Genomic DNA, 144,179 nt, shown 5'->3' with positions numbered 1-144,179 from the left:
ATTAGACTAATCTTTTGCACATATTTATGTCGCAAAGGCAAATCAGTAATTAGTGTCAAATTATCTAAATGTATTAAAAAACAAAGATTTGATATGCTTTCCAAATTTTCCTGGATATGATATTGGTACCTATATTTAATTAATTTAATTTATCTATCTAATCCGATTCTCCGACCAGTGGTCCGTGGACCAAAAGTAGTTCGTAGAAGCCAAAATATAACCAAATTATTTTAAATTTAGAATTAAAATGCCTTACGTTATTTTTTGGTTTTCTCAACAACTTATTTATGTGAAACAAGGATTTTCTGCTTTGATGATCATTACAAACTATACAAGTGATGACTTGCATACTAGGATAGTCGAACTCGTGAAGAATATGGTAGCTCATAAATTAATTTTAAATAACAGAAGTTTATCTTAGTAAATTATAATTTATTTTATCTAATTTACTATTGTTTTTTTTTAAATTAAAGTTTCATTTTGATTATTATAATTTATGAACAGTGGTAGATCCCGCAACAACAATATTTGTTGGGTGTACGAATTAGCCGGGTCGACCGGTGCAATACCAAGACCACACAGAAGACAGACGTGAAGTGGAAGCGATTCCGCGTTTCGTCTGATGAGTGTGGTGCCGAAGGCCTTATTTTAGTCCTCTTTCCCTTCCCACACTTTTCTTATTAGGATAGGATGGGAAGAGGTAGTGTATTTGGCGGAAGAGGGGACGAGTAGGAATTAGAAATATCCTCTTTCTGTGCGTCCTCTTCTCCGTTGATTAATGGTAGGCAACGCATCTGCATTTGCGGATGTCTATGGGCAACGGTCGCCTCGCTATTTCGGCGTAGGTATCCAGGTGGTCGTTTGCTCGTTTGCCACCTTGATGTATAAAAAAAAATAAGTAGCATATTTTCATCAAACCTATGTAGTAGTAGTAGTGTCCCTGCTAAAAAAAAAAACTTGAGAGGTGTCAAGGGACACCCGGATGGAACGAAGTTCCTTTCAATTAATTAGTGAAGGAACCAATGTTTATTCTATGCATAAAAAACTTAAGTCTTCACAAGAAGTACATTTTATTTCTATGAATTTTCGTTATATATTGTCACGTCGTTGCCATGGTGATATAGCAAAAAGTGTCGTGACAACTTTTCGTAAGATTTTTTTCCGTCTAGCCCCCTTTCACAACGCGCGATAAGGAACTTCGTTCCAATTACATTAAAGTGATCCCTGACTATGAAAAGGTTGGGAACCCTTGATCTAATCGCTAATCCATGATATTTTGTAAAAGTACTTTAGAAATATGTAAACAATTTTGTTGGAAAACAGATTTAGAAAAACTTTAATTTGTTTTGGAATTTGACAAGTTGGCGCCAGATCGTCTGAGAGTGCGTGGACGACTGAGAAAGTTCTAACGAAAAAATCTCTATAATAATATGATAGTTAAGGTAGTCTTGTCTGCTGGTCAAATAACGACTTTTCGAGGTCAGTCCATTGATAGTTATTATTATTATTGTTACTATCTACATGTGCTGTGATCTATTCTTATGGATGGGGTTTAAAGGGAAAGTTTTCCTTTAAATTTACAAAAACATGTCGTACAAGTTTGTACCGTTGTGATTTTGTTTAATAAAAAGATAAAAAGTTGGAAAAAGACTTAGAATTAGTGACTGAAGCCTAAAAAAATAACTATGCATTCAGCAATATTGAGATACATCTTTTAATTTAATAACCTAAGTTGTAATCACGAAAGCTAAGAAAAAAAATCTAATACATTTTATTTGACGGTGAACACTTGTATGGCAGACCACAAAGATACATATATCAAAATGGTTAGATCAACGATTTTAAAGAGGCTTAGATACATCTCTTTCCCGTTATATCACATTTAGTAAAGCTTTCGAGGTATTGTTTCGATAATTTCCATTGCATTTACTATCTTGATAATACGACTGCCTGTCTAGTAAAATTTATTTACAGTTCAAAATTTCTATGTTATCCGATTTATATTTATTAAAGGAGTCAAAATAGCCAAAAGGATAACTTTGTTAGCTAAACAAATTGTCAGCTATAATTCCTAGCTTTTTCCTACGAAGTCTCGGCACTAAATACTCCTTCATACTATCTATACTTCAGCCATCATCTGAATTCACTATTTGATAAATGCCAGCCAAAAATATAATACTGAATTGTAAATAAGTATTATAGAATATGACTAGTATGCTGATAATAGTAGATCACATACCTATCATACAAATTCCTCCATTTTATTTCGGTAGACAAATATTATTCAAACATTGTCACAGATTAAAATATCTGCGTAATAAAATTAATGTAATTAGGCAGTTCATGCCATGTTATGTATTATTTCTAACTATACTGTGGATGGCAAGATCGGCTGGCGGCAATGTGGCGCCCTTCGTTTATATCTATTTACTTACACCAGAATTATTTTATTGGACATCACCGTAAATTTTATTTACTACTTATATATTTTGAAAAAGTTTTTATTGGACATAGAGTAGGGTAGTATTTTACGCGGCTTTGTAGTGTAAACATTTCCTAGATCTGAATGGAGGTAAAGTGTGACACAGCTCTCATCCCTGTGTAATCTATAATTGGCAAAAAGGATTACAGTCGGGCATAAGATCGATTAAGAATATAAGCTAACAATTTTGAAACCTCATTTGTATTAATTAGTGACACATAGACAATGACGCAAATATTATACGACAAATATATATAGAGGCTTTGACAAATTTTGTATATTTTAAAATGCCTGCCTACTCTCTGAGATGCCGGCGTGTTTATTTATTCCACGTGGGTGCTGACTTGATCCAGCCATTTATTCTACCTCTATCTGTATTGCAAAAGCTCTCCGATTTGTTATTCCAACTTTCTTACTATTATTTTAATTTAAAAACTCAAATATTTTACACAGATTATTTAGAAAGTAGCAGTTGTTCCCAAACAACTAGAATACAGTTATTTCACATAACAGTTTTGATAGAGTTATACATAATCAGGTTAAATCATGTTCGTGAAATTCATGAATCATTCGTTCTTGCCAGACCCCAGATGACAAAACAAGTAGGACTACGCAATCGTTCTACTATTCGCATGACAACATCAAATAATTATGTTTAAACATAACTAGATGTATTAAGTTAAAAATGTTAGACGCCCAAATACAATTGTAAACACAATACGTATCAGTGTGTAAAGATAATTTTCATTAAATCTTCTTTAAATGATCTTTTGAAGGGAAAGAAAGAGTTATGTTCACAATTGAATCCTAATTGTATTTTTACTAAATGTCCATGCAACTATCGTTAACATTTTATATTGAAATGACGTCGTGTAAGGGGATGTTGTGTTTAATGAAGACGGAATACATGTTAATAAAAAAAAAATAGGTAATTTAAATAATAATAATATTAAGTTATTTTAAACATATATTAAGTATATTAAAGGTGATAAATACAAATGTAACAGATCATTTTTTCGCTTTGCGAAGCCGTAGGCGTCATTTACCTATGATTTATAATCTCTAACGCACACTTCAAATCTCTAAGTTAGTCTGTTACTTATATTGTTTGACTTGGTTTGGAGATTATAGTTTAGAGGTACCACTACTACTACTAAAAAATGTATGTCATAAAATCCATAATATAGTTATGAGTACAACCGCTTATATTTTTTAGTTGTATTGCATTATTTTTGCCTTTTTACCGTTATCTGTAAAGTTTTGTTTATAACAATACAAGGTCAAAAATATACAAGATATTTCCTCAAATATTACTACACCAGTTAGAAAATGCAATTTATTAGAATCACTAAGCGCTTCAGTGCTAAAATCTTGCCGCGCTTTTTTGCGTCAGTCAGGTTTCGCGCCATAAGTGAGGCTTTGATTGTGGTTTGTGGTGTGGCAGTGTGCTGAGAGTATTTGGATATTGCGACGCCAAATTTCGGTCTCTATTGAAATTGAGCGACGACACGCGTGTGTGCAAGCGGGAAGGGAAAACGCCCGCCGACGCCGATGAAACATATTCGCGAGACGGTAATATTTCAGAAGCGAACGTGTCCGCCCCTCCACCGCATGACAGTGACCCAAATGGAGCGCCGGCGCAGTCAGTTCCGCGAGCGCGCGACACCGCGACCGACGCTCGTGCTGACCGCATCGTATGCGTCGCGGACTCCCGTCGCTGGCGTTTGTGTGTTCACTATTGGATATTGCCGTGTCAATGCAGTGTGTGAGCACCGGCGCCGCGCCGGATATGTGCCGCGATCACTAGGACCGCGATCCCGCCAAGGTAAGAGGCTGAAACAAATAGTGTATTCTATTTTTCGAGTGAAAGCAAAAAGTCATTTATCGCATTAGAGTGCCGGTGCGCGCGTTGCTAAGTGAACTGCGGCGGCCGTGGACGGGGTGATGAGTCAGCCGCATCTCGAATTTTCCTTTTGTGCATATAGTGGCACCGGCGCCAGCGGACACGGTGTGGGCTCGAAGCTGGGTGCAGCAGCCTCCAGCCGCCACGCGCTCGCCTCTCGGCCGCACGAGCTAACGGCATCGGATTCCTCGCGGCCGAAATTCCGACGCGGACGTTCACGTTGCGACTGACTGAAATAAATCGCTCGTTTAACACAAATAGCTCGGCATTGTCGCCACATCGACGGCCGGCGAGCGCTTCCGCTCCTCTCTTCGTCTATCTCCCTCACAGCCGGTGTTAGTGAAGAAGGTCGCTTCCTCTGACGTAATTCTGCCTTTCCGTCATACACGATTTCGCCGACAGGTCCAACCCGAATGCTCGACGAGACTGATTAGCCGGTCGCCACTCGCTGCTGTGACTGCAGGAAATTCCAAAGAAATTTGACTTTGATGACCCTCAACTTCACGCCAACAATAAATAATCAAATGCTCAAAGTCGCCTCGCACCCGTGGCGACCTTGTTTAATGAATAATTACTTGCGACCGGCGGTGATAATGCGAACACAACGAGCACAAACAACCGCGTGCTCGGCGGCCTTTTGATGATTACCTTCGCTCGAATAAAGGTCGGTTCGGGTCATGCACTGTCGGGTCGCGCGGATATCTTAGTTATTACTGTTTAGCGAATGCTCGAGGCTTCCTCGGAAACAAGACTCGTTAAATGTGGCATCGTTTCCGATAACGCGGCTATCGCGCGCGTGACGTCAAGCCGCCGCCTGCTGCTTGCCGTCGGCGCGAGAGTGCGAGCGCTGAACTTTGCGGCAATGTCACTGATAACGATACTTACTAATTCCAAGTAAAGCAAATCTCACCGTTTGGCTTGCAATTAACTTTTTCCTTTGTTAAGCTAAATGCACAACAAGGAAAATGCTGACCATAGTGATTCATGTCTCCACATCGCATATCTCCACTTGATATGAGGCATTTGTAACAGAATTACCACATCCTACCATTTCAATGATTCTGGATGACGAATCGCAGGAACAATATTCATTTTAATTTTCAAAGCTGAGTTGAAGGGCAGACACACAAGTGCAAAGTATCAAACTTAGTCAAGCCTAAGTACAATCAGACAGCTTTGTGGTAAGCTAAAAGGAATGATTTAGAAACAAAATCGTACAACCACTAAGAACTTACCAATAACACTTTGTTAGCGTACACCATTTCCTTTGTAAGGAAATTTAAAATTAGAATGCGATCGAGGCAAGACTTTTGGGTGCTGCAATTCTGAATGGTAATTTTAGGCAACAACCTTTCTTGATGAACAGTTCAATTCGAGTCCTTTGCCTGCTGTGGTCTCTTGAGGATCTTGTTAAAATTCGACAGACGCAAACACTCGACCACACCCTTTTCACAGATAATATGGACAGTCTATTTATATTATTAACTTCTTGGAACCTACTGAGACTAAAGTACCAATATTTTTATTTTATTTACCTATCCCTAATGTTACATCTCTAATTAACTCGTATAAAAGATACGAAACGTATCGTTTCGTATCTTCGTTCGTGTTCGTGTCTTCGTTCTTTTCTGTGACCTAAAGCCAAAAAGATATTACCAATTATTAAAAGTTATTGCCACGTATTACCCGGAATGTATAGATCGCATTTGATACACTAACTATTACACTTGTCTATGCTGCTTTATCTCCTAGTAAATTGAAGAAAATATTGAATCACAGCCCAACTGTCTGATTTACAGTCAAAGTTGACCCGTGCAGGAACAAACTTGTTTAGACATGTATCGTCCTGTAACGTATGCGTCATATACTGGGGCCACTCCTATCGTTTTTTTTTAAATAGAAACTGATCCTTATGGAACCATAAACCCAAAACAAAGAAACAGTTTTATGCATAGACCCGAATGACTAATGAACTTTGAAAAATTTTGAAGTTTTATAAACAAAAACTAAGATAACTTACTGCTACATTCAGATTGCTTAATTGATCACTGATGAAGACCCTTAGTGTAGCTATATATACATATTATTTACGAAAAATCCTCAATAACGCTGTAAATCTTTAAGTTGAATTAAGAAGGCCTTTTCTAAAGCTACCAACATTTTGGCTACTTCTGACAGATCGAAGAGGAGATTTCCGTAACCTTCTGCAGATTGGAGGGAAAATAGAAGTTAAACGTTTTATAATTGTGGCGAGAGGTTATCTCGCGGGACCCGTCGGAGGGCGATCGCCTCCGTGCCGCTGGCTTCATGTTGCAACTTGTCGCGATTGCTTTGTGTCAAGGAAAGTTATACCTTATTGTATTAGTTTAGAATATAATATTGAATAATGTTTACTTTTTATGATAATTACCTGACAAATGCTGGTATTGGCGACAAAGTTTGCAAAACAATATGAAGTAATCAATACTAAAATTATAAATTGAAATGGATTGTGCAATTCAAATGGATGGATGAATGTTATTGTTTTTTTGTATTTCCAGAACTGTCATAAGGATCTGGCTGAAATTTGGCAAAGGTGTACCTTCAAAGTTTGGTAGAACACATAAGCTACTAACTAAACTTTCTTTTTAATTCTGCTTGAACGGAGTCATGGACAAAAACTATAATATTATTTATTAATATTACTATAATGTAAGAATAATAATATTTTGACTTAAATATTGATTTAAATAATGTAACTGTCTGACGGTGGTTAAGAAGTAAAAGTGGAACCTTTGAATATATAGTTATAAAGGTGGATAAAAATTAAGGTGATTATAAATCAATGAAAATAAACATAAAAATAAATAATCTTACCATTGATGAGATTCATCAAGCGTCATGAAATTTAAAAATAAACCATAATGTCAATACAAGGTAGAGAGGGATAGTTGAGGTCGGGGTAGGCACCGCACCGGTCAGTCGCAGGCTCGCAGGTCCGATGAATGAGTCACGGCCCGGTTTGCGGCACAGTCCGACTGTTACCGAGTACCTAGTACCGACCGACCCTCTCCATTCCATTTTACATCCAAATAAATCTTTTCAATTCGAAATTATGCCTTATTTTGAATGATTGATAAATTATTCTTTCAGTTAGTCTTCAGATTTCTTTAACTTCAATTATTTTGTGTTAGTATAGATAATAATTAAAAATACTTAGAGATCATGCTTACAAAGTTAATTTACAAGAAATTGAATTGAATTGTCAGTCAAGAATTGAATACGTAGCCCAAGACAGAGTCTAAAATTGTTTCAAATTATTTGAATCCATAAATGAATATATAAAGCTAAATTACTGCATTTAATTTGGTTAAAACTTCAATCGTATCATCGTGCCAATACTCTACTATGTAAATCTGAAGCTAATTTAGAGTAGAATCGATAGGTATTAGGTCCTTACATATGAAATTGGCGTTTTGTATGGGGGGAACAAAAAGTCGAATATTTTTTAATCTAATATATTTAATTAATCAAAGTATGAACCATTATTTTCTATGCACTTTTGCCATCTCATAGGTAGTTCATTGATCCTTTTACTAAAAAAAACCAGTCGGACGGGAATCAATAAAATCTTTGAAGGCGATTTGGACTGCCCCATCGGAGTTGATTTTTTTCCCTTGCAAGAAGTTATCCAAATTTCGAAAAAAATGGTATTGTTGGAGCAAGGTTCGGGGAGTACGGAGGATGTCTTAGACTTTCCAATTGAAGCTCTTCTAATTTAGTAGCCGTCTGTTGCGCAGTGTGTGGTCTAGCGTTGTCGTGAAGCAGCAGTGGCGTGGAGCGATTGACCAGCCTAGGTTGTTTAGCCGCTAGCTTTTCCATCATGGTTTGCAATTGCTGACAATAGACATCAGCCGTAATAGTCTGGCCAGATTTGAGAAAACTGTAATGAACAATACCGGCACTAGTCCACCAAACGCTTACAAGTAACTTTTTTGGGGTTAATTTTCGCTTGGGGCAGGATTTGGCTGGCTGGTCAGGATCCAACCATTGCGCTGAGCGCTTCCGATTATCGTAAAGAACCCATTTTTCATCACAGGTAATGATTCGGTTTAAAATACCTTCATTATTGTGCCGGTTTAGTAATGTAACGCAACAGTCGACGCGCGTTTGCCGGTTTGCTTCAGTCAATTCGTGAGGTACCCACCTTTCAAGCTTTTTAATCTTCCCAATTTGCTTCAAGTGAATTAAAACAGTTTTATCACTAACATCGCAGCCTGCAGCTAACTCGGACGTGGTTTGCGATGGATCCGCTTCCACAATAGCCTTCAACTCTTCATTATCAACTTGAATCTCAGGCCGTCCACGGGGCTTGTTCTGCAGATCGAAATTTCCAGAACGAAAACGTTGGAACCAAAAACGAACTGTGTTTTCTTTTGCAACACGACCGCCATACACATCATTCACCCTTCGAGTCGTTTCCGCAGCACTAGTGCCACGGCGGAACTCGTACTCGTAAAATATGCGATATTTTAAGTTTTCCATTTTGTAAAATGAGTGACGCAAACAGAAAAAAACAGAAGAAAAAAAACAAATGAATGACGGTCATCGAACCACAAATACATGAGTCTATAGCTGTACAAATTTGAATTTGGAATTCCTTACCAAAGAGGAGAAATTCGTGATTAAAGTGGCCAGTACGAAAAACGCCAATTTCATATGTAAGGACCTAATATATGTCATTAAAATAACACACTTGCGCCGTAACTACCATGTATGATACAAAGTTGATGATAATGGTTGTTACATCTCAAAATGACGTTTCTATAATCATTTAATAAAGCTGTAAATTAATCAGTTTATTAAGTGTTACAAATATTATGGTAGGAAACCGTTGTAAAGTAAACTTATAGAAGTTAACCGTAAATATCTTACCTTGATATCTCATACTAGCTGTCGCCCGCGACTTTTCCAATCTATGATCTACATCTATGCCAAATTTTATACAGATTCGTTGAGCCGTTCTGGAGAAACCTTCAAACAAACATCCATCCATCCAAACATTCGCTTTTATAATATTAGTAAGATATGCTTATTGAGTTAATAGTATTTAAGACTGTACAATACATTAATGTAGATATAATAATAATTTTATTTATGATAGAAGTAAATGAAGGCGGAAAATTGACTTTTTTTCAACCACAAGATTCGAAAGTACTGAACGTGTAGTTATATTTCTTTAATCCTCAAAAATAAATACTTTGTGCATTTTTACATGGTGCAATAATTTAATTAATAAAGAACTGAACACCGAAGTAATCAATAAAAAAACTTCGGAAGTAAACCTAAATATAGAATTCGGAGCTCAAAAAGGCCTAAAGATAAAGTGGGCCTATCAATGAGAGGCGGTCGCGGCTCGCGGTAGGCAGGCGTTCCGCGTGATTCAGTGGGCAGGCTGGCTGCTAGCTGCCAGTGATATAGCTGACGTCAGTCGGCTGACAGGAGCGTACGTCACGTCAGCCTCGTCACTCGTATATTTAGAACGGAATGTGGAAAAGTATACATATAAACTTCAACACCTACACTTTTTCCGGAAAAATATTGGCTCAAATCCAGAGCCGTCAGGTGAACTAGGTTCAAAGAAATCTACGTTAATAAATTAGACATCGAAACGCATTCGTGTTTAGCAAAAGGAAATGGTGCGGATATAATCAAATGATCGCTTCAACGAATAATTTTATAAGAAAATTAATCCTGGCCTTATCCCACTCACACAAGGTTTTAAACCCAAAAGTTTTGGCTTAATTTTTTACGACCGGCCACCTGCCTGTCGCCAACGCTACTTATTCTCTGTTTGTAATATCATATAACGTGAACATCATGTATTTGCGTTGCTAATAACGAAAAAGCAATTTTTAAAATCTTGTGTGTCAGTCCGCAAATCCGCCTTTGTTTCCCAGTCGCAGGCGAGAGCTAGTGTTCATATAAATGGGTATAAATGAAGTGTTTGCTGCGTACGGAGGAGGTTAAAACTTGACAATCGCGATAGAACAACAAAGTTACATTTATAAAATTTTAACAATATAGAGAGTCTCTACAATAGTGTAAATGGATAACCTCGATTCGACCTAAATTAGAATAAAATTTAACAAAATAAATTCAAATATTAAGTGAAATCTTTTCAGTCAGATATAACCTTGATGATAAAAGATAACATCATATGGATTATCTGAAGCCGATTCTTAAATAAATATATCAAATTAATACAATTATATCGCACTTATCTTTGCACGAACAACTTATAATCTATAGCTGATACATACTTAGGTGTACTTAAAGGTATACGTATGATAAGGAGAAGTGTGCGGGAGAGAGGGGCGTCGGCTTGCTTCTATGAACAATCTAATCAGTTAACGAACCTTGACGGACGGACGCCGGGAATTCTTTAATTAGGACTTTAAAGTGTGCGCTTTCTACAGTGATGTGAACTTCTCTACTTTAAAGTATTCCATTTGGGCTGCCATGACGACACTTGGTGTAATTATATGTACTTATTAAATTCATATAATTAAACCTGAGCACTTTTTCGCTTTTTCAACTGATGAAATGATGTATTATTTACTGTGGGTTTCTGAGACCAAAATATCTGTATGAAACATATCGTCATAACTGTCATTATCTTTAACAAAACACGGATAACAATATGTTTTAAACGTAGATTTTCGTCTCAGAAATCCACGGTTAGTTTATCTAATTTTTTTTTTAGATGTCTAACGATTACTTAACATGGAATGACTTTAAATATGTTGTTCACGAACGTTGGACGAATTGCATGATAAACATTTTAAGCGTTGTTTAGCGTAATATTTTGGACGAGCGAGGACGCTCTCCTATCTAATTATACTTGCACATTGCGTAGTCTTCCGAGCATACATTGTACGACTGTGCCAAATGACTCATTCATATTTTGCAAGTGACAAAAATTTGGCAAATTTTCTGTTTTATTTCCGTAAAATTTTCATATCATTGAAGTTTTTGAAGGTTCTCCTTAAAATAAATAAAACATAATCTAACTTAATATATCAAATGCATTTTTAACATCGATACGATTATATTTTTGCATGCTCTATTTTACAAAAAAAATGATAATTTTTAAATATACACCTTTGCCACCAACATGCTGTTACCGCATTCGTAACTTGATTACCATATTGATGAGCACCGGTGGTTACTTAACGATGTGACTCACTTGTTTGTTTGCCGCTTTCAAAGAAATGTTTATTTCATGCCTAGAATTATTAAACACAAAGTTAAGGCAAATATGAAAAAAAACGCATTTGCTTTATGTATGTAGTCAGGTTTTAATATTGACCATTTCAACCAGTTTCAAAACGGCCAACCAGAACAAGGATATAGTCAACGTTTGGACGACGGGCGATATATTAATCGAGATCCTGTTATGCATATATCGTGGATGGCATCACTCGAACCTTCACCATTACAAAAACCAAGTGTTCGTTTATAAGCGCTATTTTTTACTTAAATAAATTGCAACACCTTTTATCCTTACAGTGACAATATTCAACAATTTTTTTTCGCAACGTCGCGACAAATAAGTCTAACCTTTACCGTCTAATATCTTTATTATTTTGACACTTATGTGAATTGAGTTGCACAGGTGAAAACGCGGGAACTCATTATAATAGTTGACATTTGGAACGTGTACGCGGCGAGAACATTGCTAAGGCATGCGACTATATTTTTTTGTGAATTAGCTGACCGATCGGATGTCGGCGCACGGCCACTGGCGTCCCTCAGGAATCCGGTACAAACCAGTTTCACAGCTGGGCGCTGTCACGATAACGATTTGACATAACAGAACAAAATACAATTATAGCAGTCACATATTTGTCATATGATTAACATTCGAAAACAAAATTAGTCATATCTTATGAGCACATATAAGTGCTTTGGAAACTTTGTTTTCATATATTCGTACCGTTAAGTAGTCCATAGTCTTGTTTTATACTTATGACAGATCGTTCGGATAAAAGCAATAGAAACGATAAGACAGAACGCATCTGTAACTTCTTCGTTGTAGGTTACATTGTATGTAACGATACAAATGCCAAGTGGTCATCCACTTATTCGCTGCCAATTGATATAAATGTAACTATGAGTCGGTCGGTAACATTGATTAATATGAACACTAAAATTATCTCATCTAAACCGATTATGAGAGCATCGTAATAATTTCCTGTTTGAAATCATCTGTTTTCATCACAGACTAAAAATATCTCGAACGCATTCGGCGCGCTTTTCGGCCGACTCAGCTGATGTGACGTCACCCACGACATGGCCGCGTTGACACGACATAGATAATACACGAATACACTCTCACAAGCGTATTGTGCCTACGGTCATGCTACGGCCAGTCCTTCTATGCTCAACGAAAAAGTAATGCATTTTTACTTATATTAGGCCCAAAATTTAGGGCGTTTATTCATATTATATGCAGGTATTTGTATCATAAAATTTCTAAAGTGTGATTACAAAATTGGTTGAATGGAGAGAATAACAAAACAAATAAAATTTTTGCGTAGAAAAGTGATAAACAAATTCTAAGTAACTTAGTAAGTAATAAGTTACTGTAAGAAAGAAAAATTGTTTAAAAAAATGTTTTGTTTAAAATTCCGAAAGTATATAGAATAATGCAAATTAATGTAAGCACTTGCATGACAGCAACCAGTTGCCAGTTTGGAGATTTCCCAACTGGTTATTTCGAAATTTAAAAATTAGAACTCTAATTATTAAAAAATAAGCCACTTTAATCTCTGGACCGAAAGTTTTTTTTAATTAATCATCATTAACTTTTCCTCAGTTAATTAAATTAAGATAATTTGGATAAAAACGATATCTTGTAGTTACACTCATGTATTTACTAATTTTTTTAAACCGGGGGCTGTGGTCTTATTTCCTGTCACGTCTGAGAAATAATTATTTCGCCGAAGTTCGAAACATTGATTATTATCTCTACTTATCTCTGTGGCATAAAAAGACATATTAAGATCAAGTCTTTAATCAACTTTATTAATGATAGCATATTTAAACGAATTAGTGTTTTTTCTTTAAGTCATAATTATAATTTTAAAATGTTGAAATTTACACTTTATTTACACATTTTTAACTTTTATAAGTGAGTGAGTGAGCACGAACATATTGAGAGCAAGATTTATTTTTATAAAAGGATAATTGGAAATGGCGCGCTTCAATACCAAACTCAAGTGACAGACTCTATAAGAAAGGGAAGGGGACATGAACGTCCATTTTCGAGTAGGTTCAATGCTCCGTCGCTACACCGATACGGTATCGGTTCTTCTATCCTTACCTAATTTTTTGTTTCTTTTTCGTTGCAGATAATCGTCACAATGTGTAACTTAAGGAAAAGTTAAAAACTACTATGAGAAGATTAAGGTAATTCAATACAATTAAATTCTTTAACTTTCGTGGCTACAAAGGTAGAGACTAAAGAAAGTATGGATGGATTGTGTGAAAGAATATGCGTAAGAAGGGTGTGAATTCAGATATGACGGCTGATAGAGATGTATGGAGGAGTAGTACATACTGTGCCGACCCTCCATAAGGATGAGGGCAGGTTGATGATGATGGAACTTTCGTGAGACATTAATAAATTAATTAAGAACTTCGAAATCGAAAAATTTTGAGATCTTCGCAACATGACCGCGAAGATCTCTAAATTAACACTCGCTCTGAAGATGGACTCCCGACGAGTCCGAAACTAGTCGGTGTCGTCACCGGAAGATCATACGTGAGTTAAGCCGTACTTAATTAATTTATTGTAATTCAATACATATAGTTTTTGTATTCTACTGATATAAAACGAGTTTACGAAAGCTATCTGAATATCTGTACTCCGCCCTGTAAGGCATGAGTACGAGAAATGAGAGTAAATGAGAGTATGAGAAATCTAAAGGTCTCGCTTAGTGACCACTTAATCATCTTATTAAACATGATATAATTTAATGCACATGTTTTCTTCATTGAGACATGATATGAGGATACCGAATGCCTAAATTTAATCACATGTCACGTGGCAACGTGTTCCGAATAACAATGGCGGTGGCCGGAAGGACGTGGTCGCCATGCGGTCAATGTTTCCCAATGCGATATAGGAAGTTTGATTCTAAGAAATGTCTGTATTGTGCATTATTATCAAGCACTTATTATTTAAATAGTATATTTTTAATTCAAGTTCTAATATAAGTAAATACATGAGAAGTTCTATCTAAGTTTTTAGTTTTAATTTTATATTTTTTAAGGTTTTTAGCTTCTAGCGTAATTTCAACATATTCAATATAAACATATTAATATCACTTCTTATTTACGTATGGCATATTGTGTCATCTCTTTTATGTAATTAAATAGTAAATAATCTAAGTTTTCAGAAATATATTTTTATTAATTTTTAAAGTATCTTTGGACCACCTGACCTATTCTTATACAATTAACCTTCTTGCATCCAAGTTCAATTGTTTTTTAAATATACAGTGAAAGGCACTTAATCTAGGAATGTAGATATTTTAATGATTATCATACGACAAAAAATAACAAAATAACCTACTTTTGAAATGGAAATGTTTTTGTTAAATATTACTTAATCAGTTGTTATTCTAAAACCCGTCTTTTATGCCTCATCAAGTAAACTTGTTTTCGTTCAGCCTAATCGTTACAGCAGTTTAAAGTTTCTATATATTAGAATTCCCTTGTCAGCTAATTCACAAACAAGCGACTATTCCGGTCGGCCAGCGGCTGACTCAGCGGACGTACACTTAATAAATATTCATAAATAATTAAATCAAACTAAGTATTGACGTTCATCTCCAAATAAAAATAATATCTTCAAACTAATATATACATGTCCACATCCATTCATAAGTAAACATATAATTTTAGAAAAAGAATTTCTTTTAACACATTTATGCCAGACAGGTTTATCAATGACGATTCTGTTTTAAAATTATTGAATAACTTGCTGCCTATTATTGTAAATTATGAAAAGTTCGTAATTTTTTTTTATTTTATGTATGTAGTACATCAAATTTAATTACAATACAATAATATCACCAAACTGCAGCAGCTGTTTACTGGAGAAAAACTGCACCATAAATCCTTACAATAAACTAATACTTATTTTGATTTTACATAAAACGACACTTTGTCAAAAATACACTTTTTCTGGGTTCCAATCACACCACATGGCAATTGTGTTTTTCAATTTACATATGTACATTTATCCAACATTCCGACATTGAAGGAAAACATCGTGATGCAACTTGAACATTTCTGTGAAGAAATTGAAAGATATGTGTGAATTCAACCGACTTGCACTGGGCCATCGTTGTTAATTATTGCCTAATCACCCCTGACTTATGGTAGTTTGCGAGTCTCCTCAATGGAGACTTATAGTGAGCTGACAACTTACTTACACGAAAAAGATAATTTAACATAATGCTAAAAAAGTTAAAATTACAACTAGGTTTCATTATAAAATATGGTGACAGTTCGCGAGACAGTACAAGATAACTGGTTATACACACATCTCTATATCCGATAAAAAGCATATGTGGTTGTGATAAGGCGAAGTGTGACGTCACAATTCAGTTCGATAACGAAGATTACCCCACGCCCGATCTATATTCCCGACATCTTTTCGTATTACAAACATATTTATCATTCTTCATTTCAATGGCGACTTCTTGTTCATGTTACTCTTCGCGCAATTCATCCATCTCGTTTTCGGCTTACCCCTACTGACCTAACTCTCCACGTTCATATCTGCTTACCTTATAAAGGAAAAGATAGTTTGTGTATAATGTTATTTTTAGATAGTTTCCTCGTGAATAAATTCTTAGAAATCATTTTAGATTTTAATAAGCAAACATCTTTGAAATCAAACATCAAAAAAAGCAACATTGGTCGTTTTTGATCGGCTACAGAGAGATCAAATCGTGGTTTGAAAAAAATATCTAGAATCTAGAATAGATAGAAAAAAATAAAAAAAACAAGGCGTCAAATATAATATGTACAATAAGATTCAAACTTTATTGCGGCTCGTGGCTAGCTGCGAACATATATGATTACCATTTGAGGAAAGCGAGTAGTAGTGTGCCCCACCCGATATTTATACCCTGACAATAGTTACCTTTTTGTGATAATAGTTTTATATAGTTGAAATAGTTTTCTTCTTGTTGTGCAGCGTCTCGTATAAAATGTCGAGCGGCCATAAAGTTTGTATGTCATTGTAGTGATGACGCGTCAGCCGGGTGAACGACATCTGAGTCACGGCACGTCCTCAGCCGCGCTCAACTTACACGGACAACTGCAAGTGTTACTTACTCATTACACTTCTTATTTATTCACAGGTATTGATAAATAAATTATAACTCACCATCACAATCAATTAATATTTTTTACAATTTCTCAAGGAAAAATACAGTCTCTCTTTTACCAAAATCATTTCAATTTAGTTAATATGAAAAATGCTAGTTTCGATATCCATGTTTATTTAATGTTAAACACTTGCTATTTGTATCTCGTAGACTTCATTCAAATTTTTTCTGTTTTTAATGAACCCCCTGAAGTTGTTCCCGCCAGCAAAACTCCCGCCGGGTCTTTCGCGAATGCTAGAGAGTCCACCTGGATTCGTTGTTCTAAACCAGTGATTGTCAAACTTATTTATTTCACCGCCCCCTTTGAAAATCAATTATATTTCAGAGCCCCCTAATTTTTATTCAGCCCTAAAACTTAAAAACCACAATTTCATTACTTTAATTAATTTAAATGCCTCTCATTTTTTGGGCCTCTTATCGCCCCCTCCTAGGTTTCAAACGCCCCCAAGGAGGCGTTATCGCCCACTTTGGGAAACAATGTTCTAAACCTATGTAATTCGTCATTTCTATGTTTACATATTAGTCCTCACTTAAAATTACACATAGATAAATTAAATATTTCTTCTAGCTGTAATGTAACGTTTCATAATAATCACGGCATTTTTATTTTGTTATTAAATAACATAAAAAAGCAATAGAAATATCATTAATCATTCTGTTTTTATATTATTCTACACGTTGATCACGATTTTTGATTATATTTATTTAATTATCATCTATTTGGTTATTGTAATAATACAATGTAAGAACGTGTTATGGTATACTTTTTCGTTAAGAAATATTGGTCATTTAACGTACGATATGATTAATGTAGTTAAACAAAAACATTAAAATAAATGAAAATAATGAGGTGGTCGGGAAGATTTGCGGTTTAATATGGCATCACGGTAAATGCCCCTGGTCTTAGAATACAACCTCTTTGGTAATATAAGTCCGTCAACCAGCCTTAATATGCTCGTTATTTGTTTTGCTTCACAGTTTTTTTTATGTTCGCATTAAAATGTTCTATAAGTTCTTTGTCTTTGATTATGTTCTTTTTAATTTTAATAAAAAGTATATTTTAATATTATATTTAGGTAGGAAAAAGCTCGCAAATCTCACTACTTCAAAATTTATAACTTATTTTGTAAAAAAATCAATTAATTTTCAGTTTTAATAAAATCAATGAAATGTATTAAGTAATTGAGAAAAAATAACAAGATTTTAATATATATGGTATTATGAGCAAAACCGACTAGAAGGCGATAATTTATATTGTGTTCAGTAAACAAATAAAAAATGATGTATCCTAACTTTTGATTGTAGCTTTGAAAAATATATAAATTAAATTTTCGCGCCATATTGAATTTTCACGATGCAATAGGTAATGTAGCAGCGGCGCGCAGTTGCTAGCGACGTTGACGTCAAAGTTTAAGTTGCATCCGCCCGCGCCATTTTTGTAATAAATGTTTTTGACGTTTTATGAACTAGAAAACGTCATAAGTTGCTATTTTAACTATTCAAATATCCTTCCTATAGAGTCACGATCTTTTAAATTACAATTAGCTCTACATTGTTTTTCGCACACAAAGTAAATATTTTATTAAACCGCATTTGTAGTCTTTATAGGCTAACAAATTGTCTAAAGTAACTAGTAAAAAAAAAATCAAATGTCAATAACATAAAGCAAAATAAAACGTCAACGATCCTGAGTTAATGTAAACTAATGCACATTTCAGGTCGCGTGCGATGTTCCTTTGAAAAAGAGCGCTGAAACGTGTCGGTGGCGCCGCCAGCGCGCCAAGCGGACAGTGTGGGACCGAATGGTTCCCGCCGAAACAGGCGCGGTTATGGCGCGAAGGCTCGCGATTGGTCGGCCGCGCGGCAGTGGCGGCGCGCAAGGCCGCCGGTTTTCCCGCGAACAATGCCAAATGGTGCATTTGTCAAGGTGAGTTCGTTCACCGGCGTCGCGGGCGCCGCTCGCTCGCTTGCTCGCGCCGGCCGAAGGTCGTCGGAAGGCAGCGCGCGTTTGGTGTGCTCGCCTCGCCCGCGCCATCGAGACACCTTATTCGCTAATACACTTCTACATTACAGGTGAAATAATTTCTGTTTTTATACTCCTTGTAATTTATATAAATAATTAAATGTAAATAGATAATCTGGTGTTATGTGAAACTTTGCTTTCTGCGATATTAATATTTTAAAAAGTTTTCGTAGTGTTGAATATGGTGAGTAAAATGTTTTAACACATGTTTTGACACAAATTTACTATTTATTGTATGTAACATTATAATTTTGTTAACTTTAACTGAAACTATAAAACACACATGGTTGAAGAATCAAGAATAAATTGGAGAACAGGAACAAAGAAGAAAGAAAAAGTATCAAGTGCTACGCCCGGACGAACTTCCCAGTTCGGCCGACATTCACGGGTCGGTGGGATCTTCGTCCGTTTGTATCGCTTATACGTTTTATCAACAACATGTCAAGACATGAACGCGACGGCCGAGGAATCAAGAAATACTGAAATCCCCGAGAAGACAATTTTGCTGCGAGTACCGCGAAAGTATCAATAAATTGGCAGGACACTTCAAATACCTTTGCCCGCTAACGGGTAGAGAAGTGTTGCGAATTTGTTGAGCGCGGGAAAATGTGGCGCGACGGAGGCGGAGGCGGGACGCCTGCAAACATTAGCATAGACAACGTTGCACATCACGTTTTCCTTTAACTTTTTTGTTTGTGTTGTAAAAAATACAACCTGACAATAACTTTCGACTTTAACAGTGAATAATATAATTAAAAATACTAATCTATATTTTTAAAGATATGCTTATTTAACTTTAAGCTTGTAATTTATTTACTTTTATTTCTTATGGCTAACGTGTATTTTTGACATTACCAATCTTAAAATAAACCATTGTTTTTATTTGGATTTGTAAAATCAAGTTTGTGATGGTCATGTTAAAGTCGGATTGGTTTTGGGTAATATGAAGTTATTTATTTTACTTGAATTACATTTAATTTAATACACACATTTTCTTTTACCTACATTATCTTTTAGAAAGAACTTCAATTTTTTTTTACATTAGATTCACGTCTATATTAGACGTGAATCTAATAGGTGAGTGTTATAACAAGCTTAAATTGTATTAAATTGAAAATTTTGGCCATCAATACGTTATTATGAGTGATGTTTCTATGAATTCTGTATTTTACACAATATCTAAGCAATAGATAAAATTGATAGTCGCGTGATATAGGTGAAACACTTAAAACTGATTTTATATCAGGCCTAAAACCTGTATCGAATAGCTTAATGGTAATTTTATAGTACGATATATCACACCCTTGACTTTATAGCCTAATGAAGTGAAAATATCATATTTTTAATTAGGTCCCTATAATTCTAAGGGTGTTATATGTTGTCGTCAGCCTATATATGTTCCCACCGAGGAGCTCGGGGCCTGCCAACCAAACTGGCCCAGTGCGGGTTGACTTCACACATATTTTTCTTTGAATTTCTTCGCTGATATATCCTGTTTGCATCACGAGTTTTTCCTACACCGTAGAAACGTACAAAGGACATTTAAAAAAGTGCGCGGTATGAATCATATTATTTACGCTATCGCTTGTTTCATAATGCTAAGAATCGCAAATGCATCATCGACTTACATTAACCTTACTAATATTATAAATGCGAAAGTTTAGATGGATGGATGTTTGTTAGGAGGTATCTCCGGAGCGGCTTAACGGATCTTGATGACGTTTGGCACAGATGTAGAACATTGTCTGGAAGAAAGATAGACTACTTACTGTTTTTTTTTTAAATTACGCGCGTGCAGTATGTTAACAAGTTTGATTAAAATTTCAATAAGTTTAATACATAACGGGTCGATTTATATAATATAATAGAACAAAATATTGGGAGAATAACAAGAGTAGGTACATTGTTATTTTTTCGAGACTGTTGGGACTGGTTTTTGAAAAGATTTGAGTAGACTCGTAATAAAAAATAAAAAAAAATTAACTCAACATTCTTAACGGAATGAAATTGTATTTCTCATAGTTTGTTACAGCGTACGTAATAAGGCAGGCGAAAATTTCGGTAATTTCGAAAGTCGCATTCCATTCATCATCATTTACACATGATCGCATTCAGATGATTCATCGTGCATCGTCAAAACTTGCGAAAGTTCCAGAGCGCTCGCGTCATATTATTTTGATATTTTACTGGAATAAAAAAGCCTCATTTTGACAGCCATCAACCTACATTAAAGGGCTCGGTAAAGTTTTTGTGAAATTTTGCGTACCTATTTGTCAAATTATTCGATTATATATTTTTGCTTGACGCTTTCTTTTGTCTACGTTTTGTTCGACATCTTGATAAAACAAATATGACAAAAAAATTATCTTTTACCGGGCGTTGTAATTCGGAAAAATAACAACCTATATACATATTTGTAGAGTAATAAATTATATTTGTTAGATTTAATAATCACGAAGAATTGACTGATTTATTAATTGCTTTTCTAACTCCAATTAAGGATATTTATTTTTATTTTCTGGCAAACTTTTTATATCTTAGGAAAGATTGATTTCATTTAAGTATTATCTACATTTTATCGAACTTCTTAATCTAGTAAATCTCTTCATAAGTTAATTTTTATTTTTTCTAATAAATTGTAATAATCCTATCCTATTTAGGTTAGACAGTGAAAAAATTCTCGTATTCTAAGCAATGCCAAGTTTTGGGGTGGAACCAATTGAAAAAAGCTTTTTCGTGCGTAATCAAATGGGTTATATTTTAATACTAGTTAATTTACTTTTAGAACCTGTTTCACGATGTCCAAGTGCTGGATTACTAACAAATAAATTAACTGACATATACTACTTCCTGCCAAAATAGTTTGTTCATGACTTGTACATTTTGAAATAGAACCTTGATGTTTTATTTCCTATAAAGATGTTTGTGTTTACAGATAACTCGTTAATAAATATATCTTCTCCTTTTTATATAGAAATGTCTATATTTTTGTATTGTAAACATGGTACAAAATAAAAAAAAATGTTTTTCAAATGTGTTTTATTATTTAATTCCTAGGAACTATTCAAGTCTAGTGTGGGCATTAACCTCTTACGTATTCAGGCTGTCAACAAGTTAAGCTGTATTTAATAACATCAGGCGAGCCGTTTTTCAATACGTAATACTTTGAAAATTACAGTAATTTAAGATGTAGTGAAAATAGGTCTTAAAGCGTCGTATTCGTAAATCTTTCCGACGTCAACCGGTTTTCCACGCAGAGGCGACTAATGGCACTTAAACTTGTCTAATCCCTTGGACGTGTATTGATCTTACTTTTTATAGCATTAAGGATAAGCAGTTTAGCTCGTACTTAGCCCATGCAAGAAACTAAGGACTTTAGTATTAGAATGGATAATCATTTTAAATAAATGAAGAAAATAATAATATTATCAAGTCACTGACTAAGCTGTGCGATGCGAAAAAAAGCGCATCATGAGTTAACTTGTGACCGGTCAACAAAGTGTTAAGTACTTCAAAGTGGAGAGAACATAAGTACTATTGTCAATAATAGTTGATTTGAGTGAAATGCCACAACACCTTTCCTTCTCCGTTTTTACACAAAAAATATATTGCAGTTTATATTTTTTTTTTGTATGTAATTAATAGATAACCAATCTATAAAGGGTTATTTCCACATCAATAAGACTTTGAGTCCTTTATGAGAATGTTTGAAGCCAACAGTTGTAATTCTTGAAATTGTTGACCAGCAGAAATCAGATGACCAGTTTCCTAAATCACTTCAAATAAATGAAAAAAAAAATGGCTCTTGGACGGTAATAACATGAAAGCTTCATGTATTTCTTGGTAATAAGGATAAAGCAGGATAGTTTAAATCAGGGATACCCAAAGTGGTCGATATCAAACTTAAAGCGTTGCTAATTCTCACTCTGTCTTCTATTGACCAAAGTCAGAATGAAAAATAATAATAATTGATTTTTAAAAGTAGGTAATTTGGCGATAAGTGTCTGTGTTAACAGTTCATTTTGGAAAAGGGATAACTTGTTCAAAATAATTTGTGGATCCCAGGATTAAAGGATTCGGAGGTTAAATTTGAGACAAAATACCAATGTTTAAACAAATCAATATTATTTCCAATAAATTTATCATTACATCCACATAGAATGCATTATATTTATTACAATCTAAGAATAAAACATAAAAAGTCTTCGACAGCGTGAAACTAAACGTTACGATTATAAGTTAAAAAAAATATATTTACAATAAGATAGTATAAACACAAAACAGAACATAACAAAATAAAATTGATGCAACAATAAAATAATAAATATTTCTTTCAATGACAGTGGTTCAACATGGTAAAGTTACAGTTAACTCTAAAAGATAATAATTAATATGTTAGTTATACAAGTTTTATTACAAAATTATCTATAGGACTTCGCATCACAGAGCAAAGCGATCTCTGAGTCTACCTTCCGACCAACAAGTCCAAGCACAAGTTCACACGCACGCCGCTTTACATAACCAAAGGCAGGGGGCTAAAAATATACCGCAAATATATAAAAAAAAAACCAAACAACGTATATCCATAAATATTAATTAAGGGCCAGAACAAACTTCAATGTTCATATCAGCGTCAATACAATTTTAACCTCTTTACTCAACCATCATAGTGGAGCTATCATTTTTTATTTTGGGCCCTAAATTGCCGTTTTAATAAAAAGAAAATAATTTATTCAATAAATCATTGTAAAATTTAGAATGAGATTTTAAATGAAAGACGCAAAAATAAATTACAACAAAACCTACTTTAGCTGATAAAGTCCTCTAAATTAATTTCAAATATCATAATTTGTAAGACATTTTAGGCCAATTATATCATGAGACACCTTTAATCCACGAGAAAGTACATAAAGGAGATTGTATTTGCCGAAGATCAGCACATAACCCCACTAATAATGTTAAATTCGTTCACATAGTCAACTTCATACAAAATAAAAAAAGAGCAATAAATTCCATATTCTTATGCTCAATTAAGATCTTTAATCATGTAAAATCTCATACTAAAGTAAACAAGAAATAGTGTTAGAATATGTCAAACAACGAACGAATCTTGTCGCATCCAACGGCTTAAAGCCGAAGCTCTGATAAATTGCAAGATGTAAAACGTCATGCAACCAAATCTAAACCGATACAAAAGACTAGAAAATGCAAAAAAAAAATCAAAATGTACATCGACGGCGATATCTATGGACAGAGGCCCCAAATCTGGCCCCGGCCCCGGCCTCAGCCCCGGCCCCCGCCTCAGCCTCAGCCCCGGCCCCCGCCTCGCCCTGACAACGTGATATGTGCGGCGACGACGACGACCGACACAATACAATCATGAACACACTATAAAGTATCTTATAGTTTATAATCAACAAGAGACATATTGCTAGATTCATTCCGCCTCCAATATATCGCTCCACAGAGAATTTGCTTAAAGATATATAGAGACCTCGTAGAACAATAATTTATTACAACTTAAGACAGTCGTTAGGCCTTAACATTAACAATATACAGTTATTATGGCAGATATCAACAACGAATTTAATATTTTCTCTCTTTTTTACTCAATACGATACCGACGTTTTTACAGAACAAAAAAAAACTAAACAATATACATGCAACAATAGAATGCACCGCGACGTCGCGTCCTCACCTCACAGCAAATGGCACTCTACGGTAAGCTCGGGTCCGCGCGCCGCCCGCACCCGCACTCGCACAACAATTATTATTCTAAATTATCCTAAACCCAAAAATATCCAACCACTTTTTCACCGGCGACGCGTATGGCGGGGGTCGGTACGAGCACCGCGTTATAAATAAAAAAGTGAGCAATAATTTGAACTGTATACTGTGAGGAAGGCGCGCGCGGGGGGGTGCGGGGCGGCGCTAAGCGTACCCGGGCGGGTCCCAGGAGGCCGTCAATCAGGAGATGTAGGGCAGCAGGAGGTAGTAGAGGCAGGCGAGCGCGACGGGCAGCAGCAGCGCGAGGCCGTGCGAGACGTCGAGGTGCAGCGGCTTGTTCTGTAGCGTGGCGAGCTGGGCGGCGAGGCGGGCGCGCTCCGCGCACACCTCCGCCCACTTCTCCTTGGTGCGCACCAGCTCCTCCTCGAGCGCGTGCAGCGTGCCGTTCTGCAGCGTCACCTGCAGCCGCTCCTCGTCGCCCAGCCGCACGTACTCGCCGAGGCTCGTGTCGGCCTGAGGCGGCTCGCTGGCGCCGCGGTTGATCTCGGTGGCGGCGGAGTCCGTCTCCTCGTCGTCGTCGTAATCCAGCTGGAACATCTCGTCGATCTCCGCCGAGATCTTGGTGGGGTCGATGGGTGCGTCCATGGCGGGGTCGGGGCGGGCGATGCGGTCGAGGCGCTCGAGCGAGCGCGAGGTGTCGACCGCCTTGTCGAGAGTGACGACGTCCCTGTGCAGCGCGGCCTGCAGCGCGTCCACCTGGCTCTGCTTGTCGAGCAGCTCGGCGCGCAGAGCGGCCACCACTGAGGTGAGGTCGTCGATGTCGGCGCGGGTCGGCCGGAACGCGAGCTCGGCCTGCAGCTCCGCCGCGCTGCTCGACAGCCGCTGGATCTCCGCGAGGTTCGCCTCCTCCGCCACCGTCGATCGAGACAGCTGGGCCTGCGATGACAATTTTAATGCAACGTAATTATATTCCAAAATTCACTTATTACAAAAATTTTGGGACTAAAATGGCTGTCAAATCTAAAATATTAAAAATGAATACATATTTAAAATTATTAACGCCGGCTTATATTTTAATAAAACTAGAAGTAAAGTGATTTGTTATTGATACACAATATGATGATATAGTGTACCTGCAGGTCAGTTATCTTAGCGCGGTATGCAGCGGCGTCCTCTGCGGGTGTGGCGGGTGCGGCGGGCTCCAGCTCGGTGTCCGGCTGCGCGGCGAGCAGCTCGTCGCGCACGGCCCGCAGCTGCTCCACCTCCGCGCCCGCAGCTGACACGCGCTCGCGCAACACTCGGATCTCCTCGTTAAGGCCCGCCATCACGCGCAAGATGTTCGCGTACTCCACACCAGCTTTACTCTAATATGAATTATTGTAATAAAACAGTAACAAATAAAAAAAAAAACACTTTATCATTGAAGATTACATCAGTTTGAAAAATTTCCAATACCCTGTCTGCTAAAGTAAAAGTTGTCTTCAGAGTAATCAGAAAAATTATGGACGCTTTCTGGTAAGATAGGAAAATAGAAAAAAGAAAGGAAACAAGGATAGTTATCTGAACTTATATCTGAAGATCTATTCCTGTCACGTCCCCTATATCAAAATAAACTTAGAAATACATCTAGTTTACAATTAAGTGGTATATGACTTACAGGAGATTCTTCTCTGTTGCTGGACTCGCTGAATGTAGAGTTGGCATTATTGTCTGAGTGCAGCTCGCCGTCCACTGGACTCGATGATTCCACTTCATGCTCTTGATCTGGAAATTTGATTCAAAATTGACGTACATATAAAAAAGAATAGAAGAAATTATTATTTATAATTATTATAATCTCAGTTTCTTAAGCAATATTAGAGGTAATTTTGTATGAAAGTTTAGACAATGAGAGAGTTATCAATTGCGTATTCATTCTACGCAGATAAAGGGAATAATCTAGTGCTATCACATACTGAGTGTTTGTGTTCCGATTTATAATATTACTAGCTGTCGCCCGCGACTTCATCAGCGCAGAAAGTAGCCTATAATAAGCCCGCATGCATCAGCTACTCTCCGGTCAAAGTCCCGTCAAAATCGATCCAGTCTTTCCTGAGATTACCTGGTCAAACATGGCCTTGTGGACAGAGACAGAAAAAAAATGGATTCACTTTATAATTAAAGCAAATACAATACAGTGTATGAGAAATATGATTTTTTCTCAATATTACAAACACTGCAATTTTATTTATAAGTATAACTAGCTGACGCTCGCGACTCCGTCCGCGCGCAATTAAAAGATAATTAGTATCCAATGTGTTCTTCCAGACTATGTCAAATTTCATCAAGATCCATGCAGCCGTTCTAAAGATACCTTCAAACAAACATCCATCCGTCCATACATCCATCTAAACATTCACATTTATAATGTTACTATGATTTCAGAAGTTATTACTGACCGTGGTTAAGTCGCGACTGTTTTTCGTCGTCAGTGCAAGTATCTGGCTCTTCTGTCTTCTCTTCAGCGCTGCCGCTGACACCGTCCTCCGTTTCCTCTTTTTCTATTACATACAAAAAAATACGTAATAAATATTTTTTTTATAAAAACATGTCTATAAATTGTTATTAATAGTAATTTAGACATGCTTACCTTTATTATCTGAGTTGTAAATATTATTCTTCTTTAAAATTAATTCGAACTCTTTCGCTGATTTACCTTCCGCGGATATTGCTTTTATGCCCACCTGAAAACATATGATTCATTTATGATAGTACATAATGACTAAAGGAAAGTAAATTAACCGCAAATAAAGTTATATTAGTATAAGTCTAAATATCTTGGCAGTCCAAATTAAGAGCCGCCAAGATATCTGACAACTACTGTACCTGAGATAGCGAAGTAATGTTTTCTGAATTTTTACGTTATAACTGTTTGTTTTGGCAACACCATCCATTTGGAAAACTGGTCATAGTAACTTACACATATAATTCAACTAAATTATAGCTCTTACAATGACAGTTTCCTATTACATATTAGATCTTAAGTGGGAAGTGAATTTAATTCTTTGACTGTTTTTGCGGTTTGTTTAAGAAATGGGAGGTGTAGGGGGGGGGGTGTACCTTGTTGAGCAGTGGTTGTGGCAGCAGCAGCTTGATGTAGTCAGGCAGCGCTCTCACAGCATCCTCCAGCGAGCCGGAGCGCCTCGCCTCTGACACCTTGTTGCTGTCCGTGCTCACCACCAACATCTTTGCCTCACCATTCTGCACCGAACACTGTAACATACACATTGCATTACAAATATATTCTCACTACTCATACCCTGTCAAGTCACTACTATTAAAAAAAATATTAATTATTTATTAATTTAACAGGATATGCCGTAAGTAGGGGATAAATTCAGATATGACGGCTGATAGAGATGTATGGAGGAATACCGACTGTGCCGACCTTCTATAGGGATAAGGGCAGGTTGATGATGATTTAACCCAACCGATTTATGAATATATCATGCTTTTTTTTTAACATTTTCACCGTTTAAATGTAGTTAGCACTTAAAATGCGCGTTAACCCTGGAATTGCTTATCTAAGTTCCTACAACTATTCTAAAATAACTTAGAGGATTCCTGTTTGTTGTTGTAGCTAGTTGGAATAACAAATGGTATATGGTTATGTGATGTAAATGGGAGACTGACTGTAAGTGGGAGATGTTTGCGCACAGCTTGCTCGCGCTCCTCAGCGGCGGCGATGGCGAGGCGCGCCGCACACATCTTGCGCTCGCAACGCGCCGCCAACTTCTGCAATCACAACATATTTATATTAATACACAATCACATCAATACAAAAATTAGAATTTTAAAGAGAACTTTAGGGGAAGAGAAAAAAAAGAAAAGAATTTCGTGATCCTAAATTTATTACTAGCAGTTACCCGCGACTTCGTCCTCGTGGTAAAATCTAATAATAAATATGCTTATTTATTTACCTAGTTTTTTCACTAAAGAATTTTTCAAATCAGTTGAAACTGATTTGAAAAATTCAGTTTCGGAGTTTATTCAATGCAAACAAACAATCAATCAAATCAGATCTCAATAAGTAAGATCTTTTTTATGTCATGTTGAGCGCATGTCTCACAGTTGTATGTGTATATATGTGGGAGGAGAAGAGGGAGGGGGGGGCGTACCTGGAGCTCAGCGAGTGCGTTGTTGGCGGTGAGCCTGAGCGCGTAGTTGTGATGATGAAGCGCGGCGGCCTCGCGACTGCGCCGCTCCAGCGTCTCCTCCAGCGCCAGTCGCTGCTCGTGTGCGCTGCGCAGACTCTCCTGCGCCACCTCCTGCAACAACACACACGTATTACAAACTGTACTCATGTAAAAGTACTAAAAATTGCATGTACTATTACTACACGAAAACACTGATTCCTACTGAAGATGAATGAAAGATAGTTTTTCATATATTAAAAGCATGCATGTCTTTTACCGTCGAACTAGAAATAGGATTATTTTATTCTCGGGAATGTATAAGTATTTAATATATCCGTATCGTTGTGACTTTGAGTGAAAACCAGAGGTGTCAAACTCAATTTTGCAGAGGGCCATATATTAAATTTCGAATTCGTAGGTAACCATATGAAACTAAAAAAAATAACTGAATTATTATAACATTTTATTTATTAAATTAGAATCGAAAGTAGTATAAAAGCTCTAAAAACATGATTCTTCTTTCTTTGTCTCGTTGCGATCGCGGGCTGTATCTTTAACATGACTGGTCAAACTATTGTATCGATTTTGAAAAGTGAGATATTCATTAGTTATTTTAGGTACTATTGCCGGTAGTATTGACGTCACCTGATAGTTCCTCTTATCAGTGAGCAGCTGCACGACGTGGTGCTGCTCGGGCTGCTTGCCGGCGGCCAGCATAGCCTCCAGCGTGTGCACGCGCGTCAGCAGCCGCTGCTCGCCCACGAACAGCTCCCAGGAGGCCTGCGCGTCCGCACGCGTGCGCTCCACGCACTCGCGCAGTGTGCGCAGCCGCCCCTCCAGTGACGCCTCGCGCTGGATTGCTTCCTACATAGAAAACAACATCGCCTTTCAAAACATCTTCTGTGCAGAATAAACCTTTGTTTAAATTGAAAATAAGTGCCTATTTATCCTAAATGAAAAGATGGTTGATATTGTAATGCTTCTGTTTAACTTTATATACTAAATTAACTAAAAATCCATGTTAAATATCTCATTAGGCCTTTAATTTCCTAACAACACAGTTATCATAATTAGGTACTATTTTACAACTGAATATATTTTTACCTGAACAAAATTATTAAGCTCGTACAGCTCTTTGAGATGTAATGGCGTCGTCATGGTGGGGTTGAAGGAGAGCTTGGCCTCCTTGCCGTCTGGGTGGTATAACTTGAGCAGCGCCACCACCGGTGGAAACGTGTTCTAAAATATTTAATACAAAATTTAAGGAAAAAGAAAATTTTAATTGGTATAAGTCATTTGAAAATGAAATGTACAACATTTTTTATAAAGCTCTTTACTTGTAGACATTTACTCGGGAAACCATCATCTTAGTTTTGGCTTGGGTTAGTTCAGATAATCCTAAGTGTCTAGTTAGGGTACCTTTTCCGAATTGGCAGCATTCTCGACGACCGGAATGCCGAACTGGACCACGTCACCGGAGAACACCTCCTGCGGCTCGAGCTCCGAGATCGAGCAACGCTTGTTATTGATGAAGGTACCGTTGCTGCTCTGGTTATCCTGAAACACGCACGCCATCTACTCAAGCCGGGAATCGACTGGAACGCAAGAATCATGCTACACAGATTGTTTATAAATTACAATGTTTGTGTTTATCAACAACAAATTCCTATGAATACAAACAATCTTCAAATACTTTCAATACGTTTGATGCTCCAATTACTTTTTTTAAATAAATTAGAAGTTTCAATCATCAAGATGACTCTTATATACGCAAATATAAAGCAAGTATTTGTTTTAGTTCTTGAACAACGTTCGGATCTAGATAATATTTATAAAACGACGATGAGTCAAGACGTACATTTATTGCGTTTCTAATTTTTTCAAGCACCATACAAAGGGAATATATCAAAACTAGTTTTGACGACTCACATAATTTAAGTAGGTTGAACAATTCTTTAAACCACAAAAATGATAACAGGATTAAGGATTTTAGTTCTATGGGATTTTTAACGTCAGTACATATCTTATCATTGCCAATAACAAGCAAGGTGTAATTAAGGGTAGTGACTCTTCGCCATACATTACGCTAATTGTCGTATGAGAGATTAAATTGTTAATAGTTTCGTAACAATCACCATATTCATCGTTTCATTTATATGTGTCATTATGTCACAATGACCATAGTAGGCGACTTGACCATCTCCAAATGTAGAGACGCTGAGAGTTTATAAAGGACAGAAACATTGACATTTTACAAAGGTTATGCTAGTTTCACACGAGAGCAAAACAATAAGATAAGACGGTACAAATTAATTGTAGTAAGGCTATTGTTTGAATCGGTTTATTTTCATAAGTGTCTCATTTCTAATAATGTTATACTAAATATTATGTAGAATGTAACTACAAACCTAGTTGTTATCAAGCTTTTAGAATAAAACGAAGTTGTTTGTTGAAACATGGGACCAAGACATATGGAATACTGCTCGCATCTCTGGGCTGGAGCTCCTAAATACCAGCTTCTTCCTTTTGACCGCGTGCAACGACGTGCCACTCCAATAGCCAATGATCGGGGTCTTACCGATCGGCTTGACTCCGTCCGTTGCTCGTTTGCACCTTTCTCTTATAAAAAAAAGACAAAATGTTCCAAAAACGGTCAAACATTATGTGTCCACCCACATAATTAAAATGTTACATATTATTGCTCAATATTGATATTCGGGCCAATGACACCCACAATATATAAGTTTGTACAAAGATCAACAGACAAAGAACCGATAAAATCGGACGCATAACATTTGAATTGCAAGCGTGATACATAGAAAACCATTATAGGAATGTTGTTACAGATTTTTCTAAGTAACCGTATCTACTATCTTTGTTATTTTCAAAGACATTGAGAGAGATGGCGATATTTTCATAATACAGGTGTAACGACAATGGGTATCGTAAGTAATATTAATACATTCCGTAGGCACAGACAGCACGACGTCTCTAGAGCAATACTAATGTCCTCAAACGACTGCTAAAAATATACTAAAAATAAATCGATACCAAAAAAAATTCTCCTTTCTATCCTTCAGGTATGTAGTCATACAAATATAGCAAATAATAAGTGATAAAAAACAAATTGAGAAATACCTCCTTTTTGGATGGAAGTCGGTTAAAAGGAGATATCTATACTGGAATAATTAGTAAAAGAGGTCAGTTTTGAAAGTGTTAAAAGAGTTATTCAACAGAAAATGACGCTAGAGCAAAGACAGTCTTGAGATCTCAGCAAATGTATTATCACCAGTTCCTCTTATAACAAGTCATCTCTGGCAGAATTTAAATTTATTACAAAAGTTTATGAAAACGATCGATTTGAAGACACAAATGTAAACAAAGTAAGAAGAAATGTATCTTAGCTCTTAGCTAGGATATTATAAAAGCAAATAACGTACGGAAATATGTAGTTAAAACAAAGAATAAAAATAAAACTCATTGTACGCTAGAAGACCGTCAGCAAATCATTACAATGCTACTCTGATAACGACCAATCAATGTCAGCACACAACATAGACGCATTAGCTTGTGTGTGTGTCTGTTTGTATCTTTGTTTGCTAATTAGGTACATATTTAAATGTTTATAGAATATCCTGTACATAAAAGAGTGATTTTTAATATGTCATAGACCATTGGTTTCTGACCCCAAATTCTCTTTATATAAAAATATCGTCGTCCCTGTCATTATCTTTGATAAAACAGAGTTAGCAATATATTTTGACTGATGAAACTGTTAATTATTTGTTAATGTTAATTTTTTTTAAACTATTAATGTATTCGAAGACAATAAGAATATATCCAATCCAATGATAGAGCTAATTTGAGAACAAAATACGCGTAATTAGTGACGCAAAAATATATTAATCTTTGGTATTCATGTTGAGAAAAAACGCATAACTACTGAATAAGGCTTTCCATGACTACCACTTGTTATATGGAGATATAATTAAAACAGATTTTATGATGATGGAATGATAGATTCTAATGCCTATTTCTAGACACATGACATATTGTACATAATAAGTGATCAAAAGCGAATATTTTTCTCAATGTGGTATGACATAGAGGTATATTAAATCAACTAAAGCACGCACCACAAGATAACAGTAAATACAAGTATCCGTTGAGAATAAAAATATTATGTTAATACTGTATTATATTAAAAACGTTCAAAAGATCAAACAGTTTTATACATGTTTACTTCATTAATCAAGCGAATGTTGCAAAAATCATAGTTGCTAATAATATCACGCGCATATTTTCCTCGGCTGCAGGCAAATCACGTATCGCAGATCATCTGAATAATTAAGTACGGATGACACCGTCACATTTGTACATCTCGCGACAATGAAAACAGATCTTATGTTTTAATTTAGTTTTAATTGTTATCTTATATCTCGGGACACAATGGAAACTTCGACGATTCAATGTTATGGGCTACTATCAACAATTAGACATTTAAAAACTTAGCAGAAGACATCGAAAGATTGGGATGAACTCAAGATTAGAACCATAACATACGACCTTCGTTAACTATGAATAAATATGAAACAAAAATCTACGTAACTTTGCCCACTTAATACTTGTCACACGCGTCGTTATAACAAAACAGTACAAAAAAACCATTATCTGCTATAATAATAAAAAAACCACGACAAACTTGGGTTAGCTTTCCTACTATAGTAACAGAATTTGTATAAAACTTGGGCGGTAGAGGAAGATAATAAAGTAAACCTCAAGATGTCCTAATTTAAATTAAAATAGGACCGGTTTTAAAGTTAAGGCCTTCATATTTCTTTGATATTAAAACGCAAGATTATGCCAATACAATAAGCTCTATAATATTACCATTATAAGGTATGTCCACACACATATTAGTCGTTACAACCTAACCAACGGCTGAATGTAGCTTCCAAGCAACAAACAATGCTTCATTGTATACTGACTTACGAAAATATCATTGGCAAGCAGTATACAAATTAACACCCACGTTTTCTGCACAAGTATCTACATTATAGTATTAATATGTTTTTGTCTACAATTATCACACAGGAGTACAATCTCACTAATATAAAAAATTTGAATGTTTGGATTTATGCATAGATGGATGAATGTTTCTTAGAAGGTAGGTACAGAACTGCAGCATGGATCTCGATGAAATTTGGCACAGATATAGAATACTACCTGTCGCGCGCGTAACCGTCGGCGCGGAATTAAAAAACTCATTAAGTAGGCTGTGTTCTTCCAGACTATGTTCTACATCTGAGCCAAATTTCATCAAGATCCATTGAGCCGTCCCGGTGATACCTCCTAATAAACATCCATCCATCTAAACTTTCGCATTTATAATATTAGTAAGATAGTCTCTTGTTACACATGAGATACTTTTCTCCCTTTTTTAATTCTGCATAGACGAAGTCGCGGGTAAAAGCTAGTATTTTAAAACAATGTCTAATGGTAAGGATATCCGATCACGTTATCGTGGGTTTGAATTCTGCCATTCGATTCTGACTTCGATCGTGAGTCAATACAAGAACTAAGTTGGAATGGCTGAAAAAAAACTTAATAAACTTTCAAATAATCTGCATATATCTTGCTAATATTATAAATGCGAATGTTCAGATTGATGGACGTGTGGATGGATGGATGGATGTTTGTTAGAAGCTACCCCCAAAATGGTTCATTGGATCACGATAACTTTTGACATAGATTTAGAGCGTAGTCTGGAAGAACACATATCCAGCTTATTAAGTATTTTTTTAATTCCAAGCGGAGGGATTCGCAGGTGACATTCAGTTTTTTTAATAAATTAAAAAAGGAAAAGAGGAATAAAAATGAAACTGGATATAAGGTAGGGTCAGTGAACTTTCCAGAAAGGACAACACGTTGTTCATTCTATAACATAAATGGTAGTGCCATCGAGTCGTAGCAGTAAACCGTTAATGTTGCAGTATGTTCCACAACTTATAACAGAGTAACCGTGGGTTTCCAATGCCAAAAAAACCCGTAAAAAAAAAAAAGAAAAAAAAAGAGATAATTGTTTAATCCTAGTAACACATAAAATGTTAATTTAGATTTATAGTACGAATTCACAATTCATCCATCAATTTTACAACAAGCGCGCTCGTAATATTTACGACGTATGTCCTAGAAATCTGGCAGTGGGCGTATCAAGTGAGAGTGGACCCGTTACTGGCCTAAACATAGATAAGCCAATTAGGTTCTTTCATAATAGTTACATGTGAGCACGGGTGATGTAAGTTACGATATTAGGGTCCGTACACATTTACATTAAAGCTATTCATTCACGCATTGAAATTAATTAATTTATTTATTAAAAAAATATGCGTTTTTTATATTGATTAGAAAAAAAGCTATTTCGATTTAACATATATTTTTTCGAGACATATGTTTAGAAATTTATGCTACTATTTGTATAATTAATTAAGCACTTATGACCTCTAACTTTAATAGAATGGCCGGACGATAAAATTTTATAAAAAAATGTTGATTTACGTAGACGTTTTCCGGTTTTCGTAGTCTTGCCTTCTATGGATTAAAAATAAAATTTCTAAACTTGTATGAACGACAACAGGGAATGTTTGGTATAACACCAGCCTTACATTGTACATCCCTGTTGACGTCAATTTACGTTCCAGTATAAGTATGTAATTAAACGTATTGTTTTTGGATCGAACTAGTATTGTGTGCAAGGTCGATGATACCGTGAATCTTAGAGAATTACAAACATTACAAAACATTAAAGCGATTGTGTATATTTTCGTAACGTATCTTATTTATTTCGTTAATATAAATCCATGTACACTGTTTAAATGGAAATAGTTCTCAGATAAAATTATAACTACTATGAGGAATACCAATTAATTCAAAATTAAATAATTAATTATCTTATGAGCTTTATGAACTTCGATTAACAATTATTATTGCTACCCGAAGTTTTTGAAGCGAGCAAGCTTAATACTCAACGATTAGTACAGAGGTGTTAGAGATTTTTTGGCTTATTTCACCGCTTAAAGAGTAAATAGTTTGTGCCGGAGGTTGCAAAAAAGCAGTTTTACAGCTTAGTTAGTGTAAATATTGTATTATAATTGCTACCAAAGTTATTCGCAAAAATAAGAAATTTAGAGGATTAGTAAAAAAAACTTAAGATGAATGTTGCAAAAGTTTTACCAAAACCTCGTTAGGTATTAGGCAAGTAGCTTGGGATTACATTGTTCAAATAAGAAACCCTACAAACTTAAGCGATTAAAAATTCGCTTAAGCCAGAAATTGATCCGACAATTTAATTGCGAACAAACTGCTTAGGAAATAGTATACGGAAGGAAGTTACGACTCGCCTTTGTAGGTACGCAACACATTTTCACCTTAAAACAACGAGTGCCTACAAAATACTGACGTATTAAAATGAATATTCAAATTCATTGCTCAAACCTCAAACCAATGTACTAAGAAATAAAATAAATGAGAGAAATTATTGTAGGAAATGTTTTTTAATGGTATATGGTGCTTGCCTCAATTAGTGTTCATCTTAGATTTGACATTATAATATGTAATGGCATCAAAAGACAACACCATAATTTCAGTCCACACCTCTAGGTAACATACTTCTCCGTACATCTATTTAGACTGTGTAGGGAAATAAAAACTGAGCTAGTGTATGTAAGAGTAAAAACTTACCACGAGATAAAAGTGTCCTTTGTCATAGTAGAGAGTTGCGTGGTGCCGGGAGAGGACCCTACATTCGAAGATCGTATTCGTCGGTGTCGGTGTGGCTCGGTATACGTTGCGTCCAATCTGAAATAAAACAACATTGAAGTAAAGAAAAATAATAATTACAAGTAAATATTAATTACCAGAATCGTAACGATAACGATTCTATCATTAATGTTAACTGTAACTTGGCAATAATTATTTTTCAGTAATTCTTATAATAATAAAATCAATGTCATAAATACCCATTCACACAAATGTGTATATGACCCTAATTCAAGTTAAGATTTGGTATTATCTGAAACATCTCTTGTGTAACCAATAAATATTGGACGGTTATCGTGCGTACGTTTTTTTGATCCGGTTCATTTGATTGGTACTCTTTCCCGGACTTTTACGGTTCATTATGACAGCAGTGATTATCATGCAGTCGTTTACATATTTATTTACTTTACCTGTTCTCTTTGTTTAACCGATGCAAAAAATACTAAATACTAAAATTAATATGCGTTCATAAATCAACCGAACAAGTTGTTCAGATGCGGGTACTTTTGTTAACCATGACCTTATTTAATAAATTAGCAATTTCGTCGTTACTGTTGTCTCAAATATTCGACTCAGTTAGCAGTCTCATACTTGATTACTCCAAATAACACGTATTAACTAAATAATGTCTAACAGTATATTTTGGAGTAATATAGTCAGTTTTCAACGGGCTACATTTTGAGGATTGTGGGAAGGAATTACATGAAATAATTTCCCCCATCACCATTTTACCATAGGACATACGGCAGGTATCGGTCCTGTTGTAGTTGATGTAAAGAACGTACGAACGAATAGATTTGTATCGTCGTTCCCTGTGCGTACAGTGGATTGGAACTAGTTGCCATCAAAGTATGACGCGGCGTCAAGAATAGGGTGAATGGGTTTTTACTAAACAAGCGCGTACAATCTTTGGGCCACATCACCACTTAAGATCAAGTAGGATCGTGGTCAAGCGCTAATACATTGTAAAAAGCTACGCTAAGCTCTTTTTTGATTAAGTACAAAAGGTACGGAAAAATGCATTTTATAAAATAAAAGGTCAAACGGATATTCGCTTGTTTTTGTATATTGCGTATTGTTCAATAAGTAATGGTTAAGTAAAAAGGACGCTTGAAACACAATAGTGAATTAAGTATGGTGGTTAACTCAGATATGGCACATTTTAACGTGAATAAAAAAATCATACTTTGAATTTTTTTTCAGGTGATTTAATATTAATTATTCCGCTTTTTCGCTTTCCTAGTGATGTAATAGAGAAATATAGAAGCATATAAACTTTATAAGCATTACTGCAGTCATAGACATACAATTATTAAATGATCATGCATAACTTTCCGCATTAATCACAGCATTTTACTAGTTTTAGCGCCCCGCTAAAAACTTTCTCATCGTCGTAATTTTTAAAACCATTTGTCAAATTAAATACACGTTAAATTGATATACGCAATTCTGTCGTATGTAAAATCGTGATGACATTAATCTTAGGATGACTTCAATTCGTAGCCCTTCCTCTCAATTAAAGTCTTTGACCTTTTTCATTACTCAGGCCACAAGAATCGGAGGAGAGAGACCTTCCTATTCAAGACCACAATTTCAAGAAACTGTAACAATTTAAGCTTGTCCTTCCATATTTAATAGAAGAATATCCCTTGATTCGTAGAAATTTAGTAACAAAAGACAACATGCGGCAAAGAGGTGACATGCAATTTTTGTACATCGTCTTAACTTCCTACTTTCCTATTCATCTGAATGGTCAAAAAAGCAGATCTTGATAAAAATTATTCAATCTTTTAATGACAAAGGCAAACGAACGCGCGTATGACTTAGTTTCAAGCCAGTTGCTCTTTCGCAACTACCAATAGATTTGTAAAGGTTTTTCCTTTTCTTAAATAGGTGTAAAAAAGAGAAAAAGAATGTGTGACAAGAAGGTTATATTATACCTTCACGTGTACATCTTAAACTGACCTTAATTATAATATTTGGAGGTAAAACAGCCAATTAAGTAGCTCTCAAGACTGTTATTGTGTACGTAATAATAAAAAAAATTATAAAGATAAAATCAACAGCTAACAAATTTAAACCGCAATATCAGCAACATGCTAAGCGGATATCTTAGCCAACCACTATAGTATTATTAACATGAAGCGCTTCCCGTACTCGTTGTGCACACGATAAGAATCGACTTCCGCTGCGTCGGGGTAACAGATTCCATGTTAGAAATAGCACAATTTAATCTAATTAAATTTAATTGCCGATTGACAATTGAGCGTCTGAGCGGCGGGTCACGCTGACTCAGACACGAGCGCGGCCGCACGAGCTACATGACAGACATACAGAATAAGTTAATGCATCCATGCAACATGGTCAATGCGAACTTCAAATACAGTATCCAATATACGCTTTATAGTCCTCCCCTTTATTTAAACCACGCATTCAGTGGCACTGACCCGTCTGGCGATATACTCGACACTTTTATATGAAAAAGACGTAATGACATAAAAGTGTTAAAAGTATGTACTAGTAGTAGGGGCTCAGTTTTCCGCAACTCCACGACAAGCGCGTATTTTGCGTAAAGGATGTACTATATAGTTGGTAAAATTATTAAATAGTTATGTCGCATGCACATTATTCCTTAATATTTAATGTAATTTTTCATATTTACTTTACACATATTTACTGTCATATTAGATGAGTTAAAGTAACATAACATTATTCTAGAGAAATCACATCTTAAAATACATAATGCAGAATAGCAAGATGTTTTTAGTTTGGTTTAAATCAAATTTATTTTAGACCTACATCCAGCTCTAAACATCTGACTAACTAATACTAATATATACTAACACTAGCTGTTGTCTGCGACTCAATAAATCAATTTGAATTGATGATACATTGTATACACAATCATTAAATAAATAATATTTTATTGACAGTATTGAAAACCAAAATGCAATTGTTAAAGACAAAATTTAACCACTATTTGCAGTATAAATAACAAAGACCGAGAACTCAAAGGAAATCATGTATTGACTAACATGTACCTAAATATAATTGGAACAAAGCAATAAAATACATTAGTCGAATGCACTATGAACATAAGATAAGTTCACATCAAACCAAACATTTTGAGGGTAAAGGAATAGAGATAAACACTAGAAATATTGGACATCAAATAGATAAATGCTTATCAGGTATCCACTTCTAAAACTTAAGATTAGGATCAAATTCTTGGCATATTGAATATGGGAAAGTATTTTACAATTCATGTGAAAGAAAAATATAAATCTAATAACATTTCTTAACTCCCATTAAATAGACAAATCAAGGAATATCATTTAGCCTAGGGTTTTAATTGATAGGAGCTATTAGTAAAAGGTTTTTCCTTTCATTCCCTTTGGTAAAACTAAGGTTGAAAATAATTGTATTTAATGGAATTTTGTAATAGATACTCACAACATAAAAACATAACTGTTAATAAATAAAATAGTCTTACTATGTAAACAATGTTGAAACGGTCACTGGATATTGCAATTACAGAAAGAGTAATTTTTGAGTATGAACTTAGGAAGTACTGTCTTTTTTACATCACAAGTCAATGGCAACATGCCAACTTTTCCTCTATTAAAATTGACAATCTATATCTAGAAGATTATGTCACTATTTACTACAAAAAAAAATGTGATTTGGTCAATTCCATCCACATTATGCAGTTCTCCAATTTTTGCATGTAGCAGACTACCCGCCAGACTTCTATAGTAATGAAAAATTCTAAAATATCATACTGAACTGTTATATACCCGCCAATCCATCAAGTTTTAAAGTAAATGTGTCTAAATTTGAAGTACAAAATATTAGATATTCTGTCTGAAAATCAATATTCTGATGTTATTCTAGTATAAAATATTAAATATAGTATATAAAATAGGCAACATCAGGTGCCTATTTTATATACTATATTTAATAATTGATTTTAAAAACAAAGATTGACATTTTATGTATTTTTACATTGATTACCAAAATATTATTAACTTTATATAATCATACTAGAATTTTAGATAGTTCTCTTATAGCACAAGTTAATTTTAGTGTATAACAATAATCTTCAACATCAACATAAACACAATGTTACAAAACTGTTGGTTTTGTAACATTTAACTGTTAATTATACACAAGGATGTTAACTGCATTACCAAATCTGCAAATACTTGTATGTTTACTAGGACCATTCTAAATTCTAGTAAGAAAACTATACTAAAAAACTATTACATAAAACCAAGTATTTAGGTAATGACTTAAAAACATTTTGAAAAGAAATATAATTTTAGTACTCTTTTATATGTATTAAGGTGATAAAATTATTATAATTTTTTTATTATACTACTTCCCCCTGATTAGAAACTTAAAATGTATGAGTATTTATGATAATATTTACCTTTATAGGTTGTTCCAGTGTGACTCGCCTTTCGTCAAATGGCAAGGAATTTGAATGAGGAATGAATATAGCTCGAGGAACTCCCAGTTCCTGGTTGTTGGGAGGTTCCTGGCCAGAAGTCCAATTGTAATCCATGCTTTTGATCGTGTTGTTCATTTTGGGTTTAACTTTCTTACTCTTTGCTATCACCATCGCACAGACAACTCCTAAGAGTCAACATCCGTGCTTCGTTTATGATGTGACAACGACACATCGATGATTGGATCCAGTCTAATCACTTACTGCATGGTGAAAGGAGAACACTTTTAACTGGCATCTTGAGTATTCACTATTCTCAATTAAATATAGTTTTATAATACAATGAAAATAATACTAAATATCCAAACACTTAGACAAACATTTATAAAACTGCAAAAATGAAACTTGATTCCTTTCGTCGCTAAGCCGTTCTGCTAAAAGAATTTAACAGTTTTCCAAAGATATTAATATTAATTTTACGTTATAATTAGAAGGTAGGATGTAAATATCGCAATTCACATACGCCCATATATATTAAAACATAATAATAAGAGGGCGTTGATCGAATTTATCGTTCGAAGAACTTACGAAATGGGCGCACGAATCGGACATTTGTTTTGTTGAGTTGGGTACCATACCATCCATATCGTTATAGCACTTCACTTGTTTTTAACAAGTGTTTTATAATCTGTACCGAACCGTATTTCTTTTGGAAAAATATTATGAGAGGAATGTATTTCTACAGAATTAAATTAAGCAATTTTTTAATATGCTACAAATTACGTTTTCCGAGTTTTATATTTGTTATAATCTGTATGAAACCAGCGCGCAGTATTTTAATAACTATTACAAGGATTACAAGTATTTTAATTTCAATGACAGGATCTGTCAAGCATTGCATTCCCACTGTCAATAAAATAAAAACGAACAATAGGTTCTACACTTGCTTGTTTATGGGGTAATTTTTTGTTTTGCATAAGTGTTCTGCGTTCATAAAGACATAAGTTTTGTTATGAACCTAGAACTCCACTGAAGTAACACTGTATTGTAATTCCTTTTTCTTTTGGACATAACAAATACTACATTATGTTTTAATAAAAGTGTCAGTAAAGACTCTAGTCCTTTCTCTATTGTCCAAGATAGTCAAAGACCACACTGTCTATTCTGTTCTATTATAGCCAAACCTGAAATATAGAAAACCGAACATAAGGGCGCCACAATCCCTTTTTATATTGCAACACTCTACTTCAACGTCAATACATCCAAAGAACTAATGTCGTTTAAAAATTAAATTCAGTTATACACTTATTGCACAAAAGTTTCTCCGTGGCTTTGACTATTCTTCACATCAAATTATCAAGAACTCAAAAATTACACTATTAATGTAATGATATACTTTGACACTAATCATCGCCGATTCATGGCTTCCCGCCCGTGGTCATGGCAACTATTTAATATGTTTCATGAAATTTCTATTATTGCCATTACAGGAAATTTGTTGTAGAATTATTTCTTGGTTCTAAAGGTTTTCCGCAACAGAACATGGTGAGGTTATTCTCTATGCTGGTTACTCAATTAATATGTTATTATGAATTTTTCTTGTTTATATACTTTTAATATTCGACGAGAAGATAGGTGTTAAAAAAAGAAATTAGTTTAGGAATATTTACACTACTTGTATTTTGAGGTTGCTTCAAGTATTTTTTCTTATCACAACGTTTCCTGTTAATTTCGATCGTGGGAACCCTTAATTATTTCTCTCCTTCTGTTAACAACAGATGTTGTATTTTTATTTCATAATTGTGAAAGTGTTGCAAGTTTATCTGAGCATAATTAATTTTCAGATTTCAAAACATAGATGGCGTTTTTCATTTGAAGTTTTAAAAAAAAGAAAAATCGAAACTCGCCATTGTAGTAGATTGAGTGAATTTGAGCCATTGCAACGAAACGGTTTTCTGCCTTGGGTCTTATGTGAAGTGTGGTTATTCTGTGTGTGCTTTATATTTGGAAAAAGTGCAAATTTTAGTGTTTTTACGTTTTGTAAGTATCAATCTGTTCATCAAAATTGCGGTCTTTATACTGACTTAGTAACAACGATAAGTCTGTCGTTTTAGTTTTCAGTTAGCAGTTACGGTTCAATATGGCCGTTCTGATATTTCCATTTTTCTTTACTTTTACTTCTAACGGATTTGGGTCTAATGTAAAAGAAGATAACTCTTGTAAATTACGTTACAGATTTTGATATCTCGTTGATGTGGCAAAATGACAGTATGGTTTTTGACGTTTAAAATCTGAGTCATTTAGCTGCAATGCTTCTTGATTTCTGCATTATTTATTTTCGCGCAAATTAGATTTTTATAATTTTACAGCGGCTAGAGTTTAATTACCTTCCACCAATATTCAGCATTTATTTAATTTGGCAACTTTACATAGACGATTCCTCTGAGATTATATTGATTTGGATATCGAAATACTAGGTTTCAACTTTAAAAATACTACTATAACAAAAGAATGTATGATTTAATATTAAAACTGGCTATTGTGCGTAGAAGCTAGCCTCTAGTATATCAATTCATCATGTTTTTAATCAAATCAGCTGTTCTAAAGTTGACATGTTTCAAATTGGTTTTTAATAAGAATGTATTAACTAAATAATTTACTGTATTCTTCTTCATATTAATTGGTTTTTATTACGTAATTGCAAAGACTTGTTGTATTGTTTTTAAACATGTGAATTAATTAAAATGTTATACTTGATATTTTTCGGTTCAAACAAATTTCCTCATATGTTAAGTAAAATAAGTTTGAACTCTTTGTGGTGAAATATAGGTATTTTTGTAACACATTTCTCATATTTTTATATTCCAAAATATACTTAGGTCATATTGGACAAATAAAGGGTTTTGAAACTTATAGATCAATTTTACAAATACATATGATAATAGATTATAAATGAGATGCATGAAATGTTACACACTAGACTAAACTATAAATGAAATATTTCAAACGAGTTTGATATCTAATCAAGAGTTAATTTTTGAATTTTCAGTCTGTTTTCTAAATGCCTTCACTATAGGATTTTATCTATAGGATTATCCCAACAAAACGCTTCAGCAGACCTTTTTTTACATTCAACTTTTGTTACATTAATTCAAATACTTTTTAATATAGCAAGAAAATAAAATTGATCATCTTTTCACTGTAGTTCTCAGTGATATTCTCTTATTAGAGGTTTCATGTCAGATTTTTAAATAAAGCATATCAATACATCCTTATGATTCTACTATTCTGATTCTATGTCAAGGTAAATATTCATTAAAGGCTTTGTCAAATTTTTTTTTTGAATTTCCTCAATACTTGATTTACAAAAATGTTTATCGCATTTGAATGTGTGGAATAATTTCGCTTATTCCTTATCTTATGAAAGACTATATTAAGAAAGTTGAGTGGAATTTAAGAAATTGCGGAACATTTGAATGCAATATTCGTAGTTAAGACTGAAAACGTCTTTTGAGTCAGCTATTGTTTCATATGTCTGGTCTATATTTATAGAAACATGATCTTAATCTATGCTATCTTAACTAATATTATAAATGCAAATGTTTCGATGGATGTTTGTTTGAAGGTATCTCCGGAATGGCTTAATATATCTTGATGAAATTTGGCACATATGTAGAACATAGTGTGGAAGAACACATAGGCTAGTTATTAAGTTTTTTTTTAAATCCTCACTGACAGGGTTGTGGGCAAAAGCTAGTTTATTAATACACTCTGAGATTATAACATTGCCTGTTAAATGTAATTTAAATGTGTTAATTAATAAATGTTAAAAATTATTTGGGTAATTTGAATTGCTGCTAAAAACAGAGAATAGGTTGTTTGTCAAAAAAGATAAGCCAGTTTATAGAAGCCATAAGAAAACCTTAATTGTTCATTGTTTGAAACCTTAAAAGTTTAAGGAAATTACAAATTGGCCATATGGTGCTGACCTAAAATGGTTTACTATTTAAAATATATTTTGGTGATAGTTTTGTTAGAGGTAATTAAGTACTCTTATTACTCAAATATCACAGGCAACTTTGAAATGTACTATACAATGGAAGATCACAGATACTAGTTATTTAGAGGAACCAAAGACAATGACAAACTTCTTTCAAAACTTAGTGTATCAAAATCGGTTTGTACATATCTTTACAACTAATATTACAATATTTTTTGAAGCTCGCAAGTAGCCAAGGCAACAATTTGATGATTTTTACTTTTTTTGTGTTAAAAGCTACTCCTTAGTTTAGTTAACAACATGCACAAAAACACATTTACTGGTGTAACTGCTATTTTTTGTTGAAATAAAGTCCTATGCTACCTATTTGCTTATGTGGTTGAAACTTTGAGAGCCTCTCCTGAAACAGGTTGATTTGCACATTGGCCCTTATTTGGAGACAACAATATTAGACATTTTGGAATGTATACATGATGAGTTTGTAGAATGTCATTAATTGGGCACAGAATATCGGGTAGAGCATTTTAGGAATGTCAAGGCAGATGTGTAAATGTTTTTTTTTTAATTGTGGACAGGTGTGATAATGGCAACGGCGCTCCCGCCGTCGCCCGCGTGAACGAGTGAGACTCTAGTGCAGCTAACGACCCGGGCCAGCCGCCTCACGCGTCACCCGACCACGATGAAAATGGTGTTGTCACAACGGCAACGAGAGGAGCTGTAAGTACTATGTAAAATTGGCCTTAGAGATTAACAGACTTTAGGTATATAGCCACCGCTACCCGTTTATTTGTTAGGCTGTCTAAGTATGTCATTAACAATTGGTCTTGTTATCTGACAATGTAATCATAATACAACTTTATTTAAATGATAATGCGTACATTTGAATTAGTTTAGTAGGAACGTCGTAACTTACGATATTGAGATAGAAATCCTGTGATTGCAAGAAGCTATATATTTTTTACTATATATTTTATTCTAACATTCACCATCGTCCATCGTATTGTCTATCGTTAGGAAATTGTAATCGTAAATGTTATGTTATACAATCAGAGTATATAAGACAACCACATCCTGGTTCAAAGCCCGTCTATATGTATTATGTATGGTAACATCCATCCTCTTATCGCGGAACTAACGCATCCTTGCCACCTCTTAACTAGGACTTTACTTATCACTATCTATGGCACTCTGTAGGTAGTACAATGTCGGAACATCCTTGAATGAATACAACTTTTTACTTAAAAAAAATGCAGTCTTGGTTAATTATAGAAGTTAAAGAAATATAATTAATAAAGTTTTTAACGCTCATTATAACTGATAATTCGTACACATGTCACCTCACGTTCGTATATCACATGGAATGTGATCCATCTTGGATCACAAAGCGCTATCTTAGATAGGCTATCTCTAGACTCACCATATGACAATGTACATTTAAAAAAATTTGTAGGTCTTCAATTTATAATGATCAGTATCTACTCAGCATTAGACATAAACAGCTCAACTATAATCTTTTTCCATTGCCAATGACTTTTCGAACAACTTTATTACGTACTTTTCACACATGTTAAACATAAGATTACGTAAAACTGCGATATATGCCTTGCGATGATTAGAATAGATAATCACCTTTTATGTTAAAGCTAGATCAAAGTATATGTAGTCAATAGTAAAGTAAATAAACATAACATAACCTGGGTCTTTAGGTCATTGAACCATGCGCATTACTATAGTTGGTGTATTTACCGCTGAAGGGCAGTAGATTTAACGCCTTTGTTCTTTATATTGATTTTATTCTTGGTTATAAGCATATAAGTAAAGGAGTTTTAACCACTCCTCAATTTATCGAAGGTGAATGGTTTAATGGGTTAAATATGAAATTCTTTAAGTTTTAATCCTTAGATTACGACCACAAACAACGACAATACGAAAGTATAATAATATCGCGAACTCGAAACGTAGTTTTTTATCGTTTTTGCTTTAATAATGTTACTTCGTAGTGTAACATGATTATATTTTTGTTTCCATTTTTTTTATTATATTTATTTTAGGAGATTACTTCCTAGTCGTTTGACTACCGTTGAATTAAAAAAACAAGTAATTTTGTGTATTCATTAAATTAAATTGTACAAAATGCATAATAAACGAATATACTGCGTTACTATTATAGACCGTAAGATGTCGATCTTAGCAGTAGAGGCAATACTGCATTGCGGTATTCCAGCATCCCTCTGCAATCTCCCTATTGCTTTTCATTATTCAATATATCCGAGGTTTATTGAAAACGTCAATGACGCGCTCAAGTCTGGCCCATATAGATTTGGCGGTCTTTTTCATATTTAATACTAGAGATAAAAAACGAAATCGCAACCGTATCTTCTTATCGCAGATATATCTTTTAATAATATACTAGCTTTTACCCGCGACTGCGTCCGCGTGGAATAAAAAATAGAAAACGGGGTAAAAATTATCCTATGTCCGTTTCCTGGTTCTAAGCTCAATTTTCAGTCAAATCGATTCAGCCGTTTTGAGTTATAAATAGTGTAACTAACACGACTTTCTTTTATATATATAGAGATAAGATAATCATAAGAGAATTAGTATCAGTAGGCGCCATATTTACTATATGAAATGAACTTATATCTGAATACCTTAACCTAAATTTAGTATTCTAAAAGTGGTCTTGGTGGATTCCCAGGGCTCCACGAGAGTCACAACTGTGTTGTAAATCGGTGAGAAATAAAGTAGAATTTTTGGCAAATGGTATAAATGTATTAGTCTAAGATCCCGCTGCAGGATTGGTGCGCTCATCGACTTTTTGTTTAAAACCAAATTTTTATGTTTATTTATAGTTAAGAGAATATATATTTACTAGGGTGCCTATCAAAATTTGGCCGCCATTATTTTTTTAAAAATTATTTTTAATTGATTTTTGGTAAAAAATTTCGTTTATTTATTTTTTTAATAAAATAACGTCTACATAACGGTAATTAATATCAAGATTCTAAAAAATCACGGTTGCCGTTGCGCACCTGGCCGCACCTCTTTGCAGCCAGGTGTAAACAGGTATGATTTCGATAAATTTATACGTCTATAACCTATTTTTATTAATTATATGTCAAATTAAAGCTAATTTTTTTCTATTAATTATCATATAAAGTTGCTTAATTAAATCTGGCCGCAAATAAGGGTTGCTGGCTGTTAAAGATAATAAATATTTAAGGTAGAGTGAAAGAGAGTTAGCGCGTAACATCATTTGTCAGACGAGGACAGCGATTGCCGGCTGTGCGACGCTTTTAAGCCATTGCGCATGCGTCGAACGTTAGTGTTCTCAACCACCGGGGAGTAATAGAGACGACTTATAATAAATACTCCAAAAAATATGTAATCAAATAAATATATATGCAAATATGTATGTATCGACTTCATCTTTATCAATTCTATTTTACGTTAATTAATATAATAATTTTTAGATGCACAAATAAAATAACAATGTAAATATAAAACGTTGTTTATTACGAACTCCAAAAAGGACACAGGACAGGACAGTTTTAAACAAAAAGTCGATGAGCGCACCAATCCTGCAGCGGGATCTTAGACTATATGCATCAGGGGATTCATCGAAGTCAGTTTAATTTCGAAAAAAGTTTATCTTCTAAATCAATTGTCACTTGTTTATTTGTAGCTTGGTCGTACTGTGGCCGGTGTGTTATCGCAGGCTAGCCAACGGTCCTGTACCTCGCTCGACCTTTGAAAGTAACAGTGTTCTCATAACGCCATGTCGTTGACCTCACTGTCGGCGCCTTCCTCGAGTCCCTCGGCTTTGCAACTTTCTTTATGAACCTAGAAATCTCATCATCATTATACTTACGTTATTGATACATATAGCTCGGCTGCTGATTACGGATTTCAAAGAACTTGCAATAAACCTGCTCGAGCTTTTTGCTCAAAAGATTAATGAGGTAGTAACTGTATTGGTCTACTGCACTCTAATGTTATTAAAGTTATTATAAATTGAAGATCTGAAAGTTAGTGATCCAACTAGAGAACTATTATTGTTATTCATTTCATTAGTCTGGATTGCATATGAAATAACTAATTCATCGAGATTTATTTGGAGTACCTCACATTTTCTATGCGACTGGTGATAGAACCATTTCTTTGCTTTTTTAATTAGCACGTTTCGTATTATATTAAGAGTTAAGACGACTATAAAAGTTTACATATAAATACGTCATTATGTACGTCAATAAGATTATTTCTGTTCTATGATGTTTATATTTAAACATTCTTGTTCTGATATGCTTTATCATTCCAGAGAAGAAAAGGCAATTGAAAGCTAACTAATAAATACCATTACATCGTATTTGATCAAATGTGAGATGTAAAATGAATTTGACGTATGTGTATCTGTTACGCAATCACATATTTATTAAAATAACATTCATTTTAATTTACATCGGTTATGAAAGGTGCATCAAAATAACAATTTTTTATAACCCCTCATGAATTATTTATAAAATTATATGCCAAAGTCAAGTAATAGATTTTACTATCTATAATAACAACTCTTACCGAAACGTTGTAATGGATCAGCTGTGTTATTTAACTGTTATTAGACTCGATATGATAGCTTTTACTTTTTCAAAAATCTAGACGTAACAAATGTTTGTATCCTACAATACGGCATACTTCAGACTTGAATTCTATTCAATCAGAATTAATTGGCCATCCGTAATTTTAGACAGTACTAACTCTTAAATTATGTAATTTAGATCGATCTTTATAGCTGATGGAATCTTCTAGAGACTGTTATGGTGTTTTTACAATTGGTTGTGCCTTTTACTTTTATTGTATTATCCATTGTGGTGTCGTGACCTGAAGACCTCGGTCCGTTCCTTGATAAATTCTTTGCAATGCGAAGTGAAAGGGAACCACCGCCTATTCTGGTAAACATCAATAAAGATAAACTTGTCCGTCTGTTAATGACGTTTGTTTGTACTGTTCTCGAACAGACATTCTAAATTTTTAAATACTCATTTTAATTATGATATCAGATCTTTATTAACCTTTAATCTTGCTTATATTTATTCTTTTATCCTCCACAAACTATCTTCTTTGTATTAAACCCTAGTAGTTAATTGTATTTGCTTATTGTACAGACACATACAAGCGATAAACCACCACAAGCGAGAGTTGTTGGTCGGTCATGACGAAGACTTCCATAAACGAGAACCCTTTTAAAAGCGACAAATTTGTTGGATTCTTGCTTGTTCAGGTTCGACTTTATTTGTGATTAAAATAGATTTCTCGTAGTAAATTTTGCTCTAATATATTTATTTACTCTGAGTCATACGTGTCGTGCAAGTTTACATTGAAAACGTGGACGCCCGGCTTATTACAACATCCATTAAGAAGATTGTCTTATACTTTAACTCTATTAGGAGCTGTTTCATTCATAAGTTATTGACTATATAGACTTACTTTTGTTTGCAGCACATTGATAGAATTTACGTGTAAATCACAATAATTTCTATTTCCTACTATTAGTTGCCTTATTTTTAAAGCTTCTATGAACAATACAGTATTGATGATCGAAGGTGAAGAGAAAAATATAATGACTCATGTCATATAGATTATGGGTACCTACTATAATGTATGTATTTGTAATATTAATCGTTGGTTTCCGAGACCAAAATCCCATTGCTATCTCTGTTTTGTTTAAGATAATGAAAGTGATGATGATAGGTTTTATACAGCGATTTTAGTTTCAGAATCCAACGATAAATGCGTTGTTTAATGTTTACGTTCTTACAACGATAAAAGCAAAGTGGCAATGAACTATTGCAGATTATAGTCTCAGGTTTTTTTTTCTTACAAATGTACAGTTGATGACGTTTATAAGGTCATTTAAAAATATATAATAGTCCAATTCACACGGTAATGTAACAAGTGCGTAGCTACCGGTATACTTGCTTATGTAACACATATATAGAAATGCGATCGTGCTCTTGTTTGTAGCCGGAGCCTTCGAGTGACAGCATCCTTAATACATTAAGCCATTTTGTTGCATCACCGTGTCTCTGACCGAGTGAGCGCTTTTCCTTGTCTGATAATCTCTTGTCACTTGTTTCAGACAGTTTACACGTGTGCTTTTTATTTAGTTGTGTCTTTTACATGTTTTGTTTGTGGGTTTGACTATGTGGTTAAATAATTCAATGTTGCCATTTTCTATTATTCAATTCTTCTAAATTCACTGTTTTTATATTACTGTACTTATATTATATATCTACACTTCATTGTAAATAGCATACATGCCATACATATTACATGAATACGAAAAAAACGTATATTTTTGATTTCGAGGTCTACGAGATTAACTTACTTATAATATTATAAACGCGAATGCTTAGACGGATTGATGGATGGATGTTTGTTTGAAGGTATCTCCGGAAGGGCTCAACAGATCTTGATCAAATTTGGCACAGATGTAGAATATAGTCTGGAAGAACACATAGGCTACTAATTAAGTTATTTTTTGCGGATTTTTTGACGGAGTTGCGACTAGTATTTAATAAGAAATAATGAGAGAAAATTAAAAATTCAGCATTATGTTTGTCATTTTTAGCGATGATTTATTAAGTTTAATGTGCTTCAATAATAAACTTTTTTGCCTTTGGCTATGAATGATTTTGAATTTAAGTTCATACGTAACCTCGATATTTGCTTCTTGTCCTAGATAAGTACTGGTGAAGAGGAAGCTCGTCCCGTTATTATTAACGCATGAGGAAGTCATTCCGTTTGGTCATTAGGTAGAGTTTTACAGTAAAGTATATAAGAACAAATTGACATCAAAACAATTTTTTTTTAAATTTTATTATTACGTTTGATCATGGGCTTATAGCGGATGGACAAATTTCGAAACTGTAATGTAAAACAAAATACTGCATTTAAATTTCAAATACTCTTTAATAGTCGTGTTAGTTTAGTTAAATTTTCTTAAATTGTAAATAATATTATCGTAGGACTTCATATAATAACAACTTCATTAATCTATCTTCTTATATCGTGTTAGTAACACTATTTATAGCTCAAGAACGGCTGAATCGATTTGACTGAAAATTGGTGGGCAGGTAGCTTAGAACCAGGAAACGGACATAGGTTAATTTTACCCCGTTTTCTATGTTTTTATTCCGCCCGGACGGAGTCGCGGGTAAAAGCTAGTAACACATAAATAAATGTTACGACTTAATGAATAATTCACTATATTACAGTATACATTTTATTTGGTCACAACATTTTTACACTATGTTTTTGTTTCATCACGGCAACACGTTAATGAAGACCGTTTTCAATTTAAATTCTAGTTCGTCATTAACCAGTTGCGACTTATTGCTGTCTACGTTCTTGGCTTTTATAAATAACGTTTAATGTCTCTTATTTTTAACTCTCCTACATTGCATAAATAAAGTTCTAAATAGAATAGACAAAATACTTGACAAGGGCATAAATTTTACCATTCTTTAGTTGCTTCATTGATTCCAAGAACTTTAAAAGCGTGTATGCAAAGAAAACTTAGATTATTATTGTAGAAGACATCTCGGATGACTTCATCTTTATTATTACCGTCAAAAAGTCGTCAACCGGTTTCAAGAGTATAATAACCAAATAAATTTTATTAATGTATCCATACGACGTTAACAGCTTTTCTAATTATGGAATTAAACATAAAAACAACTTTTATTTATAGGATAAGTGTAATGAGATAAAAACTCTGGTAGTGTTTAATGTAAAATTACTCTAGTGGACATTTTAGTCAATGTATTGTCTTCAAAGGTCCACTAGTAGTAACCAAACAGGTTCGATATATTTAGATCGAAAAGTAACCCTGACGCAAATCGTATGTACACAAGAGAATTATTTCTGAAACGGCTGAAAGTTACTGCAGTCTATTTTGGTACGCATAAATACTGAGACAGTATTCGTCATTGGTTTGAAATATATGCAAAGCCAAATAATGGATTGAATTATTGAATGCTTTGGACACATTAAATCATATGTCTCTTTTATTTAACAATTAATTAACCACATTGCCACCGACTTGCGTGTCGTGCTCACTTTTAAACATAAAAATTGAAGTGTCATGTAAAGTAAGATTCATTTATATACATATTTAAATTTAACTGTATCGGACAATTATGCGTATTACTACATGTGTTTTTGGTACTCAAAATATTTGATACGTAACTATCTCATATGTTTCACTTCCTTAACACATATTGACGTTGTCAGTATGACATAACATACTCAGACATCACCCACGGCTGTAACCCCATTGACGATGGACGGTCTACACAGGCGAGATCTTTATCATTGCACCGTTTGAATAACATCAAAGTAGAACAACGCGTGTGTTTATTGTGCTCTGAATACTTTCACTTATTATATAGCAAGTACTTTGATCTGAGATAAAACGTCGATGGGGGTTTCATAATGAATCTCAGTGTTTCCTGTACATGTTTTTTCAATCACATTAAAGTATTGTAGAGTAAACTTTAACGCTTTTGCATCGACGCGGTTAGTTAAATTAGAACCCATTTACGCAGATATTTATTTGAGAAGCTTGGCTTTGCTATTTTTTGTGGTAACTGATATATAAAATGTGCAGCGCAAGTTATCTGAACCAGTATCAACGGTAACCGTAAAACGGTGATGGATATTACGAAACAAGCCTTAAATGCTCTTTACACATCAACTAGTGACATTTTAACTAGCACGAAGACCTTGAATTCCATAGACATCGTCCGTCCGTTGCTTGTCAATGTATGTTTATAACTTGACTCATCAGCTGGCGTCATCAGGTGATATAGCGCACATCTTAACGTATTGAATATTGACCTTTATTCTCAAATAAAAATATTACCTTGTATACTATTGTTTCGAATTACGCTTTACATAATTTAAATCACCGTCTTATTTGTACGTCAAAATATTTTGCTCACTGTCAAAATATACTCAGAGTTTTTAAGTGGCACCTCTTAGAATAGATTTCGTAAATGAGAGATCTCCCTTGAGTAGGTTTTTCTGTCAATAAATTCTTTAAAAAATAAAATATTGATGTGTGGGTTGAAATTATTATTTGCAAGGCGGAAACTAGGTTAGACAGTAAATAATACGCTTCAGAAATGTTTGCTAGACAAGTGACTAGGGTCCCATAAGAGGCATTGTAATTGTAAGGAGCCAAAACCGTTGGTTGTCGGACGAGGTACGCCAGGAATGCAGTCTCCACCGGTTGCCTCTCTGCCGCATGCCGCATTCTGCATATAGGCCTCAATACTAATATATTCTTATATTCTATTTTATACGACATATCTTCCGCAGTACTTGAATTCTTTTTTATCGGATATAATAGGTTCCGTATAAATTATTTACTGTTGTACCGAGTTTCTTTATTGTTAAAAGATTTGCCGTTTTTACTGGAAGAATGTGTGATTCATTGACCGAAGTTTTGTTCATAAAAGACGTTGCCTGAAAGAATAAAGTTATGGGAAAAATGTTTTATTAATATCCAATTTTTTTGCTATCATAATGTAGAAATGTTATAAACTACCGATATTCTAAGAGTGTGATAATAATTCTTTATGTGTTTAAATTTATAAAATTAAAAATTAGTTGTAAAATGTTAAGGGGGTACAAAAAAGCAACCAAATCTTTTCAATTTTGTTAAATGGAATCGTCAGGGGAAAAAAGAAAATACCTATGTGTTCTTCCAGACTATGTTCTACATCTGTGCCAAATTTCATCAAATGTTGAGCCTTTCCGGAGATACCTTGGAACAAATATCCATCCATCCATCTAAACTTTCGCATTTATATTAGTTAGATGTATCTTAATATTTTGTTTTGAATTTTGATAGTCATTAAAAGAACTAAATGCGTGAGCATGAAAACTTGATGCTAACGTAAAAGTAGTGTGAATATAAACATTAATTTTTATACTATTCAATAGTTTCATAGGTTTTAAAATAAATTACTATCTCCATCTTAGTTGTTTACAAATTATACAATACGTTGTAGTTTTACTAACACGTAAATGTCATATGTATTTGGCAACGTATTTTATTCTAAGTTTGTCTCCATTAATAATTTAAAAGATCTCATCTTTGCCAGGGGAGTGCGGAAATAATGTCATGACTCATCTGTGTCACATATCCGAGAACAACTTTGGGAGTATTATTTTATTAGAATAATTCCTAAGCAGCGGTAAATAATACAAAGAAAATTTTCCTTTCCAGTTATCATCCACTGTATATTTATTCAGCAAACGCGATGACGTCATGGGCTTACCCTTTTCAATATAACCCTCAGGATATATCACTCCCCTTGTCGTCCAACCCTAAACATAGTTTATTCCGTCATTTCATTAAACGTGCCTCATTTATTACCTCCATTAGAGCGCTGTTACATTGAATTCATAGAGGAAGTTTCCATCCATGGGGTACCAAATCCATGTTCCAGTTTACTATATGACCCGTGTTACTTTCATTTATATTTTGAAACCTCAGAAAAAAGAACGATAAAAGAGACGTTTCACGGTATGATATTGATATAATAAAATCAATGAAAGGTATATAATCGCTGCACATAAGTCGACATACTCTTATTATACGAATTTATTACTTTATTAGTAATAGATCTATGTTTAAATTAATTCAAATCCTGTAGATATATTTAGAACAAGTCAATTTTTCTAATGAAAGGCGCAGACGGGGGATGAGAAATGACGCAGTAGTGACGTAGCGTTGTGCCCGGTGGCGCCGATCGATAGCGGCCATGTAGGCGGCATCTGATACCCTCGCACCCACTACCCCGCCTACTCTGTACACAAGGAAGCTTATAGCCACGACCTCAACTGTACAAACTCTATATTTTTTGCATTACAAGGTTTTTATAGTTTAATTTATGTTGATGAATTCACATTTCATTCAGTTTTACTAAAAATAATGATAAGATCGATAAAGAAATTTCAAATGAGAAACCAATTTCGCTCAGAAAACAATATTATCTCTCAGAGATTTTCTTTACGTTGGAATGTTTGGTTTTATAGGACAATTTAAATAATGCGTTTTATTTCCCTAAATTATCTTGACCTTTGCTTCGTGAACGGTAAAAGTGAGTCGGAATTTCGGTTTGTATGTTTGCGAATAAGGTTAACAGCAGATGTTGTAATGTGCAAGTGCCAGCGATACATTCAAATGCACGTTTCTCTTTTTAATCTCACTTAAAATTGCAAGAAACTTCTCTTATTTTGAACAAATAATCGTTATTGTCAACTGCTATTTGCTAATAATGCCCTCGTTACTAAGAGATTCGCCAACCTTTTCTTGGTTTTGCTTGGGACAGTCTGACATTTAGACATTCGACAAAAAATAGAATTTTCACTTTTACTATTTAAGCTATTAGAATGCTAATATCTCATAAAATATTACGTTGGATGTCGAATCAAAATGAATGAAATAAATTAAATAGCTGACAATTTATCCATTCGGTTAATTCCAGTTTATTTTCGTACTTACATTGTGATAAAAATAATTAATCCAACAGTTCACATTTCCATCTACAACTTTATTACTACGTAACATCGTTTTTCGGTGCTTTTGTAATAATTTCACAGTTACAATTTCGGGTCACGTACATGTATGTAAATCAATGAATTACGTATTCTGTACTGATAATGCTAATTGTGATTTTACTTGTCCTTCGGTGTTTCGTTCTTGTTAACGTTTTATTGTTTCCAAATGTTTCTACCGTTAGTTGTAACAAAATGTTTTCTTAAATTGACAGCCATTACCGTGTCCCGTAAGAGAGTATTTCCCAAAAAAAAAAAATGTTAAGTAGTTTCAATGTGGTCTCCGACAATCCATTAGAGGTCTTTTTCTTTACGAATATTGAACATTGATTGCTAACAAACTGTAATACGAAACAATGCATTATAACCAATGTCAATCTTTATTGGTATAACATTGGCAGCATTAAGTGCCCTTTAATCAGAGTTGTATCGGCGGAAACGTACCGTGAAAGTTAATTTCTCGAATGGTCGCGGCTCGCTTTACGCTAGGAACTTTCGCTATCCATATCGCCAATGAACTTAAGTTGTTCAATTAGGGTTCAAGTGATCAACTTTATTATCTAGGTTGCCAAAGAAGTTACAAAGAAATTCTTACATCTATACTAATCTACACTGATATTCAAAACAGAATAAAATGAAATTTGCATTGAATAAGCTTTGAAACTACTGAACTAATTTGAAAAATTATTTTACGGGAAGCTATCCTCGGGTCACATAAGCTATAATTTATAATTAGACTAGCTGTCGCCCGCGACTCCGTTTAATGAATTTAAAAAACATAATAAGTAGCCTATATGTTCTTCCAGACTATGTTCTACGTCTGTGCCAAATTTTATCAAGATCCGTTGTGCCGTTACGGATATACCTTCTAACAAATATCCATTCATCCATCTAAATTTTCGCATTTATACGCATTAGTAAGATTTTTTTTAGTTCTGTGCGGACGAAGTCGCGGCCTACTGATAGTGTCTAATGCAAATTAGGTTCCAAGCATCCTAGTAGGTATCTTTTATTGCGATTTTTTCCTTTTAATCCAGGTACTTTTATTAATTTGTTTATACTATATATTTTCTTAGAATTATAACCGACTTGGGAGGCAGATGATTGATTGTCTCGTAATTTGCTACCCACGAGCTGATGCTTTTCATTTGTTAAAAAAAGCCATGATTGCTCTCACACAAACAAAAGGCGCCTCAGATTGTCTTTACATTCGATTCAGTTTCACCGTGTTTATATCGAAACTTGATATAACAACCGAGAAATGAAATTTACACAATAGAGAACTGAATGAAATACTTCCGACGATTAATTTTTTATCTTCGTCTTAATATTTTTATTTCCACCTCTAGTATAACTGACAAATGTATCATGTGTTTTTTTTTTCTTTTTAGCAATGTTTCTATAATTGACTTTATAGTAGTGACAAATTACAATAGATTGCATTGAAAGAGAACATTAATAAATGCCAATGATCGATTGAGGGAAAGCGCAAATTTTAAATTACAAGTAATCGCTTAGTTTTTTTTACGACAACTTATTTCTGCCAGTTATCTTGTATGGTATTGCAAAGATTAGAACATTATTTACGATCGCCGCAGTCGTTACGTCCTCGTCCTTATAAATAATTATTTCTATAACAAGACAGAATGTTTCTGAATGTCTTAGCAGTAAATAAATTGTAGTTTATAGTCCAGCAAACCTACACAAACATTTCTCTTAGAAAGCTTGATACGAACAAACAATTCCTTAGTTTTGTTCCTCGTCTGCTCCACATTGTCTGTCGTTTGTTTTTTTTTTACTTTTTATTCACATACGTTATACTCATTTGAATGGTGATAATACGTAATATACTAGACTAGCTTCTAACGCGTAGATTTATAATAATATCTGTTTTAAAACTAGTTCAGTACTGTGTGGAAATCCGAGGAGTTTATAGTATGACGTACTTGTCACAGAGATGATAACCATTAATTACTAGATGATATGAGGGAAACGTTTACAGAGCTTCTAAAACGCAATATATTGAACTTATCAAAGAACAACTTGCATCTTTATTTATGTAACTGTTATCTAACAGCTTGTTACAATACAAGTTAGTCTAATGACTACAATGTCTTTGATCTGCCCACGCACGTAGAAAGAAGCGAGTGTTTCGTTTCATCACGTGCAAATAATATTGTGTAATGATTACAAATGCTTAATTCTACATGCTGTAATAGATGTGGTAGTAATCGTAGTAACGTATTTGTTTGTAAATATATAAAACAAGAGAATAAAACTTGATGTTTGTGAAATTAATACGAATGTACGACAGGATTAATTCACTGTTCCTTGGTTTCTGAGACCATAAACCCCGTATACAACATATCGTCATCACTCTCATTATTTTTGGACAAAACAGAGATAAAATTATGTTTTAACAAGAGATGTTGGTCTCAGAAACTAAAGATTAGTAATTTACATATGTAATATAGCAATAATACGATTTTAATATATGTGTGAATTTTTTTTTTGTTTACTTTTAGAAACAAAGCTATCGCTGATTACCTGGGCAGCAATGGCTACACGGACGCCCTGGAGGCGTTCAAAAAGGAAGCCGAAATGACCGGCGAAATAGACCGCAAGATTGGCGGCCTACTGGAGAAGAAATGGACCTCTGTAATAAGGCTCCAGAAGAAGGTTTGTTATATTGTAACTTCTCAATACAGATAGTATTAGTTGACTATCACAGCGATTGTTCCTACGCCTAAAGTTTATCCTTAAAAGTGCTAGCCTAGATTATGTACATTATTATGGTAAAAAGTTACTTTTATGTTGCAAACGGATTCGCCGAAATAGCGAGGCGACCGTTGTCCATAGACATCCGCAAATACAGATGCGTTGCCTTTAATCAACGGAGAAGGGGACGCACAGAAAGAGGATTTTTGTCCTTCCTATGCGTCCCTTGTGAAAAGTTCTCAATCAAAATCTAAATATTTGCTATTTTAATAAAGTACGCACTAAACATTAAACTGGATTTAAAATGTGAATATTACGTCTTAACTAAATAACATTATTTCCTGTTTCGTAAACACAGTTATCAATACTATGACTAAAGGTTGAAAAATAAGAACCGGTATTTGTGTATTATGTAAATTCTGTTAGATTAGATTATAATTAACACTCTTAGCTTAACCAGCCAAACCAACAATCTTTTAATTGATAAAAAGATATAGGCTAATTTTATACAGTCTATTTTCTGGTTTTTCCCATCAGTAAGGAACTAGAATTTTAAATCTTTAGCTCGAATATTGAAAAAAAAAATAGATTGCGTTGTAAAAGCTCTGGGCCTTTGGCAATGGAATGGATCGATCGGTGTGTCGTCAAAGTTTTCTAGGTCGACTGCAAGCTCTGCATACCAGATGTACCTTACTATTTCTAGATATTATAATACATTCGCTGTGAAGGTCTAACGGTAATGGGTATTTTAATAAATCTAAAATTTATTGAGTAGGTATTATGTAGCAGGTAGATGTCCGTAATCTAGATGGATAGACAAAGCAAAGAAATCAAACTACAGACTACAAATTTGGAAGACAATATAGAACTTTGAACGTTTATTTTTAGGATTATACTCTAGTAAGTTGTTATTAAAGATTTTTGTGGTGAATTCCAGGTGATGGAATTAGAATCAAAGCTCTCCGAAGCTCAAAAGGAGTTTATGGAAGGCGCGCCCGCTCGTGGCAAGCGCACACCCGCCGAGTGGATACCCCGGCCGCCGGAGAAGTTCTGCCTCACCGGACACCGGGCTACTATTACTAAAGTAACACACCAATAAATTAACACATATATATCAAGTCTAAAAACTAAAAAATTTTAGTCAATGGTCAACCTGCATATTTAATCGGGTTTTTTTGCAACATCGTAATCCGTTTGTCATTTCGATTTCAGTTCTTTACACAGAATAAGTAATAGTTAAATCAATTTGAATGTATTTTAAAGATAGAAAATATCTTTGGTTACACAAATATTTAAATTAGTTTTCGTTTAATTGTTACTAAGAAGTGCGAAAACTTGAGTGCGCAAATATCATTTATTTGGACTATTGTTACTTAGCGAGTAATTCTATGCATGATAAAAGTTTTGATATACTTTTGCTTCAAATAAAATAAAATAAAAACCTAATTTATTAATTAAATTTGGTGTGCATCGCAGGTAGTATTTCATCCAGTGTTCAGTTTGATGGTGTCATCGAGTGAGGACGCCACCATCAGAGTGTGGGAGTTCGAGAGTGGTACATACGAACGAACCCTCAAGGGTCACACCGATTCCGTACAGGACATCGCATTCGATCATCATGGCAAGCTATTAGGTTAGTTATTCACAATATCATTTCTATTTTGTTCGATTTGCAGATTTTTTTAGTATTAAGTTTATTAAGAACAAAAAAAACAATTAAGTCAAGACTTAATCAAGATATAGAACAAGTAAAAATGAAGAAATGAAAGTAAATTTTGTTCCAATTCAAACTTGAATTATGTATTTTCATAATAGTCAAGCTGCACATTTTTCACTAAAAGAAAATAAATTGCTAAATGTTTTCGATAAAGACTTTCTCTTCCATAACTATGTAACATTAGCTATACATATTTTGCGTTATCACTTCAAATTTACAAAATATTTTTTACAAAATAGAGTAATGGCCGCGATATACATAGTTTGACGTTGCTCTGTTTGCTAAATCTGTTTGGTTTATTTATTATTAAATCTTATATGTTTTAACTTTTTCAGTATCGTGCAGCGCCGACATGTCGATAAAGTTGTGGGACTTCAATCAGACGTTCGAGTGTATAAAGACGATGCACGGCCACGAACATAACGTGTCCTCCGTCGCCTTCTCGCCCAGCGGCGACCTCGTCTACTCCGCCAGCAGGGATAAGACCATCAAGGCTTGGGATGTCGCCACTGGGTAAGTTCACTTAGCCAAGAAACTTAGTTTTATATACAAATAAGTTTCCTCAAGCAAGATAGAAGATTGTGTCTATAGGTGACAATTGAACAAATAAGTCATAAGAGAGTTCAGCAGTTAATAACAGCTGCTTTCTTCTGCATTGTAATAGCATCATATGCAGTTTTTAACTATTGTTGTAGCGACTATAGCAGGATACTGTGGTTCATTGTTGTATTCTAATATTGTTAGAACTCAGGAATTATTAAAGTACAGTTTAAGTTCCATTAGTCCAGTGTTAACTGATGTAACGGGTGCAGGTACTGTGTGAAGACTTTCAAGGGTCATCGTGAGTGGGTGCGCATGGTGCGTGTGTCAGGTGACGGCGCACTGCTCGCCTCCTGCTCCAATGACCAGACTGTGCGCATCTGGAGCACTGATAACAACGCCAACGAATGCAAAGTATGTATCCACACACAAACCAACAACTCGATAAGATGTGAAAAATGTATGACAGAATACTATCAAAATATTTTTTTAATAGTTGGTGTATTATTTTATTTTATTTTTATTAATATTTCTATTGTTTTTATTTTTATTTCTTGTCACTGTTTGTGTGAACCCTATCGATTTGGTTTACGTAGTTTAATTTTTATCCAAAGATTGTCTAGCAGAGATCGCTGCTTAGCGATAAGACCGCCTTTTGTGAAAATACTGATGTATTTTCCTTTTTTGTAACTCCATGATAGTGCACAATAAAGTATTTTTGTATTTGTATATACAAATAAATTGAGCTATTTGCTTAGATATGTATTGTACATATATTTATTAATAAAATATAGTATTAATTAGCCTCTAACTGTTAGCATTAATTGAAAATAATGAAATCCTTTCAATGTGTGTGTTGTATCAGATGGAGCTGCGCGAGCACGAGCACGTGGTGGAGTGCGTGTCGTGGGCGCCCGAGGCGGCCGCCGCAGCCATCAACGAGGCGGCCGGAGGAGACAACCGCCGCGCCAACCACGCCGGACCATTCCTCGCCAGCGGCTCTCGTGACAAGACCGTCAAAGTATGTTTATCTTACTTGTTTTCTGAAACACACATTATAGGCTAAGTATTGTTAAATGATAAATACAAGAAATTATATCGTACTATTTAATATTCTAGGAATTATGTAATATATATACGAATATTTTTTATATTACAAGGTGGCAAACGCGCAAGCGGCCACATGAATTAGCCGAAATGGCGAAGCGACCGCTGCTCATAGACATTCGCAATTGCAGATACGTTGCCTATCCTCAATCGTCGTAGGAGGAGACGCACAAAGAGAATATTTAACCTTCCTATGCATCTCCTCCATCAAATCCACCTCCCCTTCCCATCCTTTCTTTATAAGAAAAGGGTTGAGAAGGGAATCTATATATATAAAAGAAAGTCGTATTAGTTACACTATTTATAACTCAAGAACGGCTGAATCGATTTGACTGAAAATTGGTGGGCAGGTAGTTTAGAACCAGGAAACGGACATAAGAACTTTTTTATTTTGTGTGCGTTTTCTTTATTCTGCGCGGACGGAGTCCCGGGTAAAAGCTAGATATATATATATAGACATCGACACATGTGTATGTAATGTTATATGTGGTTTAGATTTGGGATGTGAGCACGGGCCAGTGCCTGGCGACGCTGGTGGGACACGACAACTGGGTGCGCGGCGCGGCCTGGCATCCCGGCGGCCGTTATCTGCTCACAGCCTCCGACGATAAGACGCTGCGTGTGTGGGACGTCGCTCATACGCGCTGCCTCAAGACGCTCTACGCTCACCAGCACTTTGCCACCAGTCTCGGTGAGATACACACACACAAAGCCCTGTACTAAAATTAGGTTAAATGGTCTCAATGAAATTGACATACATACCTGGGAAAAATCTCTTATCGGACATGAAAAAGGTTCAACAATTTCGACTATAGTAATTACTATCAATGTTCTGGAAGTTGTTTGTATCCTTTATTATTTCATTATCTTTAGTAAAAGATTCATACCATCTATGTTATCTTCAGCTCATATATGTCCTTATTGAAGGGCTCGGAGTCTACTTAAGTAAGAAGTGACTGATCATCTACAAATACAAATATACTTTATTGTGCATTGTCATGGAGTTACAACAAAAGAAAGTACATCATGATTTTCACAAAAGGCGGTCTTATCGCTAAGCAGCGATCTCTGCCAGACAACCTTTGGGTAGAAATTTAGCTAAGTAAACCAAATCGATAGGGATTAATTTAATTTTAGGGTTCATTTCTTCTTGGATTTAATTTGTAATTTAATTTGTAAAATATGTTAAATGTTGTTTTCAGATTTCCACAGGAGCTTGCCATACGTGATCTCGGGCAGCGTCGATCTGACTGTCAAAGTTTGGGAGTGTCGCTAAGAGCATTGCCATTTTAGTAACTTAAACTCACCGATGATATCTTTATCATTATTTTTCACAATATTGCTGCAATGAGAACGTTATGAGTTTCGATTTTAATGTTTTAAAATAATTTTAGAAAGGAAAAAAATAGTTTTGATAATTTATTTAAATTTTGTCCTTTAAACTCATTGTGCTGCCCCGTGGTGTACTTGACCGTGCTATGTCTCGTCTCACTGTCACCTTCCATATGGAAATTTTATTAGTTTGTTACATTCCATTAAAATATAACAGCTTTTTAGATGTTTTTTTAGTTAATTTAATATTATATAATGCGACACAAGCCTAGTTTTGCTGTATGTTTATCGCAAGTGACATAGCAAGTCTCGTACTCCACAGCGACGATGAAGTGAGGAGTTGAAAGCTGTGTTATAATTTAACATTTCATTATTCTGTTTTATTTTATAGTTATTGTTTATTCGTAAGAACGTTTAGATGTAATTTTTATTTCATACGAATAGTTAATACATTTTCTTATACGGTCAGCTCTTGAAAACCTTGTACCTTGATTTGTTTATGGATAATTTAGCGTTATTACATTTTATATTGATGATTATTCATGACAATCGAAATAAAATTTGATAAAAATTAGTCATTTTTACGCGAATCACATGTTAATTTCATTAAAATCTACTTGTAAATATGTATGCTTGGGGTTTGTCTCCATTCGATTCGATCCTCATTATGTTTGTTTGCTCGAAAGCCAACAACATTAATGGATATCACCTGGAGACATGAGCTCATTGCATATTAATATAGAGTGGAAACTGTCGGTGGAGCTTCGCGCTTTGGTTTTTAACGGATAGCTTTTTAATAGCGACTTATTTTAAGTTTTGGTTGAATCAAAACTTTAACTATAAGTTAGAGTGTTATATTTTCAAATGTTTTTTTTTTAACTATTTATTTACCAGCATTTAGTTTAAATGTCTCAAACGAAATTCACTATAATATAAGCCGATAATAATAGAATAATTACTTTGCAACAGTTTAATTTTAAATACTATCTTTATATCATACTAGAAATTTACATAAATTGAAGTGTGTGATATAATTAGTAATACGTTTTTTTTTTAATTGTAGCTCCTTTCCGAGGTAGCTAGTTGCAACTTTGATATAACTTAACTCTGTTCTTAACGTTAGTTATTTATTTCTGAGATGGAAAAGTTTGGTTGCCCGATAATGTTAGATATAGTGATAGACATAGTCGAGTATGGTCATAAGTAGATGCTTTGCAGTGCTAATATGTGAGTTAATTAACTACAAGAGTATTTGCAGCGGTGCCATGCTGGATGATAAAGGCTATATTGGACTAACTAATGTTTGTGAATGCTGAATTCAGAATGTCGTATAGATTGTATGAAATTTTCTATAATATATAGTTGTTTCTTCCACTTTAATAGACTTTTTATACCGATGATATCGTGGCACCGCAAAATAATTGCTTAATATATGTATATTGGGAAATATTGATCAAGGAGATTATATTATAATTAGAAATACTTTCTTTCTATCTTTTATAATTTGAAGTCAGTACTTATTAATATTTAGATAACTGTTTATAAAAAAAAAAATTCAGCTTTTATAGATTTTCAAGACTGCATTAGATTGCTTGCGATGCTTAAAAAATTATTTGAATTGTAGATGATTCAGTAGCTGTTTCTAATTTTGATTTTTCTTAGCACTTGAAGAGATATCGTATAATCTCCTTGAGTGAAATTAGAGTGAAGTCTTATGTTTAAAGCTTGCAAACTATAATGTATTTTAAACAAGAATAAGAAATTTGTATTACGAATAATAATAGTATTTGCACTCATGCCAACGTTTTTGCTTAACTTAATATTAATATTTGTATCCAAACAAAATCCTCCGGCCACATACAAGATCTACCGCAACCAGTTCACTGAGACAGTATACTTGAGGATTTTGTATATACAGCATGTAATCACTGTTTTTGTCAACTTTATATAGAAAGTTACAACCAAAATTTAATAGGATTTGGTCTAATATTTTCTGTAAATAAATCAATTAAATATATAATTTACACTTTTGTATTTTTCTCCTTACCCTTAAAATATAACAACAATATTAACAAAGTACCTCGACCTTAAAACATTTCCAAAGGTCAGCAGTGGACTGACGCACTTTGATGATTATAGTACGTTATAATATTTCTAATTATAGTAAAGGTGTTTAAATCAGTTCATAACGCTAAAAGTGAAAACATTATATCATGATTTATAGATTCAAAGTTTTTGATATTGTGTTATTCAAATAAAAATCAGATAACAGTGATAGACGCCAGCATCGACATCTGTTTCACATATGGGCTGGCTCGCCCGGTGTAATACCACGACGACACAAGACAGGCGTGAAGTGAAAATAATGTTCTACCTCGCACAGCCGCATTGTAAAATGGTCTGCCCTCGGCAGTATATCTAAACCGCTAGGACTTATTGTCCCTCAAGAAGCGAGCGTATCACCATGTCAAAAGCCGGCAACGCATCTGCGGATCCTCTGTAAGCAGTATTCCCGCTTCTCTTTAAAAAATCCGCGTTTCGCCTGATGTGTGTGGATCTAGAGGCCTAATGTTGGTCCTCTCTTCCTTTTATTCTTATAAGGAAAGAATGGGAAGGGTAAGTGGATTTAACAGATAACGGGACGCATAGGAAGGGGAAAGAATCACCTTCTGTTCGTCCCCTCTTGTGAATACAATAATTTTTGGTGGGTTAGTCCATCTGTTACCTCAAATCTGGGTACCCTAGGGTATACTTAGACATGTATGAAAAATCTAGCATGTGTATAATATCAATCATAGTCATCAGTACTGTCATATAAAATTATTATTACTTTTGTTAATATTTTATAAAACATGAAATGTTTTCTTTTAAGCAGATGAACAATAATAATTGTTCTCGGCGCGATTTTACGATACTACAAAGATGTTGAAATTTTCACAGGAAAAACACTTGGACATCTATTACCCCTTGGGGTACTAGTTCAGGGGAAATTGATGTACTAATCCCACCAAAAAGGCATTTTAAACAATTATTTAGTTGGTAACATCTTCAATTGTCAACTATTTTATCCAGTTTCGTCCGTGTCATTGTCAATGTTAATTGTTGAACGTCATTATAAAAGTCATCATTTGACACGCCGCATATACCCGCACATCTTGACAATTTATAGCAGAGGAAGCAATGGGCATTAGAATTAAAGTTTATTTCTAAGGTCTCAATATATTATTTCTATTCCTTCAATTTGTTTATCTTAAATTTGCAACTGCAAAAATGGATATCGAAGAATGTATGAAGGAGTGGCAGGATTTGCTTGCAGACTACAAACGACTCGAGGTATGTAAACTGATTGATTCTCGGTACACATTAGCCATTGTTTAGTTCTTCACATGAACTTTAATCCTTTGGATAAACTTTCTTTACCCTTAATATGAATTGTTACTGATGAATGCTAATAATTTTATGTTTTTCATTCTTGATTACCTATTACCATTCGCTTTGACGTATTAACGAAATTCCTACTTGGTATACGTTTTAATTACGTGCAAGAATGTTATTTATTAGCAATATATCTGTGATTTTATATTAGATACCCGAAATTCCTATTGTGAAAATCAAAATAGTTTAGTAATTTAAAAATAATAAAATTTTATCACGTTTGAAATTAACTTCAAATTTATTACTTTATCACTATCAATAAAGAAAAATAAGTAACATTCCGATTTTTCCAGACTATAAATAAGGATTATGCAACAAAGTTGGAGGAAGTGGGGGAGCTGCAAGCTGCATGCGTCAAGGAACTCAATCATCAAAGATATAGAATGTCTGTTATAAATGGTGCACTCAAGAGGTCAGATACTACATATCCAATCATTCTCTTATCATGCATATGTTTTCAATTCAATGTGTTAGTAAAGATTATCATTTCTAATACTAAAGTAAATATTATAAAGACTTAAGTAAGAGTAACTTAATAAATTCTTATTTCGTCAAGTCTTTCATGAAGAAAATTTTCACTAGAAAGACCTAGTTTGATGCTTTTTAGGAATAAAAGATATACCATTTTTAACATCAGTAGAAGCTAAAATTTATTTTTTATTAATCATAATTATTTTTATCTAAGTTTAAATATCTTATATATAAAATTCTCGTGTCACGGGGTTCAAACTTGAACTCCTCCGAAACGGCTTGACCGATTGTCATGAAATTTTGTGAGCATATTCAGTAGGTCTGAGAATCGGCCAATATCTATTTTTCAAACCCCCCCCCATTTTGTTTTTTTTTTAACTGCGCGCGGACGGAGTCGCGGGCGACAGCTAGTATTATGTAGATAATTTTCTTGCTTCCTTAATTAAATGTAGACACAATTTAAATAGGGAAATACAAAGTTAAGTCTTAAAACCAATGTAAGCATAAAAAAATAATTTATTAAAGCAAGCAATGTACATTTTTTACTTATAGTAATAAATTTAAATAATATATTTCCACAACTAATGTTTATTCAATGTCATTTCTACTCTAATTGATTTACATTTTATTTGTAAGATGAAAGTAAATAAGTTTTATGTATAGATTAATTTCTGGACAGATTAAATTATGATTAGATAAGAAAAAGAAAGATTATATTAATTTTGATTAATATTGTTGCTATTTACACTTCTGGGTTCAAAAGATTGATGGCCAAATACTTAAATAACATTTAAATATATAATAACATCTTAAATAAAAAGGCCACATTTAAACTTAAAAAAAAAACAAAATTACATTGAAAATTTTACTCCTGTCAGATTGTAAGCAACTGCAATGTATACTTCTGATAAAATTAAATATTATTTAATCTATGTAGGGTAAAAGGAACACTTGAAATACAGTATAATAAGCAATAAATATGACAATTCTTTGTAGTAGTTGTGGGGCAAACATGGGCCTTACTAAATGTTAACCAACTTTGGCTACTATTTAAAACATAGTTTGCTTATATTTGTTTAGGTAAAAGGTGGATTTTTATTAAATAAGTCTTTATGCAGACCCTTGATGTGTACATAATATTAAATCATCAATTAAATAAAATTATCATGTCTTTCACATTTCTGGCTAACACTAAAATATTATCAACATATAATCTTAATTTCCAGATTAGAAAAGAAAGGTTTGACGAAAGATGAGCGTGTTGCGAACCTCGAAAAGGAGATAATGAAAAGGAAAGCTATGCTACACGAAATAGAAGCCACTTTGCCCAAACAGAACAGTCTGTATTTAAGGATTATTCTCGGAAACGTTAATGTATCTATTTTGAATAAAAATGACAAGTAAGTACGAGCACGAGTATGAAGATACGAAAGGAAAACATGTGCCATTTTTTTCTTGTAACTCTACCAATGTGCAAGTCATCTAGTTGTTAAATAGCTTTCCTTCTTTAACAAATGACTTAAAGAAATAAAATATGTACCTCTATTCCTTACAGATTCAAATATAAAGATGAATATGAAAAGTTCAAGTTAATACTTAGTGCAATAGCATTTGTGTTGGCCGTCGCAAACCTTTATATAAATTTCAGGTAATATTCTCGATATTGTATCTTTTAGCTACTTAAGTTGTCACTTATATACTAAGTTCAGTTTGATATATAAACTCTGTACATAGCTTTTTTAAAGCAAAAAACATTTCTTTATTTCAGGCCTCTACAATTGATATTAATATTCCTTTTGGTATGGTATTATTGTACATTGACAATAAGGGAGAGCATTCTGAAGGTCAATGGGTCAAGGATTAAAGGCTGGTGGAGACTGCATCACTTCATATCAACAGTGGTTGCCGGCATACTGCTCATCTGGCCGCAGAATACACCATGGAATGAATTTAGACACACCTTTATGTGGTTTATTGCTTATATTAGTAAGTATGGATATCCAACTAATTTTTATAGGTGATACTAGCTGTCGCCGGCGACTCCGTCCGCGCGCATTTAAAAAATGGGGGGGCTTATGAAAAATAGATGTTGGCCGATTCTCATAGATACCAGATAAGCACAAAAAATTTCATCAAAATCGGTCAAGCCATTTCGGAGGAGTATGGCAACGAAAACTGTGACACGAGAATTTTATATATTAGATTTTTTATTTCTCAATAGTTCATTTAACAAAAATATAAGTTATGTTTACATTACTCAATTCATACGATACTTATTTGAAAAAAAAAAACATTCTTTACAACTTTCCTAAAGATTTTATTTTATTGTATGTTTCTTAATTATTAAATTGATACAATTTCATTTATATCGTTATTAATGTACTAGAAAGTACTCTGATAATTATGATCGCGCGATACACGCTTGATACATATAACGTTATTTTGATTAATAGTCAGTGTGCATTAAGTATTATGCAATTCGTCGTTAATCACTGATTAAATATTGATTAGAGAGCTTCAAAGAAGTGATCTTTAACTGAATACATTTATATTTAAAAAAAAAATATATATAAATCAACTATATATATCTTAGTGGTATTATAAATGCGAATGTTTAGATGGATGAATGTTTCTTGAAGGTAGGTCCGGAACGGCTCAACAGATCTTGATGAAATTTGGTACAGATGTAGAAGATGTTATTAGCCTATGTGTTTTTCTAGATTTGTATTTACATCTTATGAGGAATTTCATCGAAATCCGTTAAGCCTTACTGTAGATTACCTTCTAATAAACATCCATCCATCTAAACTCACATTTATTATATTGGTAGGATTAATATAACGACACAAGTAAATTTATGATATATTAAAAATTATTAATGCACCAGATCTGAACAAATTTCAATAAAATTAAAACTAAAGAGCATATTGTAAATAAAAGATTCAATACTTTATAAATATTATATAATTTTTTTTTCCACAGGCGTAGTCCAATTTATGCAGTTCAGATATCAAAGTGGAGTGCTATATAGACTTAAAGCGCTGGGCGCAAGACATAATATGGACATTACTATAGAAGGCTTCCATTCATGGATGTGGCGCGGACTCTCCTACCTCCTGCCTTTCCTCTTCGGAGGCTACATATTCCAACTGTACATTGCGTACACATTGTACCATATCAGCTATCATCCTGAAGCTACATGGCAGGTATGTAAAAAAAGGTTTTATTTTTTATTTTTTTAGTTTAAAAAAAAATTTTGCTCAATTTAGAATTAATGTATCACAATTTTTTTTTAAAGACTGATTTAAATTTATTTATCTTTACATTTTCGATATACTTCTATTTTGAACTAAATATTTCTTTACAATCATTAATATAAGTTACTTTAATCTTGACTGTGAAGACAGTAATCTATGTATTTACTGATAACCAGCGATTTATAGATTACTGTAATACCGTTTTTTTTGTTTTTCATTAATTTTATTTTATCTGTACCAATGACCTTTAACTATGAACTTATTTATGTATTCTTATTATTTCAAGGTCAAAATAACTTCTTATTTTTTAATTATTACCATGATTTCTAAAGTTTTAAGACTTTCTATGTATTATTTTCCACTTTTATCTATGTATACTTTTCATATTCTTGTAATGTACGTATTTATTAATTACTTTGTATTTAGTCAAATTATATTTGATTCTAACCTAACTTTATCTACTAGAGAACAAATTTCGCTGCATAATGTTTAAGATATAACATACTTTATTAGATCAAACTTATTGATTTACTTAATCGTAATTTCTATATAACTTAAAAGCGAAACATAGCAGTTAAATTTGTAAACTAACAAATTATTGTTATTCTACTGTGATACATAACATATATGGGTGTGCCACAAAAACAACAGGTGCCAGCGTTAAGCATATCATTCCTGACGATCGGCATCGGGAACACGGCCACCACTCTCATGGTCATACCACAGAAGCTCAACGAGCAGGTAACATTGTAACACAGCTGCACAACAAACGCACCTATCTACTAGTTAACGTTTTAACGAATTTTCTATTAAACGACAAGATGCGTACGATCTCGACTTTTGTAATGTCACCCCAGTGGTAACGAGCCTTACAAAAATGGCGGTCGCGCGGCAATTCCCTTCGTGGAAAAATAAATTTCGAACAAACATGGTAACACTGAAACATAGACTATCGAAAGATTGTATCTATTCACATCAACATAATCACAATAAAATAAAATTATTAGACTAATAAGTATTAATTCTTGGTTCTTAAATGTAATTTTTTTGTTACATTTTAATACAACTTTCAGTGTTGCCATAAATTAATGCTAATTTATTTGAGTACGGCAAATTTAGTATGTTTTTTTCTTCTTGAATATGTATAAACATTTTTTTGTAGATCTACACGCAAGTTGCATATTAATTAGTGCTTTAAAATCTCAATGCCTTGAGTAATATGAAGTTGTAAATAATATTGCCACAGATTTCGTTATTTTTTTTAACTGTATATTTAAAAGTATAATTGTTCAATCCTATTATTAAAAAAAATTACGTTATACTTAGATATTAATATGTATATATCTGAAAGAATGTTTTGTAAATTATGATATTTTTAACAATTCTCACATGTCGAATCTCAAGTTTCTTTTTTTTTTACAATACATTCGAAAGTGATAGGCGAACGATTATCTCGATTACATAAATTATTGTGCATTTTTTTTTGTATTTGATTTTGTAATATTTGTCGCTTTTTTTTAAATTCTGGATTGCAGATTTTGTCAACCTTACTTTATTTGAACTAATTCTTTATTGTAACCGTGATTTTTTACTGTAAAAGTCCCGTAAATATAAATTATTAATATAAATATAAACAGATGTTGTACAGATGTACCAGCTTTCAAAATTCACGTTAGTGTTGCATGTATTTGATTAGTATGTAACGTTTTCAATTATCAATTTTTTTCACACCCACATTTTTTTCAAGCTTTTAAGTGTATGATTTGCCAATCAATTCTAATATATAGACAAAGAAGGATATCTGACCCGGTGGACATAAATTAAACTAAATTTTTAATAACCAACTATCGCCCTCCTGTAAAGCTGTCTTTTCATCTTTTTTCTAGCCTTTTTATGCCGTTTTCTATGCCCATATAGCTTTTACATTATAACTTGTGTTAACCGCGAAAGTAGCGCATCTCATCTGGCTAGATATCCTTCTTTGACTATATTATAAATATATTGCGGTTGTTTGTATCGTAACGTTAATGTGGATATCATTATACCGTAAGTGAACCTTAAATTTCCACTATTGATAGTGTCCAAAAATATTTTGTTCTCAATTTATTCAAGAAAAATTAGAGGGAAAACAGTATTTTTTTGGTCGAGTGTTTTGGCAGTGGAAATGGAATCCACTTTTTGTTTTCAACATTAGCTGAATTTGTCTGCTTTAGTTGTTATTCTTTTTTTTTGCTTTAATTTTTATTTTTAAGAAAAGCAACGGTTGATTTTGCTATATATTTAATTTATTTATGGATTATTTTAAGTAGATAATGTATTTTATTCAGTAAATAGTGACATCACAATTCTCCACTTAGTATTTTTCAAATGGGTACCATAGCTTAAGTAGGTAATAAATTTAAGTTGTCAAAGCATTTGTTAGTTTTTTTTTTACAAACAATTAGTTTTATTCTTATTTGTAGTAAAAATTAATATTAAAAATAAAAATTGCACGGTTTTAAAGTTTGTGACATTGGACTTACAATAATTATTTTTACATTTAAATATGCATGTTATTGCTAATTATAGTTCGAGGATTTCATGGCAGTTATTTGACATTGACATGGGACGCATATGTTTTTAGGGTTACCAGTGTGCAAAAATTTATTCTACCTACTACCGCAATCTACCAATGTTAAATACATAAACAATTTGTAAGCTATATTTGCTACTTATAATGTTCCTAGTAATTGCTTACTATTTAAATTTATAACCAAAAATTTTTTTCAAGGAAACACAAAGTTATTTTTCTGTTCCTTGTGGAAACTATAAATATCACTTTGTGTGAAGCAAAATGCTTTAGGAAATTATAGATACATTATCTTTTATGTAACTAGTCAATTTATATTTTAAACCTTATGTTTATTAGTTATTTTGTTATTCAGTCCACGCATTTGAAACGCTACAGTTTAGAGTCGCCTTTAAAGATGCTACATTGTAAAGAACGAATATTATATTACCCATAACAGATTAATAATGTACTTACAAGTAACTTATAATTTATATCCTAAGATTCAATGTATTAGATTATTTTTTATTAATTTATGCTATATTGAATTAATAAATCTGTTTTTCATTTGCAGCCTTTTTTGTGTTTGTAATTTTTTTTATATGTATTTTTTTTTTGTTTTCGGCGACACGATGCAGGTTTCATATCTGGCTGTGCTGTTTTTAATCTTGCACTGTTGCAACATGTTTACAATACTTCAGGTATTGAAAAAGAAAGGCAAAAGCGGTTTGAAACTACGCTACAAATTGCGCGCTATTGCATATCGCCTTTCCAACGAATTCGCCGTATTGGTATGTTTAGACAGTTTCTACAAATAACACAAAACATGGTTATTGAATCATTGAAGTGTCGTGTTGGGAAAATATAAATTAAAGCTCAGATTTATTATCATATGAATATTAGAAGAGAGAACTTTACACCACTTATTAAGGAAATGCGAGAACCGATGATTTAATAATAAAAAAAATATTACGAATTCAAGGTCGAATTTCGAATAATGGGCGCCCAGTAGTACTTTTTAAATACATATACAGAAACAAAAACTGTGTAGAAGCCAATTTAGGCGATAACAAGTGGAGTTTGTCAGAAATTTCTCTTGATTTTTTGCCTTGCAAACATAACGGCAGTTTACATCTATTTGAACCGTTATATAACTTTGCAAAATTACAAATTAAGCTTTTATAATTACTATATGCTATAATACAGTAAATATTGCACTAAGCTACAATGTGATTGATTTCAAGAGTTTTAGATCCAGTCGCCTTTGCCGCAAAAAGGTTTCCTTATAATTTTTATTTGCTTTTATTTTCGCCTTTAATAGCGGAGGGTAAGGGCTTTCCAAAATACTAAGTAGTTTTTTTTTAAATTAACCAACTAATTATACATATTATTGTCTCAGATTTAATGTAACGTTTATTGGTAGTGGTTATTTTTAGGCAAGCAATAGCATTTTAGTGTTTGATAGTATTTGCACTACAAATTGAAAACTCCTTAACTTTTCACAATTTTATTTAGACATTCTTATAAATTGGGGTAAAAAATTATAACACGTTTGAAGACAACCACGAACGATAAACATTGTAAATTAACTTTACTATTACCTTCTCGTAATAACATCAATTATTCACTATTTAATAACACAATTCTATTTTTACTCCTTATAACAATGTCTTTTATTATTCGTGGGTTTCAGAGACCAAGATCCCCGTTTAAAACATATTGTTATCTCTTTTGTCAAAAATAATAAAAGGGATATGTTTTAAACGGAGTTTTTGGTTTTAGAAACCTTCGGTGATTAATTGTGTTTTGTACAATAGCGTAATAATTGTGAACTAACAAATGCACTATCACCTATTTTTTGTGTACCTTTACATCGTATCACAAACTAAACGAATTTTGATGATTGCAGGAACAAAAATGGAGGCAAAATAAGGTGGAAGCGAAATCGGAATAATCAAAGTATTAATAAATGTGATTTAACAGATTGGGCGAATGAAATATCAGTGTTAAGTGGACTAATAAAATACCATTTATATTTTCATATTCACTGTCTTTGATGTTTACATACATTATATATTATGTATATGTAAATAGTGAAATTATAACAACTAATATTGTCTTAACTCTATGTTATAAAAGAAATAAAGCCTATAACATTACTGTATATTTATTTTGCTTTCTGCACTCGTAATAACATGGAGTCCCAATTCGTTTAGATACTAAAAATCCAAACAGATTTCATATTTACAGCTTAGAACATGCGAAAATCCACATCCACATTTTTTTTTATTAATGAAATAATTATTCTTATATTTACAAATTATTTAACAAAATTATGTCATTGTATTAAAACACCAAAGTCTTGCACTTGACAAGTTTATATGTCACAACGCTTTAAATATAATGCTGTTAAAGGAATTATTTGGAGATCATGATCAAGTGTCATCATTTTCACTTCCTGAATTAGAAAAGTCATTTTCTTCCTCCATCGCATCATTATCTTCAGTACGCGGCCTTTTAACTAAAAGACCTTGCATTTGTAACTTTTGCAAAGCTTCCATAGTTCTCTTTGCATTAGAACTTTCAACTTTCTCTTCGACTTGTGTTGTTTGTTTAGAACTGGATTTTACAATTTTAAGACCGGACATATTGCCTATTTTACTTAAATGTGCACTTGTGCTCATTTCTGACTTCATTTGTGTAGATGTAACTAAAGTTTTGCCTTTCAAACATTTAACTGAACTCGTAAAATCTGATTTGCTTTGTGTTGCTGTCATATGCATTTCTCCTTCTTGGTCTCTCGATTTTTGCATTTCCATTAAAGACTCCTTTGGCTTCTTAAAACAACTTAACTGCCCCTGTGTTTCTTGAGATGGTCTCTTCATTGTTTGGTTCATAGCTTGGGGTGAAATTTTAAGGGTTCTGCATGCTACTGTACTTTGTGAGGGTGGTTTAGGTGTAACATTCCTTGCTACAGGAGCCTTAATGTTGCCAACTTTTGTAATATTTGGTCCCGAGCGCACTGGAACTAATTGGTTTGGCCGAATACCACTAGTGCTAGGTTTTGATGAAGCAATATTTACAACTTTAGACCCTATGTTTGGAGTTGCATTTCTGATCATTGCTTGTTTGGGAATAATCTTACCGGGATTAAAGTAAGCGATTTTATGAGGTTTAAATGTTGGATTCGTGTTAACTTGAGTATTGTTAACTTCTTGTTTGACAGTTTGATTTACAGTTCTTATTGTTTTAGTTACAGTTGTTGTTATTTCTTCTATAACAGTTTGTGACTGGTATGTTTTTACTGAGACCTCCTTATTTACAGTACTGACTTCATTTGATCCAACTTTTTCATTTGCTGCAGATGACGTTTGATGTTCGGATTTTATGTGTTTATTAAAATTTTGTTTATAAGGCTTTAAAGCCATTTCATTAGCATTGTTTGAGATATTGGAATCCTTGCTTGTATTTGGTTCTTCATTTTCAGTACTTCTATTTATTTTCTTATTTTCATTTAGTGACTTTATAGTAATTTCTTTGTTTAATTTCTTAAACTTATCTAAAGGAGATTTGTCACATTCTTGTAGAGTGGCTGCGGATTGACTTAGATGTTCATTGGACTTCATTTTAACGTTGGTATGGTGATTATCATTGTCATCTTCCGAAAAGTGTTGATTTTCATTTTCAGCGAAATTATCTTCGCCATCGCTATTGTTAGAGTTCGGAGACTGAACAAACTTATTTTTTTCATCGGCAGATTGAAATTCATCTTCACTATTGTGGTCTGTTATTTCGGTAATCTTAACTTTACCAATGGCGTATTCTGAATCACTATCACTATCATTATTAGAAAACCTTTCATATTTTTGACGGTTATTAACTTCACGCTTTCTTATGTTAGGTAAATTTTGAGAATTTCTTGACTTTATTGTTAAATTTTTACTCAGATTTTTTAAAGTTGATTGTAACATTTTATGACTTTCATCAATAAAATCTTCAATACTTTTGTCGTCATTGTTTAGTTCAAAGTCTTCGTCTTCAGAAAATGTTTTATTTTCATCCTCAATATTATCATCAGAATTACGAGTTACTATTGTTTGGGTATTGGATTTCACAGTAATATTTTTACCAAGGTTGCGTAAAGCCTGTAATGATTTGGACGGAGGAGCAATCTTGGTTTCTTTGCTCTCGGTACCATAATTAATCGGTAATTTAGTATTTTTTGCCTCATTGTCGTCCTCTAGTTTATTTTGATCATCACTATCAGAGTCATCAATATTAAATATTTCTATTTCTTCGTCAATTTTTCCTTGTTTCTTTACCCGTTCAGTAAAATTTTCTTTTTTAATATTAGTAGAATGTTCCATTGTTTGAGGCGTAGGCTTTATAGGCATCTTCGACGAAATCGGTTTCGCCGTAACATTTGTCAAACGTCTTAAAAGATCTGCATTCGAAGTGTTCATTTTTGTATTTTCATTTGGAGAATTGGGTTCCGAATTATTTTCAACTGTTTTCTTCACACTCAATTTCTTTGATGTTCCCTGAGATGGACTCTCGGTTTGTGAATTTTTGACTATACTTTCTGGTTTACTTCTTTTGTTCAAATTAACAACTTTTCTTCCTATAATGTTATTTGTTACACTTTTATTAGCAGATTCTTGATCGCTTAATTTATCTGTACTATCTAGATCATCGCTATCATCATTAAACTGGTGAAGTTTAGAAGTAGACATTTGTGTCGTAAATGATTTAACTTTGACATGTTTATTTAAATTCTTTAAAGAATTCAAACCTTTAGGTTTATTATCCTTTTGGTTTTCTAATTTACTTATTGGTATATTGTCTTCATCATCGTCTTCATCTTCATAATTAATTTCATCGTTTAAATCCTCAACTTGATCATGACTAGATTTATTTTTAGTTTCGCCATCTTCACTCTTAGAGTCAGGTTTTGTCTGAACAACGGGTTTAACTGTAATAAGATGGCTAAGATGTTTAATAGCATTTAAAGTATTATTTGTCTTCTCTTTTTGATCGACAATAGTTTCATTCTTTTCACTCGTAGTTTTTTTAGTCCCTCCATTTTTTTGAGATTCTTTGTTGGTGTTTGCAGTGCATGGTATTTTTGTAGCAATCAGACTTTCCTCAAAGTCATCCAGTGTTTGCCTCTCTTTAAAATTTATATCGTCATTGGTATTTGTAATAGATGAAGGATTTTCTGCAACATATTCTTGGTTTTCAATATTGTTATCATCACTTAGGTTTGTATCAAAATCATTAGTTACATTCATTTCATAACTTTCGTCAGAAGTTACATTTGAAGCTTTTTCATTTAAAGGATTTGATGTTTCTGTTGTTATCGTTTCTTTGTCAGGTGTATTTTCCTCATCATTTTTATCCATATCTGTTTCCCCAGTAAAATCTTCGGTGTCCTTTTCTACAGACATATTTTGTGGCGATTCTGAAAATTCCTCATTTTCTTTCACATCATGTGTCCCTTCCTTCTTTGATGTGATTGTGTTATTGCTTTCATTTATATCAAGATCTACATTAGTGTTACTTGCTGCAGCTTTTTTTACTATTTTTATTTGACTGTTACTTTGATTCATGAGTCTTGAAAGAACTTCACTAGATGTACTTATTACATTTGATTTCTTAGGAGTAGTTGTTTGTTTAATAGAAATTGGTTGTTGTATTTTAGTTGGAACACTTTTGTTTCCTGGCTTCATTTTAATAGTTATACCTTGTTTCTGTAATTTGTCTATGTTTGTAGGCAATGGTTTATTTTTCAGATTTTTTAAAACTGGTTCTTTTTTAGATTTTAGTTGCTTAGTGACTACACGAGTAGGAACTTCTTCTATTCCTTGGATATTTAGGCCTTCTCCAAAGAGATCAGTGTTCATATTTAAAAATTCGTCTAAAGTTATGGTTTTTTTCGATTTTTTATGTTTTTTGTGCTTTTTCGATTTTACTTTTTCCATATGATCTGGCTGTTCATCAGTCTCTCTACACATTGATAATTGTAAGAATTGATCCTGAAACATAATTTGTATTTAATATCATTTTTATAAATCAACATTACACATTTGTTTAAGAAGGTATTAAAAATTAAATATATTTATTAAACTTACTACTCCCATTGCTTCATTCTCTTCAGGCATTGGCGGAATTTCTAGTTTTTCCATTAGAGGAGGTACAGTGTCCAATGAAAATTCTACAATTTGTTTAAGCCTGTAATGAAAATGTGATATTTTGTGTAAAATACAAAACTTTCGAAATTTTAAAAGAGAAGATTACAAAAAAACTTACATTTCATTCTCTTCACTGTATAAGTCATCTGATGAGTGAAATGTAAGATGTAACTCATATGCATCTAGGTGATAAAATACAGCCTCACACAAAGGGCACCTAAGTATGTCTTCAGGACATTGATTTTCATCACTATGATCATCATCCATGTGTTTCTAAAATAAAAGTACAAATTAAATACTCGAGATTAACTGAAGACAATAGGTTACAATTTCATTATTTTTTTTTAAATACCTACATTTAAATTGACCTTATTTTCATACTCTTCCCCACAGAATGGACAGTAATAGATTTGTACCAATTCCTGTGGAAAAATATTTAACATAATTATTACAAAATGGCTATAATTTTATTTGAAGACTACTGAATCTGAACTTATTTTCATCTAAGTATATGAAGTAGCAGAGCAAGTCTGTAGAATTGAATGTGCTAATTCAGAACCTTTCCACAAATCCAGTATGTATTTCACCGTTCTAGAGATACATAGTAACAAAAATCCAAACATTAGTAAGATTGCAACTTACTTGACATAAAAATTTGACTTTCTTTGAAAAACCAATAGATGTAGCATCTTTATCTTGTCTATGGTAAAACTTATTATGGTAAACCATTGCGCAGGGTAGAAAGAAATCAACATCGCAGCAATCACAATGGAAACAATTTGTTACTTTTGGCATGGACTCATGAGTTGATTCCAAATGTTTGTTGTATAAATACTGAAATATTAATATACAGTTAAAACTGGTTATATCAAAAGATCACTATACAGTAATAGCATATAACCCATTTATAGGGTGTTCATTTGAGATCTTACATTTCGCTGCAACAACAAATGGTGTATTAATGTGTTGTGTAATGCAAAACATGATTTAAAAATTTTTTTTTTACTATAAGGTGGTAAACGGTCTCCTGATTTGCTGAAATAATGAAGCGACCACGGCCCAAAAAATTTGCAATTACAGATGCATTGCCTATTGTTAGTTGATGGAGGAGGAGTGGCACCGAAAGAGAATATTTCCCTTATGCATCCTGTGCTCTATCAAATCCACCGACTCTTTTCATCCTTTCCTTATAAGAAAAGGATGGGAAGAGAAAGAGGACGAAATTAGGCCTCCGCCACTCAAATTCACTTCACGCCTGACTTCTTTGTCATTTTGAACAAAACACACTTTAATTTAATTAATTGATACATATATGGAAACTATTTCAAACCTATTTCCTAAATGTATGTTACGTTAGGTCTTTGTTTTTTGAAGAATTATCTTTTATATAGGTTGTTGGTGTTTTCTTTATGTTTAGTCGTATTGGAGTTTCTGATAACTATGGAAGAAATTTAGATATATACCTTTAAAGTGAATAGTTTCCCACACCAAGGACAAAAATACTTGGCATCATAGTCGGGATGAACCTTGTGTTTATGTGTTATCGCCTTCGAAATAGTTGGGAACACTTCATCACACACATCGCAAGACACCATTTCAACGTCATCTCTGGAAGTATCGCTGGATGTCGGAGAATTCGTCTGAACGCGTAATTTAGCTTTCGTTGTCTGATTAAACTTCGGATCCCCATGTTTCCTATTAAAATAATAATCAATTCATTGTTTATAACAAAAAAATTAGAACATGTTAGTAAACGCCGGAACAGTTTAAGTACCTAAAATGTGTTTGTAGTGACTCTTTATCTCCAAAGCTCTCTTTGCAAAAGATACACGATAATTCCTTTACTGAAGTCATAGTGAAAATATTAGATTCAAAATTATTTGAGGATCAAATCGACAACAAGCGTACACAGGCAAGCCATTTTGGAATAAATATAGAGTATAAAATTCGTTCTTGTCACTTGCCAGTGATTCTTGCAAATTCCGTTTCTCCAAAATGTTGCATAACAGAGCACAACATGCGCAAACATATTTTTTATTTCTATGCCTGTGGTATATCTAAATAAGTGTATTCTAGGCACGTTTTCGCTGACACAAAAAAATTGGTAAACTTGATTAAAGTGATCACTGTTTACATTATCAATTTAACTCTGCCATTGGTAGTTCAAATAAAGTTATTCGTTTTCGTATATCTATTTCTGATTGCATTTTATCATCATTACAAGGTCAAAATTACTTGTTTTATTTGTTAATCTTATCTAACCTAAACTACAGTAGTATACGGTGTTAGAGTTAATCACACCCACGCCGAAGTATCAACTATGTATAACAACGTAAATTTTTTGAGTATTGCTCGTCGGTTTTATTCAGGACATGTCGGCAAAACTGAAGCTAGAAAATATGTCCTTACCAAACACTTCCAGGGCGAGCCAAAAAAAAGTGATTTTGAAATTGTTCAAGAGGAACTTCCCGAATTGAAGGATGGAGGTATTTTTTTTCACATACCTACTTAGAAATAAGGAAACATTCCAAAAATAATTGATTGAGTACTGATGCCAATTTTTTTTTCAGAAATATTAACAGAAGCTGAATATCTTAGTGTAGACCCATACATGCGAGCTTATATGATAGGATATAAATTACCGACGGTTATGATAGGAGGACAAGTAGCGAAGTATTAATTGATTTATTTTATTTATCAATTAATTTTAACATCGAAAATATATGGTTTATGTAGATTTATTTTTGCGACATGTTATCAAATGTACGATTTGTGTCTCATAATTATTTTATCGATTCGAGATTTAATTTGATAACTAACTTTTTTTTTAAATATTTGTCGATTTAGCTTCTTATATACTTTAGAAACCGATTCTAAACTTTATACCGATTGACCTGGAAGTATAAATTTTTTCAGTATAAGATGCAATTACGACTAGCGTAGTTAATTAAAAAAAAAATATTACATTTATCGGAATTAATTTTAAGGATAACAGCAAGTCGGAATGATAAATACCCCGTAGGCGGATACGTAGCCGGCTATTTTGGATGGCGAACTCACACTATTTGCAACCCAAACATTCCTGCGAAAGGGGCTCTTGTACCTATGTATCTCTTGCCAGACATAAGTCCTTACCCAGTTTCTCTGGCCTTAGGTGTACTTGGAATGCCTGGGTAAGTTTACACTTTTTTCAGAAGTTTCAAGAGACATCTTATTCATCGATAGAAATAAGTAAATACTACTATGCCCTATCTCAAATGAAACTCTAAACTTTACATGCAAATATGAATTTCGAGAACTAATTTCGTACGGTTATTTTAGAGTAATGGGTGGTTAGAGAAATCAAGACTCTTTGTCAGGCCTTTAGATGTATATATGATCTCCACTTATTTCTCTTTGTACGTAAGGACTTATAATCATTTGTTTGTTACAGTAACACTGCTTATTTTGGCTTGCAAGAAATTTGCAAGCCAAAAGCCGGCGAAACTATTGCAATAACCGGTGCGGCCGGCGCAGTCGGTTCTCATGTTGGACAAATAGGAAAGATTTTAGGTAAATTCAAATTGTTTTGTAAGACCTGTCTCACAATTTTGGATTTGCGGAGTCTTATAACAGAAAAAAGAGAGTCATAGACTATATAGATTTATAGATCCCTTTGAAAATTGTTGTGGTTTCGGTGAACTCGGTGATCTTACAACGATGGCCCCTAGGTACAGTATCAAATCTGATAATAGCTTCTTTTGAAGACCAGTTTCGACACTAGAGGCCGTTGACATTTCATCTTCAATTTGTGAACCCTTAACTTAATTTCCCGCCGTCGAGCACCCTCGTCCGAACTTCCGTGGATCCCAGGAGGTCTACATGAACCACTTTTGAAATCTTTATTATAGACCATCAAATTTAATTTCTTATTTAGGTTGTCGAGTTATTGGTTTCGCTGGTTCCGATGCGAAATGTGAATATTTAGAAAAAGAACTGGGTTTCGATCGTGCATTTAACTACAAGACTGTTAACATACAAAAAGCTCTCAGGGAAGGCGCGCCAGACCGTATCGACTGTTATTTTGACAATGTACGTATATTTATTTAAATTATTACATTTCTACAATAACTGGCGGAAAATATTTATATCTCGTTGTTTTACATCATTGTTGTGATAAATGTACAAAGACTTAGCTTTTTTATTTACTTATCGAAGATCTGTGAATAGAGTTCAAAATGTATTTTGTAATTTGTTGACTGATAGAGAACTCTTTTATCTTTTAACATGATCTAAGTTCGCATTGCGTATAAACAAGTATTTTCAATATTGTTCATTAACATTTATCTCCGAGCTTCATTTAATTGTTCATAATATATACCTTTGTTAATGATTTAGAGTTTGTAACAAGTCTAACAAATAAATAAGTACTTTGTACTATAGGTTGGCGGAGAAATAAGTTCTGCGATCATGAATTATATGAATAAAAATGGTAGAGTAGCTGTTTGCGGTTCCGTGTCGTCGTATAATGATTCAGCATTGCCGAAAGGTATGGGCGAGTATCAATTTGTTTTATTTAAACAAAAAGAAACAATATTTACATTTATCTTTATGTTGCAGTGACTATTGTGCAACCTTCAATAGTTTTTAAGGAATTGAAAGTTGAAGGATTTCTTGTAAACAGATGGATTGATCGTTGGAATGACGGTATTAATGCAAATTTGGCTTGGCTTCGGGAAGGTAAATTAAAGTATGAAGAAAAAGTTTATCACGGCTTTGACAATATGGTCGAAGCTTTAGTAGGTATGCTAAGAGGAGAGAATTTGGGAAAGGCTGTAGTAAAAGTAAAGTAAAATGTTTGTATATAAACCGTATTATTGTAAGTTTTAAGGTGAGTTTGGGTAAACTTTTTAAATGAGAATACATAAATGAGCGGAATGCTTTGTATGCTATTGCCGGATCAATATTAAAATTATGAAATCTTACTACCTCATAATTTTTTGTGGTTTCGTTAATTAAACAACTGAAGTAAACAAATTTTGTTTTATTTTATAATATTATAAGTTACACTTGTTAACTCTGACTTTATTATTTCATTTAAATACATCAAAATTACCACTATTTAAAACTAGCTGCGCCCGTGTGTGAAATTATGTCTTCTGGTTAAATTTTAAGTTATTTAATTACTTATCTTTACTTTTGGCGTGAAAGCGCGACAGAGAGACCGAGGTACTTTTGCATTCATAATGTTAGTATGGATTTAATCATAATACTGTTAATTCATTCTTTTGAATTAGTAAAGATTTTTTGAAAAAGAATTAGAAAGAATTGGAGACTTCACAACATCGGAGCCCTTGCCTTCAAATGATGTCAAAGACAAAGTTTGCGTCAACGTCAAGTTTGCGTTTGTGTTGAAACAGTTGACAGCTTGACAGTTTGAGTTTAAAATTTGAATTGTTTTATATACTTTGAGCGTTCTAGATTTAATTTTTTTTTAATGTAATCTTAGTTTCAACAATATCATTTGTTGGTATTATAAGATTTGTTAATGTATTCTGTATTGTTTCAAGCTGTAAAACATTTACGCGTCACAGCAAAATGTTATCAAAAATATATGAAAAATACCCTAAACACGGAAGCAATACAGTGTGCTTAAGTTATTTTGATTCTCCTTTAGGTAAATTAATATCTGCTGCTGATACAAACTTTTTATACTTCATTTTATTTGAAGACTCAAAAGATTTAGACAAAAAATTACAAACCCTCAATCAAGAAATAAACTGCACTTTTGTAGAAGATAAAAATGATATTCTTAAGAAATTGGATACTGAACTTACTGAATATTTTAAAGGCAACATTAAGAAGTTTACTGTTCCTTTAAAAACTCATGGTACAGCTTTTCAAAAGGTTTGTTACCAACTTTCAACTTATCTATTATTTAAATAAATGATTAATGATTTGTCACATTTGCTCTATAGTTAAAGAATAAATACACATTATTAAAAATTAAAAATATCAGGACAAAACTAAGCTTTCCCGATTCTACAATTTTATTTTCAAATTAAATGTTTATATGTATATAGGATGTGTGGAACAAATTGTTGGAGGTGCCTTATGGATCTACATATACTTATGGAGATCTAGCTATATCGCTAGGCAGGCCTGCAAGTCATGCAAGAGCAGTGGGAGCAGCTTGCGGTGCAAACAGTCACATCCTGTTGATACCGTGCCATAGATTAGTCGCAACTGCATCTAAAGGTGGCTTCAGCTGTGGCATTGATAGAAAAGAATGGCTTCTAAAACATGAAAAGAAATTTGTATAGAAAGATTCTTGGACTTTATATACTTTACCTCATGTAAGAATTAATTAATTTTAAATGAGCATGATAAAAACAAACTTTAAAAATTGATGTAGTGCAAGCTGTTATGTTATATATTTACAGGAAGTTTTTTTTTAATAAAAAATATTTTATTTAAAACTAACATAACATTAACAATCAATTTACAATAACTTAATTTAGGCGGATACATATTGAACTACGCATATCCTCGTCTGTTGAGGTTGTAGTAGAGTCCCTGTGCATGCATGAGCTGCTTGTGCGTGCCACTTTCTGCGACGACGCCGTCGCGCAGCACGCAGATGAGGTCCGCGTCGCGCACCGTGCTCAGCCGGTGAGCTATCATCACGCACGTGCGACCCGCTTTGGCCGCGTCAAGAGCCTCTTGTACCACCTAATGAAAGATGTAAATGACTCCTTTATTGTTGATGATGGACATAAGAGTAATTTGTGTTGCTCACATTTTAAAAATGAGGACAAGCTGATGGAATTTTACATAAGTCCATACAGGAGAATGAAATGAAGTATACAACTCTCTTCAGCGTTGTTTTATGTTAACAAGAACTAAAAGCATTACGAAAATGTCGATGCCAATTTTATGACTTTGTGGGAATAGAAATCTATACTCTGTATTTCAATTATTTTAGTTTGATTATTTGTTTAAATTTGCCCCCATTTTTCCCTATTGGAGTTCCTTTGTTGAATAAAATGACAATGGTATAAAGATACCGCACCTTTTCACTCTCAGTATCCAGAGCGCTGGTTGCCTCATCAAGTAATAATATCTTAGGTCGTCGTATCAGGGCTCGCGCAATAGCCACGCGCTGTTTTTGTCCACCTGACAGCTGTGTGCCTTTCGAACCAATATTTGTATCATAACCCTGAAATAGTTAATGAAAATAAAGTTTTCCTTCTTCAATTTGTCGATTTATTTCAATCTCATCAGTCAATAAAAACGATTCCTCATAGCCTTTCTCTGTCTGGAGCGTCGGTGGCTCAGGGGTTAAGCACTTGACTTGCAATCTGCAGGTCCTGGGTTCGAATCCCGCCATGTACCAATGTGTTTTTTCGATTTTCGATTTACATATGTACATTTATCCGACGTTCTTACGGTGAAGGAAAACATCGTGATGCAACCTGCACATATCTGAGAAGAAATTCAATGATATGTGTGAAGTCAACCAACCCGCACTTGGCCAGCGTGGTTGACTATGGCCTAGTCACCCCCTTACTTGGGGTAGGCTCCGAGCCCCTCGGTGAGGACATACAGTGAGCTGATGATGATAGCCCTTCTCTAATGGAACTGTTTTAATTAAAACTACCCACATTTAAATATACATTTTAAAGTGGGTAGTGTTTGTTTTGTGTTGGTAGTATGCATTTTTAGAAGTTATAAACAGTTTTCCTTACCATTGGCAATGATACTATAAAATTGTGAATATTAGCCTGCTTAGCTGCTGAAATAATTTCATCCATGTTTGGTTTCCGCGAGTTATCACCGTATGCGATATTTTCTCCAATAGTCCTGTCGAACAGAATAGGCTCCTGTTGTACAAAACCAATTGGTTGTCGAGCCTCCTTTAGTCGCAATTTAGGTAACGGTATGCCATCATATGCCTGCAAAATTTTCCCATATTTACAAAATATTATGTATTTTCATCGGTTTTTGGTTTTTATCCGTAAAAACTATCTCCCGCACCATGTTTATACTCTAGTTAAATAGCCCCTTAGCTTAGATTTTTAGTACTAAAACTACACCAAAAGATTTCCTTAATGACGATTTAATAAATCTGATTGCAGCAATACGTGTACGTAAGAGTTTTTAGTACATTACATTACCTTTAATACTTTGTTTATTGTTTTTACGTAGGTTTTTTAACATACCACTATACCACCGTCAGGATCGTAGTATCGCTGCAGAAGTTGTATGACAGTGCTCTTCCCACAACCGCTAGCGCCCACCAAAGCGTACGTTTTACCTCTTTCAATCTCTAAATTGAACTTCTTTAGTACTTGTATCAAAGGGCGAGTCGGATATTTAAAGTCGACGTCTTGTAGGCTAGCTTGACCCGTGCCTTTCTAAAAAGGTTGATGTCGAATCCATAAATAAATGTAATACACGCCAGAAAAATATATCAACCAAAAGCATGTGTATTTTTCCATCAAATAAAAGGTGTAATTAAATATTGACAAATTGAATTAAAAAATATCATGAAACTCACAAAGTTTTCAACGGCAGGCCTATCCGGATCTGTTATAGCAGATTTTTTGTTGAGAAGAACAGTGATACGTCCTGCTGCTTTTATTCCTTTTTGGAAATTGGGAGCAAAGGCAAATGCTTGGGCTGCTGAAGATGCTCCCATTAGTAATGCTTGAGCAGACCTAAAACAAAAATACGGTCACTATGTTATAATCATAGACGTTGTAGTAGACACGATAAACAGTTTAAAACACTATCGATAAATCTTATAAAAGAAAGTCGCTTTTCGTGAATAGTTTCGAAAAATACTGTTCGTTGTCAAGCTAATTTATGGTAGATAAATATTGCCTTCCACGTTAGTACACTACAACTTACTTCAGTACAACAGAGTAATTAACGTTGTTATAAACCATGAGCGTCCCTCCGTAGTACATTGCAGCGGAATATACAAAGTTAAAGAGACCCCTGGAGAGTCCAAACACGATCCCTCGCCAGTGAGTTGTTCTTTTGGCAATAACCAACGCTGGCATTAGCTGGAGAGCGTATTCGTTCACAAAGGTCTCTTCTCTACCGAGAGATGCGACTGTACGAACATTAGCCACCGCTTCCACTGCCAACTACAAATAATAAAGCAGTTATTTTATTAACAAACTAGTGATACTCAACTGATTACAGAATGTACTTAATTTTTATGTTACCTTTGAACTACTCTGCATTGTTTGTGCCGTACCAAATGACTCGGCGCTCACCATTCGACCTTGTTTGTATAGAATGGCAAATATAACTGGAACGAACGCCATTGCTACCAAACCTACTCTCCATTCATATATCAGCGAAAGGGTTAAAGCAAAAGTGAACGTTCCGGCTGCTTGCAGTACAGTTCCAATTCTTTGTCCGGTAGCCTAGAATCATTTTAATATAAGTTATTTTTATGAAAATAGCTTTAAATAATAACGCAAAATATATGACTGTGTTTACCCCTTGAACAGTCGCTGCCTCCCCGGCAAGGCGTGCGCAAAGAGCTCCAGTGGAATTGTTATTGTCGTCAAAGAACGCGATCTCTTGTTGGAGGAGTTTATCAAACATTAGTAATCTTAAACGAGCTGTAAGATGTTCTCCGGCTATTCCGTACATGAATACCTAAAAAAAGACTGGCATTTAATTTGAGATGCATTAGGTTTGTTTTGAACAATCCTAAAATATTCTTGTGACGAAATAAGTGAGTGAGTGTAACAGGTAAATCAAAAAAATTATTCGAGAGTGCACTTAGGAAACAAAATGAAATACATTACCGTGATAAAGTTTGTAATTCCTGTCAATACGCCTAATCCGACGAAAATAAGCGCAAATTTTCGTACTTCTGCAACCACCTCGTCTGCGTTTGGATTAGACAGAACCTAAGAGAAGAAAAAAAGATTTTAAATCTTATTCGATCCTCAATTTCAACATTTTCAATTGAACGAATTATATTATTATTTACATAAATAAATTAGAGACACTTACTCCTAAGAAATCTCCCAAAATAACAGCCAGAAGAGGCATGCCACTACCACTTAGTATCGAACAAACGCTGGCCGCTGTAATCGACTTCCATTCAGGTGAGTTTAGACGAATCACTTTACTAAATGATATCTCTTTCTCCTTATCGATGTCTTCTTTTTCCTACAATACATTGAATAGATTATTCCCAATATTGCTTACTATATTCATAAATTCGAGAAATAAAATTCTTACATCTAATTTAGTTGGTATTTTTTCATCTTCATCTTCCTCGGTTATGTCTGCTACATCCTTCTCTACGATCTTTGATGAATCTGAAACAAGAAATCAATCAAATTCCAATCTCAGTTCTTTCGATTCTCTCGTTCTCAGTTCGTTCATTCTTATTATTCTAATTTTACTTATTTAATTTGAAATTACCCGAAGTATCCTCTCCTTCCGGCGATGACTGTATTGTTACCATATCATAATAATGCCCTTTATTTTTCATCAATTCTTCGTGGTTACCATGCTCGATGATTTTGCCACTTTTAAACACGTAGATTAAATCTACATTCCTGATGGTTGACAATCTGTGCGCGACGACAATCGTTGTGCGACCTTTTTGCGCCTATACAGAAAAAAATTAACTGTTATGTGATTAATAATTTGGGATAACAATAAGAAATGCATTCTTAAAATGTCTAGTTTATTTATAGATAGTGAAAAATGCAGTATTATTTCACGTCATTATTCAATCACATTGGCACGTATCGGTTGTCAAGGCTGATTGTGATAAAACAATACTTTTTTTTTAAATAAAAAAGATAAACCAAGTTTAAATATATACCCTGTCTAGCGCTGCTTGTACTTTAAACTCTGAAGCTGTATCTAGTGCGCTGGTGGCCTCATCAAGTAGCAGTATGCGGGGGTTGCGGATCAGCGCACGTGCTATCGCGATCCGCTGCTTTTGCCCACCCGACAGGGAAGCCCCGCGCTCACCTACCAACGTGTTGTAACCCTGTACAATCAGAATAGTAGGAGAATAAAGTACAATAACTCTGTGTGTAATCAAATATTAATCAATATAGTGTTATCAAAATAACAGAATGATTTTTTACGTCACTGTTCACATCTATCTCCCCAAAATCTACCCTCACTATACACAAATTAGGAAAGATTGCATTCCCACATTTTGCAAATTTGTTTACAATTAGGGTAGATGCTTCGTATTCCCTTTTATGTTCCCTTAGTACTTTTTGTTTCTTGAGGAATTGGCTTACCGCGGGCAGCTTCACAATGAAGTGATGTGCGTTAGCTTGTTTCGCGGCGGCCTCTATCTCGTCATCAGTAGCGTCTGCGCGGCCGTAGCGGATGTTCTCGCGCACCGTGGTATTGAACAGAACCGGCTCCTGCCCAACCAGGCCCACCTGCTGCCGCAGCCAGCGCACAGACAGATCGCGCACGTCTTTGTCATCCACGTAAACCTTGATATAAGTTTGATGGATATAAAAAGGTACTATCAGCCACTAATTATTGCTTACTATTTTTTTGTAATTCAGAGAAGTAATCTTACTTAAAAAAGGTAAAACTATTGAAAGATATAAAATTTCTAGCTGCAGCTCGCGACTTCATCTGCGCGGAATTAAAAACAAAATTAGTAGCCTATGCTTAGCCTTCGCCTACGCCTAGCCTTCTTCCAGGTTATGTTATACATCTATGCCAAATTTCCGCGAGCCATTCTAGAGATACCTTCTAACAAATCCATTGATCTATCCAAACATTTGAATTTATAATATTAGTAAGATAGAGCACATAGATCAATTTAATAATCACTATTATATCGTTTTCGTTGATCAAAATATGATCTAAACCTAGTAGAGATTGATTGTGTTCATTTCTTCTTCTTTGTCACATATATTTATGTATTTATAAGGATAATTGGTCATATTAATGAGAAATCGATCAGAGAACAACAAGATAACATCGATGCTATATCATTGTTTACGTTTAATATCATTGTTTAAACATAATCTGATAGTGAACATATAGATAATTAGGATTTACTACTTTTAGAGGTTATTTATACCTACGCGTGGCCACGTGGTGTTCACGTGGAATTATATCTTTGTAAAATTAATATAGCATTATTCATAACGTTAAAAATTATATGTATCATAAAACATAACATCGTAAAATATAATATTAAAATTTAAAAAAGATTAAATAGGTCAGAACTTTATCTTAGAATATTGTGTCTAGAACATTAAATTACAAAATCAGCTGTTAATTTGTATTAGAGAATCTTTGTGGCTTCTAATTGTAATGCTAACACTTACATTACCGTCCACTACGTCGTAGTAGCGCGATATGAGCTGTATGATGGTGGACTTGCCACACCCCGAGTGGCCCACTAGCGCCACCGACTGACCTCTCTTTACGCTCAAGCTTACGCCTTTTAAAACCTGATAATATGAAAATAAACATAGTTTTTATCTTGATTGATCTTAGAAAAGGTTGACAAATCAATTAAATACTAAAAAAAAATAACTAGCAAAAGTACAGCTTTCAGGTTCGCTTTCAGGTCAGCTTTTGGTGTATATATGTCGAGTTGGCTATTTCGTCAAATCCATTTCTCTTATTTCTAACACTAATAAACATAGATTTAATAAAAAATTATAAAAAAAATGACACATACAGGGACATCTGGTCTCGATGGATAGTGGAAATAAACATCCTTTAATTCAATATGGCCCTCAGCAGTGCCGGGAACAACTCCTCGGTTGAGGAGCGGGTTGATGGAGGGTACCATGTCTATGAGGTGGAAGATCTGAGCCCCAGCGCCGCGCGCTATTCCGAACACCTCCATCAATGTAGACGAGATTCCGAAATTAGCTGAACCCATCATTACACCGAAAAATACCTGTTTTTGACAAAATACTACTGTGAGTTTCCACCGTCGAAACGCTTGTAAAACATATTTTTACGATATATACTTACGGCAATCATAGTATTGACGTCATAGTTTTCTGGCTCATCAACCATAAGCTTGTAGCCGAACCAGAAGGAAAGTGCGTAAGAGCAAAATATACAAAAGAATAGAAAACCCATCGCTAGTCCAGTGAAGAATCCTAAAAACAAAACATATTTGAATTTCGGTAAACTAACGATATTATTATCTGTCCTTATTGTTAAAACTTCAAAAATAACCTATTTCTATAATTATTTAATGATTTGAAAAAGTGAGTGCCCAGTTGTTAAATAGCCAGATATATTGTTTGCCTTGGAATGGCTTATAGAGTATAGATATCACCGTTCGATTTTCTTAAGCAAATTACAAACGGACGGGATTCATAATCCGTCGGTGAGATAGACATCGATTAAATTATTTCAGACGCTATTATCATATCTCTAGGACGTATCGTACTTGAATTACTCATTCGTATACTTAAAAACTTTACTACTTTTAATACTTTTTTTTTATTGAAATGTTATCAATTGTATCTTTTGTTTTAATTTTATCAAACATGCACCTACATAGATTAAATATAAGGCTGGAAGTATGAAAATTGTTATGTGTAAAATAATTTAAAACGTCTTCCTACATCTATATATATAAAAGAAAGTCGTGTTAGTTACACCATTTATAACTCAAGAACGGCTGAATCGATTTGACTGAAAATTGGTGGGCAGGTAGCTTACAACCAGGAAAAGGACATAGGATATTACCCCGTTTTCTATTTTTTATTCCGCGCGGACGGAGTCGCGGGTTAAAGCTAGTTAAATATAATAATAATCATTTTTACACGCTTAAAACACGTGCTGCGAAAAAATATTCTTTTTTTTTCGACTCACCTTTTTTAATATTGATTTTTCGAGATTCATCTAGATGTGTTTTATATCTCTCTATTTCTTTCTCTTGGCCACTGAAAGCGTATACTGTGCGCATTGCCGACAAAACTTCTTCAGCGACTGCGCCGGCTTTGCCGGATGAGATTGCCTCCTTTTTGGAAAGTCGTGAAGCAATCTAAGGACACAATAAAAATATTGGCATAGTCAAACTTCGGGGTGTAGATGCAAACCAAAATAATGGACGACGGAGAGGTCGATAGTTCGGGAAATAGGTATACGATAGACAATGGTAATTTAATATTTTCATTTATTTTTCTAATTAACAAAGAGAGGTGTATTTCATAAGTTCATTAAAAATAACATTAAGTTGCAAAATTATGAGTTGTGATTAATTACATAAGGGCCATCGAGGTGTGCTTTATAAGAAACACACCGTACAGTTTCATTTTTTTTTTAAAACAAAACAAACCCTGGATAAAACCAATTGGTGATCCTTGCAAAGATATAGCGCATATAAAATGGTAAAGTTCGACTGTTTATGTGAGTAATTTAATGCCATCTTGCGAAACTCACCAAACCTGCCATTCCAACCAGGAACAGTGTAACGGGGAAGGTGATTAAGCAAAGCAATGCCAATTTCCATCCTTTAATCAGCGCCATGGCGACAGAACTGACGAACGACGACTGGTAGTAAATGAATGTACCTAGCTTCTCTCCTATTCCATCTTCGAGTTTCACCACATCACTGCAAGAAATTTAGCAACAACCTATAGAGGGACTATTTCTACTATTTCATACAAGTTTGACGTTTCTACTCGAGAGTCGATTTTCGAAATGTCACTTTCTAATGTAAATGACACCACTAATGAATTTATCCCAATAAAAAGCTTCCGTAGGATTTTTTTGCCTCATTTTTGCGCTTCAGAATAGAAACCTATAGGTTATAAATCTATTACCACAGTTGATTTGTGCTAAACGTCTTTGTTCGTAATATTTTAAAATTGTATTCGCGAAAATTTTCCGAGAGGAAAATTAGAAACGAACTTGTGGGAAGCCGTGGCATTATTTGCGTAATATAACAGTAACATATGTAATAGATGCTTGTCTTTTGATACTTAACCTAACTATAGCATGATATATGGTTTATGAATATCTATGTAAATTGCCAATCTCGTTTTATCGCATGAATGGACACTTATGCGTTGAGATAACTGTAAGTGTGTGTAAAAGCTTTTCAACCTGTACAAACCATACGAAACTTGGGCGATAAAACCTTAATTCCTCGATTTTGATTTGAAACTAAAACTACGTAATCACCAAGTACAAGTACAATACTCTCGATATTTTAAGAAAACACCAGACGCCATACTTGGCCTTGTTAGTATTTTGACCGTGGATTTCTACTGTTCAAACACTCCTTCAAAAACAGATTGCCATCTTTTTTGTTCTCTTTAAAAAACTGTGAGTGATCGAGTAAGTCAGCAGTAGAAACCCATGCTTACATTATCTAATTTGTAACACTTTAATGATAAGCTATTGTTATTACGCTTATTATCGATACTTTGTAATTGCAGCGTCATTTATGTACTTACTCTGTCATTTTTGATGCAAAATCTCCAGTCTGATGCATATCAAAGTATTCAAAGTCCTGGTTTAATGCTGCTTTTAAGTATTCCTGACGAATTTTATAAACCTAAAAGATTAAGTTAATTATTTAAGATAAATTAGTTATAACAGCGTTTGAATATTGGAAAAGATATAGATTATTAAGATCGAAATGCAGTAGAGGTCACAAACAAGGAAGAGATTCGAAATTTTATGAGAGGCTGTGTATTGCAATTATGTGTTGTTTTTCACGTGTTTTGTTTGTGTGGGAACTACATAGAAGTTAGATTAAAATACGCTGTACAGTTTACATTCTCATACATGATAAATTATTTCAGTAATTGGTAAAAATTTGTCACGTCATTGAATTAAGAACATGTTTTTTCTATGAATTATATACACCTTATACCAATATACACGTGTCAACTAAATACTTTGATGAAGATTTTTATAGGAAAATTAAAATAAACGAACTAATCAGTTAAACCACCATTCAGTTGGATCTGAAATAAAGGTGTTGCTGTGGTTACGTTTTGAATTATCTTTTTTTTTCGTTTCACACTACCAACACTTTTACGTCACAAAAACTAAACGCTACATTTCATTATGTAGAGGTTGTTGTAGGCGATGTTATACAAACCTGATTAAAAGCAGCTATATTCATAAGTACTGTCGCGCCATAAGATAATAAGACAAGTGCAACTCCAAGCAAGCAGTTGTAGATAGCGAAGAAACTTAAGTCCTTCAAAAATTCGTCGTTCTGCGGATTGCCAACTATAACGGAAATACCGAAGTTCACCATACTTTGAAGTAGAGATGCAAACAGAAGTGTGTTCAGAGGTGTTGTTATTCCACATATTATTGAAAATATTATTCCAAAAGCTATAAAAACTTTGTCTTTGGTTGTCGCGAACCTGAACTGTAAAAACATTATCGAATTAGTCGTAAGGAATAAATTACAAACCGATAAATTAAAAATGGGTTGTTTTAAAAACTTACTAGTGTGAAAAATGAAATGCTAGGTAATTCTTCTGTTCGCGCTTCTGAGTCAGAGGAGCTGTAATAAAATCGAGAAAAAAACTGTTAAAAATATCTAATACAGAGATTAGAAAACTAGACAGAGACAAAGATCATCAACGCATCATTGTAATAGTGCCGAGAAATCAATGTTAAAGCATCTTAGCAACTAGAACTTTGGTACGTGTGCCGCTTAAGTAAAATACAAGGTGTAGAAATACAAGAATAATAGTAACTAACGATTTTTTCGTAATGTTGAAAGTATTTCAGTAGCGATGATTGTAATCCAAATAAGTCATTATGTAATATCAATGACTATGTACTGGTAGCTACATGTTAAAGCTGCGTAGTATAAAAATTTAGGAAAATAAAACTAAAAACACTAATCAAAACATCGGTACAGAAAATGACATTTCAGATGACTGACAGAATTATTTTAACATCACAGATCTTATATATATAAAAGAAAGTCGTGTTAGTTACACTATTTATAACTCAAGAACGGCTAAATCAATTTGACTGAAAATTGGTGGGCAGGTAGCTTAGAACCAGGAAACGGACATAGGATAATTTTTACCCCGGTTTCTATTTTTTATTCCGTGCGGACGGAGTCGCGGGTAAAAGCTAGTTTATTATATAGGAGATGAAAAAATATTCAATATATAACACTGGGGGGCTAGACATAACATACATAACATTCGATAAGCGAAGTCGCTAATCGAAAAGTCAAAAATGTATAAAGGTGACAATAACTTTCGATATGGCACGACCATGTCACGTATTATTCCTATACATTTTGACACATTTAGTCGATTCTACTAGCGATAGCGATAATCGAATGTTACATTGGCTAGACCTGTTGATCATAAATGAATAGGTCGTTCCTTGGCAACAGATTTTGCTTCTTTCCGACTTAAACGCACCTGTTGATGTTACTGACTCTATTTCTATTATCAGTACGAAACCTAGCTGCCGCTACCAACTGCTACTGTTAGCGCTAAAGTGGCGAAAATCAAATAGGCACAAAATACTACGGCTTATAGCCCGTCCATGTATAGAAGTCAGCGTTTATTGAATGAAAAGGATATTTGATATAGCTATGTTTGTTTACATAAATGTAGGTTTGTTTGTAGGATTTAAGTTAATTCGCAGTCATTATTAACATATTATAATCTAATTATTTATCGTATATAAGAAATGGGCAAATCGTTAAACGCATTTATGACAAATTGCACATTGCTATGACAATAATAAACTATTGCACAACAATTAGTCATTTTCAAAAAAATCTTTGTAGATACACTTTTCAAAAAAATTGCGCGAACGGATAAACGTTTCACACAGTAAGTTAATGTTAAAAAGAAGTGCAGAAAGCTATTATTAATCAAAAATATTTATATTATTTAGTTTATAATTAAATACATGTTTTTTAATTTATTTTTAAAGTAAATATTTAACTTCTCTCTAAGGTAGGGTTGAGACAGGCAAGCGAGAGGCCGTAAAAAATAAACCTAAACATGAATAAAAGCTTGCGCGCTGACCCCACGGGAGTGGGATGAGGTCAATGAGATGGTGATGTTGATTTATGAGTTATGTTCGCATTTCGACCAATGAGCGACAAATGTAGTCAATATTTTCTTATTTACTCGTTTTGTACACAAAAGCTGCCAATAAATCATTATGTACACAATAGTATACTTTGTCGGTGTTTGTTTTAAATTCAGATAAAGACTCCTTCTACCATGAATAAGCTTCTTAATTTATTTTATTCGGTTGAAAAAATTGCCAACGTGAAACGTGTTTAAGATTTTCTAACTGTAATAAGGTTAGTTTTTAGTCTAAAAAGAGTTGAGCTTTCATACATTCGAATGATTTCTTAAAAACTCTTGCGTTTTTCGTTTTTTATAATAACACAACGACATTTATTCATGAAGATAAATTATTCTCTGGTTTTAATTTAAGAAAAATTTATACTTTTCTGTTTTATAGTGTCAGTTTTAATTACGTTCAATTAAAATCATCCTTACTAATAAACTAGCGTTATATGACGGACTCTGTTGACTACTGTTGACTACAATTGTAGAATCAGACGTATTAATGAATCAATTTGTTGTACAAACCATTTGATTCTCTGAATGATTGACGTTGTTTGGGTCTATTTATACTGATATATTACTGGTCTAAACTGGATATAATTATTATTGGAACAACCAACTGATTTTGCAATCTGTAGATTTTAATAATTTGAAAGATCTTCAATAAAGAAAATAATTAATAAGTTATATGAATGAAATATACATACAAAATATTTATAATTGAAAATGTTGTAATTTATTAATAAATAAAAGTAAATACAAAAAGGTAATTTAACAAATGATGTCCGAAATATTTTTTGCGAGAAATACTCAGATTTTAAAGTTACAAAAAATGCAAGCATTGTAAAAACTTCAAAAACTAAACTAAATATAAATTTTAAGAGCAATTTAATAAAAAAAATTAAAAGTTTGATATTAATTGATAAGCCTAAAATATTTAAAGCAACACTCACCTGTCTTTATCGCTTGTTGAGGCATTTTTGGTAAATTCGATGTTCGTCAAATCGTTGACTTGGTACTTTTTCCTTGCTGTTTTCATCGCGATTTGTTACAAATTCATAGATTTATTATTTCATATCATAACTACATGTACGTAAAATGCGTTCGCACTGTTTCACTGTCACAATTCAACTATCTTTGATACGACTTATCACATAGATAAATTCACGTGTCGCTGTAAACCCTTTAGTTATAAAATATACCAATTTATAAAAAAAAATCTTTTATAAATTGCCTTTAAATATTAAAATTCTTCTATGAGACTTCTAAAATTCTTTAGAGGATTAGATATTTGCGATTAAAAAATAGAACTTTAACCACAAAAGGGTTCATACCAGTTTATAAATTTAAAAATTTAAGTACGTAGAATACTGTACTAAATATTCAAATATTTTTTTTTAGAATCACGACCACTTCTTGGATAAATTGATGTTAGACTAATATGTTTTAATATTACTTGCGGTTTGCACTCGATCGTATCTTTCCAATGATATTCCGTTTGATTGATAACTAATTGTATCAGTATGAATCGTTTTTCTAGAACTACGTTATGTAGAATTAAAAAAGGGTCACAATTGTTTCGGACAAGTTTATTGTAAAAAACATTAAAAAAAGGAACTAAGATAATTTTTTTTAATTTATTTGAAATCTTAATCGGCATTTTCATTCGTGAGAAAATGAACCTTTTTTTTAATTTATCAAAACAAAATTGAGCAGTAACATTTTTTATTAATACAAAGTAAAATAGTTATTTACAAAATATATTCAAATTTAAAATACATACGCCTATAAAGTACAAAATTATGTTTACATGCACAATTATAGAAGAGCACTCTTGATAGCTATGATCTTGAATATTGCTCAACCAATATCAAATTCGCACGTAACAGCCCTTGAAGATAGTCTATCCCCGTCTGTTGAGGTTGTAGTAGAGTCCCTGTGCATTCATGAGCTGCTTGTGTGTGCCACTTTCTGCGACGACGCCGTCGCGCAGCACGCAGATGAGGTCCGCGTCGCGCACCGTGCTCAGTCGGTGAGCTATCATCACGCACGTGCGACCCGCTTTCGCTGCGTTCAACGCTTCCTGAACAACCTACAAGTACGAAACCCTCAAGAGATCACGAGGAATGCTATCATGATGTAATGGTAGGAAGCTAGCAGTTCTTGTAGGAAGAAACTAGAAAGAACATAAGCGTTTATCGACCCTCTTAGTGAAAATAATTCATTGAGATGTTATTCTTTTCGTCGGATGGATCGTTATGAGAATTAATAAGTAATAAAATATGGCTATGGTGGTGCAATACGACGATGACAAAATATAAGTTTGTTAGCGGTTTTAATGTGAAAGGAAACATTTTATGACAATCTCTAACAATTAAATAAGGCATATATATTTGTTCACCTTTTCGCTTTCAGTATCCAGAGCACTGGTAGCTTCGTCGAGCAGCAACATTTTGGGTTTCCTGATGAGCGCCCGCGCGATGGCTACCCGCTGCTTCTGACCACCTGACAACTGAGTACCTTTTGAACCGATGTTTGTGTCGTAGCCCTGGAACAAAGTTATTCTTTGGTTCAACATTATTATGCAGACTGCATGTTTTTATAAGGTATCTCCAGAACGTCTTCTGAACTGAACGGATCTTGCTGAATTTTGGCATAGGTAGATCATAGTCTGTAAGAACACAAAGGCTACTAATTAAGTTTTTTTCTTAAAGAAAATTAGGTAGGTATCTTTAGAAAGTACTTTTAAAATGTACCGTGACCTAAAATGATGAATTTACGAAATAAATCTTACCATTGGCAATGACAGTATGAAGTTGTGAATATTCGCTTGTTTAGCTACATCGATGATTTCTTCCATGCTGGGTGTTCTCGAGTTGTCTCCGTAGGCGATGTTTTCGGCTATAGTCAAGTCAAACAATATCGGTTCTTGTTGCACGAAGCCGATCGTCTGTCTGGAGTCCTTCATAAGAAGTTTTGGCAGTGGTATACCATCTTGAGTCTGTTAACAAAAACAATATAGATATTAGAGATGGCTAGATGTGGATGACTTAAACTTGGCGCGCTGAACCCCTCAAAAAGGTATAAGAACAGGGAGATATTCTAGGTAGTTTAGAAACTTATATGGCAAAACTAGTTTCGACTTTGTGCCATCTTTGTAATTAAAATAAAGTATGTAATGTCAGATCACGTGACGAAATTATGATACAATATTCATTTTGAATCCGATAAGAGAACGTAATAAATTCGTTAAGTTACTACAAATTCAAAGTTGAAGTTATTTACTTAAAATGATTTGGTACTTAGTAGAAAAAATAATCACAATTCAAAAGTTATGTGTGTGTGTGCGCGCGTCTGTGTATGCGTGTGTGTGTGTGTGCACCGAAGTAGATAAGTAATTCCCTTACTACAACACCATTATCAGGATCGTAGTATCTCTCCAGTAGTTGTATGATGGTGCTCTTCCCGCATCCGCTGGCTCCAACAAGAGCTATAGTTTCACCGCTGGGTATGTCTAGACTCATATCCTTTAACACTTGCACAGCCGGTCTGGTTGGATACTTGAAATCAACGTTACGTAGGCTTGCTGCTCCGGTGCCCTCCTAAAAAAAATTAAAAGTCTATCTGACGCTCTTACATATTGGTTACGCTTAACATTCGTTTGCTATACATTTCTGTGACCACTTAATGACTCTGAGTACGGTAATTAACACATTAACACATTGATAGTTAAAGACGATACAAGTTATGAATGCAGACGAGAGTTTTCGATTTATTATTTTAATACTCACAAAGTTTTCAACGGCTGGTATAATAGGATCCACAATTTTAGATTTCTTGTTAAGAATTACAATAATTCTTGCGGCAGCTTTTATGCCTTTTTGGAAATTAGGTGCGAAAGCGAACGCTTGACCAGCTGAACTCGCACCCATTAGTAGTGCTTCGGCTGATCTGAATAATAAAAAGAATCATAATCTATTTTACTAGATCTAAATTGAATAATAATTACCGGACCAGTAATTAAATCAAAATTAAACAACTCTCAAATCATATCAGGAAACGCGTACAAAGGATAGCAAAATTTTAGCTATTGAAAGATTTTTTTTAAGACTTACTTGAGGATAAGGACATAATCAATGTGTTTGTAAATCATCAGCGTTCCTCCGTAGAACAGAGAAGCAGCATATGCGAAGTTAAAGATAGATCTTGACAGACCAAACACTATGCCACGCCAGTGGGAAGTTTTCTTAGCACGAATCAAGGCTGGTAGCAGATGCGTTGAATATTCCTTGACTACCATTTCTTCACGGCCCAGAGAAGCTACTGTGCGTACGCTTGCGACCGCCTCCACTGCTAACTGTTTAACAATAGAAAAGTTAATAATAATAAGAGATAAGTTTGACATTTAAATTAAAGAGTTTTATTTTGTCAAAATAAATTTTATGTGTATCTCTCTTTAAATAAGTACTAACGTTACAACTTTACTAAAATTCATTTTATGGGATTTACCTTGGAACTCGCTTCCATAGACTTCGTGGATCCGAACGTGGCGGTGTTGGCGAACTTGCTCTCGTAGTAGAGCACTATGGCCATCAGGGGCACGCTGCACATGGAGATGAGGCCCACTTGCCACTGATAGTACAGTGCCAGCGCCACTGAGAATATCACTGTACCGATCGCCTGAAGCACCGTGCCGATTCTCTGGCCAGTGGCCTAAAAATTAGTATTCATACAATCTTTAAGACTTACGGTGTGTTAGAAATATGAACAAGCATGTACCAGTGTGATAGTATGACGTCCTAGTTCTCGAATCGAAATTACGTCCAGTTGTTGTTAATTTTGTGTTTGAACGAGTGAAAGAAATAAGAGATGAATTATTTTTTTTACCTTTTCCCATTAATGCGTTGCTTTTTGACAGAAAGCTTCATATAAACAAGCGACCAAAGAACCATTGAGTAATAATTCAGTCTCATAATTTAGCCGTCTTTTGGGATAAAGTCTGTATTTCTGTATTAATTGAATTTAAACAAAAGGATTTCAATCGTGGGTAGCTTACCCCTTGTACTGCAGCCGCTTCACCAGAGAGTCGCGCACAGAGGGCGCCAGTGGAGTTAGCTTTGTCATCAAAATAAGCTATCTCTTGTCGCAGCAGATTCTTGAATAGTAACAGTCGTAGTCTTGTCGTCAGACATTCTCCAGCCACGCCATAGTAGTATACCTAGGAAGTAATTTGTTTTCAAAACTTAACCGTCAAATTCCACAGAAGTAACGCATGTTTTATAACTAATTGTTATGTATGTTTTTTCATAGATAGCTAGTGGAAACCCACCGTTACTTTTTATATTTTTTTTCAAACGAACTTCTTTTTTTTAAACTTTTCTTCACGTGAATTACTTACTATATTACATTGCATGCTAAAATTATATACAAAATAACTGTAACAATTAATTTACATTAAATTGATAACGAAAATACTAGCGGTTAAATTTAATAGCTTCGTATACTATACAATAATTAATATATTAATTGCGGTTTCGGTTTATCGAAGTGGAGAAAACAAACTACTAAATAGTGAACATTCGAGCACAATTACATCTAGCAACGATATTGCTTAATTTTTTTTTTTATAGTATAAGGTACAAACTAGCAAGCGGCGACTTAAATTCACCAAAATAGCGAAGTGACCGCTTCCCATAGATCCGCGTAAGCAGATGCATTGCCTACTTTTAATCTACAGAGGAGGGAAGCACGGTAAAAGGATATTTCCCCTTACTTCTCGTCCCCTTGAAGATGGGATGAGAAGGATAAGAGAACCACTCATCTGGCGAAATACGGAATTTCTCCGGTTCTAATACTGTTATTCTAATAATTATTCGTTAAATCACTAAATATTTTTCAAACATGCTGTATGTATGTACATACAAAAGCATCAAAGCCTTTAAGTACCTTTTGAGTATCTAAAAATAATAAGCTGCCAGAATAATCTACTACTATTTCTTATACCACTCACCACTATGAAATTAACGATCCCTGATATAACGCCAATGACCACAAATATTATGGCGTATCTTTCGATTGCAGCGAATACTTCGTCGATGTTGGTGTTTGATAGCGCCTGAAAAATATGTACTTATGCATAGTTACTATTTAAGTGGTTTGCCTTATAGTATATATATTTAAGGATGATTAGTTTGAAAATTTATTTGTTAATTCATTAGAGGTGGGTTGAGTAAAATCGGTTATAAATATTTTCGATTTTCGATATTTGTTTTCATAGAACTGATTATTGTTTTTGATTTATAATTTACAATATAAATCAACTTGTTTATTTTTATCTTTATTTTTCAAACTAAACACCAAATAAAAAATTAAACCAAAACTTGATATGTTGACAAAAAAATATTTAATGTTTTTTTTTGTTAATTGTGCATTACATATCCAAATATATAACTGAACCGGTGAGACAGGCCGTACTATCGCGGTTGGATTTGTTAGTATATATATAAAATATACATACAAAGAAAATGACATAAAAGCTACAGTACAAAGAACATATTGACTCTTTTTTTTAGGTTGACAAGGGGGCGATAGTGAGGTGTCATAATGTAGTTTGATTTATTCCCGCCGGTTCAGAAACCATTGCTGGTGTTGTCTTAAGGTGTTGTAGGTCTATAACTTTATATACACAGATTACAAATGGTTCCTAGTGATCTAGATTATATTAAAATATTTAATCTACCCCTAGAAAGTCTCCCATTATGACCGCAAACAACGGCATAGCAAACCCGCTCAATAGTGAGCAGAGGCTGGCCGCCGACGCCGATCTCCACTCTGGTGCGTTGAGCCGAACTACGCGCCAGAACGACACGTCCTCTGGTGGCGCTTCTGTTGCCTTTTCCTGTACAAGATAGTGGCAAAAGTATGTTATTGATTAGTAGATATTGGCCCGATAATACAATAGAGACTAAGTGAGAGTGGAAGAGAGAGAGAGAGAGAGTAAAAAAAAAACGTGAGCCGTCACGGGACGCCTGGCAGATGTGAAACATCGTGTGTGTACAAGTAATATGCATAAAATATTAGATAAATAAATAAATTACAAATGAATGAATGAATGAATGAATGAAGGAATTCATGAATGAATGAAGGAAGGATTGAAGGAATGAAGGAATAAATGAATGCAGGAATGAGTGAATGAATGAATGAATGAATGAAGGAATAAATGAATGCAGGAATGAGTGAATGAATGAATGAATGAATGAAGGAAGGAATGAAGGAATGAATGAATGCAGGAATGAATGAATGAATGAATGAATGAATAATAATAATAATAATAATTAATAATATTAAATAATATTAAAATAATATATTTATATATATATAGGTATATATATATGTATATATAGGTATAAGGTATATACATATATATATATATATATATATATATATATATATATATATACCTTCATTCATTCATGAATTGTAAAAAATAATTAATTGAAGATAATATTAATATAATTTATATAATTATTAATCTTAATATAATTTATATTATTACTAATATGATTAATATGAATATAATTAATTAATAAATATAATATAAAAATTTTCACATCAAAATTAAATAAAACGCAGGTTATGTGTACCGTAGTAACCAACAACGTCGAACTGAGTGAGAAGCTACACCGTTCACTCTACTATTCATAAAATATATACATGTATACCTTAGTCACGGCCAGTACTTAAAATAATAAACATTAAACCAAAAAGTTGTATATATCACACAATCTGTTTTAGAGTATAAGATGAATTATATCACAGATAATATCAAAATATTTTCGAGGTTTTTACATGTGTAATTAAGGTTTTGATGCGTCTTGAGAAACGGAGATATGCTAAAAGGCAATTGCTACTCATTTTATAACCTTAATTAATTAAATATAATATCTGATTATAATCTGTGGAATGAGGTTGTGTGTAAAATAACAGGCCATTTAGAATTATAAAAAGTTGTATAGTTACAGTTGTAGAAAAAAACATCGTGTACAAGTAATATGCATAAAATATTAAATAAATAATAATAATAATAATATATTTATATAGTTTATATTTTACCATTATTTATTTACTTTATCTTTCATATAAAAACCAGCCAGGCGGAGACAGAATTAATATAAAAGAAATAATAATGATGATAATGATAATGATAACGATGACGATGATGATGACGATGACGATGACGATGACGATGACGATGACGATGACGATGACGATGACGATGACGATGACGATGACGATGACGATGACGATGACGATGACGATGACGATGATGACGATAATGAATGATAATAATGACATTAATGATATTAATGATAAAAATTATAATAATGATAAAAATGATAATAATGACATTAATGATAAAAATGAAAATAATGATATTAATGATAATAATGATAAAAATGATAAAAATGATAATAATTATAAAAATGATAAAAATGATAATAATGGCATTAATGACAAAAATGATAAAAATGACATTAATGATAAAAATGATAATAATAATAAAAATGACATTAATGATAAAAATTATAATAATGATAAAAATGACATTAATGATAAAAATGATAATAATGATAAAAATGACATTAATGATAAAAATGAAAATAGTGATAAAAATTACATTAATGATAAAAATGATAATAGTGATAAAAATGACATTAATGATAAAAATGATAATAATGACATTAATGATAAAAATGAAAATAATGATATTAATGATAATGATAAAAATGATAATAATTATAAAAATGATAAAAATGATAATAATGACATTAATGATAAAAATGACATTAATGATAAAAATTATAATAATGATAAAAATGATAAAAATGACATTAATGATAAAAATTATAATAATGATAAAAATGATAAAAATGACATTAATGATATTAATGATAAAAATTATAATAATGATAAAAATGATAATAATTATAAAAATGATAAAAATTATAATAATTACATTAATGATAAAAATTATAATAATGATAAAAATGACATTAATGATATTAATGATAAAAATTATAATAATGATAAAAATGATAATAATGATTATAATGACATTAATGATAAAAATGAAAATAATGATATTAATGATAATAATGATAAAAATGATAAAAATGATAAAAATGATAATTATAAAAATGATAAAAATGATAATAATGACATTAATGACAAAAATGATAAAAATGACATTAACGATAAAAATGATAATAATAATAAAAATGACATTAATGATAAAAATTATAATAATGATAAAAATTACATTAATGATAAAAATGATTATAGTGATAAAAATGACATTAATGATAAAAATGATAATAATGATAATAATGACATTAATGATAAAAATGAAAATAATGATATTAATGATAATGATAAAAATGATAAAAATGATAATAATTATAAAAATGATAATAATGACATTAATGATAAAAATGATAAAAATGACATTAATGATAAAAATTATAATAATGATAAAAATGACATTAATGATAAAAATTATAATAATGATAAAAATGACATTAATGATAAAAATTATAATTGATAAAAATGATAAAAATGACATTAATGATAAAAAAATAATAGTGATAAAAATGACATTAATGATAATAATCATAATAATGATAATAATGATAATAATGATAATAATGATAATAATGATAAAAATGACGTTAATGATAATAATGATAAAAATGACGTTAATGATAAAAATGATAAAAATGACATTAATGATAAAAATGATAAAAATTATAATAATGATAAAAATGATAAAAATGACATTAATGATAAAAATGATAATAATGAAAATAATGACATTAATGATAAAAATTATAATAATGATAAAAATGATAAAAATGACATTAATGATAATAATCATAATAATGATAATAATGATATTAGATATTAATGATAATAATAATAATAGAAATAATATTCAATATTCAATATTATTAAACTAAACACATAAAATATATATATGTATACCTCAGTATAGCTTGGCGACCCGTCGCCACGGCAAGCGTCGCCAACCCAACGATTCGGTTTACAAGTGATCCTATAGATGTTTCACATCAAAAAGCTTACAGCAGTGCAAAGGTCAAATGGGTTAATATAATTTACATTTTAACGAAAATAATTGGGCAATTAACTGCGTAATTATTTTCGCACTTTTTGAACTTCCTTTTCATAATTTAGTTCCATAACAAATTGAAATATGGACTGGACTACATGAGTTTTTTTACCTCCATTTTAACATCTACAAATTCGTCTCCGTCTGCTTCGTTGCTTATTACAGAAGTAGAGCGGTCGATAATATTCTTAGAATCTGCGAAAAATAAAATTCTTAAATGTCATTAATTACAAAATACTCAGAGATCCGTTAATTTCATTCAACGATATGAGTTTTTAGGTTTACGCGTTTTTCTCTGACTTTATTAGTTGTAATAACAACATCACTTGATTTTATATTCATAAATCAACAGATCATAGTGAAATATAAATATGAAAAAAGAATACTAAATAAATACCTGAATTTTCGCTCTGATCAGGAGATACTTGCACCATCACCATGTCATAGTAGTGACCTTTCATGTCCATTAACTCCTCGTGGTTGCCACATTCTACGATTTCTCCGGCTTTAAAGACGTATATCATATCAACGTTCTTTATCGTTGATAGTCTGTGTGCAACCACTACAGTTGTTCGACCTTCTTGTGCCTGAATATCCAAAATGTGCTTAAGCAATTAAAAATGCTACAATATAATTATGGAAAATATAATCAATTTCATTTAGAATTTCATTGTCTTATTTTTTTCCTTGTCTAAAAGGTATCCTTACTTGCAAAGGGTCCTCATTGAATCTACCACTCTTTGTGCTATGTGTGCTAAATGCTTCATCGTGATCATCATCATCAACCTGCCCTTATCCCTATGGAGGGTCGGCACAGTATGTACTACTTCTCCATACATCTCTATCAGCCGTCATATCTGAATTTACCCCCTTCTTACGCATATCCTCTTCCACACAATACATCCATACTTTCTTTGGTCTTCCTCCTCCTTACCTTATCAAGAGCTTTTTGTACCCTTGCTTCAGAAGCCGTATCCAATGCGCTGGTGGCCTCATCCAGAAGCAATATGTGAGGGTTGCGGATGAGAGCACGGGCTATTGCGATACGTTGCTTTTGTCCTCCTGACAGTGAAGCCCCGCGCTCGCCTACCAGTGTGTCGTAGCCCTGTCTCACCAATATTTAACAAAGTTACTATATGGAATCTATTCATAGTAAGAATAATAGCTTAAGGTCGAAGGTTTGGCGATGTAACCATATTCCATCTCATTCCCTAAGTTACGGTGATTTTTCTTCGTCTAGTAGAAACACTAAAAAGCGTTTGTCAGCTGTGCCAACTCACCGAAGGTAATTTCATAATAAAGTTATGTGCATTAGCCTGCCGGGTTGCAGACTGTATTTCTTCGTCAGTAGCGTCAGGGCGGCCATAGCGGATGTTCTCTCGGATCGTCGCGTTGAACAGTACCGGCTCCTGACTCACCAGGCCCACTTGAGATCGCAGCCAGCGCACCGATAGGTCGCGCACGTCGTTATCATCAATACACACCTAAGGTAATAAATTAAGTTAAGTTATGAAATTTAAGTAAAAACGACGTAACTACAGTCAGTTATGTTCTTTTTTTTATAATATGTAACCCTCATTTTATTTGTTATTTGTTAGTTCCATAGTATGAATCAAGTTTACTAGAGTAGACGATTCTATTATTGTGATATAATTATTTGCACACCAGCCTGAACACGAGGCTGATATGATGTACGTCAAATATTGTAATCTTATCACGTCTGATTAAATACATATGTTTACATTAGTTTGTCTAGCAAAGGATAATAACTAAATGAGATTGAAATCAAAATTTTGGATATTTCCCCGAAATGAAATAAGGACCCCGTGAGAATACTCGAAGAAGGTACTAGTTACATAAATAAACAATGAAGTCCCCTAGTAATTGATTTTCCGCTAATAATGCAGTAATAACACTTACGCTGCCGTCGAGTACGTCGTAATAGCGCGATATGAGCTGTATGATGGTGGACTTGCCACACCCTGAGTGGCCCACTAATGCCACCGACTGACCTTTCTTCACGCTCAGGTTTACTCCTTTTAACACCTGATTTATTAAAATTTACAATCAGATATATCACTGTTATTTAATAAAGACAATTAAAATAAAGTAATGACATACAGGCACATCTGGTCTTGACGGATAGTGGAAGATGACATTCCTGAGTTCTATATCGCCATTGATTGTAGCAGGAATTGATCCTCGGTTCAATAACGGGTTTATCTTGGGCACGTTGTTGATTAGTGTGAAGATCTGCACGCCCGCGCCGCGCGCCACTCCAAACACTTCCATTAACATTGACGACATTCCGAACTCACCTGTGCCTGTCATCACTCCGAAAAACACCTGAAAATTAACTCAAATGTTTACAGTGTTACAGTCGCCTTTTTCCTCTTATGCATATATTAAATTCTTAAATTATTAATAACACATATTTTGAACCAACTTTGTCTTACTGCTAAAATTATAACTAAAAATAAATTAAAGTATCATTGGTATAAAATAATAACATCAAAATGTGTAATGTCAGTTTATTTACTTACCGCCAACATAGTGTTAACATCGTATGTCCCAGGTTCGTCGAACATTAACTTGAAGCCGAACCAAAAGGATAACGCGTAAGAACCAAAAATGCAAAAGTATAGAGCTCCCATTGATATACCATTGTACAAGGCTGGAAAATTAAAAAAAAATATCAAAAATAGTAAACTAAGTAGTAGAAAAATATCGACATTGAAGTAGATTTTTACCTTTTTTAATGTTACAATCTCGTGCTTTAATGAGATGTTTTTCGTATCTTTTAACTTCTTTATCCTGACCACTGAATGCATAGACAGTGCGTACCGCTATGAGCACTTCCTCTGCTATCGACCCCGCTTTACCTGTCGCCTCTGCTTCTTTCTTTGATAGTCGAGAGGAAATCTATTGATAAAGGCACGCGTATCATTTCTGATTTAAGGTAGTCATTTTAAAGTTGCTCACTTCCTCTTCCACATGTTGTAATGCTCGGATATAAGAATTTGAGATAGATCTCCTTCCATATTACGAATCGTAATTTCAAACGATGTCTGCCTATTCGTAGCGCATCGTAGACTGTGATGTCGTTATATTTTTACTATTTACACATTTAATACTTACTACAATTTTAAAAGAACGGTCCGCTATAAGACAAAGATATGCGTATAATTAAATGTTTTTTACCCATCCTGCCATTGCTACAGGTATGAACGTGATGGGGAAAGATATGAGACACAGCAGCGCCAGCTTCCATCCCTTGATGAGCGCCATCACAACGCAAGCCACAAACGACGACTGGTAGAATATGAAGTTAGATAACTTCTCTCCAATGCCGTCCTCTACTTTGCTTATGTCGCTGTTAAAAAAGGAACAATGAAGTTACTTACTTCTTAATAGCAAATACTTCAGAATACCAACACACGTCCAGTGCCAGTTTGAGCGCTACCAGCGCCCTGGGCGCAATTCCTATGGTGCCCCTTTTATTACAATGTCGTAAGAGGGTTACTTGAGACTGGGTAATTCGTAGAGAGACTGTGTAATTCATAGAGAGACTGTGTAATTCGTGTTCGCCTCTTTCTGTCCAGCGCCCAGGACGGTCGCCCTACTGCGCCCTATCCTACTGCACACGGCTGTTGTACTCATTCACTTTATTGTAAGTAAGTCAAAGAATTAAAGTTACTTTCCTTATAGGATTCAATTAAGATATTCCACCACGAAGTACCATAAGAGATAGATGAATAGTTTTTCTAACTAAAATGACTTACTCTGTCATTTTCTGTGCGAAATCTCCCGTTTGGTGAGTATCGTAGTACTCAAAATCTTGATTTAAAGCAGACCTTAGGTACTCGCATCTTATGTTATACACCTGTTAAATGAAATACATTGCAAATATTTTTTTATCTGGATGACTTAATTGATACTAACGCATTCGAAAGTGATTACACTAAACCCCTTAGTACAGGGTAAAGTTTCCCTTAGTTACAAATTAACCACTTTGATTATGGCCTTGGAAATTTTCAACTATATACCAAATCTAGGTCATAAAGTAACGACCACAACCTTTGCCTTTAATTCTGATAAAATTCGTATTACTATGTTTTACCTGATTCAGGGCAGCAACGTTCATAAGCACTGTCGCTGCGTAGGATATAATAAATGCGACAAGTCCTAGTGCACAATTATATATCACGAAATCAGTAATGGCCTTTAGAAATACTTCATTCTCTGGAACTCCCGCAACCACTGATTGACCGTAGTTCACCATCGCTTGCAGCACGTCAGCGAACAAGATAACACTGAGAGGAACCGTTATACCGCACAGAGTTGAAAATAGGATGGACAGAAACATATATATCTTGTCCAATGTGCTAGCGAATCGAAACTGCAAGAGAGAATTGATGTTATTTCTTTTCTATTTATATGTTTGAACATAGATTTTGGATTAGTTTTGGTCAGCTTATTAATGTTGGCAATAGCAGGATTTTATTTACAACCAATTTCATCAGCTCAGAATTAAAAAGTAAGCCTGTAATATTCACGCATGAAACTTTGCCGTTAAAATCGGTCCAGCCGTTCCACAAACACAAATAGATCATGTGTACGAAATATATATATTTTTTGATATTACATACAGACACTCCAATTTTATCAATATTTATAGATGTAAAGATTGATGACTATGATAATTTCAAAGGTTTTTGACGAACTTACCAATGTGAAAAACGATACATTCTGAACATTTTTGTCCTTTTCTTTGGCGCTGTAATCATAAGATTTATATAAACTTCCTTCATTTGAAAATGGACATCTAAACAGCTGTTAATGTTAACTAATAATATATATAATTAATTCCTTTTTTAACTGAGAGATAGTAATAAAAGTTACAACCCTACACCAATTTATCTTTAGTTTAATTGACTCAAATTGATTCAATGAATTATCCAAATCTATTTACTCACTCATTTGCGTCTTTAATTGATCCATTCATATAATCAGGTCTAGTGATATCAATTGGAGAACTCACGTCTACACTTTCTGCCTTTGGGCTCATATTCACAAATAAAACACTTCAATAATTTTCATATAACTTTTATATGAGTGTCACATTCGCGAGTCCTTTCAATTATAAACTAGCGTCATCCAGATTAATTCAAACACTTATATCTGTTGAACGTCTAATTACTAATTAAACAAAAGAATACAAAACGCAAACGTGTCGTATTATGGTTCCGTTATTTAATCAGATTAAATTGATTTATTTAACTGAATTACATCATGTCATTTTTGTTCATGTTGAAGAAAAAAGTTGCGATATACATTATACACAGAGTTATAATACAAGGCTTACTTTTTAATCTAATATATGACCATTGGAGCTCGTTTGGTTTTTAAAAAAGATACCTAACCCCTGAAATATTATTAAGTCACATCATAGTAATAGTAAGTATAATCTTATTTGAGGAACTCTAAATGTAACAAGAGTAAATCAAGATAATAAAGATTATTTATCTTCAAACATCTGCCATTTTGCAACTATCAAATAAACATTGTAAAATTAATTAAAGATATATAGGTAGTGCAGAAATTATATACGCTTGTGGAGTAACTCATGTTTATTACGGGCTCTACCTGCATATTTCGTTCTATACGAAGATTTCATCAGTAGCAAAAAAATGCTTTCTAGCGTTTACTATCCTACGTTTGACCTTTTAATAAATGAATATTAAACTAAGCCACGACTGTAGAATAGATGAAAAACATCATTTTATTAAGATAATGTTATTGCGCTAAGTACATTTTCATTTATCTGACTTAAAACTGTCGCATATTGGTTGGCTAACGAATATTTTGTTACAGAATGTGTAAGCTAAAATCGATGCAATGCCAATCGCTTCGGAGTTTCGATGTATGCAAGCGAAAAAAAGAAATGTATAGATTGTAATTTTTTATTTTCCAAACAAATCAATTGATACTCTGCAATATAATAATTGTGTACGTAACGACCACTGACGCCATGGATACCAACAAAGAATAGTCGAATCGGAAAAAATACGCCATATGAAATGTGATCGGTCTTGACTGAACTAAATCTCGCAAAAAATTCAACGCTGATCGAACTTCATTACCTGTAACAAGTTTTTTTTAGATTATATTTAATTTTAGCATATCGAAATTAAATCTGTGTCCGTAATTTAAAATAGAATTTGATTGTGAGACCTTGATCCATTAATTTGTTATTAGTTAGAGATGTGAAAAATATTATACTGCTAGAAAAGGGCGCGCTTGTAGTGCAGAACTCAAAATTATACATTAAATTATATAATATTAGTTAGCTAACTTAAGTCAAATTCAAAATATATAGTATAAGAAACTGCATTGCTCTACTTTCGAGGTACTTAAAAGCTTTGAAACCACGCCATCACCCCGTTACCATTGTGTTAGTACTCGTAGCTCTATTATTAGCTAATCTAATATTCTAAAGGTGAATTATATTTAATCATAAAATAAATTTTAACTAGGCAGATTCCTGTAATAAGATTTGTCAACGCATGCGGAAATCCTTGTTTTTATTGATACATAGCGGAAAAACCACAGTTTTACGATAAGAGTCTTTTTAGTGAGACTAAGATATAAAGCAATTAACTCTGTTTGCATTGCAGAGCTCACATGCCACAAATAAAATGATTTCATTCAAGAAAACATAACGTTATTTTTCGTCAGGTTATGAAATCTAATTATTTTTATTTTCACTGTTATAAAAGTGGTTATAACCATAAATAACTTACTTGGATCTCTCATGACGAGGTAATTGTCCAAAATGCAAATAATTCTATCTCTTTGTCTATATGCCTTCTCACAGTGATGTACGAGAGAGATGACAATAGCAGCACACGTTGATAACCGCATCAAACTGGATATCGTAGGGAAGTAGTCGGTGTCAACAGTTTCCTGCAAGTGACAATTTCTCTTTAAAATTACTGGCACATCGTTCTCCATTGTACATAAAAATATACATGGAGAGTATTGCTTGGTGTGTTTATCGGTTACATTTTGATACGAACAAAGCATTGGAGCAAACATAAAAAAAAGATTTTTAATTTAATTACCTCAGAGATGATTATATACCTCACAGCTATGTTTGTAAACCTCACCATGTCGATGAGTAAACTCAAACTGTTCAACAATATCTGAAAAGCAATTGCTAGTTAAAACTTCTTTGAATAAATAAACAAAAGGTTTTAACACGTTCACTGCGGATTGAGGCAGGATAGGCCCAAAGCGTGACTTCTCGCTGGTGCGGCAGTCAAAATCGGGTTGTTTCGCTCTGTGCGGGAGGCTACTAGATCAGTATTTCTATGAGTACGACAGAGACAAATATATAGAAATGTTTCTCTTGCGATATCTAGCCCAATAGTGTAATTAGATAAAAATGAGGTCCCACAGGCCCCAAACGCACTAAAAAGAAATAAATTACGCCTAGTGCGGATTGAGGTCAAATCTATCTCAAAATTTGTAGGCCTCATGGCCGCACTGCACGAAGCGCGGGCGGCGCGGGCGCCGCGCATCCTAGCTTAGTGTTGTGGAAAGTTTCGATAACGTTTCGAGTTTCGAGGACGTTTTGGCAGGATTTATTAAAGATTAAGCGTAGAACTTTATTTTAAAATCCTTAACGTTTTAAACCAATAATGGTACTTCATCTGACTTATTTGAAAATGTTTATTGGAGTTATGAGAAACTATGTTGACCTCGGTAAAAATTTTACTTATACCGTACAAAACCTAAATTACTGCAACTTTGAATTTTAAGGGGGTGGCCTGTGTCTATGATGAACCAAAAGTGCATAAATCGGACACAGAATGTATTTACGAGCCAGAAACACAACACTAAAAGCCAAGCTACTATTAACTAATTCTACTTAAATAGCACGATTAGTACGTCTTATACTTAATATAATATTCCACGCACGCACATTCACCACTAACAATACTCAATTATCATCATTATTTTGTTTTGCACATGGGTGTTGCCTTAAAATGTGTGCTCAGTTGTGGATTATTCTTCACTGTTATTTTAAGCAAGTCACAGTTCCATTCGAAGTTTAGTCCATAGTGGCAATTTTTACCATTGTGTGCTGATCATCGCTTATGTACAGAGAACGTTGAATGTTTTTGCTGATGATCTAAAATATATATTTTATTCCAAGATTTCCTATCGGCAGATGTGCTGATCATTTGTTCCAAAGAGGTGGTCAAAGAAAGCGCTGCGTAGGTTGCTACGAAAAATTAAGATTGACATTGAATGGCACGCAAGCTGCTAAGAAAACTAAAAAATTTGTGACTTTTTGTGTCCAGTGTGACAAATCTTTTTGTTTACCATGTTTTAATGAAAAACATTTTCTGTGATTAATACGCAATAAACATTTATCGTAACTACAACTCTCTTTTAATCCCATCACTAGTCGAGGCATTAATTGACCTTCCTTTCAGTGCGATTTGAGGCAGAACCGATGACAAATTTTTAATTTTACTTTATTCATTAACGAAACGTCCTAACTCCAGGCGAAGCTAGATTCATATTATGCACATATTTAAGTTCATAAGAGTGAAGTTTCAAGCAAATATCGTCTAATTTGGATTTTTTAAAAATGTTTTTCGAAAACATAATTTTGTGAGGCAGGAGAGGCCTCAATAGCACTGGAAAAAAGTTCAACTTTGCCACGAACAGGCCTCAAACGCACTGGCTGAAAGTTCCGCCAAAATGGCCTCGCAGTTAACGTGTTAATACCTTTCGTGAACACAGGCGAGAATATCAAGAGTACTACGAACCAATATTTATGTCGAAGAAGCGTGGCAGACGCCACACGACTACATACAAATGTAGACACAGAAGACAGGAGTGAAGTGGAAGTAATTCCGCGTTTCGTCTGATGAGTGTGATGCCGGAGGCCTAATTTTAGTCCTGTTTCCCTCCCCACCCCTTTTCTTATAAGGAAAGGATGGGAAGGAAAGGATTTGATGGAGGGGGACATGCATAGGAAGGTTAAATATTCTCTTTTTGTGCGTCTCCTCCTTCGTCGATTGAGGGTAGGCAACGCATCTGCAATTGCGAATGTCTATGGGCAGCGGTCGCTTCGCCATTTTGACGAATTTATGTGGCCGCTTGCTCGTTTGCCACCTTGTAATAAAAAAATATATTGAATTAAGAAGTTTTATTATATAGAGTATTGAAGAAGAAATTTGAACATATCTCGATATAGGATATAGGTATAGTCGAACCTGGTTAAGCGAATGTCCAAGGGAAAGAGCTATTTTTCTCGCTAATAGAGGTTTCTCGCTTATGCAGGTTAATAATGTAAATATTCGCGTATCCGTTGTGGCATGAACGAAAGTTTAGATCCCCATACTTACCCTCAATCCATACATTTTGTTGATAAATGCACATTGCTCGATCAGTAGCAGATAATATATTTTAAGACACTTTATATCATCAAGTACATTAGATTCAACTTTCTTTAGGGAAGAAATTTGGACTTTACCCAATTTATTATTAGGGTAAAACCAATTATATTTAAAAGCGCAATCTTCAACAGAACTCTGTTCCTTCTTTTCAGCACAGTAACATGTTAATAGTACATCACCAAGACAACTTAAACGATATTCAATCTGCATCACTTGTGATATGAGATCTAGTGTTGTTAAGATCTTTATGAGTAAGTAAACATATGCAATGGAATATACAAATGGAGCCAGCCATCCATAAGTAAAAACCCATGCAGTGAAGTCACAAACACTACTTGTCGCCCACATCAAAGCGAAGAACGCAATTAATTTATAAAGTCTTAATTTAATTTCAGAGTTATAGTTCATACCAATCATATTGTCAAGTCTACCATACTGTTTGAAATATTCAAAGCTCATCTCTCGTCCGTAGACTAACACAAAAAATATATCAACTAAATATTGGCATAAGTCGTATATCATTTGGATGGCATCGGTTATTTTAATAGAAACATTAATTTCGCTGTATAACTTGATAATCTTCCAATATAAGGAGAAGATGGTTAATGATCCTAGAACAATTGCCATTGTAATACTCTTGCATATTAAGAAACAAGTCGGCTTGTTGGAGATCTGTTTGTCTTTGTTACAATTTAGTGAAAATAATTTAAGCAATAGACAAAGTGGTTTTAGAGAATCACATGTACGCGAAATACTTTCAACATTATTCTCCGACACTATATTAGTTTGCATGTTGACTGCACTGATTTTTCCACAGTTAAATATAGACTACAGACAGGCCATAAATGCAAGTTGCTCAGCGAATGGTCTCCACGCGATTCTGAAGTGGGCACATTACACGGAACACTTTTTATACCAAGCCACGTCAACTAAATAGGGTAGAGTAATTAAATACATTTCAAACAGTATAGAGGGTGGAGCTTTTTCACCTTTATTTATACTAGAGGCCGCATGTGACTTTTTTAGTGCTGAATTAATAAAAAAAAAAGAATGATATGCCTGCCTGGATCAGTTACCGTCCAAGTCCCGTCAAAATCGGTCTAGTCCTTTCGGATAGTACCCAGATCAAATTCTGTCTTGCGGACAGATTTACAGACAGACAAAAAAAAATTAACAAGTGGTAATGTTTGTCCTCAATGAACTCCTAAACCACTTAACCGATTATAATAAAATTCGCACACCATGTGCAGTTCGATCCAACTTGAGAGATAGGATAGTTTAAATCTCAAATTATAGTCGCAATTTTAATTTATTGCTAATTATTTGTCTGTTATTATTTGACAGTCACAATTATCTGTTAACTTCAAATGATTCTAACAGATGTCGATACCTTTCGACTGGGTTGCGTAAGTAATCAATAGATGGCGCTGCTATGGTAAATCTACGAACGTGTCATATAAGCTTATTAACTGCGCGCGGACGGAGTCGCGGGCGACAGCTAGTATCGCACTAAATATCGTTTTGTTTAAATACTCATTTCCTATAACAAAAATAACACAAATATAAAAATTTTATACAAACCACGTAATTATTCCCATATTTTATATATCCCAGCAGTTATCTATTCTCCTCTAATATCGGTGTGCCTTCCTTACAAGTAAATTTGAATAATTAATTTTAAATTTAAGTAGAAAATATTAAAATTTCTTTACTAAAGCATTATATGTTTAAGTTTTATAGTTGGTATTTATTTCCGTGTTTTGTCGAAATGCTTGGTAATAATAAGGTTTTAGAGAAAACGTATAACTTATGTTGTAATTTGGTACTTAAATGAAATATTCAACACCATGTTTGTGTTCAATTATAGTACATTTTTTATTGTATTCATTTATTTAAAACGCGTTGTTGTGCCGCCACGAACGATCGATAGGTAAATTTATTAAGCTTGAGTGGTAATATTAATAAACTTAATGGAAAACTAAATGATCAACTATTCGCGGAAAGTCGGAAAGCTAAGTAAATTATGTAACAATACAAATTGTACAATAGAAGTGATATTTCAGAAAATACAATAAATATATACAATACGATAATAAAATACAATATTGTACTAATTTTAAACTAAATAATTAATTTAACACTTTAATATTAAGTTCTAATTAGGTAGACTCGTTTTTTACCAACTACATATATAGTCAAAGAAGGATATCTGAGCCGGCGAGAGAGGCGCTGGTGTTGTGGTTATAAGGTCTGCCAGAAATTATATAAAACCGACATGGTCACAGAAAAAGGCTGACCAACACGAACTCGTTGCGGTTCTTATCTAGCCTGATAACGCCGTTTTATATCCACCTCAGCATCTTAATTTCAGCAATTGAATGGTATGCACGTACTTTTGTGTTACGGCACATGTTTCGTTACCGTACATGAGGGTTAGTCTTATCATGGATTTATAAACCAAACAATTTAGTTTCACTGGCATTTTTCTGTCGCAAGTAACACCGGTCACTTGTCGCCATTTTTACTACGATGTTACAATCCAAGTTATTAGAAATGTGCAGATATCTCCCAAATATTTATATTGATCGCATAGGGTGACTAATTGATCTTCGATATGAGTCGGCCGATTGTCGCTTGAATTTGCATTCTTAAAGGACATGTACAGGGTCTTAGCAATAATCAACATTAGGCCACCGGTGTTCAACTGGCGTTTCTATGCCAGGGCCTCATGTAACTGTTCGTTTGGGCAAATGAAGGTGCACGCGGCTGAATTTTGCGCTAATTCGGTAAGCGAGTCCTGTTTTATTGCTGTTTTTGTAAAATCAATTCTCATGAATCACTTTTTGCACACTTAACTCTTTAAATTATCTATGGTGAAAAAAAAAATATTATCTTTAGCTATTTAAAATGAGTTACTCTGTATGACTTAAAGGTCTATGTTACCAGGTCATAAAAAAAAAAGTTACTCTGTTAAGTGTGACATCTGTCAGGATCAGGCAGAATTATTTAGGGTATGTTCCGATATACACTGCGAGCACTGCACAGTGCTATCACTGTAGAAAAATTCGTTCCGTTATGGACTGCCAGTATAATGCCGCAGTACCGTCATACGTCATAAATCGCCGCCATATTCTACTGTGAGCACTGGCGTTTTCGAGGTAAGGTACTCGCAGTACTTTGATCACGTGATCAGTCAAAACCACCCGAGTGCCTGACATCTTATAAACAAAGCTACAGTTTAATCAGAAAATGTTAAAGTTCTGTAATTAGTTTGGATTAATAAATAAAACAATGGAAGAATTGCAATAATTAACCTTATTAGACTGTATTGATAATGAAAAACATATTCTTTTTTATGAAAAAGTACTTATTTTTATTACATTATAAATTCAATTTATAATTAATATTAATTTAAATATTATTAATTTGACAGTACTCCAAAACAGTTTTTTTTAATCTACTAGAAAACTTGAATACACTCGTTTGAATGTCGCGTCAAAAAATGCGGCTGACAGTATACGAGATTGCGTTCCGTTTTAAATCGTAACCAGTATAACTGGCTATAAAGGAACGGCTTCACAGTATACTGAATTGACGTCACACTGTACAGTGGTCGCAGTGCATATCGGAACACACCCTTAGTGTATTGTATATTTATGAGCCATTATTATTTTGTTAAATGTTAGCTTTTATAAATAGTTTTCATTCACATTCATTATTTCACCACAAATACAAAGTTTCAGAAATGTTTACTGTGTCGATGGAGAAAAATCTGTGATTGATTACTATTTTTCTAATGATTAGAGAGCAATGTTGTCAACAGCAACTTTATTAGGTTTGCACTGAGTACAAACAGCGATTCTTTATTATTTGGAACTTAAGTTGCATTTCTAAGTATGTTATTTTTTATGCATAAATAACTTGAATTGAAAAACTCAAAAAATCTAATAATCTATATGCTATGTTTTTTAAGCATGTTATTATGATTTAATTTTTCCTCAATACTTTTAGAAATGGGAGGATGTCGTTGTTCCTATCGCAATTGCGTTGTTAAGTCTGATGGAAAAACTCATATGTTCCATTACCCAGTATTTGATAAAATAAGGTGCCATCAATGGATTGTTAACGCACGTCGTTTCGATTTTCTGGATTTAAAAGTGTCGCAAGTTAAAAACAGAGTTATTTGTCAACATCACTTCAAAGATGAATGTTTTATGAATTTCACGGTAGGTATTTTTAAATTAATAATTTTGAATTACAGAGATTTTTCAGTAATCTTATAAAATATAATGAAATGTTAATAATTAATACATATTTATTTTCAATTCCAGAAAGGAAAACTTACCTTTGAAGCTGTACCTACTGAGGATGGACCTTATTGTGATTCAAGTAAATTGGTTGATAACTCACATGAGTTTTCAAAACTTTACCCCATAGTTGTTGAAGATATAGAAAATGATTTATGCCCATTAGATGATAAGAAAGCTAATTTTTCCCTAAAGTATTCAGATTTTCTAACCAATTCTGAGACTCTTGAAACTTCATCATTAAAAACTGAAGATAATAAATTAAAGGCAACACAATGTGCTAATTTATCCGATATTAATTTTATTTTAGAAAATAATTTAGATGATAAATTGAATAATATAAATATTGGCCAAGGTCTAGATGACGCCGAATTATTTAATGACAAATTGACTGCAAATAAGAATAACATTAGAAAGTCACAACAATTACATCCAGTACTCATTGTACCGCCATTCTCTCAGATAACTAATTCAGAAACTACTAAAAGCAATGAACATTCTAAAATTCATATGTATTCAGCTAATAATAACAATATTAAAAACAATACAATTTCACCTAAACCAAAACCAAAAGTAAAGATTTTATCAGAGAAGAAAGTAACAGAACCAGTTTTGTTTATGGGCCAATTTAAACCCGTATCCCCATCTATTGTTGTTAATCCAGTATCGGAACAAAATGTACAAAGACTAAGCGATATTGTAGTGGGGCAACAGGAACATAAAAATATCTCCTTAAATCAAAGTATAAATCCAATAATTGAAATTATTGTGCCACAACCTGAAGAACAAATACCAAATATAACAATACAAAATAATAATACATTACAAGAAAAAAATAACAACACACCTAAGAATGTTGGAACTCCAAAGTCATTAGTAAAAAACAAAATTTCTGCAAAAAGAATAGCAGCTATACAAGAAAAAAGAAAATTTAATAAGAAATTAAAAGACGTCTTAGAATCACATGCTATGAAAATGGAAGAACCTGAGCATGTTAATGTAAAACAAATTGAACAAATTATTGACAATTGTCAAGAAAAAGCTCAAACACCCACTAAAATTAATAAATCAAGTTCAATGAATATACAGAATGATGATTATTTATCTCGTCTAGAAGCCAGAATGACAAGAATGGAAAATCTATTGTTGAATAAAATAGATCAAAATTCACAGAAAATAATTGACCTAACACAATCTCTAGGAACTACAACGCAAAAGAATAAAGGAGTATCAACTCAGACAAATGATAATATTGCACTTTATAAGAAATATTTATATACGGAAATATCTCAATATTTAAGTTCAGAAACGAAAAATATTCTTTACGAGGAATTATTTATTAATGAACAGTTTGCACAAAAATCTCAAAACATGAGATCTACAAGGTTAAAACGGAGGAAGTATAGATAACAATATATATTTGACATTATGGAATAACTTTTAAATGTGTTAAATGTGTTAAAGATGCATACTCTGTAAGACTTTCTGCTATTATTAGAGAAAAATCTAAGCAGATTGTTGATAATGTATGTTTCACCACATTGTGGAAAAAATAGAACTAATTTCTTTGTACATACATAACATCAGATAGTGATGTTATAAAGAGCCAGGGCCAGAATTTTTGTATTCTTGACTAGACTATAATTAATATTTTTTTGAGCAAAAAGTTTTTAGAAAACAATTTGTAGTGACAACATATGCAATCATGTAACACTTAATATGACATACTATAGGAAAAAGAAAGAATTAAAAGACATCTCATTTCTCAACGTTGGCCAAGAATGGCTTGAAAAAGTAAATGTAAGCGACATGCAAGATACACACCGTGGAAAACAATCATCATCATCAGCTCACTACACGTCTCCACTGAGGGGCTCGGAGCCTACCCCAAGTTAGGGGTAAACAATACCGATGGCTGATTATTGCTTTTATCTTACTGCAAACTTCAAAGGAATAAGATAAAACAATAGCAAAACATCCTTTTGACCATACTTTAGTTAATCAAGTTATAATTTTTGATTTTAGATGATTTCTGCAAATATGTGAAGAATTGAAAGATAGTAAAGAATTTTATAGTTTTGTATAGTAGAAGTACAAACTATATAGGAAAAAAAATACAGTCGAATTGATAACCTCCTTCTTTTTAAAATCGGCTAAAAACCTAGACCAAAACAGGAATCATTGGTAAAGATTACATCATAAACACAGCTGAAACCTATTTATTTTCTAAGTTATTGAATCCAACATTTGTTTAATATGATGTTATAGGTGATTTAGATCCACTTTAAAGTGTTTCTTGAAAAAAAAAAAAAATTAACTTATAAAAATATTTTAAGTAAGTACATATTGATATAATTTAATATCTTACATAATACTTTATTAAATAAAAAAATCTTTTGAACAATTTTTTCTTATTTTCTCTTACCTCAATAATTGTTGCACTTAAAAAAATATATATCGACGCTGGAAAGCATAAACGCTGTAACCCTGTAAGGGTTGCTATAAGGGTCGATATTTACTAGTTGTCGCTCGCGACTTCGTCCGCGCTTTATTAAAAAAAATAAGTAGCCTATGTGTTTTCGAAGACTGCTCTACATCTATGCCAAATTTCATTGACATCTGTTGATCCGTTTTGGAGATACCTTCAAACAAACATCCATCCATCCAAACATTCGCATTTATAATATTAGTAAGATTATTAAGAACAGCGCCATCTTTGTTTTAGATTGTTATTTCAAATATTTTGTTTTATATTGTAATTTCACATTTTAAAACAATTTCTTTATAGACCTTCGGTCATTTGGAACATATGTAAAAACTATGTACATTAGAGATTCTCTACCGGAACTGTTACAGTTTATTCAAGTTACTGTTACTGCTATGTTTGATGCATGGTATACATTTTGCCAGTACAGTAGGACAGTAGCGATCAAAATCAACACTGGAATAATATAAACACTAACTGGCGCCATTGAACCAAACCAGTCCATGCTATGCCAGCGCTACTGTCCTACTGTACTGGTATAATGTAAACAATGCATGATGCTTTAAACTTACAGATTTCACAGTCACAGTTACGAGCTGGCCTATTATATAGTCTTTTGTAGCTCTGTTGCAGTTCATATCGTAATTTTAGACCGACCCAACTGAACTTAAAATTTCAAATTTTTTTTACTAAACCTTACAGTAGGGATCGGCCTTTACTTATGTAGTTTTAAGTGAGTTCTGTAAAAGTTCAAAAAAGAACCCTTAGAAGGATATGATCTGAATTACTTAATGATAAGATCAGCTGTTTGGGCTAAAGGCAACACACGGGAAGTCAGAATGGAACACGCGCAAAAAATATCACCCCTATGTCTGGCAAAAGTGAAAAATGATATTTCCTTTTTGTTACTTAATTTAGAATTTTGATTAATCATTCCATCCTGGCGCGGTCTTGCTCGCTTCGTACCCAGACCCAGTCATCAGTCAGTCGGGAAGCAGGTGTCGGTCGAGCGTGACGTGTGAACCAAAGTACTGCGGTCGCGACTTCACCGAACCAACTGTTATCTCTTATCATTATAAAAATGATACATCGAATTACCTCATGAGCGTGATAAGAAGTACTCCACTACACTATAAACGGTCCTTGTGTTTCCGATTGAGTACGTTTTAATATTACAAGATATTTTTTTTTATATTTTGGTTATAAAAATCATGAGAAACTTTATAGTACAAAAATTGTAATTAAAACTGCAGTGTTAAAGTTTTAAGAAAATGAAGTATTTTGCAGTTTTTTTCTTATTGTTTATGGTGCATTCGTGTTATTGCAGTCCATGTAAAAGAACTGAAAGCTTGAATATTACTAATGGTGTTGTTTTTGATAATGGTACTGTGTTATTTGATGGAGTGCAATACACACGAGAGACTTGGTATGATTTGGAAGAAGACGGAGTAGTTACCAGATATGGCTGTCCTTGCATTGGTAGAACTTGCTTGTGGAAATGTTGCGGTGAAGGGCAGGCTTTCTTCAACAAATCCTGTCTAAACACAGACTACAGTGCAGCGAATCCTTTCAATCCTCCAGTTCACAAAGGAAAAGATCAAGTGGATTTCGCATCTAACAAATTCTTTTACATGTACACAAAATTATGCACCGAGAGGTACCTGGTAGACCCAAATACTGGTCTAGAAGATATATTTATACAAGAGGTAATTTTTATTATTTAATTTTAAACATTAGCGAGAATAACTGACAGCTTTTCAAGCGGGCAACGTATGATTTATTGGTTTTGAAATCCTACCCTCATCAATTACGGAGGAGTGCGAAAATTTATTTATTTAAACCGCCTACAAGTCTATAATTAACGACATTTATATCTTACTTAATATGCGAATGTTTGGATGAATGTATGGATGTTTGTTTGAACGTATCTCCGGAACGGCTTAACGGATCTCGATGAAATTCGGCACAGATGTAGATCATAGTCTGGAAGAACACGAACACCTATTACGTTTTTTTTTAAATTCCGCGCGAAAGAAGTCGCGGGCTACAGCTACTAATATCATATTTTCTCGGAAAGTAATGAAATATGACATGTCTGACAACTCATTATTTACACACGTTAGTCCTTGTTGGTCATCCACAAGTCAATATTGGAATAGGCCTTTACACCACTTAATATAGAACTACAAGAGATATTTGGTATTGTCCGTAGTTCTAAGTTGTCGTATTCTATTTATTTTAGCATTTAGCAATATCGGATCAATTCGAAAGCATCAGCCTCGGATGTTACAGCTGTAGTTTTTCCACATTTAGTTAATCAACATTTTACTTTCGATGATTATAACAACTGAGTTCCTTTACATCAATTAATCCGTTGTTAGTAACATTTCATATGCTTCTTATGTTTTCTTATCACCGCGTTAACAAATGATAAGATATGAAAAATTGTATTTACTATTGTAAATGTACTGTTTCGTTTTGTTAATCTAAGACAAAACCAATAAGACTAGGGGTTAAAGTTTTGATTACTATTTTGTCGCCCAATAGTTAACATCAGAATTACCATTGGTTTCTGTAAAACTAAAATCCGCTAGAACTGAAAATGGAAGCTTTTGTTTTACTGTTTAAGCTGGAATTCTACTGATAAATTATTTTTAATTTAGCTGAGAGGCTTTCTGTTTATAAGTCTAAAATATTAATATATTCGCGCCAGAACCGGCTTCATATTTTATAAGTACTGTAGAATTTATGGCTTTATTCTCAAAATATGTTTCTTTCTTTAGTTACATGTCGGGGCTTAAATATTTTTTTATAATCCTTCCTCATTCACAAATAAGCAATATCGGTTGAAACGGAATGTTAAAGAATTTAAAGTAACTGTCCAAGTTGTTCTTAAATTAATTATCGTAATGTCTATAAGTTGCATAGTACCATAGTTAGACCTTTAGTCAAGTAGTTACTACGGGAATTTCCCGTTTGGTCGATCGCCCTACCGATCAATCGGCGCAATGGGAATATTTTTTGATTCTATAGTCTCAATCGGCCAAATGAGAAAAACCGCCAATGGGCCGATTGATCAGTAGGCCGATATCGGTCCAAAAGGAAACACCCCTTAATACGTTCTGTACCTCTGTTAGCTACTGCAATATAAACCTTGACTTTATCAACAGTTAGTAGAGCTTTGTAACGCTAACACATATAACGAAAAAATGTTAATTACTTAGCGATTTAAAAGGAGATAATTAGAAATAACGCGAAGTCATTAGTCAGTACAGTGATAGTAGTTTATGATAGTAGAAAGCGGGCGTTGGTTTTTTGAAATATCGCAGTTACCATACATGTTTCTACATGTATGTTTCCGTCAATTTTTACGTTTTAATTTACTAGGAAATTTTATTTACTTTTATTAATACAAATATGTATATTCTAAGCCAACCTAAGAATACAAATAACCTAAATGTACGCCAGCACATACATTACACCGCAGCAGGGGTTGCGAACCTTTACGTATAAACGTGCCATTTTTCTAAAGTAATGTTTTATGAGGTCATAGACTTTCCATCAAGTAATTTTGACTTTAAGATTATTGTGAACATTTCGTAGCGTAGGCATCCCACGTGTTCGCTCCTTATAAAAAATACCTTTCTTTTACCTCAATTTTGTGAAGTAACGTGCCTAAAATATAGTGGTGTCTGCCATTGCTTTTCCACCCCTGCACTTTTGATTTGATATAAAATATGAAATTTAATAATTACATCCAGTAGGAGTAATATTCCAGTATGAATGCTCCACTGTTTGAGAAAGGCGCAAAGAAAATGATATCTGCCGGTCCATTCATCAACCTTGCGAAATCTCAAGCTTGACCTCACTATATACGTGATAACAAATGATAGACTGAACTTGCTTCATGCATGATACTAACCAAATGTGTTATCTATAAATTAAAAGCAAAATCTTCCCGAACACTTTTTAATTATCTCATACAAATTGTAAATGAAAAGGCAAATTTAAAGTTTCGAATAAGGAAAGAAAGAAAGAAAGAAAGAAAGAAAGAAAGAAAGAAAGAAAGAAAGAAAGAAATACATTTATTCAGAAGAAAAGGTGTTCATTCGACATGTGCTGCGGCGGGTACCGCAGCGCCGATTTTCAATGAACCATAAAATTCTCTAATCTTACTTATCTTACTAATATTATAAATGCGAATGTTTAGATGGATGGATGGATGTTTGTTAGAAGGTATCTCTGCAACGGTTAAACAGATTTTGATGAAATTTGACACAGATGTAAAACATAGACTGGAAGAACACATAGGCTACTTATTAACTTTTTTTTCTAATTCCACGAGAACGAAGTCGCGGGCGACACCTATTTATATTAAAATTAACTTGGAAGTATGAAGTAGTAAATTTAGTTAATATGATTCACTTTGTTTTATGCTAAACATTTCAATTACGTGGTTAGTCATTAACAATCTTCCAAATTCCATAATCTGCTGACATTGTAACGTTTGGGAAGAATTCTCAGAAACCATAACTTTATCAAAATTCCACGGAAAATTACACAAACATAAACGTATCGAAGCGTCATTGTTAAATTTGTCATATTTGTTGTTTGTACTTTAATTCAAATGAATTAATTCATAATGCCGTATTATCGCAAGATGTTGATTTAAAATGAGTTCATTCATTAATCCATTAGCCTATATTAATTCACTAGTTAGACCGTTATAAATTTACAGGCTTAATCTGTAATTCCAATATCTTACTAATATTATAAATGCGAAGGTTTAGATGGATGAAAGGAGGATGGATGGACGGATGGATCTTAGAAAGTATCTCTGGAACGGCTTCACAGATCTTGATGAAATTTGGCACAGATGTGGAACACAGTCTAAAAGAACACATAGGCTAATTTTTAAGTTTTTTTAACTCCCCGCGGACGGAGTCGCGGGCGACAGATGGTGGTTGATATATTTCCCCGGTCGCAATGATTTTCAAATTATTCGTAATAGACCAATCTAGATTGTTCTATCAAGAACAGTTTAGATTGGTCTGGTTTCTAGAATAAAAATAAAATGTTAAATATAATCTTTCACATTTGTTTTACGAGACACAGCTGGATTAACAGCTGACAAAAACCATTACATTCAATTCCAACGATGAAAAATTACGACACAAGATACAGAGTTACTGATTTCATTTAAAAGCTTTCAAAGAAATTGATTTATTTTTTCGGATTATTTATCAATAGCAAAGCTACATTCCGTAAGAGTAACTATCGCATTTTTAATTTGTGAATATGTATTATGACACAGGAATTTATACAAATAGTAGATGTCTTAAAATAATTTCTTGGCTTTATATTTTCATACATTCATTGCAATGTAAGGCGGACGGCGCAGCGAATAGGCGGAATTATTTCCCCAGGGAAATGACCTCTAACATAATTTACCGCTCGCATGCACCTCCGGATACAAAATCTACGTAAATTTTAAAAATAAACTGTTACTTTTTCTTTCATTAATAAAGAACGAATAGCTTACAAAGCTTACTCCAACTTAGTTGATACGTTTAAGAAAAAAAAAACTGTTTTTGTTTACAACTCTGTGTGTACAACTCAACAATTTCTCTCAAAAAAAAATAAAAATCTTAACGAATTACATATCTGTAATTTGTTTCGATACTTAAATTAATGAAGTGGAAGACATTTGTTTTAGTGCAAATTGAAAAATATCCAAAAAGCTGTATTTGACCACCATTTAAGTAAACTCGAGAACAGTTTTGTATGAAGATAGCTTGGGATGACTATATGTGTATATTTTTACGTTTGTTTGGTTAGATAAGGTGATATTTTAAAAGTAAACATATGCATAAGGCTATGCATATGACGTCGACCAAGTGGTATAATATTGACTAGAAAAAAAAAGTAAAAGAATGAAAAAGTTAACTAAGTAAAAAAATTGCGTTACATATTTGTTCCAATAATGTCGCTTTGTGTTAAAAGTTATATTGAATAAAATCCTGGAAAACTACATAAAGTGTGTTGTATATTTACAATGCAAATAATTTGCTAATTGAGTGGCATGTTGGCGGCGCCGTGATGCGATAACAATAAAATGGACCTTGCTAATGCGACCTGTACAATTACCTTATCTATCGAATATGTCCCATTAAATATTCATCATGGACATTCCGTATCCTGATGATGAAATGCTAGTCATAATTGTTTTATATCTGTCAACATGTTAACTACACAGACTAAATACAGGGTGTGCTATAATGCCCAATCTGAGGACCTTAATTACTGCAGTACTTATTGATAATAATAAATTTTATTCTAAAGTTAGAAACATTTAAAATGTAAAACAAAGATTTTCTGAATATTCTGTTGAAGAGATAAATATAATAGAAAGATAGATAGAGATAATAGATTTTTTTTTTACTAAATCATTTGAAAAAGGTTAATTTTTTACTGAACAATTATATATAAACTAATTTGTTTTAAACTGGGGTTTCCTATTTAATAAACGACTTACACCTTCCTGCAATACTGTACAAGGTTGAGAACCTTGCACATAATTATTGTATATGTACGTGTAAGTCCTAATTCTAATTGTATAACAATGTAAGTTTTGTAAGATTTACAACCACAATTAGACCGTCTGGGGTTTTTACTCGCATACATTTACCTACTACATTTCACAGTTCTTACTTCTTACATATATTTCGCCATACAACATAAAGCGACACCGAAACCTAAGTAGAACTCACTGGCTGCAATAAATGACGATATAAAATTAAAACAAAATTAAAAACACATACAAATTATCAATAAACTAACTGTTCTGTTCTGTTCTGTAACTTTGTTCATAACTGTAGCTAGACATAATAAACTTTTTCAATAAATATTCCAACGATATAATAATATTTTTATTGCTATCAATCCCTAATAATAAGTCCCGTGAGAACTTTGACGTAGACGTCATTTGTAAATTTGGCGCGAAAATAAACCAGCAACGTGCTCGAACACAAAATCATGGCGTTCATATTGGAACGTTAACAAAGGCATATTAAGAGCCCATTTACAATAAGTATTTACGACGCGCGTTTACAAGCTTCAAACGAAGTTCACTATAGCTAGCGCGTTTTTAACTTTAGAATCAATGATTAAGGGAATAATGCGTTTTCTTGAGAATATTTTGATGCGATAAAAGTGAAATTGCTAAAATCTTCAAAAAGACGTCTTCACATAGAGATTGTAACTAATATTAATTAAAACTTGTCAAATATAATTGAATGTAGAAAAATAAAATTATGATTATAATTAATGTGTTATAATTTGTTTTGCTTTGTGCATCAATAAAGAAAACATGTAAATTTCCATATTTTATTAAATTTTCGCAATTTATAAAGCAGGATAATACCAGAAAAGGTGAAAAATCACGTTTTCATTGGTTAATGTTTAAAAGCGATACAAATAATTTCCGAGAGGAACAAACGCGCGTCTGCACGTACGTACAGAGGACGCTAGTAACCAGCATGCAAGTTCTGTAAACAATATCAGCTTTGTTGTTTATTGTTTCACCGGGCTTGTTATTATTTCGTGGGCTTGCGTTTCGTAAGAACAACTGCTTATGTGAAAAATTTAATACAACGACGGTATTTCCATCAGACGCTTTTGATAAAGTGTTTTAATATTTTGAATACGAACACGATACTGGTCTTGTTAAGAAAAAGTTAAGGACCTTTGAAACATAATTAGTGCGCCAATGTGCCAAACTATCAGTTTTGTGTCCTAATAAGAAGCAAGATTTGCATTGTGCAATTGTGTTACTATACGCAAGCCAAACTGTAGTACATTTGTAAGAGTCTATTATAAAATTGCTTCTATTTCTAACATTGTTTCTGTTTCTAATTTCTCAATTAACTTCTTATGCTGCTATTCAGAAATACCTTGCTATAGGGCTAGTCGCGCAATTTCAAAAAGGCGCCTAAAACTCCACTAACAACTCGACAGACTACAGATTTCGAATACCACGGTTAAAAATTTAAAAATTGGTAGCAAATAAAAAGCTGCCTGGCCCATGAGGGGATCGAACCCGCGACCTTCGCGTTATTAGCACGACGCTCTAACCAACTGAGCTAATGGGCCGGTTGTATTTGTACAATGAAAACAAAGACAAGTTTTTGAGCAAAGCTTAAGAAATATTGATTAGATTATTTGCAAAGAGTTGGTAAGTTAATAAGTTTTATAATCTGTAACTACCGCTCTATTGAAACATTGCCGTGAAATACCTACAAAAGCTGTCAATAACTACATGGATCGCGATAGTAACCTCAAAAAACTAAGAAAATATAGTCATTTCTCGACACTGACACAAAACTGACACGGCTGTACTTTTGTATCTTTCACTTTATAACCGTGTTGATTAGTCTAGAGTTGAGTAAATTGTTTTGACTTACTGCCAGAATATATCAAATTCTTGTAAGCCGTATAATGGGTATACTACAGAATTGTTGTTTTAACGCATACCCTCAACATTAGTGGCTGTAAACATTCGTTGTTTTATGTGTTTGTTTATATAATAGATTGTTGCGAAACCGATATAGCCTTCAATATAACACTAGTCTCTTACTCGGCTGTGTAAGCAAAACACTAACAGCGATTACATATTTTTTTGCACAGTAGTATATAAAAGCTACAATAGGGAAGTAACAAGTACTTATAAACATTGTCAATAAGTTAGAATGTTACGGATGCGTTAACTACATATAACGGATGTGGAGACAATGTACAAAGCTCAACAGATGAATGAAGTGCAAAAGTACTCGTCGTTCATTAAATCTTTTGTTCGTTAATTTTTTAGACTCGTAGCAAGAACATCTATGGGTTGTTGGACGTCGTAACTAAGCCATTACTTATCCGAGTGTCAAGTGTGTAATGATTTTCGCGGGTATGAAAGTTTGTTTTTATGTTTGTGGGTTTGTATGTGTGTAAATTCTGTTGTGACGGTCTAGAACCAATGTAATTGAACTGATTTTGACAAGTAAGATGGCATTATATTTGTCTTCTTCCCCGGAGTGTTAGCGTATAATATATCGGTGCAAAACACATATGGCGGAAGGAAGAAACATATTAAATTATTTTTCCGATGTTTTAGTAATAAATCGCGAAAGATGACGCTAATTCATCCAGTAGAGCCTCAAGGAGTCAATCAAGCTTTTTTTAACTTATTAATAATAATAAAAAACTTAAATTAGATAATTTTAATCATAAACACGCTTCAATTATAATTCTGATAATAGGTCGTAAATATAAAATTTTATTGTCACTTGACCCATTACACATAAGCTGGGGGCACACAGGAGAGCAATCAGTACTCGTGAACAATGATGTGACGAACAACGTTTAAAAATAGACGTCTAGTAGGTGACCTTGATATTGTAATTATATTATGTATTGTATACAGGTCATCTTATTCGTCACACAAGCCAAAGAAGATAAGTAAATTTTCCATTCATGCCCACTACGTCTTCAACTTTTCTGTCTCTCTCTCTTTTGTATATTTGTATAAATTATATTTTTGTGAATACAAATTACTATATACCAATTTTAACGTAAATTTTGCATGCTCAATTCAACTCGTTAGCCAAACCATATAAGGAAATTAAGGTTGTACTTCAAAGAGAGTCTTATAAATGGCAGATACGAATAAACTACGCAATTTGCATTTGCTCTCTAAATATAGACTTACCCAATTTCGCTTTTTGTGTTTCGTGTTTGTGTATTCGTATGATTTAAAATCAATGTTACTAATATATAATTATTTAAGTGAACGAGAAGCTAATACTCTTAAAATTAACAAAAGCAGCTAAAAATTATAAAACAAGAAATGAAATTATTTTAGAATTCTCTGACTTAAATTTATTTTTTGAATGGCAGGAACATTTCACATCCGGTTACTGATTGTTTTGTTTTAGATACTTTCTGATCTAATGCATCTGCGTTTAAAGGTGAATATACACTAGAGCATTTTCTCAAGCATTTCTATGTAATGTAACGTTTTAACGAATGATATGATACAGGTAAAAGCATAGTTTCCAAAGCACGTCTGGTTCGTGAAAGGGTGATACATAACAACATATCATAGAGCGGTTCGTTGTTTTGTTATAAGTAAATAGTAGATAGCTCTAGTCTATACCCACCTTTAGATAAGTCAAACAATATTTAAATCTAGACCGCCCACCCGAAACTCACGCAAGTATTTGAAATACTCATATTTTAATTTCCCACGCGATATATCTACCACATGGGATTCATTTATCTTTTAAAACAATTCATCCTGCTGTGGTTTTTGTGGAAACACAAACAGGTTAAATAGTTAAATGAAATTCGTCAAAAGACTGCTCTAGATAGATAACTTTAACCCGAATTGTGTTATTTACGTTATTGTAAAATCTTTTTTTTGTACTCTTGATATAAAGCAAATCAAGACTCGTATCATATAATTTATATTTAAACATTTTTATCAATGATGCGAAAATATTATGAAGTACATACACACGTCCGTTTTGATAATCTTATCAATATGACCGAAATTGCTTCGGTGGAAGTGTATAACACTTTCACCCTTTTCGGCTTTTCAATTATTTATTTAGACATTATGAACTTTTTAATTAATTTGGTACGATTTTATATCGACTAGCTTGTACCAAATAAATGCCTACGAACATAGCGATACCCATACACCGATCACCTGAATGCTTTTGGCACTAATAAATCGATTCCTAACGCAATTAATAAATCAGCAGCTGCACGAAATCGAGTCTACTCTGCTGGTATTTGCCATATTTTACAGTGCTACGAAATTCTATGAAAATGAAGTCGTAGCGAACGCCTACGATATTTTTCGCGTTTCACTTCCATAATATCCTATCAACCTAAAACTTGTAACATAAATACAGTTTATTTATTTAGTTAAATAATTCTGGATAGATTTGTAAATTACGTCTGATCATTAGTATTAGAATATTATTTTATGCAATTTGTTTTTTTCTTTGTTTCCTCTCAGTCGTTTCATTCATTCTACTAGTTACAATTTTTTTTTACACACGATACAGGCTATGCCTAGTGTGGGCATCACAAGATTACCCTAAATACCATAAATGGTAACTTAATATCCAGATTAATTATGTGTAATTTTATGTTAGTATAAGGTTATTGTTTTTTGGTTTAATCTTTTTTGTGTTAATAAATAAACTTTCTTTCTTTCTTTCTTTAGAATGCGAGTCTTTACTTGTCGACATCCAAAAGCGAAGTATGGCTCAATCCGTCGAGATACTGCGTCGATATGATGACCAATACAAATGATGATTTTCGCATGGTGGCCCTAGTGTGTTATCCTGATAAGGCTCCTGACGACGATAGCCCAGTACTGTACATCACTTATGCCATCGGTAAGTAATTAACTTCTATAAATGAAATTATAAATCTGCTTAATGATAAATCTGCTTCTATTTTGAGACCAGGCACATGGTTTTGATCTTCCAAAATAATAGAGGCATATTTTTGTTAAATCTTAAAAGTTCTTTTTCAATCTGAATTTATACTGCATCTTATACAATAACATTTGTGATTTTTTTTACCTGTGATACATTTTTAATATGTTTAAATTTCTTTGTTAGTAAATAATCGTTGTAAGCTGAAAGTTTTACAATGAACCAGACAGAAACTACATCATTTTAGCGTAGGCTTAGTACAATAAAAGGGCAGGCTGTGAATGTACAGGCGGGGTTGCGGACGAAAGAGCAAGCGTGTCCGTTGCCTCGCCACTATGCGTAGGAGGAACAGAGGGGTTTAGTGGGTATATTTATGGGTTATTCCTATCTGAGAGAGAATCCCACATCAGTACTGCAGCCCCCCCCCTCCTAGGCGCGGAATATGCATAAAGCATTCCCCTCTAGAAAAAAAGGCTATAAATGTAACGGATATAAAATATGGCAAGGGCAGTTGAACTTTTATAGAAGCAATTTGCATAAAAAGGACGACCTCTGAAGTATAATTTCGTAATTTACTTAATTCATTCATATGGTACACAATTAAATTAAATTATTGTATTAATCTTGTAGTATTGTAATAAGACTTGCAGATAACGAATTAGACATTTCGTTTTAAGATGAAACTCACTTGGAATGTGTCGAAAATTGTATTGGAATATGTACTTAATTGTTAAATTTAAATAAAAACGTTCACGTTATACGATTTTTATAACAATAATATTTAACATAAACATTGAAATTAAATTCAATGAAACAAAATTAAGTCATGGAGCTTTTTTCATTTTAGCAAGTACTTTGTCATAGTTTGTCCGTTTAGTGTGATCAGTTTTGATGTCATCCATCAAACTCGCAACTAAAACGTCCAATAACGCCTTCGTTTAAGTTAATGGGCAATTTGCTTTTATGACAAGCCTATGCTTTTTATTGAGGCTTAATTTTGTTTGCTAACGATTCGATTATAGGGTCATTAGAAAAACATACTACGACAGTAAGTATTTACTGAAATGAAAGGAAAAAATATAGAAAGCTAGTTATTTTTTTAATTTATATAAAAATAGATTACCATTGTGTTCGTACACGTTAAATATGTTGTGTTTCTCCTTGTTTGTTTATCTTATAACATGGTTATCCTTTTCGTTGTACGGATCGTTTTATTTATGCTATCATCACCATGAACAAGCTGTCTGCAAATAAATTTAGTCTATAACTCAACGTCTAATACAATGCTAGGTAACCTAAACCGTTCCCGCTATCAATATAGGTTGTGGAGTTGACGTGGTCGTATGTCAGGAATAACACGCGCATAATGTTCTTAATACCAAGTCTTTATGACATACTTCAACAGCTGTCCTTTGAAGTGTTTAAATGCTTTGTTATTTGTTACGTTTGAGTACTCTATTATTAAATAGCCTTTGATTGTTAAGACCATGAAGAAGTCATGTGACATAGGTCTAGTTATAATGTTTTAGAGAGCTAATAATACAGTTTATTGATTTTGTAAATTAATTCTATCATGAACTTCTAATCCAAATGAACATCGTAATTATAATTACGTAAACATAGGAACGTCAAATTCCATACATGGCCGCCATTCGTTTTTTTGACACTTTAAAAAAATTGTAAGGGGAAGTAAATATTACTATATTATATTATAGGTAATATTGATTGCTAAAATAATTTTATTTGACAGAAAATGTCGTACGCGAAATATTTTTGAATTTGTGACTTCTAGCATAAGGTGCCTCTCTAATGTTAAAATGTTAACTCTTTAGATTAGGACAAGATATACTGGTGGTTTGTTTCAGGGCTAATGATATCGATTCCTTTCCTATTGGCCACGTTTTTGGTGTACGCCTTCATCCCTGAGCTGCGGAACCTGCACGGTATGTGCTTGATGGCGTACTGTGGAGGCCTGATCGTCGCCTACATGTTTTTAGCCTACCTCAAATTGCATTCAGGCAAAATTGGTGTCGCCATGACCGGTTGTTATATCATTGGTAAGTTATTAATGCATTGCTTTTGTTTTTTTTATTACTTAGAACGAACATGATGTACAAAACACGAGCTAGAGCACTACTATAATATGGTATAAAATAGAAGCATTAACTAAACCGAGGTAACAAATAGTGACCTACTAAAGTGCCTGCAATTCTAAAAAGCTGTTGTCGGTCATAAAATGAACTGACTGAAATTTTACGGCCTTACACATGTGTAACACGCGAGCTTATGTCACGCAAATCACGTCTAACAAGTAATCAGTACAATTAGCGTAGACACACCTTGTGGTACTAATATTTTTCACTAGTTAATTACAACGAAACTATTTTAATTTAATTACACCAACTCTCGGGTGCGGAAAACTGACAGTAATAGATAGGCTCATTGATCTATATTTTTATAGAAATCTAATTCTTTCATATAAATACAAGTATAACCAGTGTGGTATTTTGGAAACAGCATAAAACAGAATTATTCTGTTTACTTCTAACTGGCCTATATATAAGCCCAGATTCTGGATCTGTGCTCTCACCATCATCATCATTGCCTAGGTCATCTTTTTATTTTTATTGATCAAAAAACCCTAATGGTTCTGCTACCAAAACCCTGGTTGTGAATTTCTTCATTTGTTAGCTAGCACCTTTGGATATTTTCGTAGTAATTAGGCACACCCATATCATTGGCACAGAATCGTTTTACGACTATTTGTATTTGCGTAACGTTTTTGATTTCCGCGGCTTCACAAACCTTGTTAGCTTTGCCATTACCTGAACAAACTTCGTGGAAATAGTTCACAAAACTAACTAATTACGAATCGTAATCAAAGGGTTTGTTTACATCAGTTGATATTAACCTATTGACAGTTTTCCTTTTTATTGCCCGAGCCTAAGTACTCATTACATAAAAAAACGTAGAAAAATATAAGACCAGACATTCTTTGAATTTTTATATTCAAGATTACCGCAATGATATTTAGATCTAAAACGATGATGTCGATGAAGAGTCTCGATCAGTTCAACATGATCGCGTAATTTTAGAATCATATTTGTTTTTAAAATACAACAAATAGGTCAAGAAGATGAAAGAGATTGATGAATGACATTCAACGATTGAGGACAACATTGCGAAATCATTTGCAAGTTGTGTTTTTATTTGCTTTTTTAAGAAGACATCAGCAGTGATAGATACGTCAAATGACGTAAAAGCGAGTATAGTAATTGTAGTTTTCTGTTAAATATTTGAAATTATTGGTACCTAAGTCTATCAAGCTAACTTATTTATAAAAGCGTTATCAATTGTCATGCTTAGGCAACTGAGGTGTTTTTTTTAACAATATGATATAGAAACATTTAGATCGTTTACATTTTCCCACCTCTTTTATTTTTCGTTTATATTCCTAGTTATTTTATTCTCCCGATTTCTTTGTTTTTTCTTTGTTTACATTTTTTTATATTGGTTTCAGCGTTCATCGTTTACTACGCGTTCCAAACGAGTTTCTTCTGGCTGAATGTAATGTGTTTCGACATATGGAGGACGTTCAGGTGATTATCGTTGCATTGATTTTGTTGAAATATAAACAAAACTCGACTGCTGATATTTATGCTGATGGAATTCTAAAAAAATTATGAATCAGTAAAAATATTTTTCAACGATGGAAAACATGCGAGATATAAAAATAATAGATTGTATATTCTTTACGTTATCGTGTTTATTCCCGTAATCTAGTTTTCTAAGTACGTGAATTGTTGTTACGGTTTTTTGTTAATAATGTCTTCGTTTTGGATTCAGACATATATTTTAATTGTCTATAGTAGTGGAACTAAAGTTTAATTGGTTACCATTGCAGAACAGTCGTGCCGATCAACCACGACTACACGGCCACACTGTAGGTCTCGATGTGCCTAGCTTGCAGGTCGATGTCCATAACTAGCATGCTGATTAGTTCGGTAGTGTTGCCACATTGCTCGATACCTATACTCTATGGTACAGTTTATCTATGCTCCTATATGTTTAGTCTTAGAACCCTTAAAATGCCTGAACATAGAGACAAATAAAAATACAGAAATGCCAGTGAAATTATATTTTTCTTTTAAACAATAGTTTCCGTTCTTGTTACTAGAAACTTTTGCTCGTACCAGGTAATTGTAAAGAACTGTAGAATATATAGGTATTAATTAGCGTCTATTTCAATTTTTTTTCATGTAGAGTTACGCCTTTCGTACACATGGGAACGTAAATCTTCGAAAACCGGCGATTTTAGTCGCTAAACGACTTACGCAATACAATGTCATAGAGTTTCCTACAATGCACGCGTCGCCGACATTTCTATCTGTCATTGCCAGATAGTCGCTCAAAACCTATTTGTCTAGATCGTTTAAAAAATCGCTGGAATTTTCAAGACGGCGAAGCAAAGCTATACATTTGACATGCTATACCTGTTTGCCTGTATGGACTAGACGACTTGCATCAACGATTTAATGTTGTGTTTACAGCTCGCGACGCAACTATACAAAATTAGTTTCGACGATTTACGTTGACTTGTGTACAAAGGGCCTAAGATTTAACTGTAGTAAAAGTAAAGTACAGTTTAGTTGGTAATTCAAGGTTTAATGCTTGTTGCTTTTATATCGTTAAGAAATACATGCATATAATTATTTTTAATTCAACGAAAAAATTAAAAAAAACCTGTTGCCATTTTAATTTTGAGCTTAAGTATTCGAATTTAAGATTGAGTTAGTTATAAAAATTGCCTGTGCATCGGATCATTTCAAGAGCATTCATTTAAAAAAAAATTCAATTACCAAATAATTAAAAAAATTGATTTAAAGAAAATAGTAATTTATTTATAATACATATTAAAATATTATTACCTAGCATGAATAGTTATGTCGTAAATAACAAAGCATTGCACAAAACTATTGTATATTGTATGTATGTTATGGATGTTATATTATTGTATGGAAATTCATTATTAATGGAATAATTAGGTTTACTATATGCTTGTTTAATGCAAACCAACGAAACAAGGACTGGAGGGTTAACCTCGTCGCAACCATCAAAATGGTAAGGCAACAACAGCACAATTAGAATAACGGACAAAATATTATTTAAATACTTTTAGTTTGGTATAAATAGGTACAGTTAGCAGCCGTCACACACCAGGTTAACATGATGATTCTATGGTTATAGAAATACTTCGATGTTAACAGAGGACAAATGTTTTCAAATGATAACAAAATTTAACTTTTGAATTACGTTAAAGTGCAATGGGTTACCCATTCTATTCTTACAATCCTTCGTTTTGTAAAAACAAACATATTAAGAACACCTTTAGTGCAGACAAAATTAGGATCAAAGCTTCGGTTTTGTGGTCAACAAATTAGTCATACTTAAATTATTAGTAGCGTCAGCGAACGTCATTGCGAAAACATAAACTTAAAAACATATTTTGTTTGCAAAAATAAAGTCAGTGTGCCAATGTTAAAACTAGATTATTGATTTGAAAGCGTGAGAGCTTATTTTACTTGTGTAAACAAAACACGTTTATTAAAGTTTACGTACGTAATGTTAACGTGTTTATTTAACAACTTTAGTTAACGTTGTCACATAACCATAAGTTTTCACTGCTCAAAAATATGTGTTCTAAAAATTTGTAGCACTGGTTTTTAAATTCCTTTACTTCCTATTGCGTATCTACAAGACCAAACTTTGAGAAGTTAGTAACTCTATTTCTTTGCTATCTTTTAATTTATAACAGATTTAGATCAGATTTAGATTTTATCATTTACTTTTATATGTTTTGGTTTTTATTGTAACTATGAATAAATAATTTTGTCTTACACAGCGGTTATCGAGGCAGCAGTAACAAACGTCGAGAGAAGAAACGCTTCGTTCTCTACGGCGCATACGCGTGGGGTTTGCCCTTCATCCTCACTATCATCACCATTACAATGCAATTTGCTGACGTTCCCAACAACATTATCACGCCCGGCTTTGGAGCTATGAGGTGCTGGTTTACAAGTAAGTTTCGATTACATTCTATTTGCAATAGTTAGTTGAAGAAGTATTTTTGAAATGTAATACACGGCCAACACACATAAGTTCATCAATATAATCCTATCTGGCGAAGTAGAAACAACTCTTTGTGTAATTGGACTATGCCTAATAAAAATTGTTGTATGAATCTTATACATTCATACTTTAAACTAAATACTTTTCTAAAGATACCCTAGAAGACATAACCGAAGAACATCTCCATACTGCAAACTTTTACAGAATGTCAATATCGTTGACTAACTTATTTATATCACTCATTATACATACACACAAATTTTGTAAAATTATGTTAAACATTGTTACAGACTGGATGAGCGAGTTAGTGTACTTTCTATCCCCTGTTCTCGTGCTCGTCGTGTGTAATGTGGTGTTATTCTCTGTGACCGCACACCGCATACGCTCCATCAGGCAGGAGACCGCTATACTGAAGGGCGCGGAGTCCGCGAGGAGTGATAAACTTAAACGGGACAAGCAGAGGTGAGGAGCAAGATTGGTTAGCCTACCAACAACATTATTCTCGTAACATATCTCAAATATTTCCAATATTTCGTCAATTTAAAGTGCCATTAATGTAAGTGTCATCTTACTGTCCAAAACCTTCTATATGTGGGGTGGACAAAACAGGTTTTCATTCTCATATTCGATTTATCACTGTTCATTTCAGTATTCACCCAGTTCTTAGTCATGTCACCTTTCAAGCAATCCATCCATCTCGTCTTAGTCCTTCCTTTATCAATGTATCCGTCCACAGTCGTGCCATATTACTGGATGTTTTACTAACAAATGACGTTTGGTCACAGATTCGGGTTATACCTCAAGTTGTTCATGGTGATGGGCGTGAACTGGACCGTGGAGATTATAAGCTTCTCCGTCGGCGGCTCCAACTGGTACTGGATCCTCATCGACATATCCAACATCGCTCTCGGCGCTGTCATTTTCCTCATTTTCGTGTGGAAGAAGAAAGTCCGCAATTTGGTTGCGAAGAAGTAAGTCGAACTGAAAATGAATGTTTTTAACGGGTTTTAACGGTAATAAATATTTCTTTCCTCATTTATCATCCTTAGATGTTAAACAACTTACATTTTTTCACTTAAATTTGCTTTTGCCTATCAAATTCAAACGATTATTTACTCGAAATAGATATGTCCGAATGTGATTTTGAAAAGGCTAAATTGAATTTTAAAATCATAGATGGCGCAGTATACGTGGTATACGGAATACGGAGAGCGCAGCATGGGCCACGCGGTCCAGCTCCGCTCCGACAGAAGATACACGTATATCCAACGACGAGACAGCACTGCGACTTAAGGAAATACGATAGGCAGAAATATATCAAGATTTTGGACCTTGACCTTAGATTTTGTAAAGAATGCACATTATTTTATCTTTAGATTTATCTTTTTTTCGATAATTTAATGTGGTGTACAGATGGAACTTTCATCAGATAAAAAACATTTTGCTCTCGCAAAGTTTCATCTTTTTTTCGCCAGGTTTTCTACACAATCATGAAATGATTTAACTATGTTTCATAGACATTTATTCCTAGTCATATAAAATATATTAAGTCATCAATAAGTAGTATTAATAAGTACATAATTTTTAAATAGTAAAATACTATTGTAAGTTAGACTTAATATACAATTAAAGCGTAAGATTTATTTTAAATTTTTAATTAAAACAGTTCACTTTTTTAATTAATTCGCTTGATTTGTCAAATTGGCGACATTTACAATCTATCGATAGCGTATGATATTAACGAAAACGGATTACATTACTAAAGCTTTTAATATGAATCTTGATGTTACGTAGGTAAACGTCGTATTTACTAACTATACAACATTCCAAATCGAAGTAAAGTTAAATAACTACTTCTACATGAAACTTCGTTCACAACATACATTAGCAAAAACCGTTGTTAACTGCCGTAAAAACGTAATATATTTTGTACAGTACATAGGTTTTCAGTTTGAATGAACTCTATGAACAAATATCAATAGGATATCAATATTCAACTTAAGTATGTATAAATGGGTGAGAGTTTTGACACTAAACTTTATAAAATATTAATAGATGTATA

The 144,179-nt window shown here is 33.4% G+C and overlaps 11 protein-coding genes and 1 non-coding gene across 13 annotated transcripts; 6 read left to right on the top strand and 6 right to left on the bottom strand.

The window, feature by feature from the left end:
* Positions 1 to 23,857: 23,857 nt before the first annotated feature.
* LOC106717780 (sarcolemmal membrane-associated protein) lies at positions 23,858 to 41,757 on the bottom strand. The gene is made up of 13 exons (XM_014511693.2): positions 41,010 to 41,757; positions 36,500 to 36,616; positions 30,179 to 30,316; positions 29,864 to 29,998; positions 29,405 to 29,623; positions 28,742 to 28,891; positions 28,257 to 28,358; positions 27,684 to 27,836; positions 27,214 to 27,307; positions 27,023 to 27,124; positions 26,242 to 26,348; positions 25,718 to 25,948; positions 23,858 to 25,520 (listed from the first exon to the last, which is right to left on the bottom strand). The coding sequence occupies exons 1-13, from the start codon at positions 41,199 to 41,201 to the stop codon at positions 24,825 to 24,827; spliced, it is 2,436 nt and encodes an 811-aa protein (XP_014367179.2). The 5' UTR covers positions 41,202 to 41,757; the 3' UTR covers positions 23,858 to 24,824.
* Positions 41,758 to 42,916: 1,159 nt separating this feature from the next.
* On the top strand, positions 42,917 to 64,571 carry LOC106717734 (lissencephaly-1 homolog). The gene is made up of 10 exons (XM_045680415.1): positions 42,917 to 43,067; positions 45,603 to 45,744; positions 59,181 to 59,334; positions 60,311 to 60,457; positions 60,850 to 61,006; positions 61,426 to 61,603; positions 61,903 to 62,044; positions 62,496 to 62,651; positions 63,233 to 63,428; positions 63,940 to 64,571. Exons 2-10 carry the CDS (start codon positions 45,707 to 45,709, stop codon positions 64,011 to 64,013), a joined length of 1,242 nt encoding a protein of 413 aa, XP_045536371.1. The 5' UTR covers positions 42,917 to 43,067; positions 45,603 to 45,706; the 3' UTR covers positions 64,014 to 64,571.
* A 2,618-nt stretch (positions 64,572 to 67,189) lies between these two features.
* LOC106717794 (transmembrane protein 120 homolog) lies at positions 67,190 to 75,814 on the top strand. 2 transcript variants are annotated; one of them, XM_045680744.1, is made up of 9 exons: positions 67,190 to 67,402; positions 67,798 to 67,916; positions 69,202 to 69,375; positions 69,531 to 69,623; positions 69,744 to 69,961; positions 70,958 to 71,181; positions 71,884 to 71,973; positions 74,419 to 74,571; positions 75,690 to 75,814. In XM_045680744.1, the coding sequence occupies exons 1-9, from the start codon at positions 67,340 to 67,342 to the stop codon at positions 75,732 to 75,734; spliced, it is 1,179 nt and encodes a 392-aa protein (XP_045536700.1). In that variant the 5' UTR covers positions 67,190 to 67,339; the 3' UTR covers positions 75,735 to 75,814. The 2 variants fall into 2 exon arrangements, with proteins under 2 accessions (XP_045536700.1, XP_045536699.1); XM_045680743.1 differs by lacking the exon at positions 71,884 to 71,973.
* Positions 75,815 to 76,131: 317 nt separating this feature from the next.
* On the bottom strand, positions 76,132 to 81,961 carry LOC106717774 (putative uncharacterized protein DDB_G0282133). Its single transcript, XM_014511686.2, has 7 exons — positions 81,746 to 81,961; positions 81,435 to 81,666; positions 80,614 to 80,805; positions 80,328 to 80,393; positions 80,090 to 80,244; positions 79,912 to 80,011; positions 76,132 to 79,815 (listed from the first exon to the last, which is right to left on the bottom strand). Exons 1-7 carry the CDS (start codon positions 81,823 to 81,825, stop codon positions 76,216 to 76,218), a joined length of 4,425 nt encoding a protein of 1,474 aa, XP_014367172.2. The 5' UTR covers positions 81,826 to 81,961; the 3' UTR covers positions 76,132 to 76,215.
* Positions 81,962 to 82,084: 123 nt separating this feature from the next.
* LOC106717792 (prostaglandin reductase 1) lies at positions 82,085 to 84,972 on the top strand. The gene is made up of 7 exons (XM_014511711.2): positions 82,085 to 82,457; positions 82,542 to 82,644; positions 82,959 to 83,144; positions 83,405 to 83,523; positions 83,888 to 84,042; positions 84,394 to 84,499; positions 84,571 to 84,972. Exons 1-7 carry the CDS (start codon positions 82,292 to 82,294, stop codon positions 84,801 to 84,803), a joined length of 1,068 nt encoding a protein of 355 aa, XP_014367197.1. The 5' UTR covers positions 82,085 to 82,291; the 3' UTR covers positions 84,804 to 84,972.
* Positions 84,973 to 85,034: 62 nt separating this feature from the next.
* On the top strand, positions 85,035 to 86,353 carry LOC106717797 (methylated-DNA--protein-cysteine methyltransferase). The gene is made up of 2 exons (XM_014511716.2): positions 85,035 to 85,857; positions 86,034 to 86,353. Exons 1-2 carry the CDS (start codon positions 85,549 to 85,551, stop codon positions 86,271 to 86,273), a joined length of 549 nt encoding a protein of 182 aa, XP_014367202.2. The 5' UTR covers positions 85,035 to 85,548; the 3' UTR covers positions 86,274 to 86,353.
* Positions 86,354 to 86,451: 98 nt separating this feature from the next.
* On the bottom strand, positions 86,452 to 99,226 carry LOC106717776 (ATP-dependent translocase ABCB1). Its single transcript, XM_045680522.1, has 23 exons — positions 98,990 to 99,226; positions 96,424 to 96,481; positions 96,065 to 96,343; positions 95,412 to 95,512; positions 94,393 to 94,564; positions 93,823 to 93,994; positions 92,968 to 93,098; positions 92,666 to 92,890; positions 92,307 to 92,432; positions 91,251 to 91,454; positions 90,818 to 90,988; positions 90,409 to 90,598; positions 90,223 to 90,302; positions 89,992 to 90,150; positions 89,781 to 89,885; positions 89,467 to 89,628; positions 89,187 to 89,390; positions 88,864 to 89,105; positions 88,511 to 88,670; positions 88,173 to 88,367; positions 87,699 to 87,905; positions 87,023 to 87,169; positions 86,452 to 86,682 (listed from the first exon to the last, which is right to left on the bottom strand). Exons 1-23 carry the CDS (start codon positions 99,073 to 99,075, stop codon positions 86,488 to 86,490), a joined length of 3,771 nt encoding a protein of 1,256 aa, XP_045536478.1. The 5' UTR covers positions 99,076 to 99,226; the 3' UTR covers positions 86,452 to 86,487.
* A 598-nt stretch (positions 99,227 to 99,824) lies between these two features.
* On the bottom strand, positions 99,825 to 113,399 carry LOC106717735 (ATP-dependent translocase ABCB1). Its single transcript, XM_045680536.1, has 23 exons — positions 113,199 to 113,399; positions 112,951 to 112,999; positions 112,343 to 112,621; positions 112,005 to 112,105; positions 111,424 to 111,595; positions 110,973 to 111,144; positions 110,766 to 110,896; positions 110,344 to 110,568; positions 110,143 to 110,268; positions 109,503 to 109,706; positions 109,157 to 109,327; positions 108,620 to 108,809; positions 108,335 to 108,417; positions 104,776 to 104,934; positions 104,047 to 104,151; positions 103,093 to 103,254; positions 102,546 to 102,749; positions 102,152 to 102,393; positions 101,828 to 101,987; positions 101,444 to 101,638; positions 100,831 to 101,037; positions 100,438 to 100,584; positions 99,825 to 100,128 (listed from the first exon to the last, which is right to left on the bottom strand). The coding sequence occupies exons 1-23, from the start codon at positions 113,288 to 113,290 to the stop codon at positions 99,940 to 99,942; spliced, it is 3,765 nt and encodes a 1,254-aa protein (XP_045536492.1). The 5' UTR covers positions 113,291 to 113,399; the 3' UTR covers positions 99,825 to 99,939.
* Positions 113,400 to 114,201: 802 nt separating this feature from the next.
* LOC106717736 lies at positions 114,202 to 118,611 on the bottom strand. Its single transcript, XM_014511649.2, has 4 exons — positions 117,648 to 118,611; positions 115,347 to 115,427; positions 115,026 to 115,188; positions 114,202 to 114,365 (listed from the first exon to the last, which is right to left on the bottom strand). Exons 1-4 carry the CDS (start codon positions 118,488 to 118,490, stop codon positions 114,202 to 114,204), a joined length of 1,251 nt encoding a protein of 416 aa, XP_014367135.2. The 5' UTR covers positions 118,491 to 118,611.
* A 2,741-nt stretch (positions 118,612 to 121,352) lies between these two features.
* On the top strand, positions 121,353 to 123,860 carry LOC106717783 (bromodomain-containing protein DDB_G0270170). The gene is made up of 3 exons (XM_014511697.2): positions 121,353 to 121,592; positions 121,710 to 121,924; positions 122,030 to 123,860. Exons 2-3 carry the CDS (start codon positions 121,712 to 121,714, stop codon positions 123,413 to 123,415), a joined length of 1,599 nt encoding a protein of 532 aa, XP_014367183.2. The 5' UTR covers positions 121,353 to 121,592; positions 121,710 to 121,711; the 3' UTR covers positions 123,416 to 123,860.
* A 1,859-nt stretch (positions 123,861 to 125,719) lies between these two features.
* Positions 125,720 to 143,534, top strand: LOC106717737 (G-protein coupled receptor Mth2). Its single transcript, XM_045680604.1, has 8 exons — positions 125,720 to 126,196; positions 135,772 to 135,946; positions 137,854 to 138,045; positions 139,509 to 139,587; positions 141,891 to 142,066; positions 142,408 to 142,579; positions 142,903 to 143,088; positions 143,294 to 143,534. The coding sequence occupies exons 1-8, from the start codon at positions 125,762 to 125,764 to the stop codon at positions 143,421 to 143,423; spliced, it is 1,545 nt and encodes a 514-aa protein (XP_045536560.1). The 5' UTR covers positions 125,720 to 125,761; the 3' UTR covers positions 143,424 to 143,534.
* On the bottom strand, positions 132,568 to 132,641 carry Trnai-aau. Its single transcript has one exon. It is a non-coding gene; the product is annotated as a tRNA-Ile (tRNA).
* Positions 143,535 to 144,179: the final 645 nt, after the last annotated feature.

This window comes from Papilio machaon, chromosome 13 (assembly GCF_912999745.1).
Source record: "Papilio machaon chromosome 13, ilPapMach1.1, whole genome shotgun sequence".
Lineage (NCBI taxonomy): Eukaryota > Metazoa > Arthropoda > Insecta > Lepidoptera > Papilionidae > Papilio > Papilio machaon.
This window is presented reverse-complemented; position numbering and strand designations above follow the sequence as displayed.

Bases quoted from the DNA above. Each gene is read 5' to 3' on its own strand.
- LOC106717736 (XM_014511649.2), bottom strand. From the start codon at position 118,490: ATGCAAACTAATATAGTGTCGGAGAATAATGTTGAAAGTATTTCGCGT. The intron at 115,428-117,647 runs GTAAGTATGGGG...ATTGCTTTTCAG, and splicing joins ACAAAATGTATGGATTGAGG to ATATTGTTGAACAGTTTGAG. The intron at 115,189-115,346 runs GTAATTAAATTA...TGTCACTTGCAG, and splicing joins GGTATATAATCATCTCTGAG to GAAACTGTTGACACCGACTA.
- LOC106717776 (XM_045680522.1), bottom strand. From the start codon at position 99,075: ATGAAAACAGCAAGGAAAAAGTACCAAGTCAACGATTTGACGAACATC. The intron at 90,303-90,408 runs GTAATTTCAAAT...TTCTTGTTTCAG, and splicing joins GGAAGGAGAGGATACTTCGG to ATTCATCAAAGATCGTAGAG. The intron at 87,906-88,172 runs GTATGTTAAAAA...AAAATTTTGCAG, and splicing joins ATCCTGACGGTGGTATAGTG to GCATATGATGGCATACCGTT.
- LOC106717734 (XM_045680415.1), top strand. From the start codon at position 45,707: ATGAAAATGGTGTTGTCACAACGGCAACGAGAGGAGCT. The intron at 62,045-62,495 runs GTATGTATCCAC...GTGTTGTATCAG, and splicing joins ACAACGCCAACGAATGCAAA to ATGGAGCTGCGCGAGCACGA. The intron at 62,652-63,232 runs GTATGTTTATCT...TATGTGGTTTAG, and splicing joins CTCGTGACAAGACCGTCAAA to ATTTGGGATGTGAGCACGGG.
- LOC106717783 (XM_014511697.2), top strand. From the start codon at position 121,712: ATGGGAGGATGTCGTTGTTCCTATCGCAATTGCGTTGTTAAGTCTGAT. The intron at 121,925-122,029 runs GTAGGTATTTTT...TTTCAATTCCAG, and splicing joins AATGTTTTATGAATTTCACG to AAAGGAAAACTTACCTTTGA.
- LOC106717737 (XM_045680604.1), top strand. From the start codon at position 125,762: ATGAAGTATTTTGCAGTTTTTTTCTTATTGTTTATGGTGCATTCGTGT. The intron at 126,197-135,771 runs GTAATTTTTATT...TTCTTTCTTTAG, and splicing joins AAGATATATTTATACAAGAG to AATGCGAGTCTTTACTTGTC. The intron at 138,046-139,508 runs GTAAGTTATTAA...TATTGGTTTCAG, and splicing joins GACCGGTTGTTATATCATTG to CGTTCATCGTTTACTACGCG.
- LOC106717774 (XM_014511686.2), bottom strand. From the start codon at position 81,825: ATGACTTCAGTAAAGGAATTATCGTGTATCTTTTGCAAAGAGAGCTTT. The intron at 80,245-80,327 runs GTAGGTATTTAA...CTTTTATTTTAG, and splicing joins AAAATAAGGTCAATTTAAAT to AAACACATGGATGATGATCA. The intron at 80,012-80,089 runs GTAAGTTTTTTT...TTTTCATTACAG, and splicing joins TACAGTGAAGAGAATGAAAT to GCTTAAACAAATTGTAGAAT.
- LOC106717797 (XM_014511716.2), top strand. From the start codon at position 85,549: ATGTTATCAAAAATATATGAAAAATACCCTAAACACGGAAGCAATACA. The intron at 85,858-86,033 runs GTTTGTTACCAA...ATATGTATATAG, and splicing joins ATGGTACAGCTTTTCAAAAG to GATGTGTGGAACAAATTGTT.
- LOC106717735 (XM_045680536.1), bottom strand. From the start codon at position 113,290: ATGAGCCCAAAGGCAGAAAGTGTAGACGTGAGTTCTCCAATTGATATC. The intron at 104,935-108,334 runs GTAAAAAAACTC...TATCTTGTACAG, and splicing joins TTGTAGATGTTAAAATGGAG to GAAAAGGCAACAGAAGCGCC. The intron at 103,255-104,046 runs GTGAGTGGTATA...ATTACTTCCTAG, and splicing joins GGATCGTTAATTTCATAGTG to GTATACTACTATGGCGTGGC.
- LOC106717794 (XM_045680744.1), top strand. From the start codon at position 67,340: ATGGATATCGAAGAATGTATGAAGGAGTGGCAGGATTTGCTTGCAGAC. The intron at 67,917-69,201 runs GTCAGATACTAC...CTTAATTTCCAG, and splicing joins ATAAATGGTGCACTCAAGAG to ATTAGAAAAGAAAGGTTTGA. The intron at 69,376-69,530 runs GTAAGTACGAGC...TATTCCTTACAG, and splicing joins ATTTTGAATAAAAATGACAA to ATTCAAATATAAAGATGAAT.
- LOC106717780 (XM_014511693.2), bottom strand. From the start codon at position 41,201: ATGGTGATAGCAAAGAGTAAGAAAGTTAAACCCAAAATGAACAACACG. The intron at 27,837-28,256 runs GTCAGTCTCCCA...TGTATGTTACAG, and splicing joins GCAAACATCTCCCACTTACA to TGTTCGGTGCAGAATGGTGA. The intron at 26,349-27,022 runs GTCAGTAATAAC...TCAAATTTCCAG, and splicing joins ACAGTCGCGACTTAACCACG to ATCAAGAGCATGAAGTGGAA.
- LOC106717792 (XM_014511711.2), top strand. From the start codon at position 82,292: ATGTATAACAACGTAAATTTTTTGAGTATTGCTCGTCGGTTTTATTCA. The intron at 82,458-82,541 runs GTATTTTTTTTC...TTTTTTTTTCAG, and splicing joins TCCCGAATTGAAGGATGGAG to AAATATTAACAGAAGCTGAA. The intron at 83,524-83,887 runs GTAAATTCAAAT...TTTCTTATTTAG, and splicing joins ACAAATAGGAAAGATTTTAG to GTTGTCGAGTTATTGGTTTC.